This window comes from Rhinolophus sinicus, chromosome 6, assembly GCF_057876585.1.
Source record: "Rhinolophus sinicus isolate RSI-liver-muscle chromosome 6, RSI-T2T, whole genome shotgun sequence".
Taxonomy (NCBI): Eukaryota; Metazoa; Chordata; class Mammalia; order Chiroptera; family Rhinolophidae; genus Rhinolophus; species Rhinolophus sinicus.
This window is the reverse complement of record NC_142506.1, coordinates 27210597-27337508: the sequence shown is the minus strand read 5'-3', so window position 1 is coordinate 27337508 and position 126912 is coordinate 27210597. Positions and strand designations below refer to the sequence as shown.

The following is a 126912-nucleotide window of genomic DNA, read 5'->3' as shown; positions in this document are numbered from 1 at the left end:
CAGGGAGGTTGTGACTTCCTTTCTGAAACTGTCCAGATGAATGATTTCAAAGATTGCCTTATCTTAGACACTTTATATCATGAAATGCCCTGCAACACAACGCAAAACAAACTTTCCACATTTAATTAACTCAAACTTTGATCAGAAAAGGGGATTTGTATAATGTCACCGAAGCAGGAGGAAATGGCTCATTGAAATTCCCTGGCAGCAACAGAAGAGAGTGGTGGGTAAGTTTAAGCAGAAATGCGAGCTCCCAGAAGGGGTCATCCCCTCACTTGGCCATTGCTGTCCCACCCCAGCTTGCCAAGTGGGAGGCTAAGCGTGGCCAAGCGTGCTCAGAGGGGAAGTGTGCCCTCAGAACGCCTTCACCTCCCTGTCTGTGCCCTGCTCAGCCACCTCCTTATACTCAGTGTCCTCAATGGGCGGGAAGCAAGTGTTATGGAGACACAATGTTGGTATTGGGAAGAGCTGGGATGCAAGATTCCTGCTGCTTTGCATTATTCTTGCTGGCAAAACAATCAGTTTGTTTGACTGACATACCAAAGTGTATCTGAGAACACATTACATTAGTGCCCCCTGTATCTACAGGGAATATGTTCCAAGACCCTCCAGTGGATACCTGAAACTGTAAATAGTACTGAACCCAGGACAGAGCAAGACAGAGCTAGATTTGGTCACGCTACTCACACAGCATGCAATTTAAAACTTATGACTTGTTTATTTCTGGAATTTTCCGTTTAATATTTTCAGACCGCAGTTGACAACTGAAACTGCAGAAAGCAAAACCACGAATAAGGAGTGAACTACTGTACTTCTCAGAGGACTGAATTTAAAGGATGATTACAGTGACTGTTAATGCTTAACCCATAGAAGCAGATCTTCTTTGAAGTGTAGGTGAGAGCAGCTTGGCCGGAAGTCCTTCTCAACCCTGACTGACGGTCTAAAGGGACAGCAAGGTGGAGGAACAAACGGTGACTTCCTTCAGTGAATTTGGGGTTTTGAGCAACCCTGGAGCACTGAGTTTGCTTTTGCTATTCTCCTAACCCATCCCCACCCCTATTCTAGCCGGCTATGGCCAGGGGAAGGTTTCAGGTGGTTGTTCCCACCTGATGGAAAAGCTGTCCATGGGGTAGAGGGAAGGGATGGTGAGGGTATGTGAGCAAGGAGAGCTGCAACAGAGCTGGGGCTCCAGACAGCACGCCTGAGCGGGGGTCTGTGGGAAGCCCCAGTTCCCTGGCCGAGGGATCCAAGTCCCTGGCTGGGTAATGAGGTTATACCTAAATCATCATTAGAAGAGGGAGGTACGCAGCCTAGAAGGGTTGAAAGAAAGAAAATCAAATGAGGCATTGAAATTAGGAGTCTAATCCTGGCTCTGATACAAAATTCTGGTGTGAGCTTGGGCAAGTCACTTACTCTCAGGGCCTCTATCTCCTTCACTGTGTCAAATCTCCCTCAACCTCCCTCTTATATGGACACTGGCAATTACATTTAGGGCCCACCTAGATAATCCAGGATTATCTCCCCATTTCAAAACCCTTAACTTCATCACATCTGCCAAGTCCCTTTTGCCATGTAAGGCAACAGCCGCAGGATCCAGGGACTAGAAAGAGACCAGATATCTTTGGGACTTATTGTTCCTTTTGAACAAAAAAGACGCTGCCTTCTTGAGTGATGGTGGCGTAAGAACCCCAGGATCCCCTGGAAGGTTGCTGTGGCCCTTTCTGCCAGCCTCACTAACTTGTGTTTGCAGAAACTCTGCTGCTCCTCTAACTCACTTGTGCTGTGTGCAACGGCTTCCACATTATTTTAGAGCTTTCTTAGCAAAATACATTCCAGCAATATAATAATACTTAAGGAAACAATGAAAGTGTCCCTTTGATTAAAAGAGTATAATAAAGTAAAATAAAATAAAATGCACTTTGGAGCCAAACTGATCTGGATTTGAGTTCTGGCTTTATAGCGTATCATCTGTGGATTATTAGTCAAGATTCTTTCTTCTTAACTGTTCTAAATCTTGTGTTTTCCCCTAATGGGACTACTGACCCATATGGGGGCTGTACACTTTAAATGAGATAATTCATGTAAAGCTCATAGCATAGTGCTTGTTAGATATTATTAGCAAAACCAATTGTTTTATTTCTCTATTCTAGTAACTTTCTTCTTACTAATAGCTTTACTTTTCAAGTATGAGATCCACAAGCATATGAAATGCTTCTGATCTTGAGAAGAATTTTTTTTAAGCAAGAGCAAATCATTAAAAAAATACTACTTGGATTTTTGCTACATAGACCAAATAGGGGTGGAATTTTGCATTTTATATATTTTTAAATGTTTAAATAAAAATAGAGTAAAATACAGAGTAAAATTCATATTTTTTAAGTGTACAGTAAATACTATGAACTTTGATAAAGACAGTCAAATAACCACCACCACAATCAAGATGGAGAATATTTCCTACACCCTCAAAATTTTCCTGTGTCCCAGTTAATCCTCTCCTCCCAACCTGGGACGCTAGCAACCATGGATCTCTTTTCCATCCTTTGCGTTTTGTTGACTTTGAACTTAGGTACAAATTACTGAACTGCAGGGTATCTGAAGGAACGTTTATCTACTTTGGTTCTGCAACTTAGTAGCTTTCTTCCTGTGCCCAGCATCTAAAACAAAAAGCCTTGATGCAGTCAAGGTCTAAAGCAAAGGGATTCAAGGCCGACCTTACAGGGATTTACTCCAACTTTTTCAGGAATCCTGGGAGATGCTGAGCCAGTCCACAGCTGAGGCCGGAGCAGCCGGTGCTATTCTGGAGCCATCGCAACACTGTTTCAAGTTACGTAGTTATGCGGACATGACAGTGACTCTGGGAATGTGGGAGGAATTAGTGTAAAAGCCAGAGCATGAGACATAGAGACATCAGTCAGGGTGTGGCCCCTCTTACATGGGGACCCTGCCGAGGCCCACTGCCTCTGATTTAGTCTTTGCCATCTAATTTTATGCTTTTACCTCTCTAATATAATTAGAAGGTAATGTAGTTGTAGATCTTCCTTTTTCATTAAAAATGTTGTTCATCTTAAACAAATACTTCTTGGGAGAAAATTACTTTTGTTGCTGTAAGAGGTATTTAATGCCAGACATGATAAACACAGTGAAAATGTTGTAGGTGTAAGATAATACCTAACCATCTATGTACTTAAGGGCACTAATCCGTGAGCTTCTGGAAAATGAAAACTGGATCACATTTACCTTTGTATTCAAAGATCTGTCAAAGAGCACGGTGGCACAGAAGAAGGGCTCGCTAATTTAAATTTCACTATGTCAACATTACAGTACCGGACTCCATGGAGGGACTTGGACGCATTTGGTCTGTATTAATAAGAACACAGCTAAAAGTCTCTTTAGACTTATTTGGGTCTCCAAACTCAGCTTCAGCCTCATTTACTATTTAACTTACACTTTTTCCTTCAAAGAAGTTCATTCTAGTGTTACAAAAAAAGTATTAAATCTAATTGTGTTGCAAAACAAGTAACTGTAATGCTTAAATAAACCACTAGATGGCTTCTTGAAAACACCAACTATTCCTTCGGTTTGCTCAGCAATTTGATACATTAAAAAATGGAAAAAAGTGATTAAGAAGTACAAACTGGCAGTTACAAAGTAGTCATGGGGATGTAAAAAGTACAGCATAGGAAACATAGTCAATAATATTGTAATAACTGTGAATGGTGCCAAGTGTGTACTAGACTTATGGGCATGATCACTTCGTAAGTTCTGTAAATGTCTAATCACTATGTGGTACACCTGAAACTAATATCATATTGAATGTCAACTGTAACTGAAAAATTTAAAAAAAAGCAAAAAGAAAACGGTAATCCATTCCTGGTGACCTTATCTCTATTGATACATAGTTGTTATCCTTTCTTTAAAATTGAAAGGAAAGTACCTTCTTTGTTAACTTGAATGTGACTAATGCATCCTTTTGTGGACATATTGTCATGCACAAGTAATCTGCACCTTAGTAGCTTTCTTCCTGTGCTCTGCATCTAAAACAAAAACACTTGACACTGTCCAGGACTGAAGCAAAAGGGATTCATGGCAGACCTTATAGGGATTTACTCCAAATTTTTCAGGAATCCTGGGAGGTGCTGAGCCATTTTCATTGTATAAAATTATGATTTTCTCTACTTACAAAATATATTATTCACATTAAACAAGGTTCCACATTATGATTTAAAGAACATATGGATTGAGCATAATTACTGAGCATATAGTAAGTAGTTCCTCCATGAATGTTTATAGAATAATTAGTTATTGAATATAAATATACTAGGCATTGAGTTAAGGCCCTTATATACTGTATATTGTCTCATCTCTACAGGAACTTCATGAGGTAGGAAGTATTACTTCCATTTTACAGATGTAAAACTATTGGCTCAGAGCGCTTAATTGCCCAAGTGTAACATATCAGATTTCAAGCCCAATGGTATCCACAATCACCACATTATACTGTTAACTAAGTAATGGAGACAGTATTTTCCATCTTTAATTTGATAAAACAACTACTTTTCTCTTGCAAAATAAGCAAGGTTATTTGTAGAGGAATAGCTTAGACCCAATTTTAAAAGCAAACAGAAAAAAGGGGATATTACTTTTGTTTTTGTTCTCTGATCTTTAATGGCTTTATTGAGATATAACTTGTATACCACAAGTTCACCCACTTGAAGTGTACAAGTCAATGGTTTTGAATATAGTTTCAAAGTTTTGCAATGTTCATCAACCTAACAAGAAACCTGTACCCATTAGCAGTCATTCACACCCCCCTTCCCCACCATACTTATTTCCTAGTCCTAGATAGCCATTCATTTACTTTCTGTCTCTATAGATTTGCTTATTCAGGACATTTCATATAAATGGAATCATATAATACAATATGTGGTCTTTTGTGACTGGCTTCTTTCACTCAGCATAATGTTTTCAAAGTTCATTTGTGTTGTAGTATGTTTTAGCATGACATTCATTTTTATTGCCAAATAACATTTTATTGTATGAATATATCACATTTTGTTTATCCATTTATCAAATATGTACATTTCGGTTGTTTTTACTTTTTGGCTATTTTGAATAATACTACTATGAACACTCATGTACAAGTTTTTGTGTGGACATATGTTTTCATTTCTTTTGTGTGTGTACCTAGGAGGGTAATTTCTGGGTCTCTATGGTAACTCTGTATTTAACTTTGGAGGCGCTGCCAAACTGCTTTCCACAGCACCTGCACCATTTCCCATCCCCAGCAGCAGTGTGAGGGTTGCAATTTCTCCACATCCTTGCCGACACTTGTTATTCCTTCTTTGTTCGAGTAGAGCCATCCCAGTGAGTATAAAGTAATTGTTTTCTACTCTTTTTATGTTTTTTTTTAAATAAAGCAAATATTCTTCCAAAATGAAACAGAAATATCTACTATGTGGCTATAAAAAAAAGCTCAGTATGAAGTAACATTTCTCCATTATTCTCTATGTGAAAATATAATACAATAAAGATGTAGTTCAAGTTCCAGGAATTATACTGCTTCCAATCCCAGTAACAAGGACACTTAGTGAGCTTCTCCTGGTATTCGAGGGGATTACATCTATCATGCAGATTTGTTCTGAGGGTTAGAAATGAAGTACATAGGGCATCTAGTACTACAGTTGGTACTCAGGTAGTACTCAATAAATGGACGCTTATTTTTCATTCCAAATAAAGAAAATGGTTACCAATGGTTACAAAAAGAATTGCTTTGCACACTTGACTAACAATTCTAATGGCAACTCATGAGCCAGAGAAACGGAAATTATGTTCCAAATTAAATGGTGAAATCTCAATAGAAAAATAGCAATAATACAAAATCCATTCAAAGGAAACTAATAGGAACACGATGAAGTTGAAATTCACACAATGTACATTAACAAATTCAAAACCCATATTTAAGGACTGTCTGACTTTGGAAAACTAAATCTAAAAGCCAAATTAGATAAGAAATTTCTATGTTCCTTGAAATCAGAGCTCAGCAGGTAAGATAGAAATTGTATGTAAATAGGTAAAACTTGATTCTATTGTAGCAAAATTGAGAAAAGTTTTTGGCTATTGTTTCTATGTTGCTTTTCACCATAATTTCTGAATAGAAATTTCTGTTCCAGCATGTCTGTTATTTATATTCGTTCAACACATATTACTAAGTCCCTAGCATGTAGCCACGTGTTTCCTCTTCTGGTCTTTATGGAAGTTCCTCATTTGGGCTTTTTTATAATAAAATAAAGAGGTCTGTGTGCCAAGACACCATTCTACCTTTGTTTAGTGCATCTACTTTTCATTGAGAGACAGCCATAACTTACACTATAATCAAGAAAATGGGAGAATGGCTGCTGTGAGAAATCTTTTCTTTCAGAAAGCTGTACTAATATGCAAAGGAGTTTCCAGACAAATGTCTGTCCCGTGTCCACAGAAATATTTGGTCTGAACCAAAAGGTCTTTGATATTTGGTACTGCTCACAATTATTGGACCAGTGAAACATAATAATATTTTCATGGATTAATGCTGTAAACCAAAAATATAAATAAACGTTATGGGCTATTTGAACTCAGGGACATTTTCTAAGTGTGGACATTTTTGACAGGACCAAATATTAAGGCCTATTTGGCATTGACCAAATATGCTCCTGGATATTTGGACAGGACCACATGTCCTGTAAAGTATAGGACACTGGAAGGGAGCTTGAAAAAAATCTCGTTTTAATTTGGAAAATGAATCTGTAATATTGACAATTAAAATTTATTTTCAACCTCTTATATTTAAGGTTCTGAGAAAGGCTTCTGCATTGGCTTTTTCTTTTTTCCCATTCGTTTAGTCCTTACAGTAACCTTTAAGAGTAGGTGTTATGCAATTTTCAAGACGAAACAAAGGCGGCTTAGTGAGGTTAAGTCATTTATTTACACTTATAAAACTCTTAAGTAGCAGAGCCAGGATTCAAAGTGTGATGTATCTGACTCTAAAGCCCATGCTTTGCCATCTCACTCTATTATTTCTCCTTAGTAAAGCATGTGTCACTTTTTTTGGTGGGGGAGGGGGGAAGGGGAACAGGACTTTATTGGGGAACAGTGTTTACTTCCAGGATTTTTTCCAAGTCAAGTTGTTGTCCTTTCAGTCTTAGTTGTGGAGGGCGCAGCTCAGCTCCAGGTCCAGTTGCCGTTGTTAGTTGCAGGGGGCACAGCCCACCATCCCTTGTGGGAGTTGAACCGGCAACCTTGTGATTGAGAGGAAGCGCTCCAACCAACTGAGCCATCTGGCACTGGCCCATGTGGGAATCGAACCGGCAGCCTTCCGCGTTAGGAGCATGGAGTTCCAACCATCTGAGCCACCGGGCCCAGCCTCTGTGTCTATGAGGCTATTAAGCTTCTTTGGGTTTGACCTTTCCACCAGCATATGGGAAAATCTACCCTAATTGACATCTCAGTATCTTTACTTGAAATCACTGTTGGTAAATTCTTGTCAAAAGATATTTATCAATAAACCATGTGTGCCTTAGGTTAGTTAGCACAGGATAACAATCTTGTAATACTCTAGCACTTACTTCCAAATTTTACTAATCCTTCACACCCTTTATTCAAATGACATCTTACAGGAAAGTCCAAGCTATAAACAGAGTTGCTGTTGGAAGAGAGCCAGGTGAACACCGGTCATCCACTGGCGTCACGCTATCCATCACTTATACTGCCCTTCCACGTCCCTGTTCTAACTGCTTTATATACTCTGTCTCATTTGATCCTCCACACCACTGTTATTCTCAATTTAAGAATCGGCAGGTGGGTTAGGAATGCATTACTCTGTGGGTTAATTGGGAAGCCTACTACAGTGGCTTGATTTAGTCTGAAGCAGAGGTAGTCAGGCCCAGGCGGGTGTGGTGGCTCAGAGATGTCAGGCTTTTCTCTTCTTTATCTCAAACCCTTAAAATGAGGCTTCTCTCCTGGATATCGGGTATGCAACTAGCCGTGTTTGAGGGAACTAAGTGATCTGAAAATCCCCAGGTTCTGAGTCCTATAAAGACTTCTCTCCAGATTCTGTCACTAAGGTAATTTCCTCAGGCCCAGGGCTCTGCGAGACCTTCTGTCTCCTGTCTTGGAATTCCCTTTAACTCACCAGAAGTGGGCTGCCTCAGAGTCTTCTCCCTTTTCTTGCTCCCATTTGACCTTTATCCTGCGTTGCAATTCACTTCCATGATCGCACGGGAAGTGGCGGCACTCAGAAGCACTTGGGGGTAAGCATACATTCCTATGTTCAGAAACCACGACTCTTCTAGGACTTTTCACATTTATCCCATTTGATTCAAGCTTCGGAGATGGTCTCTGTTTAACGTTCAGACAATGACAATAATCAAACCCTTACACAGCCAGTGTCTTTACTATAAGCCAGACACTGCCCCACGAACTTTACAAATATTCATTTAACCCTCCGACAGTCCTGTTTTTCCCATTTACAGATGAAGAACGGAGGTGCAGCGATGAAGTGCCTTGGTGACGATCACGTGCTAGTAAGGAGCAGGACAGGATTAAATTCCAGGCAAGCTGGCCCCAGATTTCCCCCCATGACGTTGCCTCTAATAAATTTAAAAATAAAGTCTTTATAGGTTATGACAACATATCATATTGAAACAGAAGTTATTTTCAATGTACTTGCAAACTGTTAACCATCACCATTAACCAACTACCTGAATATGTTTGCGTAAGTTTGTCTCAGTGCTACGACCTGACTCAAATAATACGCTAAGGCAAATTGTTTCACGCTTATATTTGTAATAAACCAATATAAGATATGCACAATTAATGTACTTGACATATGACAGAGGAGCTGAGTTAATGGGATATCCTTTAGCAAATGAGCTTCTTACTGGGACTTTAAAACTGCTTTTCTGCTTAAAATATTAATACTGGTAACTTCAAATTTTTTATAAATCAGGTACTATGCTGTGGTAGATTACAGATGTCACAAATTCTCTGCTATGTCTACTGAGAGTGGAATCTATTTTTCTGTTGACTCTGGGTTAGTCTTGGTGGTATGTTTGACCAATCGAATGTGGCAGAAGTGACATTCTGGGCCATCTGAGATTAGGTCCTAAGAAGCCTTGCAGCTTCTGTAGAGGTGTCTTGGAACACTCATTCTGAGATCCCAGCTCCCACACTGTAAGGAAACACAACTAACTCTGTGGAGAGGCTCACGTGGAGAGGCTCCCAGGCTCCTGGCTGAGCGTCCAGCTGTGGCCAGCACGGACCTCTTTCGGGAACTATATCCTCCAGCTCCAGAAGATGCTACGAGCACGTTGAGCTGATTCCACTGAGCTCTGCCCCGATTATTGATTTGTAAGCAAATTGAATGACTGTAGTTGCTTGAAGCATAAAGATTGGGAGTTTATTACATAGCAATAGTTGACCAGAACATGTGCTAAGGCTTTTACAAATGTTATTTTAATTTATTCCTCACAGTATGTTATGAACGAAGCTACTATTATCCTTAAAATGAGGAGGCGGTGGCTCAGTGAGTTTGAATAATTCGGGTTTGTTGTCTCTAATTTGATGGGTATTTCTCCTGATTGACATTACTTCACTTTATGGTCCATCTCATTCACAAAACAACTGCTGAGTCAGACAAGACTAAGGTCAATTCTTAGTTCTGCCATTGGCTGTACTCCGTTGTGTAAATAGAAGATGTAGTTTATATTTCACAGGACCGTGAAGATTCCAAAGATACCATGTTTCCCAGAAAATCAGACCTAGCCAGGCCATCAGCTCTAATGCGTCTTTAGGAGCAAAAATTAATATAAGACCGGGTCATAATATAATAATATAAACTGGGTCTTAGATAAGACGGGTCTTATATTAATTATTGCTCCAAAAGACACATTAGAGCTGATGGCTAGGTCTTATTTTCGGGGAAACACAGTGCATATAAAGGACTTGGCAGATGGTAGGCATGCAACAATGGGTGAATGTTATTATTTGCTTTGAAAATTCTTTCCTTTGATGAAAGGCAGCTGGTGCTAAAGGACTCTTAGAAATGGTCTTTGATAGTGTGAACATGGGCTACACACTCCCATTTAGGGTCAAGTAGGTGTCAAAACGTCAGAATTATTACCTAACCTTTTAAAGACACAATCCTGTAACATCACATAATTGTAAACTATGTATGGCATACGTATATATGGCTTATGTAACATGGTGTAGAATACAGATTTCTTTGGAGTTGAGCACATTCCTGATTCATTAGCTGTCTGTTACTTCTTCATTTATAAAGAATCCTTCAAGCTCGGTGCATTTTACTTTGCCTCATTCTACCACCTTTAATGTTGAGTGCCTTAGCGAAAAATGCCACCAACCAACTTTTGACACATAACAATCCCCACATGTAATTTATAAGCTATTGCTGAACAAGGGTTCAATCATTCTGAGAACTGACCTTTCTCTATACTGCCTGCTTCTATCGATTTTTAAACAAGGACCCACTTGAGTTAAAATAGATCCTATGAAGATGCTGTCATCTTCTCCCTTGGAATTCAGGACAAGGGGTGTGAGGGGATGACCAGGCAGCTTGAACGGAGGGCAACAGTAAGGTACTGGGTGTCACCATCACTGGGAGTGTAGTAGGTACTCAATAAATACATAGTGAATTGAATGTACTTTTTTCCTTTATCCTTTTAGCCTGTTTTATCCATTTACTTGAAGCTTAACAGTGGATGATGGTGGTAAGCAGTACTAGCAGCTAAAACCTCAGCAGCTTACAGAAAGACTCCCTGCCCAGTCCTACCCTATGATATGAGCTAAGGCAGGGTCTGCTGGCTCATAGAACATTTCGTACACAGCCCCCTTTGTTTCTATTTTCTACCACGTTAATACTGGAGCTCTCACTTACAAACTAAGACAAAGTACTGTACAGAAGACCTAAATGACATGACAAATCTGAGTAATATCTACTAAAATATGCATGCTTTACACAAAGAATATACTTTTCAAGTGTTCCTGGAATATTTAAAAAACTGAGACAATAAACTCCCCAAGGCAAATATAATACACATAACATTCTCTGATTCTGATGCCATAAAAATAAAAATTAAAAGGATCAGAAAACAAAACCACTACCCAAACAAAAAAAATCTCATTGTTTGGGGGAAAAAACAAAACAAAACAAAAAAAGCAAAGGAAAAAGCCTTTTGCAATACAACTTTTGGGTTAAAGAATAAAAACTGAAATTTTAGAACATCTAATATAAAATGACAACACGACATGTGTTTGAGCCTAAGCAGTGATCAGAATTAAGTCCACACTTTAAATCTCATATTACTAATTAAGAAGAAATAAAAATGAATGAATGAAGTGCTAACTCAAGGAGTTGGGGGAAACAACAACAAAATAAGCTAAGGAAAGAAAACAGGAAATTTATTAAAGTGGAAATCAATTAATTGGAAAACAGAAAAATTATAGAATGGAGACATTCAAGGCATACTACTTTGGGGGAAACAAACAAAAAAACCACAGTAAATTATAGGTTAACTGTTAGCTGTCTTAAGTAAACAAGGGAGCAAGCATAATACATAATAAGGGGGGAAAGTCATATGCACAGAAGAGGAAGAGGTAACTTTGCTCGGTTCTAGATAAATACACTTGAAAACTTGGATGAAATGGATGGTTTAAGATCCCAGCTAAAATATAAAACTATACTGACCATTACCATAGAAGATACCAAAAAAGTTGTCAGAGCTACTTGCCAAACATCCTTCAGACCCAGATAACTTTACGGAAATTTTTTTTTAAAATAAATTTCATTGGGGAATATTGGGAGACAGTGTGTTTCTCCAGGGCCCATCAGCTCCAAGTCGTTGCCCTTCAATCTAGTTGTGGAGGGCGCAGGTCAGCTCCAAGTCCAGTTGCCCTTTTCAATCTTTAGTTGCAGGGGGCGCAGCCCACCATCCCATGTGGGAATTAAACCGGCAATCTTGTTGAGAGCTCACGCTCTAACTGAGCTATCCAGCAGCCCCTCCGGAAGCTCAGTGGCAGCTCATTGTCTTCAATCTAGTTTTGGAGGGCACAGCTCACTGGCCCATGTGGGAATCAAACCAGCAACCCTGTTGTTCAGAGCTGGTGCTCTAACCAATTAAGCCATCTGGCCATCCCTTTACTGAAATTTTAATAAGCAAAAATTTCAATGCTATTTAACTGCTCTAGAGCATAGGAAAAGGAGGGAAGTTTCCAGATTCATCAGCATCAAATTAACAAAACTTCTTAAAGAGAGAGCAAGCGCGTGTGCGCATGCACGCGCGCACACACACACACATACACACACACACAACTAGACTAATCTCACTGATGAAAATATCCTAAATAAAATATGAAACAGTCTAACAATATATTAAAAAGAATAATACACATGGCCAAGTAGAGTTTATTTCAGGAATGCAAGGATGGTTTGAAATTATAAAATACATTAATGTAATTCATGTTAAAATATCAAAGGAGAAAAATCATACGATCATCTCCATAGATAAAAAGGAATGTGATAAAATTCAACCTGCATTATGGGTTAAATGTTATTATTATTTTTTAAATAGGGACCAATGGATATTCCTTAACATGATTAAATGTATCTATCTCAACCCACTTCATTGTAGCCAATATATTTAACATTATTCTAGATGAACCACACAATGCAATTAGACATAAACAGGTATGTGAATTGCAAGACATGACTCTAACTGGAAAACAAAAAAATTAACTGAAATACTATTATAAACTCTAAGAAAATGGACATCTGGTAGCTGGGTAGATAATTAACGTAAGTAAATAATTAGCCTTCATGTATACTAAAATCAAACTAAATCATAAACAGAAAAGACTTCATTAATAACTACAAAAATGAAATTTCTAAGGATAAACTCTTGAAGATATCTGTAAAGTAAAATGTAAAGCATATAAAAAAGGAAACAAAATTTGAACAAATGTGCACCATTTTTACATAGTGCACCATGATTTAAACCGAAGCTTTAACATGATGTCAAATTTCCCTAAGTTAATTTATAAAAGTAAAACTGTCCCCCAAAATAAAAGTAACATGGGATTTGTTTTGTGGAACCCAACATGTTGATTCTAAAGTGCAAATGGAAAAATAAGCAAGAATATTTGAAAATTAGTTATTAAAAGTGTAGGACTGGTACAAAAAAAGAAAGGCAGGTCAACTGAATAGAATTTGAGCCTAGAAACATATTCAAGTAATATGACAATTTACTGTATGATAAAAGGGTCATTTCAAATAGTAAGGAAAAGATGGATTTATTTAATAAACAGAAAAGACTTCATTAATAATTACAAAAATGAAGTTTCTAAGAACAAACTCTTGAAGATATCTAGGACAACCTGGGGAAAAACTAGGATAACTGGGGGTGGGGGGGAAGTAGAGACTTAAATTCAGGATAGAGCAATGATTTAAATGTGAAAAATGGAATAGAAATATCTAAATTTACTTTTAATATTCAAACCCTGATACATTTTTTTCTCCTTGAAAAAAGATACAGAAAAAGTACCCATAGTATGTTAAAATTTGTTACTGTATATGGCATTTATATATGTGGATACATTTATGTATCTATGTGGTATTGCTAGAGGGGTATAAAAGAATCTGGTTATTGGTATCTGTCTCTTTGAAAGGGAACTAAAAGATAGGTGTCAGGGGTAGGAGAGACTTTTTACTGTTTGAACCAGGATGATTTATTAATTAAAAAAAAATTAAAATAAAACACATGCCAGGAAACAAAACCAAAAAACCTATGCACGGTAGTATATTCTATAAGGGTTTGAAATGCATCTGAAAATAACATAAAAGGAGAACTGATTGAGTTACTGCATCTTTGAAGATACATCAATCAGAGGTAGTTTTTTCACAGGCAAAATAATATTCAGGTTCTTAGGGATTCTTGTCCAGTACTGGTATAAGCTACTAATTTACTATAAAGTAGTTAATGAAGAATATCCCCTCCTTTAATTTTTCTCCTAGACAAACTGCGTATTTTATGGCCTGAACTTGTATATGCACCAAAATGAAACAAAAATAAAGAGCAACTTTGATTTAAAAAGTACCCCAAGGCAATACAAAAAAAGTCATTTTAATTTTTGATACATATTAAAACATTTCAGTCAGTTCTTCCTGACAGCATAACAGGACAAATACACAAGACCTCAAACATGCTTTAAAATGACATTCAGCAAAGTATTTAAAATTTAATAAATAGCAATAATCACACACAAATACATTTTTCATACTCAATCATTAAGCTACTAAAAGACGGCTAAAGAATAAATAAACAGGAATTGACAATAAAAATAATATGTGGGGTTTGCAAATCACTCTACTTAAAACAGGGGGGTGATCTGTATGATTTCTTAATTTGTTTTTCAACATGTAGCATGATACCCCCCATGAATAAAATATATTGAAAAAGTCACTTTCTTACAACAATGCAGTCTTTAAATACAACAAATAAATATAAAACCAGCAAAGCAATTTCAAGTTGTAATAAAAATGTCCCCCTCACTCCCAAAAAGCTATGGAAATATATAGTTACTGTGGTAGCAAATAATAGTATTTAAAGTGATAGTGCTTGTGCACTAAACTCATCTGAGACCTTGATATGATTTTAGTGCAAATCCCTAGGGTCCAATGCAAGCATAACCCTACATCAGGGAAAGACATTACCAGTTGGAACTTATCTTGTACAATTTTTTGTACACATTTTATAAAGTTCAAGATTTAATGCATAGTAAAATATCTTCATCCACTTAGATCTGTCCCTAAATAAAGATGAAAACAGAAATGACTTGGGATTTTACCATTTGGTTTGTACCATATTAGAGTATTAAAGTTAATATTAGAAAATCTATAAAAGTTTTGTTTTTGCCATTCATTTTTCTATCTAAATTTCACATCACTGCATGTTAAACATAAGAGAAAAATTTTTAGACGTGGTTTTTTTCCTTTGATAAGCTCTTATGATGAAATCCAATAATATTTAGATAAATGTTACACAAATAAAAACACAGGTGAGTATAAGGGCTTTTTTTCTTGGGACTACAATAACGACCTTAACAGCTAGTCTATTAAGTTACAAGATGTATTGGCAAAAGCATAAAGGGTTTGATTAAAAGAAGATATTTTGTACAAACAGACGTTTTAACACAGGATAGATAAACGGACAGTCAAATGAGTTTCAGCAGCCATGTTTCTACTGTAAACGACAGTACCAGGATAAAAACAATTAGAAACAAATGGAAGAAAATTACTGAACAATATGAATACATAACGCATTTTTAGCTGATAAAATAGCAAACTCTAAAAGTTCATAGAGTTAACAAATTGTTTAATTTAACCATGCAGGCTAATATATAATAAGAAATCACCCTGCATCTTTTTTTCTTTGTAAATTAAAACTAGTTTAATTGTAAAGTTACAAAACAAAGAATGGATATTGCTCCAACTTGTACACAATCTCCCTTATGTGATCCGTACCTAACAAAGTAACAAAGCCTCGTCATCGCTCGTTTCATTTTTCAGTGTTGCTTCTAAGCAAGTGTCCGGTATCTGGGCAGTGTGGACAATGCCACAGCGCTCACAGGGGCCATCTCGATGACCTGGCCTCACTCCAGGGTTTGTTGCACTATATGGTTGTCTAAAGCCTTGTCCCTGATCTGAAGCGAGATCGAGAAGAGGTCTAGAACAGTCATTCGCATCCAAGTCTGAAGCTCCATCAGAAACTGGAATTAGCATTTCAACATCATCATCTTCTTCTCTTCCACTGACCCCATTATCAAGTTGTCTCAAAGGACTCTGGTTCTGATTTACTGAGCTCGATCGCCCTAGTGTGAAACGTACCCATCGCAGCCCCTGAGTCATGCGACTTAGTGCACTTGTGAGCTGGTGACGTGCTGGACTCACACTTGGGGGTTCCACACTGGTCACCTCCCTTCCATTATCTGTGTGACTGCCTCGGGTACTCGGAGTTGAGGAGCTTCCACTGGCTCCCACTGATGCTTCTACTGCTGTTGTGGGAGGGACTTTTTGTGGCAAAGGAGCTGTAACCCCACCAGATGCTCCTGCTGTATCCCTTCTCTCATTTTCTGTGTCTGTGTCGTCAGACTCCACGGAAAACAAACTTCTGTGAGTGTGATTTCTTTCAGGTTCTCTGCTGGTATTCTGACTAGGGACAACCTCATCTCCATCTGCTGAGACCAAAGCCAATGACCCTGAATGACGTGATCTTGCAAAATTAAAAATACGATTCCAAATGTTGCTGGATCTGCCTGCCATAGGAAGCCTGATTGAAGTAAATCCAAGCTGAGATCGTACAGCTAGCCTCAGGTTTTCCAAAACAGAAGCCTACAAACAGAAGAAGAGATCTTTAAGATACCTAACAATGAAGTACCAAGATGGAAAACACCCTTCTAATGAGAATGTGTTACAGCTAAAAAGTCTGTTGCTCACTGTTAGGATCTATGGAGGATGAATAAAGTTTTCTTACATATACAGGTTCAACCTACCACAGTATCTAATCTATAACTGGAGCCACTGCTCACTGTGTTAAAGATGACCTTGACATTTCATTTTTTATATGCAACTTTAAAGTAGTATTTAATAGCGATTATAACAGCTATTCTATTCCAAAATTTCACATAGTGATGCATTCTTAAAAGTGCACCAAAGTTGGATAATAGAATCTCTACCACAACTCACTAAATGACCTAAAGCAGTATGAAAACTAGGCCCTTTACCTGTTTTTTGTTTGTTTTAAGATAGAACAAGTTATACTTGATTTGCAAGGTTGAAACTTTCTAAAATATGTGAAAATTATACTTGGTTCCCAAGGATCTGTTGTATAAATGGAGACTGAAGATTTGTAAATAAAGGAATTAATATATTTGTTACACAGCACAGAGAGTAATAAATCCAGGAATTAATATATTTATAATACAGCACTGGAAACAAAAAAGCTACAGAAATTTATGTGTTTATAGCACTATGCAATGGTATTTGAGACCTTCCTAATCTTTAAAGATTGTTTTATTTTCTACAGCTTAGTATTAAGCATAAATTATATCCTTATTCTTTGAAAATCGGTGATTTTTAATTAGTACAGATGGGAGTGATTTAATTAGTACATGTTGTCCAATCGAAAGGAAAATCTATTCTTTTTTCTAGATGAATGAATTTACGGATTACTTAAAATGAAAACAAACCTACAGCATTTATATAAAACAGTGGTTAAGCTCCATCTAGTGGTTAATAAAAAGGAGTATTCAAACTTGGACAAACAGCTTTCATCAATATGGCATTTAGTACGGAAAATACAGTATTTCCAGGAAATAATGGACAGCTGACATATTCCCTTTCAAATGATGATACAGTTTTTCTCTGCCAAAATGAATGGCTCTTGCCTTTCCTCTCACAGGAAAAACAAAGGATGAAAATAAGGAAGATGTGATAGCGTTATGTTCTCCATCTCTCCTTGTGACTGGTATTACATTTATTTCCATAGAGGTCTTTCAAATATAACCCCAGGAATTTAATTCACAGAAAGCTAAGAAGCCACTACCATAGGAATATTTCATGGTCTCGCCTTAATAAAGCACAGATTGTCAATAAGAAATTTGGATATCAGCACACACAGATTTGCTATACAAATGAGTAAAATATTTCACCAATTAAGAAGTACCCAACTATATATATATAAAAGATAGTCACTTCCCTAATGAGCTTCTCCACAGAAGAGGTCCTCACCATTCAACATGCAAGTTCTAAGGCTTCGTGTGAGCACTACATTGTTACATACAGCAGTGAACAAGGGACTCCTCACATATCCTTTCCTTTTGTGCAGCTACTACTCATCCAGACCCACAAAGCCTTTAGCACACATTAGTGCCAATTTTAACATTAGTCTGTCACAGCGAGGTGAAGCTCTCCACTTAATCTGTTAAAAGCATTTCTATTTTAAATGAGATGGTAATTCAGGAATTTTTTTTTTTTTTTTTTTAATAACTGCTATGGAAATTTGGTAATTTATTACCAAAATTTTCAAATTTGGGAATTGACCCTCATTAACTGAATGAAATCTAGCTTATTGTTCAAAAACATTTTATTTTAACACACTGTTGAAACAGAATTCCCTTATAAGGGTAAATTATAACCCTAGAGAATGGTGGAATATGTAGTAAATTACCCAAAGGGAGGGCTGACTTTACCTTCTACTTCTGGGATGTGATCTTAGCCCTTGGAATGTCACCTATGCTAGAAATGTCATTGCCTGAAGCCTTGGGCCAGCCAGATAGTGAAACTGTGCCTTAGGAAAGCTGTTTCATCCCAACAATGTGCTACAGGGTGGAGGCTTTGGGTCATCAGTATTGGTTAGTCTCTGGATGGCCTTGAGACTGAGATCAGCATGCATGCAATTAGTCATGCCTGTATGGACGGAGCCCCAATAAAATCTCTGGACACTGAGTCCCGGGTGAGCTTCCCTGGTTGGCAATATTTCTTACGTACTACCACGCATCTATGTCATGAGTAATACTGTCCTGACTTTACCGGCAGAGGACAATTGTTTGATACCCTCCTGAACTCTGTACTGTGTGCCTCTTCCTCTGGCTGATTTAATCTGGGTCCTTTGAGTTCTGAGTCCTTCTAGTAAGTCAGCAAACCTGAGAATGGTTTTGGGAAACCCTGAACTTGTAATTGGTGTTAGAAATGAGGGCTATCTTGTGTGGACTGTACTCGTTCTAACTTTGCAGTTGGCTAAACTCTTGAAGGTAGCCTCGAGATACAGGGGTGGCAGGTGGTACACAGTGGACTGAGTGGATGGAATTGACACTTTGATTTCCTACCTAAAAGGAAGTATTCCCCATGGCAGGACCAACAATATACAGAAGCCACAATTTAGGTTTTTCCTCTTTTGCACATAAAATTCCAACCAGTGGAACTTCTGAATTATTTACTTAGCAAATTACATCCAGAGAAATGTTTTAAAACTACAATTTCTCACCAAAGATTTCTAAAAGATGCAAATAAGGTAATCAGAAATCTCATTTACCAAAAATGAAATGGTCTTCTATTTTGAACAGAATTAAATCACTGGAAAACAATGTTTATCAATTTGTCTTAATTTTAATACTGGGAGCAATTTTTATAAATATTTCTGGATGCATTTATATTTTAAATGTGTAAATCCTTATAAGCCTTGGCACAATTTTCAGCATTGAAAATGAAATTTTAAAAAAATCGCTAATAGGGCAGGGTGAAAAAGGTGAAGGCATTAAGAAATACAAATTGAGAGTTAATACAATATGGGAAATATAATCAACAATGTTGTAAAGATCATGTAAGGTGCCAGATGGGTAAAGTACTTATCAGGGGGATCACGTCATAGACTGTGTAGATGCCTGACCAATGTGCTGTACACCTGGAAGCTGAAGTAGAATAATACTGAATGTCAACTATAACTAAATATATATGTACATATAGTCACAGGATGGGGAGTAGAACATAGGGAGACAGTCAATGGTACTGTAACAGCTATATAAGATGTCAGAGGGGGTAGTAGTTTGGGGGCTTGGTTATCACTTTATGAGGAGTTTAAATGTCTATTACGTTGCTTTGTACATCTGAAACTAATAAAAAAATAAATTAAAAAAATATTCCTCTTAACCAAAAAATCGCTCACAGAAATTTAAAGAATTTGAAACATTAATAAAGAATAAGTTACTATTTGAAGAAAATGGTATGAATTCTTAAATACTGTAAAATCCAACTGTGAAATCGTTTCCCCGTAAGCCAGGTGGAAATGTTAACTTCATTTGAATTACTGTTATTTATAATTGGTTATTCTAGCATGTTACTACTATGTTACTAGCATATTAATTTTAAATTCTTAAATCTTCTAAGTATTCAGTTGAAGTGGAAAATAATCTGGAAAACTTTACCTGTGGTTTTAATGCACTAAATTACCCTAAACAGTGAAATGCTTAAGAACCACATAATCAAATCAGAAGAATGAAAACTATACGTTTGTACTTTGTGGTATTTGTTAAAATACAATGAAACAATTATAATTTCAAAGCCTCCATATATTTAATCCTTGACTTCACTGCAAAAATTCTGAGACAGTCAAGGGTCCTTTACCATACAGACAAGTACAGATTTCATTTTAAGAGGTACTAAAACAGAAATCATTGAGTCGCAACATACCTGATTAGGTGAACAAACAGGAAAATCTTCAACTGGTGGAATTAAACCCTGAGCAATCAATTGTCCATAAGAAGGAGGAGCTTCTCTTCTTAACAATTCTGCTTCCACTCTCGACAGCTGTGTTTCAAATGATCTTTTGAAGAAACAAGGAGATAAAAAGGGTTTAAAAAAGGTAAGCGAAAGGAATTTTTTTATTACAAATAATTAAAACAACGTGAATCTTAATATATGTGATAATTTTAAGAGCTTAGTCAACCAAAATTTACTGGTATCTATACTACGCCTACACTGAGAATACAGAGATGAAGCCGTGTGTTCTCACGGAGATTTACACTAGAACCGGGATCATTAAGTTTTAATAAGTTAAAAATCCCTATAAAAGGTAAAGGTACTAGATCTTTAAATCCCTAAGAACATAGGGAGGTTGAGGCTTTAGGCAAACGTATTGAAAGCTCTTAGAAGATACGTATTCATCAAGTTCAACAAATTTATTTTTCATGTAAGGAAAAGAGTAAAATACGTCACCAATACACCTTCTGGAGTAACCAGTTCTTGAACTCAAGACACCTGACTCTTCACTGCGCTCTTATGGGGAGATGTAGTAAAAAGTTTTCTGGCCATTTACACTTGCCCGAAGCAAAGCTGCAGCATGGTTACTGTGATGCTGTGCATCCGCGTGCACCCATTATCTTAGCTGTCAGTACGTGCAGTTCTTTGTTGAATCTATTAGTTGTAACTCTCCTGGGACTAAGGCTCATTGTCTCCACATTACTTCGTAGGGGGACCTCTCTGCCATCAGCTTCTCTAAGGTCCAGTCTCTCCTCCACCACATGGAAGACGATTCCCCCGAAGGACACCCTTTAATGTTTAACCTTTTCTTACTTGAGAACTCCTGTCGTGTGTCTCTCACAGAGCTCCACATAACACTGGCTTTGTGTTCGGTCTTATTTTCTATTACCGTGTTTTCCCGAAAATAAGACAATCAGTTCTAATGCGTCTTTTGGAGCAAAAATTAATATAAGACCTGGTCTTATTTTATTATAAGATACGGTCTTATTACTGTAAGACAGGGTATAATAGAATAGAATATACCAGGTCTTTAATGTAACATAACACCAGGTCTTATATTAATTTTTGCTCCAAAATACGCATTAGAGCTGACAGGCTGGCTAGGTCTTATTTTCGGGAAACACGGTAGTTCTTTACACGTACCTTAGCTCTGGACAACTATGTGCTTACTCTCTGAGTAGTGCTGGCATTCCCACTTCTATTAGGTGCAAAAGTAATTGTGGTTTTTGCAATTATTTTTAACTTTTAAACCACAATTAGTTTTGCACCAACCTAATACGTGTTTTCCCAGGCTATTTTTCCAACTATAATACCTTTTCCCTATCTACATTCTACCCAGAGATTTCAAATGGCACTTGTTCAATGAAAGCCTTTCCATATTCTCCCTACCAGGTTAGGTCTCTTTTGACTTTTATACCACTTTATTTTATAGTTCTTAACAACATTTAAATTTTTTGTCATCCTATTCCACCCACTGATTCCTTCCTTCTAACTATAAACTATCTGAAATGATCTTATTTATTTTTTTTCTATTCATCTGTATAGTGCTTTGAACATAGTAGGTTCCTAAATAACTGAAATAATTGAATTAATATTTATAAAAATACAGGTTAAAAAAACTACAACCAAGAGCTACAGCTTCCAAAATTCCTACAAAACAGATTAATCTGAAAACAGGAACTGGTAAATACAGATTGGCTGTTCTCTCACCTCATAACTCTTAAGTATTCATCTGTTTTTTAACGTGTTTATTAGCCTTTTCAGTCTTCGGCTTTTCACACTAAGTTTATAAAGCACAAACAATATCTATTTCTAAAATAATATGAAACAAAACTCTCCTGCTAATCACACTAGAGTGCTTGCTGCGAACAGCTGGGCCAGGCCTTTCTTGCAGAGACCATAACCGCCACAGGCTTGTCTTGATACTGACCTGCGTTCAAACATTCTCAGAGAATAAAGCTTACAGGTGCAGCCCAGTGCGATGACGAGCAGCAGGCCACAGATGAGGCTCCCGATGACGGCTGCCGTGATCACTCTGGTGGGCACGATCACCGGGCAGTTCTCCTCATCGCTGCCGTCACCGCAGTCATCCTGAGAATCACACACCCAGCTTTCAAACACACAGCGATTGTTTTTACAATGAAAATTTCCAGGCTGGCAGAAAAAGCAGTTCTTTTCGTCTGAGCCATTTGGGCAATGATTCTGGTAGTTGCAGCGATCAGAACGAGGATAACACACACCATTTCGGGAACATGGGAATTCTTCCTTTTGGCACATGGTACAGTTGATTTCATCCCTTCCATTTGGGCAATGCCAATACCCATCACAGCGCTGCTGCTCAGTGTAACACCCCCAGTTACCCCCACAGGGTATTTCCCATGGCAAACAGAAGCCATCTACTTGGTAAGTAGCATTAAATCCCCTTGCAGCATTCACTTTATCTGCACAAAAATGTACCCTTATCTGTCCAGAGGAAGAAACAACTGTAAGAGGTGCATGAGAATCAAAGGCAGTTAACACACGCAAAAGCTTGTGTGGATTCTCCTCCAATCCATCGTATATTTTGACATAATCACCATAGCCAGTACCATCAAGTTTAAAGTCGGTGAAACGTAAAATGACTTTACGATGATCACCAGTGTCTATTAGCCAGGTGCAATTGCTTCCGGGAGGATAAAAGTCTGGATAATTGGGAGAATTAAAAGTACCATAAAAATATTTTAACCACTGCCCACAAGTTGGCACATCGCAATCTATCTCATCCCCTAGGTCCAGGCAGTCAATGTTTCCGTCACATTTTAAGGATTCGGGGAGGCAAGTGTAAACTTTGGTAAACCGAGATAGACACTGGAACTGGTTGTAAGCACAGGGTTGAAAAGGTGCAGATGTTGGAGGATTAGCTTCTTTAGCACAGATCTCTTCATCAGAACTATCTCCACATTCGTCCATGTTATTGCATCTCCAGGCTTCTGGTATACATTTTCCATTTCCACAACGAAACTGATCACAAGCACAGCTGGGTTCCCCAGATTTCCCTGGGAGGCCACCGGGAGGGAGGAGATGGAGAGGTAAGGAGGAAAAACATACTCTTTAATGATGTATAACAGCAAGTAATATTTTTATAACAAATGTTCATTAAGCCCGAGTGAAAGGATTTAAAAATTCTTGTTTTAAAAAATAGGTTAAATTCTAATGGCAAATTAATATTGACTTACTAATTACTCAACAAATCCATTTGCTAAACACTTACGATTTGTTCCATAAAGGTCTCTGTGGTTTGATCTAAAAAGAAACCAATTTTGTTTTTGCAGAGCTATCTATTGTATTGCAGAACATCTACTAAAATGATGTAAGATACATGAGTCAACAGGATAGATTGCCTAAGAATTTTAAATAACCTGTTGCGTAAACATTAAAATGACATTTTGAAATAAAGAAAAATTCATTCACAATAATCACCTTTTCAAATCCCATTTTTTCATAATCTTTTCTAGTTCTTATTTATATATATATACATACACAATATTTTGCTATGTATATCATAGCTTACTTTGCAGGCCCGTTTTATTCAAATACTTGCTAAGATAATAAGGTTAACTTTACACTGTTTGTTTCATGTATTTGTAACATAGTACTTCCACTTTATAATTTCTATTGTTTCAACATAACTGCAAAATATTGCATGAATCTGAGATAAAGGTATGAATTTATTCATCAAACTAGTAGAGGTGAGGAGACAGAAAAAAACTGAAATGCTTATAGAACTCTAATTATCTAGTGTACCATCCTAAATATAAAACCATAATGGAAAAGGAAAGAAAAGCAAACATTAGATCCCAATAGTCCCCAAACTGACAACATTAGGCCAATGATCATTTCTCCATTAACAAGTAACTTGTTTATTGGTAAATAGGTGACAGAATATGTACTTCAGAGCCTAAACATTACAAAGACTGTGTTTTTAAGAAAAAACAGAAAAAGCAGTATATGTTTGCTAAAGGAGACCATGTAATTTCAGAAGATTTAGAACTATTTTCTGGAAAAAAAAAAAATAACTCTAATAGTCCGAGTTATTCACATTTGTATGATCTGGTCACTCTTCTTGGATAAAGTCCAAGACTAGCAAAAAGAAAAAGACTTCTTATACTACAAACTATGACGGTGAAACTAAATTATGTCTTTTTGTAAAGACAATGGTAATTCAGAAACACAAAAATATATGTGTAACTTTCAGGATATGAGTAAGCACCCAAGGGAGAAACAGTTCTTTTAAACTATACATATTTAATATATTTAAAAAGAAAATTGGCCTTAGTTTATGAAATTAATCATTTTATTAGAATTATACAAAACAAAACTTTTTAAGACCCAGTTCTAGGGCACCTGAACCTTTATCTTCTAATTCCTCAATCACAGAGCTGCCTCCAGAACTTAGTCATAATTAAATGACAGTACTTAGAAGATTAGCCCCGAAGTAACTGAGCAGTTAATACTATAGCATTCTGTTCACTATCTTCCTTCTTATTAAAAACACACCTGAAAAGTAGGCCAGTCTGAAACCCTTCCTAGAGATACTGTCATCGGAATGGAACCTGATCCAGATGTGGTCTTGTGAAGAAATATATGGTGGTGGAATCGTGGAACCACAAGCTCGGTAACTTTCAATATTCTTGTATGTTTCTATCGTCAACCAGTCCAAACTGCATCTTCTGGACCCTTGAATATCAAAATCCTGAAAACTACAAATAAAATCAGAAAAGGCTATTAGAAAGGGTAATTTTGGAAAAAATTTATCATCATAATACAATGTAACTGAGGGCTTTATTATAAGCCTCCATGTATTTATTGATTCTCCTGGGATTTTCAGATATACGTACAACCCTATCATCAGCAAATAATAACACTGCTGCTGTGTTCCTAATATTTGTATCTCTGTCCCAGATTCCAGAGTAATACTTCTGTATAAGTAATGTCAGAATATAAAATAATGCTGAAAAACAGGTGACACTTGGCACCTTTTCCTTTTTCTTCTCTGTATATGAATGTGTTTAGGAAAGACCACTAATTCAGAACACCCTAAACTGTGTTTGAATTCAGAACAACACTCTATATAATCTCATGAACTGAGGCACACAGAAAAGTCCAGCTTTCTTTTACATTAGATGGGTTCATCTGTTTGTTTAGTGAAAAGTTTGTAGCTTACATTTCCAGGAAAGCAAATAGAACAAATCTGAGCAAAGTAATTAAAAGAAAAAAATTAAAATTGAACAATTTTTCAGTGAAAAGTCCTAGCATTTGAAAATACTTTTCTTACATAAGTTACTGTATTACTTACTAAACATTGTCTTGTAGTTCATCAAATATGGACCTGAGTAAGGGCAAACAAGTCAAGTAAATAAAAGCACATAGCCACTGCTATGAAAAAAGAGAAACCAAAATATCGTTTTCCAGTAATGTCTCACTAAAAGTGAAGATCAGACTTTACCTCCTTCCCTCTGCCTTACACTAAGTGATAATAAAGTTAATTATCCAAGGATTATCATAGCAGGATATTTCCTTTTCAAATATTCTGAATAACTTTAACAAAGGCTGATGTAGACAATTTGTTTCCAGTTTTCACTATTATGAACAATGCTTTAAAGAGTCCTTATACACATACCTCCCTCTATACACATGAGCAAGCATTTCTATAGAACATTTTTTTCTAGAAGTAGAATTTCTAGTTCAAAAGACACAATTCCACTTTAAATGTGATAGACAGTGAGAAATGTTTATATCAACTCAGTTCCACTGAGTGTGTAGGAAATACCCCACAACTCGGGCAAAATGAGATATTCTGTATTTTAAAATATCTGTTGCCAATTAGGTGTTCAAAATTATCATTATTCTATTTTGCATTTCCTTCTTTACTGAGATTGAAACTTGTTCCTATGTTTATTGGTTATTTCTATTTATTTTCCTGTGAATTGCCTTTTTATAGCCTTCATTCATCAAATTTTTTTCTTAATTCTTAAACAGCTCTTTATAGTATAAACATGTACCTATTTGGAGTATTTCTGTTATAGAAGATAATATGTACAGACACACACACACACACACACACACACACACACACACTCCTTCTCTCTCTCTCTGTCTCTAACAGTTGGTATTGTCAGTCTCCTTAAATCTTAGTCATTAGTGGGCATGAAATGACATCTCTCATTGTGGTTTTATGTGCACTTCCCTGAAGGCTAGTGATGTTGAACATCTTTTCATGGGCTTACTGTCTTCTTATTCTTATATCTTCTGTGAAGTGTCTGTTCAAGTCTTTTGCCCATTTAAAAAACCTTTTCTTCTTGAGTTATAAAAATTCCTTTCATATTCTTGATTGAAGTCCTTTGTTAGATATGTATATTACTAATATATTCTTCTAGCCTCTATAGATTATCTTTTCATTTTCTTAATGGTATCTTTTGATGAACATAAATTTTTAATTTTAGCTTTGATGAAGCCTACATAATTTATTATTTTTTTTCTTTTATGCTTAGTGCTTTTAGTGTCCTAAGATACTTTTGCCTACCCTAAAGATCACAAAGATATTCAGTAAAGTCTTCTAATATTTTAGAGTTTTAACTTTGACATTCATACCTAGGATTTATCTTGAATTAATTTTCGTGTGTTCTCAGAGATAGGTTGAGATTCTTATACTAATTTTTTTTTCTATCATGCAATTAAATTACTGATTACCCTGAACTTGTGGAGGTTTGGTTTTACACTTTGTTAGTGAGTTTGTTTAGCTTTGTCCTTAGTCTTAGGTGAACTCGTAATTTTAGGACACAGTCTTCACTTATAAAGTATGGCATCTTTAGGGTTTAATAAAAATCCCAAGGTATTTATCAAGCCCCTTGGACTCAGCAGGTTTCAAACTCTGAACTCTGCCCTGCGATGGACAGGACGCAAACCCCAAGCTCTACCTCAGCTGCAGTGCACAGCAATTGAAACCCTTGCACAGCTTCTCCTACCAGATTCCTTCTAGTCTCTCTTTAAGTATGCACAGTTCCGAGGTCGGCCAAGGATTTGAGAATTTATGTGCAGATATAAGGGCTTCTTACTTTGTGGTTCTCTTTTCCAGGGTTTGCCTTTTCAATTTCCAGCCACTCTGGCAGCCTCAACTCCATCCTCTGACACTTCCAGTCGAGACTGGCGATCTGCTTTAGTTCTAGTTACTTGATTCTGATGGACTGGGGAGCAGACAGGAAACAAACATCTCACCCAGTGTGGTTTCCTTCTTTCAAGGGTTGAACCCCCTCTGGTTTATTCCAGCTTTTGATTTCTCTTCAGGGCCTTCAATTTTTTTTTTTTTTTTTAAATTTTATCCAAAGTTGGTAACTGTTTAGGGAGGGCTAGTCCCATTCAAGCTAGGGAATCCCTTAATACATTTTTAATCCACTAAAATGTTTAAGATTCATGAAAGTTGGGACCTTGTATATATCCATCTCTTGGTCCTTGGTGCTAAAATTAACTTCACTATTAATTCTGATTTAAAAATTTAACATATACATTATCAGGTTAAGAAAATTCCTTATCTATTCATTTTGTAAAGCTATCTGGATGTAGAATCTTATTTTGAACGTTGACTCGATTTCTTTAATGGCTATCGATTTAATCAGTTATCTAATTCTTCTTGAATCAATTTTGGTGATACACATTTTCTAGAAAATGATCCATTTCATCTAATTGCACAAAAGTATTAATAACCATTTATTATGTTCTCTTATGAACTTTTTGAAAATATTTTTATTTTTCAATTACAGTTGAAAAATACAATATTATATTAGTTTCAGGTACTCAACACAGTGATTGGATATTTATATAACTTATGAGGTGATATCCCTGATAAATTCAGTACCCATCTGACACCATACATAGTTATTACAATACTACTGACTATATACCCCATGCTAAATGCTACATCCCATGAGTATTTTGTAACTACCAATTTGTACCTCTTAATCACCCATCCCCTCAATGTCCCCTTCCCCCGCAATCCAGAAACCACCAAAATGCTCTGTATCCATGAGCTTTTTATTTTTTTTTAATTTATTACTTATTTTTCTTTTAGATTTTTTTGGGGGAAGGGGAACAGGACTTTATTGGGGAACAGTGTGCACTTCCAGGACTTTTTTTCAAGTCAAGTTGTTGTCTTTTCAGTCTTAGTTGTGGAGGGCGCAGCTCAGCTCCAGGTCCAGTTGCCATTGCTAGTTGCAGGGGGTGCAGCCCACCATCCCTTGTGGGAGTCCAACCGGCAACCTTGTGGTTAAAAGGACATGCTCCAACAAACTGAGCCATCCGGGAGCTCAGTGGCAGCTCAGCTCAAGGTGCCGTATTCAATCTTAGTTGCAGGGGGTGCTGCCCACAATCCCTTGCGGGACTTGAGGAATCGAACTAGCAACCTTGTGGTTGAGAGCCCACTGGCCCATATGGGAATCGAACCGGCAGCCTTTGGAGTTAGGAGCATGGGGCTCCAACCACCTGAACCACCGGGCCGGCCCTTGTTTTTATTTTTTGCTCATTTATCTTGTTCTCGAGATTCCATACATAAGTGGAATCCTATGACATTTGCCTTTCTCTGTCTTATTTCACTCAGCATAATACTCAAGTCCACCCATGTTATTGTAGGTGGCAAGATTTCATTCTTTTTATGGCTGAGTGATACTATATTGTATATATGTACCACCTCTTCTTTATCTATTCATCCACTGATGGACACCCAGATTACCTTAGTATCTTGGCTATTGTAAATAATGCTGCAATGAACATATAGATGCACATGTCCTTCCGAAGTAGTGTTTTGGGTTTCTTCCAATAATTACCCAGAAGTGAGATTACTAGGTCCTTCCTTGTCTCTTGTTATGCCCTTTATTTTAAAGTCTATTTTGTCTGGTATAACTGTTGCTACCCAGCTTTTTCTCTTTTTTTTTCATTTCCATTTTCATAAAAGATATTTTTCCATCCCTTTACTTTCAGTCTGTGTGTCTTTCAAACTGAAGTGAATCTCTTGTAGGCAGCATATGTAAGGGTTTTGTTTTCTTATCCATTCAGCTGCCCTATGTCTTCTGATTGGAGCATTTAATCCATTTACATTTAATTATTAATAGACCTGTAGTTGATGCCATTTCATTCTTCATAATTTTTATGTTTGTTTTTTTTTTTTTTTTTTTTTCTTTTTAAAGAGATCCCTTTAACATTTCTTGTAATATTGGTTTGATGTTGATGAACTCCTTTAGCTTTTCCTTTTCTGGGAAGCTCTTTTTCTGTCCTTCAATTCTAAATGATAGCTTTGCTGGGTAGAGTAATCTTGGTTGTAGGTTCTTACTTTTCATCACTTTATTTCCTGCCATTCCCTTCTGGTCTGCAAAGTTTCTGTTGAGAAATCAATTGACAGTTATATGGGAGCTCCCTTGTAGCTAGCTAACAGCTTTTCTCTTGCTGCATTTAAGATTCTCAATTTGTTTTTAACATTTGGAATTTTAATTATGATGTGTCTAGGTGTGGGCCTTTGGGTTATCTTGTCTGCGCTTCCTGGGCTTGTATGCCTATTTCCTTCACCAGATTAGGTAAGTTTTCTATCATTATTTTTTCAAATAGGTTTTCAATGCCTTGCTCTCTTCTCCTTCTGGTACCCCTATAATGTGAATGTTAGTATGCTTGATGTTGTCCTAGAGGTTCCCTTAAACTATCCACATTAAACAAAATTTTTTTTGTTGTTGTTCTGATTGGGTGTTTTCTGCTACCTTATTTTCCAAATTGCTGATGCGATCCTCTGCTTCATCAAATCTACTCTTGATTCCCTCTAATGTATTCTTTATTTCAGTTACTTCATTTCTGAATGGTTCTTTTTTATGTCTTCTAACTCCATTTTTAATGTGTTTCCTCTCTCTTTGCTGAAGTTTCACTAAGATCATTGAGCATCCTTATGACTAGTGTTTTGAACTCCACATCTGGTAGACTGCTTGTTTCCACTTTGTTTAGTTCTTTTTCTGGAGCTTTTGCCTGTTCTTTCATTTGAGACATGTTTCTTTTTCTCCCCATTTTGTCTGCCTCCCTGTTTGTTTCTAAGTGTTATGTAGAGCTATTATGTCTCCTGGTCTTGGTAGCGTGGTCTTATGTAGTAGGTCTCTTGTGGGACCCAGTGGAGCAATCTCCTTGGTCACCTGAGCCAGGTGAGCACTGTCTGTGACTACAGTGAAGGAGCTGTTATGCAGGAGCTGACTCTCAGGAACAGGATTTACTTTAGCAGGGCTCTGGTGCCTGCCAAGTCAGTCTGCCCTTTGGGTGTGTCTTTTGTGAAGATTGTTGGGTGAAGCTCTGGTGTGGTCTGAAGCTGGTCACTGGGTGTGTTGGTTCGGCAGCCTCTTGGGAAGGGCTCTGGTATAGGCCAAGGTCAGCCGCTGCCTGTGCCCTTCTGGGGCCACTTGTTATGAGCTACAATGTGATCTGCAGATGGTTGCTCCTTATACTGGGCTTGGAGGTGCCTGGAAAAGGCTAAGCTGCGAACTGGAGACAGCTGCTTCTAGTGTCAGTGTTGGGGCTGCTTAGCAAGAGGTTTGGGGCACACCAAAACCCACTGCTGCCTTTTGGGGGTTTGTGAACTTTTGAGAGATTTTAGGAAAGTCTGCAGCATGAGACAACACAAGCTGTTTGTACAGAAAAGCCACTGGAAGCAGCTTTGGATGGGCCTGCAAGTTGGGTGGGGTGGGGTCTCAGGGAATCATCAAGGTGAGGCAAAGTGGTGTTAGCCACGTTGATGGAGACTCATATATGGTGCCCACCTGCGTTTGTACCTTGGGTAGGTGAAGACCTCAACAGTGGCTTCTGTGTGTACATCTGTCTGGGAGGAAGCTGGCCTTCCAGCCCTTGCAATGAAGCCAAACAATTCAGTTCCTCCCTGTATGTCCCTGGTGCCTTTTGAGCTGCTGCTGCAGTACTGGAGCTCAGAGCGAGTAAATCTGTCAGCAAGTAAGTCTGTGCTGGGCCATTTAAGAGGAGTGTCTGGAACTGTAGCCTTTCTCCACCTCAATCATCCACAATCTCCGCTGGTTTTTACAGCCAGAAGTTGCAGGGACTTCTTTTCCTGGCACTGCAACCTTGGGCTAGGGAGCCTGGTGTTGGGCTGGGATCCCTCATCCCTGTTCTCTCATTCCTCAAGGGGGACCTCTACAGCCAAGATATCACTCCCAATTTTTAACTGCCATACATGGGTATGGGACCAGTCCATTCCACATCTCTGCACCTCCTAACTGTGTTGAGGTGGCTTCTTCTGTGCATCCTTAGTTACAGGACTTCTGTTCAGCTAGACTTCTGGTGAGTCTCAATGATGGCTGTTCTACAGGTTACTTGTAATTTTGATGTGTTTGTGAGGAGGCAAGCACAGTGTTTGCCTACTCCTCTATCTTGACCAGAACTTCTCTAACAGTTTTAATGTAGCAAGTTTTACTTTTCGATAATACAGTAATAAGCCTCAATATATAGGCAGCTTCCCAGAATTATAGTTGTGAATACAGAGGACGGTGAGAAGAATTCTTTTCCTTGGCTTCTATATGACTTCTTTTCCATCCATCCACCTCCTCTTCTGCCTTTGAGCACACCCAGGACATTGATACTTTTAACTTTGTGATATAATCAGCTGACCTTTGAAAAAACACCCTTATGACTTTTAAAATCTCTATTACTGTATTATAATTATATATACTTCTACTCATTTATTTGTACCTTTTCTCTTTTTTCTTTAGTCTTGCCTTAAGATTTGTCTATTTTCCCCCGTTTTTTTTTTTTTTTTTTTTTTTATTAGATAGCCAGGTTTTGATTTATTGAATCATTGGGGTTTTTTTTCTATTTTATCATTTTCTGATCTTATCTTTATTATCTTTTACTCGAGATTTACCTATGGTTCTAAATTCTTGAGTAAGTGCTGAGCTTATTTCCCATCTTACTAAATTTTAAATCAGTGCATTAAATTTTTCTGTCAGTACTTTTTCAGTATCTTCTAACAGTTTTAAATCTGTAGTGCTTTCATTATGGAAACAAACGTATCTATCATTTAAAAATATTTTATGAGTTCCACTATGATTTCCATCTTTAATGCAGGAGTTAGTAACATATTTCCAAACATATGGGTTTTGTTATTCTCCCCCCCCCCCCCCGTTTTTTATTGTGGGTTTAATTTAATTGCATTGTGGTCAGAGAACACAATCTGAATGATGAAAAGTCTTGGAAATGTGCTCAGAATTCCTTTGTCATTTAACACAAAAAAACTTTTACAAGTGTTCCACATGTCTTTGAAAACAATGTGTATTCTCTATTCATTTAAATAGGTATAACTATTACACACGTATATAAAACATGCTCCTACTGAATCAAGCTTGTTAATTTTACCAAATCTTCTATATCTTTATTTTTTCCTGTTTATTAAATTCTGATCAAAGGTATGTTTATAAACTTCCACTACATTTGTGGATTAGTCAAACTTGTTTGGTAATTGCTCACATTTTGCTTTGTATGTATTTTAGGTGGTGTTATTAGGTACACAAAGTTTACCACAATTATATTCTCCTGTAGTGGATTATTTCATTGTTACTAATATTTTGTGCCTTAAGCTCAATTATATCTGCTGTTAATCTTCGTACACTAGCTTTCTCTGGATTAATATTTACAAAGCTTATTTTTTCCATCCCTCTTTTTTAAACTTTCTGCATTAGTTTTATTTTAGGTATGTTACTATAAGCCCTTTATAGGGGGATCATACCAATCAACCAACCAATAAACCTGGTTGGATAGTCTGTCTTTTAATGGTTAAGTTAGTTCTTTTATTGAATAGCCTTTCTATTTGGTAGAGTTCTTATTTTCTTCCTTTCCTGTCTTCTTTTGTATTAATAGATTTGTGCTTTTTAAAACAGTATCTTTTCCTCTCTTCAATGCTATTTCTAGTTTTTCAGTAGTTATCTTTAGATGTTGTAATTTAAATACTAATACATACTAATGTGTTAATAAATACATTATAATGTATTTATACATTAGTAATAAATACTAATACATACCCAGATTCTGAAATTTGGTGGGTAAATTTACATATCTATTTTCACTAATCTGAAAATTTACATTTCCTTCACTTATGAATATAAACAATAAACCATGATAGTATTTAAAGTACCTATCATCCTGTCACCAATAGAAATCATATATAATTTCACGTTGCATTTCAGTTTTAATAGATATCTGGAATAACTATTTATCTTCAAAATCACTTTGAAATTCAGTAGTTAGAACCATTGCTTGCTTGCTAATATGTTAATAAATAAGCATGTATTACTATATTACAAATTCTAATAAAATATCTCATAGCTCTATTTCAATGTAATTGGTTCCCTCTGTAATGCTATGTATTTTATGAATTTAAAAACATTATTCTGAGAAAGGATCTATAGTTTTCACCAAACTACCAAAGTGTTCATGACATAAAAATGGTTAACAAAAAACCGTGATATAATAAAGTTTATAATATCTGGAGTAAATCTATGTTCCAACTTAATTTTGTTGGCTGTTTTTGTTAGCATTATTTTTTTCTATATATTCTGGAAATTTGGGTTGCAGGTCTACCTTACAGAAGGCTTTTTGATTCTCTTTTTAATTTTCTCTCTCCATATACTCCCCCACTGCATCTGTTTGGTAGCTAGCTACCTCCACCTGCATCTCCATTCCAGTGCCTGTCTTAATATGGTGGCTCACAGTATTTACAGATCCTGTCAGGGAAATATTATGTGACTTATTTAGTTAAATTCCTATTTGTTAGGGTATGTTCTCCCACCTCTCTAAGCGCTCAGCCCCATACAACTTCAGGCAATGGTTAGTGGAAGTTTTTTTCAGCCTCCTTTGTTGAACAAAATATCCTGACCCCAGCCCTTGGCATCAAGCAGTGAACCAGAGTCTAGTCCTCTCTCTTCTATGGATAAGGTGGCCTTTGCTGATTTTGGTAGGTTTCAAGGGAGAGGAGTGAAGTAAAGATGCCTTTATATCACCATGTTTAACTAGTTTTTAAAGAGAGTCCTAAGTATTGTTGGTTTATAGTCTGTAATTTTGGTTTCCCTGTTTTATCTAGATTTTATTTTAAACTTAGGTGTATGTGCTGATTTTCTCTTTACCAAAATGCTTTAAAATATCTATCTATTCTAGATAATCATATACTTTTTCTTTGACTTGTTAATATAGTAAATTAATTAAAAAGTTCTAATACTGACTCACGTGGATGTCTAAATGAGCTGCCTTTGATAATGGTATAAAATTCTTTTAAACACTTTACTTAAGATTTTATACTAATATTCACAAGTAAAACTTGACTGTCTTTGTGTGTATGCACACAAACAGTTTGGTATTACCATGATCAAAATTTCCATAAAAACTAGGACAATTACTAAAATTACTTTCTGATCTTCTGAGGCTGTGTAAATCCAAATTCATTAATTCTTTCCAGAATTTTAGGAAATTTTCCTTTAGATGTGGGGCTCACTTCTAATTTTGTTTTGCATTTCAGTCCTGTGCTTGGTTTTTAGTGTAGCTTACTTGTGACATCTCAAGAATCCAATACATGATCAGAACCAGATGGTAGTCGTCCACGGAGCCTCCTCTGTGCTGGCAAGAATTTCCAAGTTTTACATAACTGAGCTAGTAGGCTGCAAATTTAATTTTGGGGCTGGATTTTTAGGTTAAAAGCTAAAAATGTCCAAAAATTCTAATTCTGTGTTGAAAAAAGATCCAATGTTTGCAGTCCCTATCGTAAAAATGCTCTTTTATAACCACATTTATATTTAATCGTATGACAAATAACAGAAAAATAAGCATACTGATCAGATTCCAACACTGGTTCTTTTTCAGAACGATAATCTTACTGGCATATCCTACCAATCCATCAGACAAGAGAATCATACTTCTCACAGAGGAGTAGAACAGCCTCTACAAGCTCAGCTCTAGTGTTCTGGAAGATGTGGCCTGGGGCTGAGGGGAACAAATGAAAACAAACCATATGCTCCTTGTTTTATGGCTTCCACAGAAAAAAGAGGATAGATAGACCACAGCTGTGTTTCTCAAGACAGAATTGTTCTCTCATTGGTTAATGGATATGGAAAAAGATAAAAAAGCAGGCTAAATTTACAATCTCATTTTTTAAAAAAAGATAAATGAAAGGGTTTAAGTCTGACCTGCCAAGTCTCTTCGAATTCTAAAATTCTACGATTTTTACCTATAAACATGTTATTAATGAAAGAATGCTGCAGATGCCTTTGTACTATTGCAGAACTCTGTCTCTGTAGGCATGGCATTCTTATTTGTGTTTCAGCTCCAACTATAGTTCTTTGTTTAAGGCCCACTATATTTTTTCTTCTCCCTTTCACACAATTTTTTATTTTTCTGTCGGTCTTGATATAATTTCCCTAAGCAAGCAACATCTAGTTCCACTAAATATTTTTTTGCTAATATCTTATCCCCACAGTTTTTCTCTGTAATTTTAAATGTTTATAAAAATGAAATCTTAACCTTTCTTACTTATATTTATTCTTAGAATCTTAAACTTATGGGTATTTCCCCTAGGAATACAAGGGCAGACAATTAAGTTCGCGAACTCATCCTAACCTAAAAAAAGTGCTACATACTTCACTGCTGAATATGATCTACCTTCGAAGTAATTCCCTTGGGAAGCTATGCACCGACATTAGCACCTAGACACCCTTCAAAGCAATTTTGGAACTCTTTCTGAAATGGCCATCAGAGCTGTCGTCATATTACCCTTGATGTCCTGAGTGTCATCAAAATGTCTCCCTTTCAATATTTCCTTTATTTTCAGGTAAAGAAAGAAGTCACTGGGGGCCAGATCAGGTGAGTAGGGAGGGTGTTCCAATATAGTTATTTGTTTACTGGCTAAAAACTCCCTCACAGACAGTGCCATGTGAGCTGGTGCATTGTTGTGATGCAAGAGCCATGAATTGTTGGCGAAAAGTTCAGGTCGTGTAACTTTTTCACACATTCTTTTCAGCATTTCCAAATAGTAAACTTGGTTAACTGTCCAGTTGGTACAAATTCATAATGAATAATCCCTCTGATATGAAAAAAGGTTAGCAACATCGTTGCAACAAGTTTGAGAACTTAATTGTTAGATCTCGTATCTTCCACTTTGTATTCTTTTGTTTCAAAGTTATGAGAAAAAAAGGTTTTTCCAGTATTTAATGACTATCAGCTTGTTTCAACTTTCATACATACCTACCTACATATATATGTGTATATATACACACACACACACACACACACACACACACACACACACACACAGACATACCCTACAACTATTTTAACTCATACCCTACAACTTAAGACTCTACTAATGAGACTAAGGTTATGGGCTAGATCTACAAGTGGATTAGTGAGTTTTGTTTATTTGTCCCACGGCCAAAGATTACACTCTTGAACCTAATTAAGATATTTTGCAAATGTGTACCTTTTGTTAAAATGTGGCCTAGAAGAATATGGAGTGCAAGTCCATTACCACCAGTAGGAAATACTGAAAACACATGTCCTAATAGTAGGGAAAGGATGGGCCATTTTTCTCACCCTTAAGATGGTACTATAATTTATTACATTATCTGGAAACCATCTTTTTGTTTTACTGCATGTTGAGTGATGGTACTTGGAAACAGAATTTATATTTTATAAAATAGGATATAATAATAAAGATGCCAGAATCACCTGATAGTAATGATTTCCCCTGGATTTGCCCGTATGAGCCAGCTACAGTTGATCTTGGCAGGATACTCAGAAGGCCAGCCTGGGCTCGTGATTATACCACTTGGTGCTCGAATTTGTTCTGCAGTCTCCCCACAAGCTGGAAGATAGCCAAAGCAATCTTAGCTAATTATTATACTTTAAAACAAGGCATTAAGTAAACCAGTGTTTATAAAAACAAAACCAACGCTTCAGACATCAAATCATCCACAATAAAATATGGTATTATCAATTTTAAGAAGCTTTTATTACTCTAATGAGATATTTTATTTTCCTCCTTTTTAGTCACAGTATCTTATCCAAATCAAGTACAGTTTGGTGAGCATGGAAGTTTTCAAACTGGATCTTTGCAAAGTTTTAAGACTCTAGAATTGATAGGTTTAGCGACGGAGATCGATCGATTGCTTCATCCATCCATCCATCCTTTTTTAAAAACTCGCCTTTTAAACTTATTTTCTTTATTATAAACTACTTATGGTTCAATATTTACCGGACTGTTATGCTTACATCCTTAGGAGTACCATTTTGCTTTGTGGACACTTTAAGTAAAAGACAATTATATAAATAGTCCTCTGAACAAAATAATTAAGGGAAAGCACATATAAACCTAATAGTAAAATGCTGGAATGTTAAAAAATTAGTGGATGATTAGACAAAGACAGCCAAATGTTACTTCAAAATCACTGCAAAGTAGTTCTTTATTTCATTACTACTTCTAATTTAGTACAGGGACATGAATGATTCCTATATTACTTTTAAAAATAAAGGCCTGAAATAGTCAGTGATTAAAATATCATTATGTAAGTAGATATCTGAGTATCACAGAAAAGTATAGAATAAATTCAAACTATTACCAACACTTTCCTGGATTATTCTTCTTGATTATCTTGAACTCTCACAGTAATACAATTAACATTTTATATATCAATAATTCAGCTGATAATCTGACAATTTATTCTCCCTCAATTTAAAAAATAGTCACTGGGCTACAAAAAAGTATGTAATGAATGCTTAAGCCTTCAGTAACATTTAAAATCCTAGAACCTCTTATTTGATACAATTTCAACAAATTGGAATATCTGATTTGTAAAACAACAGATTAAAGTGGCAAACGAGGAGTAGGAGAGTAGCAGGGGTGCACAGACAGTTATCAGAAGTGATGGAGGCCATTTTCAGAAAAATAGTAAAAAGGATGTATTGAACTCAAAAGCCACGAGCTCAGAACCTGTACAATACTAGCTGTCTTCCCAAAAGTAAGAGAAGACTCTCGTAATAATTACTAGTTGTACCTAGCTAAAGGAACTGTTGGGTGAACAAATGAATCATTGCACGCAAAGTACCTGATACAATATTTGGCCTAAATTTTCATGCTCTTTGAGTTCTGTTAGTTTAAAAATAAAAATTAGGCAACCCAATTTGTAGGTAGGCAAGTATCCCTATTACAATTATAATTTGGAAAAATGACTTTTTGTTGTAGTTGTTGTTCACAGAGGTTTACAGTCTGTTCAATTTAGGTTAGAATGACAGGAAGTATAGCATGTAATTTAAAAGTTTTCCATAATGATCAAAAAGAAGCAAGCTATATTGCTTAGTCAATTTGTGTTTCTATAGAATAACCCATCCCTTGAAGAAAACATGCAAGGATTTAAAAGTATATTTTACTGAAGAAAAAAGGTTCATACCTAAAATGGGTCTATGCTGGAATTAGGGTACATTACCAAAGAGATCTTGTTTTCAATCACTTTTAGAACATAGAGATTCATGAAATAGAACGTAAAGATATAAATATATCAAGAGCCTACCTAGCACACATCTTATTGCTCACCCACAGTCAAAGTTTCCAATGTTTTTTTATTAAATTTCATGAAGAGTAAAATTTCCCTTACAAAAAATTTTAACTTTAATGAATGATAGATACTTCAGAAAAAGACTAAATTTAACTAAATGTGATTCTATTTTAAGAGCTTATTAACAATGAAGTGCCAGAGTGTTGCTTCCAACTATATGCTCTAATGAGTTATCATCACAATAATTAACGAAGAGATACCATAAGTCATTCATAAGACTTTTTTCTGTCTTATTATCTCTTGCGAAAGCATTCTGGAGTAATATGCTGAAGGAATTCTTAAGTTCATGATGACAGAAACCAACATACAAATAAACAGGCAAAAATAATCATCACCTCTCCCCCAGAATGTAGACAATTGCTCATTTTCTTTAAAAGATTCATCAACTTTAAAGAGAATAATATAATTTTGAGTTGAATTATATTTAACTTAGAATCATAATACTGTACTGGCTGGCATGTAAGTACTCAAATACTTATTAGCTGATTTAACAGTAATGGGATACATCTGAAAACTAGGGAACACTTTATGACTAGGGAGACAATTGTTAACCTTTCAATAAATGAACAGACTAGTTACAGAATAAAAAACTAGAAAGAATTTTATTAGGTTTTTGTTTCATTTAAAAAATTTCCACCCCTGAAATACTTGAGAAACCCATAGATGGTGCTCTTATACCAAAAACTAAGGAATTTATGTTCTGATATGTTCTAATACTGTTGTGCATATTTTATTTTCACACAACTGCCCAAAGATAAGACCCACCACCCATAAATAAGAATGGTTCCCTTAATATTCAGTATTTTACATTCGTAATTCAATAAATACTTTAAAAACAAAACAATATCATAATGCTTCTCCCTTAACTGGTTATAAATATTTATTGTGATAGCGTTAATTTTGCACATTTGCAACATGACTGAATTTGGCATTTTGTTTCAGATCCAGCCAGTGGCTTTTTATCAATACATTTTTGCATGCACAATACATTGGGGGCATGTAGATAAATATACTCTAGCACAACCATAACTTATTTCCTTCTTGATCTAAGAAAGAATAAATTCATATGCCAAGAAGAGTAAGATTAACATTAGAAACCATTAAAGAAATTTTCCTCCCTTTAGGTTAACAGTTTGCCCATATATACTGGTAGATTTGGAATCAGAAGACGTAGACTTACAGGCATCGCCAGTGTAAACTACTAGATCTTTTGGCACTTTGGTTTCTTCATGCTGCTATTTAAATATCTCTAAGGTCGATTTCAGTCATAACTCAAGCCCCCCTCACCCCCGCAATCATCATGATATATTTGTACTATATTTCTGATAGCTCAGCAGGATGCACTGATATATCTCCTTATTTTCTCACTGCATTTTTTTGACCCACGGAAATCAGAATTCCAATTCTTACTTTTAACTCCATAAAAATCTTGCTAGCAGGCAAAGTCTATCACTGACTTCACTGTAAACTCCAATGGACCTTCAGTCCCCATGGTACTTGATCTCAAGAGCAAAACAGTAATGTTTCTTTTCTTCTTGATACGCGTTACCTTGCCTTTGCTGACATCACCTCTTCTTCTCCTAACTCGGACTGTGTTAGTTCTCTAGCACCAGATCCTTCTTCCTAAGCCAGCTCCTGATATGTTGGTGTTCATGATTCATTCCCAAGCCTTCTGTTCTTCTCATTCTCTATGGAAGATCTCATTCACTCCCACATTTTCAATTATGACTTATAGTTCATAGGTTTAACATGTCTAACCCAGATTTTGCAAAGCCAAATGCCCACTGGCCACTCCAACCTCAAATTCAACATGAACAGAACTGTATGTTTCCCAAATCCTTCTCTTTGTCCTATATAGCCGTCCCTGCTTATCTTAGGTTTCATTTTCCATGGTTTTAGCTATCCGCGGTCAACCAGGGTCTGAAATTATTAAATGGAAAATTCTGGAAATAAATAATTCGTAAGTTTTAAATGGTGTGCCATCTGAGTAGTGTGATGAAATCTCTCATTGTTCTGCTGTCCCACACGGAATGTAAATCATCCCTTTGTCCAGTGTATCCACACCGTATATGCTGCGCGTTCATCAGTCATTTCGTAGTTGTATTTGTTATCAGATCAGTTATTAGATAGAGACCACATTGAAATAATTTATGATAGAATATTGTTGTAATTGTTCTATTTTACTATTAGTAAATATTATTATTCACTTACATGCCTAAATGATAAATCAAACTTTATCAATTATGTATAGGAAAAAACAGTATATATAGGGTTTGGAACTATCTGCAATTTCAGGCATCCACTGGGTGTCTTGGAATGTATCCCCCACAAATAAATGGGGACTACTGTATTCTGGATCTTTACTGTCTTAGGCATCATTCAGTCATTTCAGCTAACTCAAATAAAAAGGAAATCTACTTTGGGAATACTGCAGGCAATCTCAAGGATTTTCAAGCTCAGGAAATAAGTAAAGCCAGGCCCCACAATAACTAAAACTCAAAATTTCAAAGGCAGAAATTGAGGCTGCTTCACTGCCTCTTAGGGAATCAAGGCCTGTTTTATTTTCTACACATCTGCCCCAATCTTCCAATTGGCTTCCTCTTACTCCTCTATTGTGTCATTATTGCAGCATCTTATGAGGATTTCCCATTCCCAACTCATCATAACACTTCAGCTCAAACAGCTATTAAATGTAATTTCATTTTTTCTTAGTTTATTATATTTATACTTTTACATAAAAAATTTTTGGTGACTTACTGTTGCAATCAATTTGATAATACTTAAGACTCCATTTCCTCACTTATAAATGAGGATTAAAACACTACTTACCACATAAGGGTGTTTCAAGGGTTAAATACAATTATTTTGGTAAAGGACTTAGCACAGTACTTGAATTACAGTAAACTGTCAATACGTAACATCATATGATATGCCAAATCAGAATGGTTGGTATTTAATGCTGCATTGAGATGGCTACTCAAGGATGTGTTCAGGCTAAGTGGGAAAAAGGGCAGTGATTGTTCATTTAATATGTAACTGGCACCATTACACTCTGGAAAGAATGAGAAATAATGCCATGATTACTGGTTATCTGACATGGGTAGAAGCCAGGATAAGGATGGAGTTCAGATACATACTCACAAAACCTTGTTTTAGAAAATGAATCTCTTTTTGTTTTAAACCAAAATGTTTTCTATGGTTTTGCTAGTTTGAACGTCATCTTTTTAGATTTTGACTATACTCCCAATTTAGGATATAACAAACCTGAGCTTCTTTTACCTACATTTCTCCTACCCATACCTTCTCTATTGTTTATACATAATATTTTAGCTACTTTTTGACTAGTTCTTCAATGAGAATTAGTTTACATATAACTGACAAATAGAAGAATCTTGTCAGCATAATGAAAAGCTGTAAGATTTTATTCCCAGCATGTTAATGATTTGAAGCAACCCGAAGCAAGAGTTTTCATAGTTTAAGAAAAATATAAAAACCCTACAGAAGGGCCTTCCATTATTGCAAGTGGTTACTTTACTGACTTAAAGAACTGCTTGACTTTCCTCTATACTGAGCTGTCTTGGCAGGCTGCAGGTACAGATGGAGAGGTGAAGACATTTCCTCACTATAAAAATAAAATAAACAAAACACTCAGTTGATGAAATACATCACTTGAGTTATATTTTCAGTTTTGATTAAATTGGTCTCCACTACATGCAATTGTCTTCAAGGAAGAAGTATGAACCCTGGAGTTTATAGCAAAGTCTGGCTTGATTCTCGGTATGTCAGGGGATATTTGACTGTGCTAGAGTGCGGACTGGTATTGTTAGAGCTATACTTACAAAGCTCCGTATCTGTAAGTGATGTGTACCAACACTACTCTTACCATAAACCCTGTTAGGGTTTGATTTTGCAGAATGTGAGATTTTCAGGAACATATACATGGCATTATGGCAGATATGACTATATTTTAGTTTTTCTTCATATAACTTTCTTAATACATCTCTTAATAGCCAATATCAACTTTTTGTTCTGGGGATACAAACATCTACAAAAAACATGTCTATGTAATTTACTTTGGTCAGTATCTTTAGATATAAACAAACATTCAAATATTTTGGATGATTTTCTATATATACACTTTTCATTAATTTCCCATGTCTATAAATAGAAACTCCCAAACTAAAGGGGTTCTAAATATTCATTCAAAATATGACAATTTTTAATTTGGACAGCATCTTGATAGTATGTAGTGATTAGGTTATCTGATCCCAAAAAGCCTATTTAATTCATAGTGAGTCTAGTATACACAACATCTGAAATGAAAAATAAAAGCAAATGGGATTATTATAATGCTAGTGGTTAAGCTGCACCAAAAGACTAAACTAAATACATACAATTTTTAATTTGTTATGTTGACGGTTAGAAAGGGAGAATTAACTAAAGAATTAATTAGGTATAGATTCATTAATGGAGCTTCTTAATAAGATTTTGGTATCAGTTTCCAGCTTAAAATACAAAGATCTCACTGCATAGTTTAGAAAACGGGGCAACACGGATTGAGAAATACTCAAGACTTCTCTGTATTTATCCTGATACTATTTCAATATTCCCACAGAAAAGCAAATAACTATGATTTTAAAACTAGATTACTAAGCCATGCTATTATCTTTAAAGCAACCATTCAAAAAGTAAATAAATAAGAACTGTTCAACAACCTTCATTTTAGAGGACATATGGAAAGGGAGAGGATGACTTCAAAAGTGTCAAATCAACTTCCCTTGAATTTCAGGTTTCGTGGTTTTAAAGCCTAAAAACTGAGGTATGCAAGAAAATTTATGATTAGAGCTGAACTACTTGTAAAAGAAAAAGTACCAATTCCTGTTCTACATATGAAGAACTGGGTTATTTTCAAAACTGACAAGGGTTGACACCTTACAACTAAAAAAGTAGTTGAGACTAAAAGTGACATGAAGTTTTTGTGCCTTTGGTTTTAATAAATCACAAAACCGAAATGTAAGTAAAAATCAGCTATGCTTATGACTACCTAGGTACATGAGATACACATGAAAAGCACAAAAGAGCATGAAGAGAATTCATGCTCTCATGGAAACTGTAGTTTTGTAATAATGAGATATGCTGTTTAAGTGAATCTAAGAAACATAAACAGTTATGAGAGCATACAAGACAATATAGTCCTCAATGATATACTGTATAAAATAATTTTAAGCAATGTATCATATAGGTATGTGGTAATATTAACAAAAACAAAGGCCCACAACAACAAAAAACACCCTACATTATGCAAGTATAGAACAGGGTTTACTTAACATAGGAGTTCTTTCATACAATAGAATAGAGCCAGAGTAAAGAGCACATTCCAAATTAGAAGAATTTAATGATTAAATTCCATAGACACCAGTTAGGCCAAGGTAGGCTATTACAGAAGGAAGTGATATGATCCAAATACTTTGTAAAGATTACTTTGTGGTGCTAGAACCTGTGCGAAAGAGAAATTGATGAGGTAAGGAGATCAGTTAAAAAGCAAGTACAGAAGATTATCTACTTGTAAAATTTTATTTTATGAAAGTTTTCACTATGGAACAAAACTTTTTCACCCTGTTCATAAGCGAAGGACGGCATGTACAGTCAATGGGGGTCACTACCATTTGGTATCTTGTTTTTCAGAGTACAGATGTTTTATAAACATTAAGCCCATCGTGGCTGATACACATAAAAACAATTCCAAATGTTGAAAATACTAGTAAGAACGGTTTGATTCTAATGGAAAGAAAGATACTTTAAAAAAAATTTTTCCAAAAACAAAAAAAAAATCAGTAAGCAAATGGTGACTGTGAACGGCCATATGGGATGAGAATGATTCTGAAGGTTAACAAGTGAATCATGCAAAACATGGAAAATTTTGTACCTACGCAAGCAATAAAAGGCACACTGACACACAAAAATTAGAATATGTAGTTAGATGATGAATATAAAAACCAGATGCCTACTGTCTCACTGTTAATTTAGGAGAAGGGTAGCAGTTTGAAAACTTAAAGGCTAAGAATGGCGCACAGTGCTAACTGTGATGAGATTTCTGTTGCAAGTCAGAAGTTTTTAGTTCACACCGTGGGTTCAAGGCCTGCGACTTAATCAAAGTGAGGAGTACATGGTCAGGTCTGGGATCCCATTGCTGCTGCTAACATTAGTACAACACGTTAGGTACTTCCTTTTTTTGTCTTTTCTCATTTAATTCTTAGTATTATTATCCTCATTTAACAGATTAGGAAAAAAATGGAAGCACAGAGAAATTCAGTAATTTTCCTAAGGTCACAAAAAAGCTACTAAGTGTCACAACTGGGACTGGAACCCAGGCAATTGGCTTCAGAACCTGCACTCTTATCACTAAGGCACACCACCACCCACTAGGGGGCTCCCTAAAACAGCTGGAATAATTATCTGGAGGGTTGAGGGGGGCTGCCTCCATAGAATTGCAATAAAGATAAAAGTGGTCTATTTTGGAAAAAAGATCTCTTGGTCCTATATCAACACAGAGAGAAAAGAAACAGAATCTAAAATACAGAGGAGGAGGTTATACTTAGCTTTAAAGCTTCTAAAGACTGGTTCCTTTTTGCTACAAATCTACATAGGGACTGCAGGCAGGACTGAACTGCTTCTCAGTCTCTTTGGAATTCATTTAAAAACCTTTATAAACAGCATTCTAGAACCTACCTTTAATAATAAAAATGTACACGTATACATTAGTTATAGGTAAGATGATTAGGGCATGGGGTAGAATAGCAGCAATAAGGGGACACAGTGAAAGCTGAGGGAGAAATTTCAAAGGCAAAGAAGAGAGAAGGGGGAAAAGGAGAGAAGACTAAGTGACTAATGAAAGGTGGAAGTGTTCTGAAAGATGGTTAATACTGAACCGACAGTCCGAGTTTAGAAAGCAAGCATGCTGAGTATGAAGTCTGTGGGCCACTGAGAACACTGGGCAAGTGATCAAGTGAGTGTCAGAATCTGCGGGATGAATGAAGTTCAAGTACAAGAGCAGTTCTTTGTCAGACTGTCACATATGACACAGCTCAGCCCTGTAACCTCAACAGGAAACACAAGAAGCCCATGGTAGGAAGAAACTACTTCCATTTGAAAGCCCTCTTCTTGCTTATACCTAGTGTCTTGATTTTTTTTGACCCTTTGTTGTTCAGACTCCTTGAACAGGTTTTTTGACCACCTGAACCTGAGCTGAGCTCTGTCATAGTGAAAATGTCAGGACAGTGAACACAATGAGGATGGAAAGAGCTGCAAGGAGACAGAGAATATGAGTAGTATTCCCTAAGAATTCGCCAAATTTCATTCTAATTTTTTCAAGTAGTCAGAAAACTGAAATTCTCCTTTTATGAAAACAATCATAGCACATTTAAAATATTCAATGCAAGCAGAAAAACGTATTAATCTACCACTCACACTGGGGACCCTCTCTCATTAAGACCTATTACCAGAAATCATACATTTCTACTGCAAGCAGAAAATCCTACATCCAGCTGCTTATGGTTAAATGACTACTCATCTGCATTAGCACAGTTACTTAAGAACAAATGCAGCAATATTTATTATCATTTATTCCTCTTATTCTTAGTAATTTTTTTTTTTAAGGACCAAAATATTTCACTTGACTATTAGCTCTAATCAAGGCAGGTTAATTCCTTGGTTCCTTGAAGGTCACTAAAGTCCAGAAGAAACAAACAAACAAACAAATCATAATCAGGGGCTACATGGCAGTTAAATAAAATATTTAAAAAGTCAAGAGGCACAAAATATGGAAAAATAGAAAAAAACATAGCTTTTTTAGTTCCAATAGGGTCACAGCATAGTATGAATAAAGTAGGAGAATATTCTTAATAACTATCTAACCAACTTTACCCTAAAATTTCTAAGGAGTAAGAATAGTTTTAAATTTTGCTAGCAAAGCACAAGATAAGATGAATGTGGAAGATTCAACCTTTTATACTTTTTAAGGGCACAAAAGGGCGATTTTTTCCTGAAAGGGCATAAAACTATTGATATGGTACATATGTTTTCCAATTTTAAGCACTACAAAAGACAAAAATGCTAAGCAAGCTACTATTTCTATTTCCTGAATGGGAAAATTATTAATTTTTGCAGTTTACTGTGATTCTTGCTGGAAAAAGACGAGGTAAGGCCGAAATCAGCACCTGAGCAAAGATGAATTGGCCTTGGGGCCCATAATTTTCTAAGCTACCTCTACCAGCTTTGACATAATTTTTACAATATTCACATCTTCTTCTGAGACTGTTCTAGTCTTCCTGTCTCTGTCAAGGGGGACACCCAGAAATAAACATAGTACTCAGAGTGTGTTTAAGTGAAGAGTAAAGAACTGTCATCTACTTTGTTCTGAATACTGTACTTCTATTAGGGCAGTTTAAGATAAAAATCACCCCTATCTTTTATCCGGTCCAGTTTGCTTACCTGTAAGTGACTGACTTTTGAACAATAGTTGCATAGTATCTCCAATTCAAATTCATGCCTTAACAAAATTACAAATATTTAATATGCTATCACACTAAAGAATTATTCTCAAAGTGAAAAAGGATTATTCTCAAAGTGATGGAGTAGACAAGAAAATGTTAAATGCTTGAATGCAACTTGTTTTTATATCTTCACTGGAGCTGTCCCATTCAGTCCAGTGGATGGATGAATTTCACTTCCACCATCTAAGCATCGCACATTTTTGTTACATTACAACCTGTTCTGTCTGTGGTCCCAGTACTTACATTTACTGTTCTAATGCTGAGTTTACTTACTGTTTATTACAATAATGTAATATAAAATTATAATGCATAATAATCTTGTTATAAATATATAATTGTTCAATAAATATTTGATACTACATGAAATGTTATGATTATATAATACACAAACATGCTTCACATAAAATATGTTATTGTATAATAAAACATTATAAATCAGGTTTAATTACATAGTACATATTATTACACATAGAAGTATGGTGTATAAAAATTATAATTCAACCACTACTTTTCTTTCTAAAACTTAAGGGAGTACTCTACACTAAAAGCTTAAGTGTCTTATAAATGAACTCTCTGAAGGCAGGCAATGCCTTTAAAATTAATAATATCTTAAACTAATGTGTGTGATCTTTTAAAAAAAAATGTACTCAGTCTTATATTCTCTACTCACTTTCTTTACTTGAAGGATAATTTCTTGGGTTCACACTATGTTCTTTTACATTCTGAAATCCTAAAAATCCTAATGAATTCATTGTCACCCAAAATATAATAAGCTTTCTTTCCCCTCTTCAGCTGAAACATGGCTAAAAGACACTGTATAATGCTGGTCAAAAGAACTGGTGAAATTCTTTTTAGCAAGTTTAGCCAGAGGTACAAGTATTTGATTGAATAACTGAAAACAACATTAAAACCGCATAAGAAAGATACAAAGGACCACTTGGATTTGCTGTTTTATTCATGTAACTTTTCTATATTTAAAAAATAATTATAAACTGCTCTCAAATAACTACAGTTTATTTCCTTTTAGATTCTGTATTTGAAAGATCTGAAAATTCTAGGATAAGAAAAGTGTTATCGGACTCAATGTTCTTCCAGGAAAACTTCACAATATCACGTTATTACAGTCCCTAAGCCTAAAACTGTGGTTAAAACAAAAGCCATTCTATTACAGTGTTCTACGCTATTGCAAACTGTTGCTAACTAATCTGTCGTAAGCAAATTCATTACAATTTAGAAAATAATATAGCCTAATTTAAAAGGCTACAACTTAAATCATTAGTTTTAAAGGTTTATAGGATCAGCAGTGTCCTCCCTTGAGTACTAGAAGAGGAACTATAAAATGCAAATACACACCAGCAAGAAAGGGTGATATATTCTGATGGAATAAAGTAAGAACAGTACTTAACAACTACTTGAAGTCTACTTTATATATTCTGCTAATTCTGTTAATATGAACAAGGCTTCAAAGAAACTTCCTAAATTGATATTTTCTTTCTCAGCTCTCAGAAACGTCAGCTTTGCCTGGCAAAAAGTCTAAGTCAAATGTAGACTCAAGATCAAGCTAACTGACCTCAGACAGAGCTTTCAGCGATGCGTGTTATAAGGTATGAACATTCAGAAGCTGTGTTATTGGCGAATTGGAAATAACGTGTTAATCCTCATATGCAAAAACTTTATACTTGAGAAAGTACCAAGCTCCAACATCTGTTCCTATTGGCAACCAGAAAATCTTTTTTTAAATTTCAGGGTAGTTTTTGCCTAATCATAAGGAAAAGCCAATCTCATTTTCTTATTCTTTGCAATATTACAACTCCAGGCTATGAATCAAAAAGAGTTCCATTTCTCAACAGTTTTGGGGAAATAAAAGTTTGGGACTTTAATAGAAACATGGCAAGAAAAAGGTTAACAGGAAAAACACGATCATACCCAATGTAAGTGCTCTCATACACTGCAGATAGCTATGTAAATTGGTATAATCCTTTTTGAAAGCAATCTGTCAAAAGATTTCTAGTCATTAAATTATTTATGATCTTTGATACAGTAATTCCACTTCTAGAAATCTATACTAAAGAAATAGTCTTAGAAATAAAAAAGGGTTATATATATATATATATATATATATATATATATATGCCTTGAAATAAGATGCATACTAAGGGGACCCCACTGGAAACAATCCATTGATATGTTTAAGAACATTACAATACAGACAGTTGAGGAAAATTTTATATAGGTATTAAAATAATGGTTATAAAAATGTCTTCTATAATGTGTTAAATAGAAAGGGCAGGAGATAAAATTAAAAATTCAAACACATATACAATTATTTTTAAGGTATGGACAGAAAAGGAGAAAGAAATTAAAATACTATTATTAATTGTACTAAGAATGCAGGGTTAATGGGTGATTTTCTTAATCTTTTTGCTTTTTCCAGTTTTTCTAAATGTTTGCTGAAATGTTTATAATGAATAAGTAGAATTTGTAAAAACAAGTAAAAAACTTGATTTGAAAGTAATCAAGAGTAGGCAAGGCATAATTATTTCTAGAATTATCCTGATTGAAACAAATATCACAGATCAGAGTAAAATTCAGTACAGATACGTTTTAAAAATCAAATATATTTGTTTAATGTGTGCAAAGGTTTTGTTACAAACTAATTTGACCTAAAAATGTTTCAGATGAGCAGTAATTTAGCTATTTAAAAAATTTAGACCTTTAAAAAAAGAACATGAGATACTTAATTCAGACATTAAAATACCCTTCCTACTCTCTCATACGTGCAGTTAAATTACTTGGCTGTTTCTGGGATATAACTGCATAATGATTTCCACATATTATTAGATCTATAAAACACCATTTGTCTTTTCTTCTTTATTTTATAAATGAAAGCAGATTTATAATTCCAGACAATGAAAAATTCTAAACTAAAAAAAAGCATAAAAAATAAGATTTATCCAATAATTTTTCCCATTATACTGTTACTAGATGTATGTACTTTTTGATAGTTTACATTTTCTTATGCCAATACCTGCAGCATAAGAACCAGCAAAAGGACAAAGAGTTCTCTCTCCTAGCAAAGATTTGAGGAGGATACTGTAGAATATTAGAAATAGAAACAAATTATCCCATACTTAAGAACCAGAAATATATTTTTATATGTTTATTCATTGGAATTTTGTGGGAATTATTCATTTTTACTTGCTGGTCTCAAGAGAAAGCAAGTCCTCCATTTGGAGTTTCCTCCAAAGGTTAGTTCTCCATTTAGACCAGCACTGAAGGAGCTTTCATTTTAACTGAGGACACAAGGAATTCAGAAGGCTTATACTACAGCAAGCATTACATCCTCCATAGCTCCACATTAGCCAAAGAAAAACTGCCACGAAACTGTGTATTCAAAAGCAGCTTTTGAAACAGCATTCATTTATTTTTTTAGTGGTATAATTGGAATAGATTTCATTATTATTCTTCTCTTTCCACAGAAGGAAAATTTTATGAGAACAATTTTCAGGAAAAACAATAAACCATTAATAAGGTTTCACAGACCTCTGAAATTAAATATTTTTATTGTTGCATAAATACATTTAATTAAAACACACGTTGTTATGGGTTGAACTGTGTCACTCCCAAAGCTCTTAAGTTAAAGTCCTAACCCCCAGTACCTCAGAATGTGACTGGATTTGAAGATCAGGTCTTTAATGCGATAATTAAATTAAAATAAGGTGATGTGGGTGGGCCCTAATCCAATATGACTGGTGAAGAGATTAGGATACAGATAAAAAATCAGGCATAAACAAAAGAGGAAACTTTCAGTTTTGCTTCATATGAGAAAAAAATAATCCAATTACAAGGTGACATGAAGAAATCAGAGTACAATGACAAATATACTAAGTGCAATTTTTTTAATCACACAAAACATAAAAATACAGGGCAATCTTAAAGTAATAGTAAGAAACTCTATGTTAGTATATGCAAAAATAAAGTATTTTGCTTTCCTAGTCATTATAGTAGATACAGCAAAAATGGTAACAAAGCTGTGGAAGTCAGTACGAATGACAATTTTAATAGTGATGGGCCTTTAAGTAATTAAGTTATAAAAGTTTAGATGAGTGGAAAAGATACATTTACCTCAACGAGTCTATGAATTTTATGGACACAAATATGTTGGATTGCTTTTTAATAGCATATAAATTGTACACTCACGTACACCAGCTTTATGTGGAGTAGTGCTCTAATCTAAAAATCAACCAAAATATTTAATTTCTAAGGCTCAAATGCTACATTCAAAGTTACATTTTAATAAATTTCATTTCATGTAATTTTGTAAAGAAAATACTAATTCAACTTGAGCTAACTTCTCTTGGTTCAATGTTTGCATGAAAAATAATTATGCAGTCCATTTGGAAAAGTATAATCAATCCATGGGCATGCAAGTATCAGTTTTATCTTATGAGAATTTCTCCATGTTCCAGTTACTTCATTCCTTATTACATGCTGCAAAAAGCAGTAATAATTTTTATAGCCAAATATCACTTCGTAAGATACCAGGTGGCTTTCAATATTTACCCTATAAGTCATGCATGAAATTTAAACATTACAAAAAATGACTTACCAGTTGACACTCCTGAAATATGCACATTTTCAGAATGTTCTGCAAGAGCACCATTTCCTAAAATTAAACATAATGAATAAACTAATTTCCAAGATAAAAATTTATAAAAAATTTTCAGATTCTCTCTTTAAAAGGAAAACAACTACAAAGAGCTACCGGTAATATTCAGAAACTAAAGTCTCTTAATCTTCAAAACAATAGGTTGAGACCCAAAATTTAGTAGTAGCAAGGAAAACAAAACATTTTGGAAATCACAATGATGTAGTATAATATATAAAGGTCAAATATACAGATCTGATTAAAACCAGAAAGAATTTTCTATCAATAGTCAAAAGAGAACTCCATACTACTAGAAAAGAGAGAATCATGTAATTATAAAAAATAGTATTCCTCCAAGAGCATGCTCAATCACACCACAATGTGCTTACTGCTAGGGTCACACATCTTGGTACTTCATAAAAAAAAAATGGCTTGCATTGTCTCTTTCAACCTTTTCTTATCACCAATTTTAACAGTTTTAAGACCAGGGGCAGAATTATTTCCTATTTTGGTAGCTCCTGATTTTCTATACCTCCTATTGCAAAGCTGAGCAACTGGAACCATTCAAATAACTTACCGAACTGAGTACGTATCACCTAATAAAAAAAAGTGCTTTTAAAAAGACTCCCACTCAAAGCAGTAAGGATATTTACTCCTTCAACTTAACGTGAACAGTGTCCCTTCAGGTATTCTTTTTAATTTTTTTAATTCGATTTTATTAAAATGATTTCCATCTACCTCTGTTCTTTCTTTTCTTGTACAAATAGTTTATCTTCACTTCTAAAGTTTTGTCTCTCTCCACCCATTAGGTCAATTTAGCATCACAACAGCTCAGGAATCCAGCTGACAGAGAAAGAACTCTCCTTGGAGTGAGGTAGGGAAGAAAACAAGGTGGGAGAAGCTTAGAGGACTAAAAGCAGAATTGTTCTCAACCATCACACTTTTTTTCCTAGAGAAAGTAGCAAATATTGTAATTAATAACTTTTCTTTAACAACCATCACACGTTTACGATCACCTGTTATTGTATAGCATCTGCACTAGGCTCTAGGAGAGCAGAATCTGTGTTTATTTGGCTCAACACGGCACAGTTCCTGGAACAGAGCAGGTGCTCACAGAGTTGAATGAATAGATGAGGTCATGATGAGTAAATGAGATCACGCCAATTAAACACTTGATACAGTGCCTGGCACATAGCACGGAAAGAGGTATTCATTTTGTAACTGTGTAAAATGTAGTATTATTACTACTAAAGAATAAAAGTGATAAAACAACATTTGCAGTTCATGACAGCTATATCCTTCAAAATGAAGTGCTTCCCCTCCATAAAGAAACGGTGGATATGATGACATATGTGTAAACCATATTTAGTACACCAATAAATCTGATTGTAGTTATTTAAGTACATTAATACCACATAAGCCATAATTTATTTTTTCCAGCAACATTAATGCTAATTACTAGAAAGCCCCCATCTATTTCTTTAATGTACACAATTTACAAAAATTGGCAGCATAAACAAAATGATATAAGAAACTGATTCAATAAAACAACTAACAAGATTTGCTAAAAGTTAGTACAAACTGCGTAAACCTTTGCTACTCAAAAGCAGAGCAGCAGCAGTACTGGTGACATCAGGAGCTTAAGAGAAATGCAGACTCTCAGGTCCTGCCTCAGATGCTTGAATCATCAACATTTTACCAAGATCTTCCCCCACCCTCAGTGATTCACATCCTAATGAACATTTCAGAGGGGCTGGCGTAAACATTCTAGTACTTCTATATTAAACAGCTACAATTACAGCTGTATAATTTTGTGACCCTGAGGTTTCCGATATCCTTAAGGAAGCATATTAAATTATCCTTAGGAGAGTTTGAATATTAGATACATTTTATACATTATTTTTCTCCAATTCAATAAACAGAATAAAGAGGCAGAAGGAAAACAGCAGCGTACAGTAGTATTTAAGACTGTGACTGCTGGACTAAATCGCTAGGATTCTAATACCAGCTCCACCATTACTTCACGTGCAATTGGGGCAAGTTACCTAACCTCTTTGTGTCTTAATTTCCCCTCTAAAATGGAGAAGATACTACCTATCTTACAGGGCTCAGTGGAATTATTTATAACAACAAAAAGAAGAATTTAATCTCAATCTCAATCAGTATGCAAATGAATATAGCCTTATAAAAATATTCAATAAAATATTTCTGTATATATTAACTTGGAAAGATACGCACACTAAGTTAAATATGCTTCAGAATAACATCATCTTCATTTTAACTTTAACTTTATGATTTAATTTTTATTAATAACTTTAAAATGATGTATATAGTTAATATGCATGTGTTTACGTAAGTGTAAGGTATATGTATGTATATAAAGTGTATGTATGTACATGTATGTATATACACTTATGTTTGTACGTATATGACTCCAAGTGTGTATAGAAATAGCGGAAGAAGACCTCTGGAACTGGAATTAGAGAAGAAGACCTCTTTTGTGTATTTCAGCATTGAGGGAATTTTTTTATAACAGGTGTGGGCTTCTTTAAAAATTTTATTCGTATTACACACACAAAAAAAGTGAGGAGAATATAGTTCATTTCCCACCATTCTAAATAACACAAGTCTCATATTGTGCAAAATATTATAAAATATTTCAATTTCAGAACAGAATTAATGATTTTTAAAACTAATAAACAATACCTTAAAACATAAAACATGATACTGCTAATATCCCATACACTTACCGTAACTTAAAAACAATACTACACAGAAATAAAAAAAAAAAAATCAATAATAATTTCTGTTAACATCAAATAACCAACCCTTCTTGGGTTACATTAGATATTTCTTATTCTGAGTATCATTTGAAATGGCTACATAATTTAGGTGTATTGACATTCTAAAAAGCATTTTTACAAATATGCCACTTACATAACACAATTATTTTCATGTTATAAGCAGACAGCAGCCCCCCAACTTGCTTCCTGGATACAAAACTAATTACTTTCTCCCTAATGCACCTCCTCCAATCCCTGAGAGAAGAGGACCCATACATATGAAGATACACACACACACCACCACCTCCCTTACTGTGTCTCCAGTACAGCCATGTTAGACATTCTTGCAGAAGTCACCCTTTAGAAGTAGCATATGCTGGAAAAAACATAGTTTTATAAAACATTACTTCCGTAACTATACATTAGCAGCTGACTAAATAGTTAATGGACCACATAATTAACTAGAACTCCTAAAAAACTGTTTTCAAATAAGAAAGTTTCATTACCACCTAAGTCAGGAAATAATTTTTTATGACAAATTTTTTTTTAGTCTCACTAATCAAATGCCAAAGGTGATCGATCAAGCATCCCCCTTTATTCTTCTTCTTGCCAAGGTTTTGTAGTTTCTGACTGCAATGCAAGAGAAAGACTCTTCCAAAAGAGATACTGTTTTAGGAAAAGAGATCAGAGGGCATTGAGTTTGAGCTCTGGAACCAGACTCCCCAGAATCAAACCCAGCTCTACTACTTATTTAGTTATAAACTTAATTAAATACATCTCCTAACATTTGGTTTACTCACCTGAATAATCAGGATGTCATCACTAACAGAATGTCTAAATTTATGATCTTTGCATCCCTAATGCTTTGTATCTTTATTTGTTTTTTATATAAGAACTAAAGTTCTTCAAGAATAGCTAACAAATACAGCTAAAATTTGATAGATATATACCAGCCAACTCCTAAGTGCCTTACAAGTCTTCCCTCTGCTCATCCTTAAAACAGTTCACTTGGGGCGGCCGGATGGCTCAGCTGGTTAGAGCACCAGCTCCGAACAACAGGGTTGCCAGTTCGATTCCCACATGGGCTAGTGAGCTGCGCCCTCCACAACTAGACTAAAGACAATGAGCTGCTGCTGAGCTTCCGGAGGGGCAGTTGGACGGCTCAGTTAGTTAGAGAGCGAGCTTTTAACAAGGCTGCCGGTTCAATTCCCACAAGGGATGGTGGGCTGCGCCCCCTGCAACTAAAGATTGAAAACGGCCACTGGACTTGGAACTGAGCTGTGCCCTTCACAACTAGAAGGAAGGACAACGACTTGGAGCTGATGAGCCCTGGAGAAACACACTGTTCCCTCATATTCCCCAAAATAAAATAAAAAACACACACACACAAAACAGTTCATTTTACAGACAAGACTAAAGCTTCTAGCACTTAGTAATATTTTCAAAGAGCTAGTAATCGGATTCATTGAAAATTCAAATCTACAATCATTAAGAAATTGATGTTCCTAACTTTTAAAAAAAGAATTCAGGTTCTATAACAATTTCCATGACATTAAGAAGTCTGTGTTCCTTACTTTTTTTTTTTTTTTAAATAAAGAATTCAGACATGAATGTAATTCTTGCTTATTGAAGAAATAGTATATTTAACTTTCGGACTTAAAACCCACTTGCCATAGCTATTCCAATCTGTATGAGGGAAAATCATTGGTTCAAAAGTTAGTAAGTGGCAGTTTTCAAGTAATTTATATGCTTAGCATCCTACAATCTCATTTCCACTGTGCAGTGAGAACAGTAATCAAACATAAATACTCATGTACATACAGAGGGTGCCAAAAAATGTATACACATTTTAAGAAAACTATTAAAATTGCAATGCTCAATACAGAACATCAAGGGTAATACAATGATAGCTCTGATGGCTATTCCAGAAAAAAAGTTCTAAAATCGCTTTGAAGGGTGGACTAGGCACTGGCGTCAGTGCACAGCTTCCCAAGGGGAGTACTTCGCAGGTGACCATAGTGATATTCAGCAATGAGGAATGTAACACTTTTTCTAGAATGAGTTAGCGAACTTAATTGTCCAACCTCATGGTTCTTACCAAATCCATAAGGCTTACAGATTTATTTCCTCTCCTAGGTATTCATAAACCACTTCTTTTATTCTCTATTTATAATCTTCCTTGGGTCATTATCACTAATTGTTGGTTTGTGGAATCCTCATCCCTCCCACCTTTTTTGGAAAAATCAAAATTGCATTTCCTCATTCCAGTCATCTATCTGACTTTTCTTCCCTCCTCTCAGTCCTTGGAAGTATAATGGTACCTAAGTCAGAACTCAAAGTTCTTTAGAACACCTCAATGAACTCCTATTATCTTTGCAGCAATGTCCTTCAAGGTTTTCAGAAATTTTCACTCTTATCCTTTCAGTCTGAAAAGCACATATGACAGAAAGGACATAGACATCTACCAGTATTACACCACCTATCCAAGCTACAGCTCTATATAACTTTCTGTTATTCTTTACCCTGTATGTTCCAATGACCATTTTATTGTCCTTGGTGTTTTGCTCAAATCAAACATGAGTTTTCACTATCTTAGTAATATTTACAATTCATCCCGGGTTAAATATCCTTTCTTTGTTGTGAATATATTCTTAATGAATCTGAAGTCATTGAGCAACCTCTTGATTTCTTTAGGTTTCTCTGCAGTTCATTGTTTTTTGGGATTGTTTGTGATTTTAATAACCAGAAATTATTTTTGAGATCTTGACCTCCTTGGATTCTCTTTCCAGATTCTTAATGTTGTGAAGACATATTAATATTTTTTTCTAAATTAATTTTGAATCTATTGGTCTTAAATTCTGTGCCCAATCTCTCCCTTCCCCTCTCCTAAAATTCACATATATATATATATATATATATATATATATATATATATATATATATCTCAAAGTCCTAACCCCTAGTGGGACTATATTTGGAGATAGGGCTTTTCAGGGGTAATTAAGATTAAAGGAAATCATAAGGGAGGGAATCTAATCTGATAAGACTGCTTTTCTTAAGAGATAGCAGAGATCGCTCTTTCCACCTGTGCAGAGGTCATGTGAGGACCAGCCAGAAGGACACTACAAGCCAGGAAGAGAAACTCATTAGAAACCAACCTCGAAGGCACCTTGATCTTGAGACTTCTAACATCCAGAACTGAGAAAATAAATTGGCATTGTTTAAGCCAGACTGCGGTATTTTGTTATGGCAGCCCTAGCAAACTAACACACAGCTGGACCAAGATATTAGGTTGGTGCAAAAGTGACTGTGGTTTAAAAGGTTAAAAAAAAAAAAATTATAAAAACCGCAATTACCTTTGCACCAGCCTAATACTTGTGAATCCTTTGAAAATGTATGAAAAATTCAGTATATTCTTTTGAAGAGACGCTCTACAGTGTCTAACAAATACCTATAATGAAATGTTTTGTGTAAAGAAAGGTTAAAAAACCCCTGGGAAATAGAGTTTATTTTCCTGCTTTATTTAATTACTGGTATTCTAAAAGTATTATTCTACAGCTTTTTAATTGCAGCCGTTCATTATGGATTTAATAGACTTTTATGAACCGGCCTGAACTACCTGCCATTTAAAATAATAGTAACGATCATTTATAACATTACTCTTTTGGAAATATACATTCTAATTTTCAAACCACATTCTTAATAGACATTTAAGAATGTTCGGTGTTTTTATATGTTTTGGCTTCCTGTAGTATTGTTATAAGATTTTACGTTTGAAATAAAATATACACCCAAATATACACAAGTACACACACACACAAATTTGCTGTCACTCATATATTTTATTCTCATTTAAGGAAACACTAAGCATATTTTCTTCTTGATGTATATTAAACTTCATAGCTTATTACTGAACAGTAGGTAATCAGGTTGTTGATTACATTACAACATTTCTGGAAAGTGACCAGTGGCCTGCTTTACTAAAATGATATATCAGGCATAGTACCCAAACAGATGTACAGTGGTACCTCGGTTTTCGAACGTAATCTGTTCCAGAAGACGGTTCAAGTTCTGAAATGTTGGAAAACAGCTGACATCTAGGCCTCAGGATCTTGCACTCAGTGGAAGCCGCATGACATGTTCGACTTCCGAGGCATGTTTGAAAACCGAAGCATTTACTTCCGGGTTTACGGTGTTTGTAAAGCAAAATGTTCGTCAATGGAGACGTTCAAAAACCAAGGTACCACTGTATATGGTCAGCTTAGTACAGGAGAAAAGTGTAACAGACAAATAAAGGTAGTTTTTCTTTATCCTTTTCTTGTTTCCCAACAGGCAAAATCTTTCACAGTGTGAGGGCCCATGATTCGGGCTGGGAAGGGATAGGAGAAACCTGGCGATGAAAATATTGGATATCTTTGATATCAACTCTGTTTTAATAGCTGATGAAAGTGAACTACAGAGAGAAAGGAAAGGCAGTTACTTTTTTTCAAAAATCAGCACTTTGTGGTATAATTTACATGCAAAAAAGTCATCAATTCCAAGCATAAAGTCTGATGAGTTCTAACAAATGCATACAGCTCTGGGATCACCATTACAATCAAGACACACATTTCTATCACCCAAACAACTCTCTGGGTTCCTCTGTAGTCAATCCCCGTCCCACACTCCTAAAGCCAGACAACTACTCATCAGTCAACATTTATAATCATTACGCATTGTACTGAACTCATGATGTACTATTTAATCTTCCTCCTAAAGTCATAAGAATACTCTTATGCCTAAGGTATGGATGAGGAAACAGACTCAGGTTAAGTAAACCAATGACCCAAAACTCTTTAACTAGTAAGTGGAAGGGATGGGCTCAAATCCAGACCTATCTAACTCCAACATTAAAAACTGAGAGCTTCACCTAGAAATACTCAATTTCTTGGCTTCCCTTGAAAAAAATTTATTATGCATATATGCAAATATTCTGAGCTGATCTCTTTTAGGAGAGGTACGCATTTTCAACCTCATTATCTTTTCCTGTCATTCCGACACTGACACCAGGTTCTCTTCATTTGTGTTACCTACATGGTCTTTGTCAGCATTTGAATTTGCGACCTCTGGTGTATTTTGTGAGTCCAAGTTACACATGTAGAAAAATGAAAGACAACAAACTATTAACACTGTACTAGTCCTACCCCTTTTCCCCATCCCTAAGATAGGAAGAAGAGACAGACATGATTAGCTATGGTTCTTGATACATTTCTATAATGTTTGACTTATTAAAGTATACACTACTTTTGTAAGTTAATTCATGTGAATTGAATATTATGTACTAAACGCTACTCTAAAAAAATTAACACAACATAAAATTCTATAGCCACATAATTTGAAGTTTTTCTTTATAAGATTATAAATAAAAATGAAAAGTGATATTTTTTCTTAATATTATTGACAAAATGGTGTTAAGTACTATCATTTAATATAAATACGAAAGCATATTCATTATCCTCTTCTATAGCAACAGGTCACCTTAAAAAGTGTTTTTATACATGAGATTCAATATAGAGAAGACTATCGTGTGGCTACCAATTTCCTATTCTTGCTGACATCACTGACGCTATGATGTTTATGTACAAACTAATGTAAACAGATAGAAAGTGTTGGCTTTTGTAGTAACAACAAAGATAAACGATCCTTAACGTATTAGACTGCGGAAAATAGCCTTTTAGAGGTAACATTAGAAAGAAAGTAGAATTTAAAAATCAGTCACCATTTAAATTTTAAAGTATACTTTCAACAATACTAAAATTACTCAATTGTTAAAGTCATAGTCAATACCATTTGTAGATTTGTTTTTCTTGACATTAACCCTGTTTCTTTTTTCACATCAAATATCTACTGTTGTCTTTTCCTACCTTTATCATTTATGAAACATGGAACAGTAAGTAGTTTGTTTCTACTTCTAGTAATATCTATGATCAGAGAACATGAAATTATAAGGAGTAATTATTTACTTGATAGTGAAAACTGTTCTCAAGTTTATCAAAGATTCTATCATGAGCCAAGGACACACAGTAAGTTTAAAATTAACATCTCTCTGGATCCTGGAGTCATTCATTAGCCCCTCTCTCCTTCCCCTCCAGACCTTCCGCTTCTAGTTCCTTGTCTACTCTTGATATATTCAGGTCTTTCTCACCCATAAAAGAAAACTTCTTGCCAGCATACCTCCATGTTTCTGCTTTTCTATCTTGGTCTTTCTTTTTTCAGTTAAACTTTTTGAAAGCGTCTACACTCACAAATGGAGCTTCCTTACATATCATTTGCTCCTGAACTTGCCTCAGGTTTTGAACACATTCGCTCTGCCTGGAAGAGTCCAGTGCATTGCCATTACTCACTGGCATAACTCCTTCAGCTCAGGCAATAGATCTCCATCCATCTCAGGATGAATTAGGAGTCCTCCTTAGTGTTCCCACATCAAATTAGTACTGAGTTATGAGCATATTACCACCACAGTCCTGATCATCCTGTTTTGAGTTATTAATTTAACTGCCCATCTTCCACACCAAAGTTTGAGTGTCTTCAAGGGCAAAGAAAGTCTTTCCTTCCTTTCTTTGTTCTCTCCTTTTCCCTTTCTCCCTTTTTCTTTTTCACTCTCTCTCCCTGCCTTCCTATTTCCCAGCAACAATCTCCCAGTTTCTGACAGAGATCTCAGTAAATGTTTGTTCATTTAATGAGCCAAAATTTCCAGACTTTGTAATTAATTTAAGCATGAAACACCCTTTCTATAATTAACAATTTGGTTTCATGTTACCATTTGCTTGGAGGGTAAGAAAAAGGAAAAGGATGGAAAAATATAAAGAGGAAGATAAGCATGCCTTTATTAGAGAATGAAATTAGAAAACCACAGGGGAAAGAGAGATTTCAGATCCAACTAGTCCTTCAAGCTGTAAAATATTTGGTAAACGACTAATCAAATCTCTTGAGCAGCTTCAGTCTTTAGATTGAAAGACCCAACTATGTTTAAGCTTTAGCAACTAGTTGGGAAAGGGGGGGAAACACCAAGCCAAGGACATGCTGCATTTTACCATTTTTGATGTTCAATGACTCCTGGGTTCTTAACAGCTTACAGCCCACCAATTTAATAAATATATCTAAAGAATTCTTTTTTTCTCCAAGCACATGGCTAGCTTTTCACTTACCTCTACTGAAGCTCATCTCATAACTTTCCTGCTCTTTCACAGAATGTTAAAATAGTATCTTGCAGTTTATCCTGTCAACTTGACATTTTGCTATTAAAACATAACACATGAAGTTGAGGATGGTGCTTTTTCACATAACTTTAAGAAAATTACCCAATGTAACATATCCCTACAATATAGGTATGTTTCCCCAAGTGCATAAGAGAAATATTGACAGACATTCATTCTCTTACCTAAGTACAATGCTACTGCTTTTCTAAAAATATTAATAATTCTTGATATCATTTAATATAGCCAGGCCATAGTCAGATTTTCTTGGGTGTCCCATAAAGGTCTTTCTATAGCTACCTTATTTGAAGCAAGATCCAAAGTGAGTCTCAATGTTTCTTTTGGTTGGTGTGTTTAAGTCTCTCTTAACCTACAATAGTACCTTGTTTCCCCTACTGCTGACTTGTTACAGAAGCCAGGTCAGTTATCCTGTAAAAGGTCCATATTCTGTGGTATCAATTCCGTTAGGTGTCACTGAACTTTGTGTTCATCTAGCTCAAGGGTCATAAAACTTTTTCTGCAAAAAGGCCAGACAGTAAGTATTTTAGGCTTTGTAAGCCATGTGGTCTCTGCTGCAACCACTCAACTCTGCCACTGTTGCATGAAAGCAACCACAAATAATACTTAAATGCATCAGAGTAGCTGTTTCAATAAAACACAGAACAAAAAAAAACACCCCAAACCAGGAAGGAGGCTGGATTTGGCTCAGGAGCAACAGTTTGCCAAGCCCTGTTCTAGAAGCTTGATTTGACACAGGTTCAACATTTTTGGCTGGAATACTTCAGAGCCTGTGCTGTATGTTTTATATGTCTCACAGAACGAGGCACATGTTTTCTGCTTGCCCTACTTTTCGTTAAGACTGAGGTTAATCAATAGGTCCAAGTAGGGCAGCCTAAACCTTCCACTGCAAAGTGCCCATGTGACCATTTGTCTAATAGTTTCATTAGATGGAACTAAGGATCATGGCCTGAATAAATTATTTCATCACGGAAAAACTGTTTTCTAATCCTGCAATGCTTTATACATTCATTAAGTGAAATTCTGCAAAGAACTTTCTCTCAACCAGTATTACCTGCTTACCCTGAAACACAGTTCATACAGAAAAAGAGAGGATAAATGCTTAATTCTTTTCTGATAATTGCTTATTTACAGAGTATAAAGTTAGTGCCCTATTTTTCACCACTGGTATCCAGCAACTGGTGGTGGTGGCATGTTTTTTATTGTAAGTCTGTTGTTATGAACCAAGGAGATTTCTATATTCAGTGAATTTCAACCAACTGTCTTCAATGCTCTTTCTGACACCTAAGTTCCCTCCTCTTTGGCCAATGGGAACCCTTTAATATAAAGGCCTCTGTGTCCTTCTGGCTTAAACCACTAGTCTTTAAGAGTTTCCTTGCTTTCTGATGCAATAGAATGTCCCAGGCATATCTTTTGTATTTTCTACCCAAAACTGGATGTAGCCATTCATCCACGACCCTGAATCAATGAAGATTGTTAACATTTCACTGATAAAGGTATAAAAAGATATATAATCTTAGATTCCACGGGCAAAAGCTTAAAGTAGTATCTTCTTTCTGGAAAACAAACCCTGCCTCTAATTGAGTGACCTTAAGAAGTTATTTAATACCTCTATGGCTTAGTTTTTTGTAACATGAAGTTAAAATAGGACCCATCTCATAGTTTAACATAAAGATTAAACTCATTTATATAAAAATTTATATAGGTAATTTATTTATATAGATTTATTAAATTTATATATTTATATATAAAACATTTAAAGCAATGACTAACATATGGTAAGCACTTAATAAAAATCAAGTATTAATTTTATTTTTATTAAGAGCTTTGAAAATAGTCTAGCCTTTGACCCAATAAGTCTACATTTTTTCTCAATCATAAAGAAAATAATAAACAATTAAGATAAAAAGTAATAAAAGCATGTTAATTACAGTATTTATAAATGTGAACAAAACTATAAACAATCTAATGTTCAACATTATAGAAATAGTTTATGAAGAAAAAGTGATAGAAAAAAATGCCCAAGACATGTCAAGTAATATAAATAAACCCACCAGCCAAAGATGACCATTTCTACTAGTCAAGTATGAATGCTCATTTCATTACACCCTAAACAGTTTTATTTTTATGTCTTTATTGAACATTTTGAACACTTAATAGAACTGTTTGATTTTTACATATTTACTAAATTAGCATGTGGTATTTATTTGCATTTCAGATAATTTTTATTTCTAATTTGATTAGCCATCCAATTACTGCTTCTATAATTATCTTTTGTCCATTTACAGAATAAAATTAACATTTTATGTAGAAAATATTTGCATGTTATTTAATAATCTCACAACAAACCTTGAGGATAGGTAGCACAAAATCCAATAATCCAGCTGTAGCGACGGAGTCTCAGAGAGCAGTTTCCAGACTCTTGGATTCACGTGGAAAGGCGCTAGCTAGGTTATTAGATGGCCATCAGCTGTAACCAGTTAGCCATTAGCTACTAATATAACTGCCGTGGCTATGCTGGCAAGGGGGTTGGCAGAGAAGTGGACGGCGGATTGCAGATCGTATGGCTCCTGCTCCCTGTGTCTCCAACCCAGCCGCCAGCGAGAATATAGTGGTATGACTCCCCTATCTATGGCTCCGTGGGTGTTCCTTTTCGACCTCACCATATTCTGTGTACACCCACCAAGGGTAGGACCAGAGACCCTTCTTGCATCTTGCCATTTAGAAATCTCAATTAATGGCAAATCAAAATTAATTCAGGAAACATTAATGATCTGGCATCTGTGGCTCATCTATCAGTGTCACAGGTGTGGGGACAGAGTCCCAGAGAGCAGTTTCCAGGCTCTCGGCCTCACGTGGAAAGGTGCTGGCTCAGGTAGTAGATCGCCGTCAGCTGTAACCAGTTAGCCATTAGCCACTAATATAACTGCCATGGCTACGCTAGCAGGCGCAGTGGTAGAGAAGAGGACGACAGATTGCGGCTAACAAGTGCAGTTAGCAAGCAGGTTGTGGATTGTGGATCGTGTTGATCCTACTTCCTGTGTCTCACCCGGCCGCCAGTGAGATTGGGGTGCAGGAAGACACCTCGTTGGGGTACTGGTGGATGTTTGCTTTTGTGTCTTGACCAGCCTGTATCGAGAATATAGTGGTGTGAGCCCCCTATCCCTGGCTGTGTTCCCTGTTTGGCCTCGCCACATTCTGCGTTCTTATGTGGGAGCGGGAGCTGAGTCCCTGCATGACAACAAGCAGCTGAGTTCTAGGACTGAATTTAAAAGAGCAAATGTATCAAGAATTAATTGGTTTGCATATAAACTACACTGAGTTTAGGGAGATCTTTAAGTAAAACTCCCAAGAAGCAGTGCAGTGTCATGGCTAAGAGCACAGATTCTAGAGCCGTGCTCTCTGGGCCCACATCCCAGCTCCTGTGCTAAGTACGCAGCCTTGGCTTCTCTGTGTCTCAGGTTCCCTGTCTGTAAAATGGAAATAATAATAACACTATCTAGACTGATAGGGTTGTTATGAGAAGAAAAGGCGTGTGTATATAAAATACATAGGAGGTGTGATCAAGAAATACGGTGAATGCTGCTGCCAAAGGCCATCCAGGTGATGTTTGACCTTGATGGAATTGTGCGAGCTGAGTTTGTACCCAGGAACACTACGGTGAACTCTGAATATCATAAGGGCTTATTAGAGCATTGAAGAAATGATGTGTATAGAAAACGGCCTGAGAAATGGGCAAACGGTTTCATCCTCCATCATGACAACACTCCGTGTCACACATCGCTTCAGGTACGGCAATTCCTGTCAAATAAAAACATTGTAGTGTATCCTCATCCACCTTATTCACAGGACCTGGCACCGTGCAACTTCTGGCTCTTCCCCAAAGTCAAAATGACCATGAAAGGAAAACATGTTGAATCGATTTAGGACATCGAGGCAGCCATGACCGCACAACTAAAGACACTCAGGAAAGAGGACTTCCAGAACTGCTTCAGAAAGTGGCAAGAACGGTGTGTTTGGAGTGAGGGGGAGTATTTTGAGGGGGGATTAATGGCAATGTCTCTTTTACTGTAATAATTATTTTAAATTTAAACATTCACCCTATTGTATCACACTTCGTATATACACATATGCACATGTACATACACAGTGATTAGAACACTGCCTAGCACATAGTAACTGCTATGTGTTAACTACTGTTCCAAAAATGAGTTTATAAAATCAGTCCCTCCTTGTCTCTTTTACTTCATATAGCATAGCTTGCTATTAAAATACTGTATTGTATTGTGACCATGTCAAAATATATACACTTTAATTAGCCATGAACAATTTGGGTGATCAAGGTACAATTTTTAAAAAAGTGCTCCTATTGATATGCCAGATATGACGGCTATGAAAAGGGGGGAGGGGAGACAATCAATATAGGTCACATATACCACAAGACCACAGCAGTGCTTCTCAGATTTGAGTATAAAACAGATCAGCTGGTGATCTTGTTAAAATGGAGATTCTAATTCAGTATTTGGGGCAGGGCCTGAGTAGTGCCCAATACTAACAAGGATTCTACCATTTCTAACCATTTCTAACAAGCACCATTTCTAAGAGGTACCCAGCTAGTTTAAGAACAGCACTATTAGGGCTCATAAATGTGCTCTAAGGAGTTCTGGAATGATATGCTATCATATACAAAATTATCTGAAAATGTCTTATGTAGATTTTCTGAGGCAAGAAACTATAGTTCTTATCTTACGCTCAGGGGTGGGGGTGAGAGTATGGAAAGGGCAGGTAGAGAGTAAGAATTCACAGGAAAGGTGAGAAAGACATAAATCAGTTCCACAACTAATTGGAAAAAAAGAATTGTCATTATAAAAAAGGAGAATTATTTGTAAATGACAAATATTTTATATTTGTCCAGTAGATAATTATAACTTAGAAGAATAAACAGAAGAATCTTTAAATTCTAGAAAACACAGGATATAAAATAAAGAGACTAAAAAGATAAAGCTAAAATGTCTAATATTCACTTAATAGGCATTCTAAAAGTAGAGAACGTACAGGATAAAAGACAGTTAAAACACATATGTATTTTAGAAAAATGTTTTTAGAATATACATCTAGATATATTCAGATGAAATACCCACCAGTACCAAACAATAATATCTGAAGATATAGATATAAACACATACTGGTGAAAACTGTAAACTCCAAAGATGGAAAGAAAATTATTATACACTTCCAAAGGAACAAAGATATGAGAACCAAAATGGCAACTGAAGTTACAAGATGACATAAAGTAACATACACAGAATTCTGAACAGAAAATATTGGAAACTGGAGTTCTATACCCAGTCAAACCATTATTTAAATATGAAGGCAAGCTAAAGAAACATTTTCAGTTGTGTCCACTAAGAATATATACAACCAATACATATTTTTTACTGAGGGAAAGAGAGGTAAGAGAGAAGAAACAATTGAAAAATGTACTTTACCAAAACAAAAAAAAAATCAATCTAATTAAAGACTTCAAGAAAAATAACACAGCACAAAGAAACAAAGGGAGAGAGAGAACATTTAGTAAATCAAAATAATTGTTGAGAATGGGGACATAAATTTTAATGTAATTAATTTTGGGAAGTATTTTAATACATTCTTTAGCCTTACTATGTAAAATTTCAAACATGCACAAAATAGAACAGTATAGTAGATCCCCAGGTATCATCTTGCCATCCTCCCTGCTTCAACAGTAATAGCATGCTTTAACAATGTTTTAAAGGTATTATACATAAAAGCAAAGTTGTTCACTCTTGCCACTTCTATTCAACTCTGTTTTGAAGGTCCTAGCCAGAGCAATTAGAGCAAGAAAAAAATAATGAAAGGTATCTGTATCTGAAAGGAAGAATTAAAACGTCTCTGTTTGCAGATGTAACATAATCGTAGAATTTTCTAAAATTCTAAGGAATCCACACAAGCAAAAAGACTCAGAGCTAATACACAGGTTCAGCAAGGTTGTAGAATATTTTTAAAAATTGTATTCCTATACTCTAACAATGAAAATCTAAAAATCAAATTAAGAAAACAATTACATGTACCATAGCACACACACACAAAAGAATTTAACGAAAGAAATGGAAAACTTACACTCTGAAACTACAAAACATTGTTGAAAGAAATTAAAAAAGGCCTATATAAGTGGAAAGTCATCATATGCTGACGAATCAGAAGGACTAAAATTGGCAGGATAGCAATACTCCCCAAATTGATCTACAGACTCAATGTAATACCTACAAATCCCAACTGCTTGTTTCCTAAAATTTACAAACTAATCCTAAAATTCATTCAGAAATTCAAGGAATCCAGAATAGCAAAGGAACAAATTTGGAGGGTTCTCATTTCTGGTTTCAAAACTTACTACAAAGCTACAGTAATGAAGGCACTGGTGTAGGACAGGCAGATAATGCCTATGGATTGTAGACAGGCATACAGAACTGAGAGTACAGAAATAATCCCTTACATTTATAGTCCACTGATTTTCAGCAAGAGTGCTGGGGTAATTCAATAGGGAAAGAATAATCATTTCATCAAATTGTGATGAGACAACTGGTTACCCACATGCAAAAAAAAGGAATTTTGACCCCCTACCTCATACTGTATGTAACAATTAACTTAAAATGTACCAGACTTAAATACAAGCACATAAACTATAAAACTCTCAGAAGAAAACATAAGAATTAATTTTCATGACCTTGAATTAGGAAATGGATTCTATAGATATGACACCAAAGCACATGCAACAAAAGAAAACAAGAGGTAATACAGACTGTCTCAAATAAAAAAACATTTATGCTTCAAAGGACACCATTAAGAAAGTGAAAAGTCAAACTACAGAATGGGAAAAAATATTTGTGAATCATGTATCTATCTGATAAAGGGTTAATATGCACAATATGTAAAGAACTTTTACAAGCCAACAAGCAAAGGATAAATAATCCAAACACTTAAAAAATGAGCAAAGAATGTGACTAGACATTTCTCCAAAGAACATACACAGATGGCCAATAAACACATGAAAAGCAGCTCAACATCATTATTTGTTAGGGAAATGCAAATCAAAATCACAAGGAGATACCACTTCACATGTGCTACAACATGCATGAACCATGAAAACACTGTGTTAGGTGAAAGAAGCCAGACACAAAAGATCACATATTGTATGATTCCATTTATATAAAATGTGCAGAATAAGCAAGTCCTTAATGACACAAAGTTGATTAGTGTTTTCCAGGGGCAAGGGGAAAGGGAAAATGGGTAGTGATTGTTAATAGGTACAGGGTTTCCTTTTTGGTTGATGAAAATATTCTGGTATTAGACAGATACTGGTGATGGTTGCATGACTGTGTGAACATACTAAAAACAACTGAACTGTACACTTAAAAAGGCTGAACTTCATGGTATAAAATAGTTATTTAAAAAAAAAGAATAACACACTATGAACAGTGGTTTATTGCCAAAATAAAAGGTTAAACATTCAAAAATTAATCAGTGTAATTCACTATACTAACATTCTAAAAAGAAAAATTACATAATAAGTAGATGCAGAAAAGCATTTTTCAAAATACAACATCCATTCATGATAAAAACTCTCAGTACACCAGCAATAGAGAGGAATCTCCTCAACTTGATAAAGAGTATCTACAAATATATTTAATAGTAGAAACTAATGCACTTTTTAAAAAGTTAAAACGCTAATGTACTTAATAGAAACAGTTTCTGTCATTAGCTTGATGGGAAACAAGACAAGCACTCTCACCACTTGTATTGCATATATACTGAAAGTGTTAGCCAATGCAATAAAGCAAGAAAAAGACATAAAAGGCAGACACTTTGGAAAGACAAAATTAAACCTATCAACATTCACAGATGAAATAATTAAGTAGAAAATTCCAGAAAAACCTACACGAATACTCCTAGAACTAATAAGGAGGTTTATTTAGGTTGCAAGATACAGGATCAACACACAAAAGTCAATCACATTTCATATATATAAGCAAAGAACAATTGGAAACCAAAATTTAAAACTACCATTTTCAATAGCTCCAAAAAAATGAAATACATATAAATATAAATGAAATACATATAAATCTAACAAAACATACAATGTCTGTATACTGAAAACAACAAAACACTGATGAAAGAAATCAAAGACCTAAATGAATAGAGAGATCTTGCATTCATGGATTAGAAAACTCAACACAGTGACCTATATTTAACACAACTCCAATCAAAATCTGGGCAGGATATTTTGCAGCTAAAACAAGCTGATTCTAAAATTTATGGAAGAGAGAAAGGAATTAGAGTAGTTAAGACAATTTGGAAAATGAATAAAGTTGGAGGAATCACACTATCCTATTAAAAGTTTAGTATCAAAGCTATAGTAATCAAAACAGTGTGGTAATGGTAAAGTGATACATACAGATCAATGCAACAGAATAGAGTACAGAAAAAGATCCATGCAAATATGACCACCTGATGTTTCTTTTGACAAAGGGCAAAAGAAGCTCAGTGGAGAAAGGATAGTCTTTTCAACAAATGCTGTTGGAACTGGTTATTCAAATGCAAAACTAGAGCTTCCTCCTAAACTGTACATCCTATTAAAGAACAAAACAAAACCTCACATGGATATCTAACTGTATAACATAAAACTCTAAAACTTAAGGAAAAACAACTTCGTGATCTGGGGTTATGTGAAAACTTTTTAGAAATGACACCAAAAACACAATTCATAAAATAAGAAATTGACAAACTGAATTTCACCAATTTAAAAACTTGCTTTCCAATGACACTGTCAAGAGTATAAAACACAATCTGCAGACTTGAAGGGTGAAATATACATATACATATATATATAGTGTATATATATATATATATATACACACACACACACACACACACACACACACACACATATGTACCCACACACATATATATGTATATATATGTATGTATGTATACACACACACACAATTCTCATAACAGTAAAAAAATAACCAACAAAACTAAAAATGGGTAAGGGGGCTTCAATACTTCACCCGAGAAGATAGAAGATGGCAAAAAAGTATATGAAAAGATGATGACAATCAATAGCTACTTATAAAAATGCATATTCAAATCAGATGAAATATTACTATATACCTATTAGAATGACAAAAATAAAAAATACCGACAATACCAAGTGCTTGGAAAGATACAGAGCAACTGAAACTCGCACATATTGCTAGTCAGAGTGCAACTGATACAGCCACTTTGGAAAATGCTTTGGCAGTTTCTTATAAAAGTTAAGCATACATGTATGTATAACTCAAGTACCAGCAACTCAACTCCTAAGAGTGTACCCTAGAGAAATAAAACCACGTCACCCCAAAACCTGCAAGTTAATGTTCATAGTAGCTTTATTTATAACAGCCACAAACTGAAAACAACTCAAAGGCCCTTTGCCAGGTGAACTGACAAACAGCTGTACATCCATACAATGGCCATAATGATCAGCAATGATAAACTACTGACCCATGTAATAACGTGGATGATTTCAAAGACATTAGGCAGAGTACAAAAAGTCAGTCCCCAAATGTTACATATTGTGAAATTCCATTTATATGACATCCACAAAAAGACAAAACACTAGTGATGAAAAATAGATGAGTGTTTATCAGGGATAATGGGTGGGGAGAGGGTGTGACTATAATGGACTAGCAGAAGGGAGTTCTTTCAGGTAATGTATCTGATTTTGGTGGTAGCTACACAAATCTGTACATGTGCTAACATTCACAGAACTGTATACCAAAGGGAAAGAGTCACTTTTAGTGTATAATTAAAAAAATAAAAAACTATCGACCACCATAAAAACTAGAAAAACAAAATACCACCCCCCAAAAAAAAATTAAGTTAAAAGAATAAGTTAATAAAATAGAAAAGAAGGAAATCAGTAAACATAAAAGCAAGGATGATTTCTTAGAGAAAACCTAAAATAGAGAAACCTGTGATAAGTGTGTTCAAGAAAAGAACAACAGATAGACCGGTATTAGGAATGACAATAGTGATATAATCACAGATGTAGAAAATATGTCTGAGAGATTTCTTATAACCTGAAGGCAAATATGGAAATACAGATATAAATGACAATATTCTAGGAAAATATAACTTAGTATATTAGCAAAGTTGGCTCAAAGAGGTAGAAATTGAAAAGATATAGTTATTCCCCCCAAAGCACCATTCCCTTATAGTTTTACGATAGAATTCTAACAAATCTTTAAGAAACATAACTTCAGTTATTTTAATACTTTTTTGTAGCTAGCCCTCTACTTATGTCGGAATAAAAGAACAAATAAGTAAAATAACACACAAAATAAAAAGCAGGGAGGGATAAATCACATATTGTAATCTGAATTCTCACACACCCACATATGTCAATCAAAACACTCAGTCCCTTTTGTAATGCACTGGAGAAAAGTAATGTGGAGTGGAATCCTATTCAGATTTAACTTACATAATTTTAAGTTATTTTATCTATTCTCGTAATTTTATCTATTCTCACTCATATTTTTCATATGGCCTCTAAATACAACCATTTTATCAGGTGCTCAAAAAAATTTCTGTACCAATGTTAGAGAGAAAACTGGGTGTTTGCACATAATGAAACTATGCTATTCAGCACTAAATATACAAAACACGCATACTGTACTTGAAGATGATTTAAGGGATTTTTTTTTTCCCCAAAGATTTTATTGGGGAAGGGGAACAGTGTGTACTTCCATTTTTTCCAAGTCAAGTTGTTGTCATTCAGTCCTAGTTGTGGAGGGCACAGCTCAGCTCCAGGTCCAGTTGCCGTTATTAGTTGCAGGGGGCACAGCCCACCATCCCTTGCGGGAGTCCAACCGGCAACCTTGTGGTTGAGAAGACACGCTCCAACCAACTGAGCCATCTGGGAGCTCAGCTGCAGCTCAGCTCAAGGTGCCGTGTTCAATCTTAGTTGCAGGGGGCGGACCATCCCTTGCGGGACTCGAGGAGTCGAACTGGCAACCTTGTGGTTGAGAGCCCACTGGCCCATGTGGGGATCGAACTGGCAGCCTTCGGCATTAGGTGCATGGAGCTCTAACTGCCTGAGCCACTGGGCCGGCCCCGATTTAAGGGATTTTTAAAAGATCTATGTTAACCTTACTCATTGACATTAGAAACTAAACCCTGAATAGTGACTCCACGCCAGTAGCACCAATAGTAGGGTTCCCCTTCATCTCCCACCCTTTGTATCAGGGCAAATACTCTTAAGTACAGGTAATCATGTTAGCGACACTGCTAAGTAGGGCATGGTTTAGGTTGTACTGGGGCCACATTGTGGTTAACTCTTGTGGTTGTTACCTTTTGAGCAAATAAGTTTGGTCTTAAAATGTCATCCCCAGCAGACTAGAAATACCCAATTGATAGAGTACCACAGTCCTACCCTTTGACTTGAGATCAGGGTTCTTTAGCATCTCCATTTTACCTCCACCCCAGATCAATCCTTCAGACTCCACTTTTCATGGGACCAATCCATCTCCACTACGTTATCCTATTAGTTGATTTGGTCATAAGGCCCATTCATAAGAAGGGATCTACTTACAGGCTCACCTCCACAATCTTCCTAGTGAAACAAACATTAACCACACCAGAACATTTCTCCTGTCAGCACAACAAAGCTGTTCATTTTTGATTTCCTATCATAGCACTTGTGCAGTTCATAAACACTCTTCTTAATCTTAAAAGGCAAAACAATCACAACTGGCACACTAGTATCTTCTATACTGTTCCTAACCACACAAATCAACAAAGAAAGGTTATAAGTGTATCTGAAATAATGGATTTGAACAGCTATGAAAATCAGGCAGGTGGAGAGGGGAGATTCGTTTACAAGACAGGGAGGGAAAGAAAAGGAGTGGAGGGAAAGAGAAAGCTATAGACTGATCTCATAAATAAGAACACAAAGTCTAAAAAAAAATTAGTAAATGCATTCCAGCAGATTAAAAGATAATATATCATTACCAGCTTGTTATAGCCTATTCCATAAATGCAAAAAATAGTTCAACATTAGTAATCACATGAATGTAATTTACTCTATTCATGGATAAATGAATTAATTTATTCAACCAGTACTGTTTGGCATTATGTGAGGTATGTTTCACTCACATAACTCTGGTGCTCATAAACACTTTATGATCATTTTTGGAAATGAAAAAACTTATGTGACAAAATTAAATACCTATTCTCAAAAATCTATTACTATAGGAATATAAGAAATATCTCCAATCTGATTAAGAATACCATAAAGCTATAGCAAATATCACACTTAAAATTTAAATTAAAAAAAAGGAGATATGAAACTATTAAAGACTTAACAGATATCAACAATTGCAGTGTATGCATCTTATTTGGACCTTAATCCAAACAACTTCTAAAAATTCATGTTTATATGACAACCAGGGGAATATGTACATGGCTGGATATTTGATGATAATTAAGAACTGTTAATTTTTTAAGTGTAATTATGGTATTTGGCTTAAGCTTTTGTGTTTTTTTTTAAAAGTCTCACATTTTAGAGATACATACTGAAATATGAATAGATTAAATGTCTGGGATTTGCTTCAAAATCATTTGTAATTAGAGAGAGAATGGAAGTCTAGATAAAACAAGGCTGGTCATATAATGATCATTTGTTGAAGCTGGATGTTGAATTTATTAGGTTAATTACACTAGTTTCTTAACTTTTGAATATGTTTGAAATTTTCCAAAGTACAAAGTTTTAAAAAACATTTTTAATTATCAAACACAAAGAAAGAAAATCATAGAACAAAAACTAAAAGCAAAACACTAGAGAGAATCTAAATTATCGGAAAACCTTTTACGGATATTATTATTCAACATTTATCTTTTTTAAAAAAAAGTTTTACTACTTTATTACAATTCCATGAGTTATCACCAAAATAAAACAAAACAAACAAACAAAAAAACTGTACCTGTGTAAACTAGAAATAGAATACAACCAGCAGCTGAAAAGCTACCCTAGTACCTCTCTCAATCACTACCCCTTCTATAGGTAACTATTCTCCTGCATTCTAACTTCTTAGATTGTAAATATACAGTACCTATAATTCAGTGAATGACTTTTTTTGATCAACATGTGAAATTCATCCATGCTACCTACCTATACCAGTAGTTTGGTTTTTTCCATTATCGTGCAGCAAGTTATTCTCAAAATATGGTCAGTAGACTGCTGGGAATCCCCAAGACCCTTCCAAAGTTTAACAGAATACAGCAAGTTTACTGATATGCTTTCAGTGACAAGAGGCAAGAAAGGTAAAAACTAGCCAGATAGATCATGAAGGGCCTGGTGAGTTATGCTTGTATTTTAAGAACAGGGACTACTGTTGGGTTTTAAGCAAGGAAGTTACATAATCATATCTGTACTTTAGAAAAGTCACTCCGGCTACTGTTATGTGTGATGTAACTGAATCAGGACAAGACTAGAGTCAAGACTAGGTAGGGGCTGTAACAATAATGTCGACAAAAAATAACGGGCCTATACACTAAGAGAACCGCAGTAGAGAGATGTGAACCTTAGGCAAAATCACTGCTCTCAAAGCTTCAATTTCTTCTAATAATAACACCTACCTTACAGAGTTCTTTTGAAGATTTAAATAAGGCATTTTCTTGTAAAGGAGTTCTGTATTCTAACTCTCGGTAAAAGACTTTAGTATCCCTGGAACAGGCAATTATAATTTCAAGAAACTGAATTCTGTTTCAGAATATACCAGATACAAAGATTCATCTTTTCTGCAATTTACTAACTTAAAACCTAAAAGATACTTTAATAATCAATGAAAATAAATCAGATAAGAAAATGTTTACCCTTTCCTTATATTTGAAAGGCAAATTCTAACTACTAAACATCTTATAGTGCTCCATTTAATCTCAATATTAAAAGATGAGCACCACTTCCCACTTCTCTAAAAACTGAAATGTAAGTGCATTCAAGGTAGGTATCAAGTTACTCTCACTCAATGGTAAGAACATGAGTGTAAAACAATTGCACTTCTTCACCAGAGCAGGACAGTGAGTTATCAAATTTTTAAGTGAATATTAGGAAGATCACTTCATGGATGGTGTGTGTAGATGCTTGACCACTGCACTGTACACCTGAAGCTGAATAATACTGTATGTCAACTATAATTTAATACATATATAGTCCTGAGAGATGGAGTACAGCATAGGGAATAGAATCAATAGAATTATAATAGATATATACGATGTCAGAGGGGCAATAGATTGGGGGAGGGGGTTATTTTGGGAAGGGTGAAATGTCTTTAACTATTGCATTGTTTTGTACACCTGAAACTAATAAAAAATACTTAAGCGAAAACTAGAAAACTGTTCTGTCAGCTTAATTTATTTTGAAGTTTCAGGACCTTCTAAAGTTATATCTTCTGTAAACGACACAAACCAGGGAGGAAAAAAAAGGTAACTTTATTTTTACAAAATTTCTACAATTCTCTAATCTACCAATGCATTCTTGACTTTTCTAAGACATGAAGCAATCTTTAATTGATCACTTAGAGGTATAAGGCATTGAAGTTGGGCAAAAAGTCCTTAAAATCTATTTTTTATCCCATCCTTTGCTTCCTGCCGGAAACACTCTTAAAACACTGTAGAAAGTTATGTTCTATACTTACTTCACTGACAAAAATGATAGTCTTTAGAACCGAGTTCTCCATAGACTGCCTCTCACCTTGTAACTTAAATCCTCACCCTTCCTGTCATATGTTGCACAACTACTCATCCCTTCTTGCATTGAGTGTCCTTAGCCTTCTCTTTTCTAGATGAAATAAAGGCAACTTACCTTCCTAAGCATCTGACATGTTCTACTGAATTGTGGAAACAGAAATCACTCTCAATCTCTCATCCTTTCTCTTTACTCTCACCTGAGGACCTCGTGTTATATTACTTGGAGAAATCTCCGTCTTCCCAACCCCAAACCTACAGACCTAAGTACACTTGTACCAGTATTTTCCTCCATCCCTCTTGTGACAAGAGAGGAAGTACCCCTTTCTTCCCTATCAAAAGGGCAATCCATACTCATCTATCTCTACTATCACTACCTTGGTCCAAGCTCCTGTGTCTCTCACCTGGATTACAGCCAAAACCTAATCATCCCATCTCTACTCTTGCCTACTTCACAACAATCCCCCACAGTGGTAAAAGCGATGACGGTTTTTAAAACATAAGTCACATTGTGTCACTTAATCCTATTTAATAATTACACTTAAAATAAACCCAAACTCTTCGCCATAGTTTTCAAAGCCCTGAGCTCCTTCCTAAGATTCCTACCTTACCTTGTCACTCTCCCTATGACCACTGTGCTCCAGCTACCGTGTTTCCCCGAAAATAAGACCTAACTGGACAATCAGCTCTAATGTGTCTTTGGAGCAAAAATTAATGTAAGACCCCGTATTATTTTACTATACTATAAGACCTGGTCTAACATGATATGATATGATAATGATATAATATAATACCGGGTCTTATTTTAATTTTTGCTCCTAAAGACGCATTAGAGCTGATTCTCTGGCTAGGTCTTATTTTCGGGGAAACACGGTACACTGACTTTATTCATTTAACTGCAACAACACACCAGGTTTTCCACATAGCTCTCTCTGATTTTGGGCCTTTCACGCATTGCTCCCATGTGCAAGGCTCTCTTATCCCAATCATAACATGGTTATTTAGCCTTTCGGTCTTAGAAAAGTCTCCTTGACAAACCTTCTAGTAATTACCCTGTGCCTGTTACTATCTCTGCCCCTTGTTTGTTAGAGTGCTTATTACAACATATTCACGAGACTGTAAGCCCTATGACGGCAGAAACGATGTCCATCAGGTAGTTAGTTGTGCCTTATACAGGGCCTGACATAAGCAAATGCTCAACGAATATTTGCTAAATGAATGAGTGAAGAGACAGAAAGGACTGGATTGCAATCTTGGCTATACGACTTCTTAGTGGTTTGATCTTAAATAAGTCACAAATTCTCTGAGTTTCAATTTTCTCTTCTATACAAAAGGGATAAATACCTTACATAGGATTGTTAAATGCGACCAAATGAAGATTAACTGGCAATGAGTAAAGACCAAGCACAGTATCTGAACTTAATGTTATATATAAACTTAATAAATGTTGGTTTCCTTTCCATCTTTCTATTATAGCTTAGACAGTGAGAATTCCCTACGCTAATTTCGTATTGAAATAAAATATATATATCTATAGATCTCTAGATAGATCTATCTTTATACACATTTGTTGTGGGCTTTGAAACACAGATGACATGCGTCTGAACAGATAAATTGGTAACCTGTATTATATTTGCAGGATCTAGTCCTCTACCTGAGAAAACAGGAGTAAGTAGTGTATATCTATTATTCACCCCTCCCAAAAACCATGGGGGGTGGCGGGGGAGGAGAAAAAGAGGAGAAATAGGAGGAAAAGGTGACCTTAGAAATTGGAGATCATTAACTCAACTTCAGTTCCTAAGTTTAGAACAACCTTCATTTACCTATAAAAACTTGCTGCAAGTACAGGATTAAATACTCATTCTAAAATTCTGAAATAAAAACATTTTCTATTTGCCTAAATCTACATAAATCTCATCTATATTAAATGCGTTTACCTCCTTTTTTACCTTTCATTCTTTAAACTGTAACATCATTCATAAAAGGAAAAAAACATAAAACCCAATAACAAAAAAACATCTCAGATCAAAAACACAAAAAGATCTCATTGTTCCCTTAATTTCTCGATAAGCTTTAAATTTTCTAACCACAAAATTCAGTCTTTCCTTTCTAAACATTTTCTTTAACTGCCGTTCACTTTTCAGCCTGACATCACTTTTAAGTTTTCTTGAAAGGTTTTACTTTCTAGGAACCTTCTAAATCATTTACCATACATCATTCAAATCAACTCCATACTCTTCCTGGGACATAGTTATTACTCTGAAAAGGGTCATTTTATACTTTCTACATAAAAAGCATCTAGAAGTTTGTGGAATGTGCTGCCTACCTTCATATTCTCCCTAGGATATGGATGTAATTTAGATTCTAAACCCAAGGAAGAGTTTATGTTAAGCAATTAATTCAATTTTACTCAACATATTTTATGTAATCAAGCTTGACTTTTTAAGAAGTAATTGGAATCTGGTTTTTTTCTCATGTTCCAGTTATTTCTACTACCTTTCTAAAATTGGAATTTCTAGTCTATCCTTAAACTGAAAATTTACAAAATGCTACTGAATGTTCCATAAAATTCATGGGAAAAGATGTACCAATTAGATATAAAATGCAAGAATAAAAAGAACATTTTAGGCTACCATAAGATCTAGAATAATACTGCGTATAGCAAAGACATTTAACTATAAAAAGCTGAAAACCAGTTTAAGGAAGAATTTATCACAGGTCAGTTAGTATATGCCAGGAAGAGTTCTTACTGCTACCAAATGCTCTGGAAGCAATTAACCAAAAACTAACCATCTGCAACTATTCAAGGCTATTGTAAAATGATATACAACTATAACAAACATTTTAAATTACATTTTAAGGCTTCATCTAGGGCAGTGTTTTTCAAACTAAGGACTGTAATCTATTAGTGGATCCAAAAACAATTTTATGAGCTCAAACCAGCAAGCTTTCGAAGAAAGACAGAGTAAGATAAGGGAGGATAAATGAAAAGACTAGGAAAAATTAAGAGTGCATCACAGGTAGTAACAGTATTATTTCATAAACTTTACTTTGTTCTGTAGATTGGGAGTAATATAACATGTACTTTAAGGGTGGATTTGAGTAAAAAACAAACGTTAGAAAACACTGATCTGGGAGACCAACAGAAGGAAAAGGATAAAGCAATGGAGCTATTACAATTACTAAATTATGGCTTGAGAACTGAGTCAGACTAAAGCTTGTGTTGACTAGGAGACAGTTTTGGAAACCTTCATACGTTTATAAAAGCCAGACATCCTATGCGAATTGTGAAGAAGCACCTTCTCCTCTTATAGTACCTAAAATAATGCCCAGCAACGTTCAGTTGCCGCCACTAGTGTTATTAGTCCTCAAACTTCCAAAACAACCTTTACTTTCTATTAACTCTCAAGAACATTCAAAGCAGTTTAAGATAACAGCAGTTTAAGATAATTATAGGTCCTTGAACAACTACTTCTAGAAAACACAAACCGTATTCCATATCAGTTTAGAGTTTTAAATACGGCTTTGGTATTCAGAAAAGGAACTTGGAGTGTAATAGTCATGTTATTCCACTAAAATGGTAACATATGCAAGTCACAGTCCACTAAAATGGCCAGATGTAGAGAATAATCATCAAAACAAACAAAGATTTTTTTAAAAACAAAGATATATGAAATGTTTCAAAAATTCAAGGCACAACTTGGAACCATTTAACACTGTAGTTAGTGGAAAAGAGTCACTCTGAAGAGTTAGTATTGGAACTACCTAAATATTGGCCAATCAACCTGCTTTTCTTCATTGGGTGTTAAGAGTTACTCTGAACACTTGTTTTTTGTTTTTGTTTTTTTTTAACAGAGCTTTCTAATTATTTTTGAAGCCACTCACAAACAACAACAATCAACAACAAAAACCCACTACTTGATCTATAAGGGACAGTTTCATAAATTACAACTAATATTTATTTTAAAAGGCTCAGGGTAATGGGTATTTGGGGAGATGAATCCACTAGCATCACAGCTAGTGCCTCTTCAAGGTAAACAAACCACACTATTGTTATGGAAACACCCCCCATACTATTGTTATAGCTTTTTTTTTTTTCCTATATAAATACACATATGGTTGCAGGGACAGAAGAGGACAAAAACTGCAGCTATAAAGAAAATTTTCCCCAGTTGTGGAATGAAGGGTTCCTTCAATCTCTGCACACACATTTTAAGGTTCTGCCTGGCTCACCACCTTTTTTTCCTTTTTTTTGCTGTACCTTGAGACATCAACCCTTGGCATAATCACTTGCTAGTTTTATAATTTGGTCCCACATTGTTAGAAAAATAAGTTTCAGTCTTTGCCTACTAACAATTGCCCACTAGACACAAATTCCAAAAACAAATCTTTGACACCTACCAGGAAGTCAGTTCGTGTACAGGTACAAAAGAATGCACCAAGGCAAATTATGGGGTTCACAGCCTCTTATTTCTAGAGGCAAAACGACTTTTAGTTCAAACACTAATGACATAGGTTTTAATGAGCGAAGAGCAAAAGAACGTGTTTATTCATCCATTCTGATCAGACATCACTAAAATTCAATTCTGATTATAGAAGACAAAGCTGAACACTCTTAATCACCCTAAATTAAAGATGCCTCTCACTTTCTTCTCTCCTGAGCTATCACACCAAACCTAGGGCACAACTATATCCACCTTCAGGCAAGAAGAAACAACACAATAGCTTATTGACCTCTGCTGTAGACCCAAACCCACAAGATCACAGCCACTTGATGACACTAACAATCAGAAGTCAGGGGCGGGTTTCCTGGTCACACCATTGGCAAGTGCCATATCAAATGTGGACCAAACCTCCTCTCTCACCACCAAACAAACAATAATAATAATAATAATAATAATAAGCAATACCTTCTGAACCACACTGAAAAACTAGTTCTTGGCTGTCATTAAATTTCAACTGAAGTTCATTAAATTCTTAAGTGTAACTTCCCAGGTTTTAAAAGTTACCATCAGATTTAATTCCACAGATAAATGCTTTCAAAAGAGTTAATACTTGCTCATGAATTACATGTAGACTGAACTCCATCACCACCACCATTAGTGGAATTAGTGTGTCAAATGACTTAGACTTTTTACACGTAAAATTTAACCACGGAATGGTAATTTCTAATTATTTTCTTCTGAAAAAAATCAAAGCACCACTCCAAAAAGTCAAGGTTAACTGTGAGCTCTGAAACACCACCAATATGTTTAAATGATAAACTAAGAAACGTGAAGTCAGAAGTGGAACTCAAGTCTCTCAAAAAATGAATGTCCTTTCCAATTAATTCCTTAGCTCTTGTTCGGACCCCAATGTATTAAAAGCTTAGTTATCTCAAATAGTCTTCAGCCTTCTTTTAACCTCAAAGGAATATAAATAACGCAATCCACAGATTGGAATAAAGCAACAGTGACAACATCAGCGGACAATGATGGATGAAATGACAAATGAACTAGAAGTCAGGGCAGACACGTATGCCCTAAGAGGGAGAAACTGAGGTGGGGCTGGAAACTATTTTCTGGCCTTCTCCCGCGTGTTGCTCCTGGGGAAGGAACAGGATCCTGCACGCCCAGGATCAACAGAGCCTCGGCAGAGATGGGAAGAAAGCAGCGGGCTGCTTTTTCAAGGAGTGGGGAGGATGGGGGTGGGGAGGCCTGATGCAGTGGGAATTTCACTGGGGAGAGAACTTCCTAACCTCGAGAAAGGGTCGGGGGTTGGCAGGACCGTCCCGGCGGCGGCGGGGACGACTTCCCCTTCTTTCTCACACAGTCATACATTCTTGTGTGTGGCTTGTGCTAGGGGCCCTCGAGCCCAGGTCGGGAAGTCCGCCCGCCACCCCCTTGCTCCACCGGGGATCCCCCACCGGCCGGGACACCCAAGACCCTCTTCAACACCCCGAGGGGATGGAGGTGGGTGAGCGGACGAAAGCATCTCCGTGCAGGGCCACCCCCTCCGCTGCGTCTACCCCTCGCCGGGTCTTTGTCCCGCCAGCGCCCAGGGTCTCTCTCCGGTTCTCCCGGGGAACCCCTGTCCTGGAGGCCTCGGTCCCCAGGGTCGCCCCAGCTTTGTTTGGTCAGCGGGGCGCGGGGACGCAGACACTTACCGTACACCTCGGCGAGAAAAAGCAAAACCAACGCAGACCTCCACCGCGGAGACTCTTTTGTGCTCCAGCGACGGGCCATAACCACGGCAGATGGAGGGAGCGAGGAGATGGAGGAGGAGGAAAAGGAGGAGGAGGAGCTGGGGCCAGACGCCGCCGCCGCTGCCGCCGCCGCCGCCGCCGAGCCCCCGGCTACGCCAAGCGCTCTCCGCGGCGGCAGGAGGAGGAGGAGGAGAAGGAGGAGGAGGAGGAGGAGGAGGCGGAGGGGAGGGGCTGCCGCCCGCGCGCGCGCTCTCTCCCTCCCTCCCTCCCTCCGCCGCTCGCCGGCTCCCACTCAGGGATGCGTGCGAGCCCTACGCTGGGCGGCCCTCGGGAAGACAGAGACAGGCGACCAGCGCGCGGGCGCGTGGCGAGGGAGCGGCGGACGCGCGACTGCCGCCTCGCACTGCACAGGCTGGCGGCGCCGCCACCCGCCAGACCGAACGGGAGCCGGCGGCCACGGTCATCCGTGCGCTCGGCAATCCCCTGGCCCGCCTGCCTTGGTTCCCGCCCCGCGCTCCGTCGGACTTTCCGAGTCAGGGGCCGGTTTCCCCGCGGCGGGAGCCAGAGGAGCAAGGCAGTGCCAATCGATGAGCGAGCGCGCGAACGCGGGCCGCTGGGTTCCCTGGGGCCGGAGAGCGAAGGCCGGCGGGGAAGCTCCGCCGCAGTCCTGGGCCTCCGGGCTGCCCGTGCGGGTGGTGTGAGGGCGCGTGGGGACGCTGAGGAGGGCTGCGTATGCTGGGCGAGTGGGCGGTTGGAGGCTGGGAACTTGGGAGCTCCTCTTCCCTGCCCCTACATGCCTCCGCTTAACATCGGCACGGTGCTCGGGGTGGGTGGGCGCAGGTTAGGACGGCCGGCCCGGCGGCAGGTCGGTGTGGACGCCTGCTGGGGAGCCCGGGCTGCACACCCGCGATCACGGTGCCCGGGATAAGTCGAGTAAGGCTGGAGTGCGGAGCTCTTCCAGTCTGGCGTGGAAACAGCGGGAGGTGATTTGACCTCGCACGGGGGTCGGGGGTTGGAGCGGGGCGGTGATGCTCGGCTGGAGCCGACCTTGAAGGTGGACGAGTCGGGGGGTGGGGGGAGTGCGGGGTTCATTTAACACTAATTTCCCTAAACATCTTCCCCATCCCAACAAGTGTGACCCTTCCTTCTCTCATATTTTCGTAGCACTTTGTAAATAAATACATTTGTAGTGACACTGGCACGTCAGACCTTCCGCCTTGTATTTTTAAAGTGTTTGCCTACAAATCTTATCACACTTACTGGATTTATCACTGGTTTTTACATGCAGTCTCCCAGCTATTCATTGAAGACCTACGATGCACTATGCTACCCTATGATATAGGTTATCTTTTTAATTCCTAACAACCTTGTGAGAGAAATACTATTATCCGCATTTCACAGATAAGAAAATGAGTCTTAGAGAGATTAAATTACCCAAACGGATATAGCAAGTAAATGATTTAAAACAAATTTTCTCATTCTAAATTCAAGATTATTTCCCCTATACCACAGCCTACTTACTCTGTGGCGCGATGCTTAGTGTATAGTAGGTAAACGTTAAATTTTAAGACATACTTTTTTGAAAGTACATTTTAAGCTTTCCCTCTGTCCCCTACTGATATGTCCCCTGGGAGATGTTCTTTTTCAGGAAATGGTATTCCAAAAGATAAAAAAATACATATTAACAATACAAAAGCCATTAAGTAACAAATCTTGTATTAGCTGGAGAACAAACAAAAACCCCAGAACTCTGAAAATGTTTTCCACTCTCAGTGGAGAAAAAGGAGCATCTAACGTCAGTGTTCTTCATTAACCTGCAGTTGTCTGTCCTAGTTTTAGGGTTCTAGACCCTACTTGCTTATTTCTTGAGATCGCTTTCTAGAAATGGCACTGCCATGATGGATGTGTTTAGAACATGCCACAAAAAAAATGAATGGAGGTTGTGAACTGCATCTTCTCCTCTCCATTCCCCAAGATGAGAAATGGCAGTGTCTTCATCAATCCCTTGACTGGTACATTCATGCCCCTGCCACCCCTATACTTGCTCATCCACCCAGACCTGTCTTCTGGGACTTAACAAGTTCTCAAACTCTTTGGTCTCAGGGTTCCTTTAAAAACACTTAAAATTTGGGAGGACTCTGAAGAGCTTTTGTTTACATGGGTCATATCTATTGATATTTACTATTTAGAAATTGAAACAAAATTTAAAAATACTTGTAAACTTATTTACAATAAATGCATTACAACTTAATTATCTTTTCCAAAACTTAGTGAGAAGTGTGACATTGTTTCCATCTTTGTAAATCTCTTTAATGTCTGGCTTAATAGAAGACCACTGGATTCTTATATCAATTCTGCATCCAATCAGTTGTAATATGTTCTTTTGGTTGAAGTATATGAAGAAAATCCAGACTCACACAGATATATTGGCAAAGGGAAGACTTCCTGTACCTCTGCAGGGTCCTTGAAAACTGTTGATCTAGGAGTCTATTACCTTCAAAACCTAAGTATTTTGTTTCTCATTGGAAGGAATCTAATAAATATCCATTCTGATGTACTAGCCTCAGCAATTCAATGTTCACCAGCCAAGGATATTTATGATTCATGAGGGAACATTTTTGTTTATACAAAATCTAATTCTAATGGAATACCATACATTGGTAAGCAACATGGCACAAATTAGGTATTCAGTATTATCCTTTTGCTTATCTAATCTATCTAGCTGAGTACCAAAATGACGACTTCTAGGCTAATATATCAAATAACTCAAATATGAGAAAGCACTTAGAAATCTATAAAAACTATATAAAGTGGTTAGTATTGGTAACCGTTCATTGCATTTGGACTGCTGATATAACTTGGCCAGCGTTCTGATCTGTACCCTATAAAGCATAAAGAACGCTCCTGAGACTCATACGGTTCTTAATCTGGGTGCCTGGATCCACAGATGGACTTCAAGATGGACTCTCAAACCTCCTGAAATTATATGAAAATTTAGTGCTCCTTTATTTTTTTAGGCAGAAGATTCATTATTTTCAGCAGCTTCTTGAAGGGCTGTGTCAACCATTTAAAACAATGTTTAAGAAAATGAGGCAACTATTTGCTTCTTAATTTTTTTCCAAATGGTTCTCAAACACATGCATTTGGGAATGGAGGACAAAGATTGTATCTTCCTTGAAGTATTCTAAGAAGGGCCACAATCCTCCACTATACGGAGACATGCCCTTACATAATCCTTTCGTTTTGATTTTAAACTCTTTTTCTCCTTCTTTTGTTATCATCACATGTAATGGTTTCATTTTTACTATTGTCACCAATGAAAACTCCTTTCTTCCTTGTAGACCCTGCTCAATTTAGCATTTGAGACATCAAAAGTGAGGTTAGACTGGGAATGTAAGTCTACCACTGTGAGCATCATTTTTTCCTTAGAAAATTGATGATAGTGGTTTTTCTACTTGGCAAGTTGACAGGCGAAGCTAAATCTTTTAACTTCCCCTAAAAGTAATACTATGTTTAAAAAAGAAAAACAAACTTGATAAACACATAGAAATAACTAAAAGAGAATTTTTTTTAAAGATAGAAGTTAAATAAATGAGATGTCTTTATAAGCAAATTGCAATTTCCTTTAGAGTTGAATAATACAGTGTAGCAAATGGTATTCGTCAGTCTGAGAAACTTCTATCTCAGTCCCCTAACACATTTATTGTGATTATTATTTATTATGTTCTGTGCTCTGACAGCATACCCAGAATTGTACCAAGTAGACAAAGACATAATCCTGGCTCTATATTAAATAGCCACAACTCACATAGATACAGTTTTGCCTTCATAAACTCAACTTATTAATTGCAAAACCCAACTGTAGAGCATGAATGAATTTGTAGTACTAATAACATCTATGTCTTATACACATATGAAACATTTGCACATACCAAGAAAGAAGGAGGGAAGAGGGAATTAACTACATATATTGGTATTTAAAAAGAGATACTCTGAGTGTCTTTGTTGTTGTTTATTTGCTGGGTTTCAAAATGTACATAATTGTGATATCTAAGTTCTTCCTATGAGTGACTGAGGATATGAACTGGAAATGCTTGTAAGATGGAATCTTATATGAGCCCATCAGAAGGGAATTTGGCAACTGCGATGGCATCTCAATGGTTATTTGTAGAGAAATATTGCTAATTTCAGGCATATATAACTTATTTGTTTGCACTCTGCCCAAGTCCAAAGAAATTTGAAATGCTCCAGTATGTTTGGCAATATAGCAGACAGCAGTTGTTAAAATTATAGGTCTTAAGATTCTAACAGAGCTGAGTTTGACCTAGGTTTAATTACCTTGGTGTCGTGCACGGTCTCTGGTCCCACTCCCCACATAAGAACGCAGGATATGGTGAGGCCAAAAAGGAATACCCACGGAGCCATAGATGGGGGAGTCATACCACTGTATTCTCACTGGCGGCATCTGTCTCTCTGCAATCCGCTCTTGCTAGCTCAGCCACCATCTTCTTGCTAGCTCCCCATTTTCCTGCTAGCGTAGCCACAGCAGTTATATTAGTGGCCAATGGCCCACTGGTTACAGCTGACTGCCAACTAGTCACAGCTGATGGCCATCCAATCACAGTTGATGGCCATTTACTACCTGAGCCAGCACCTTTCCACGTGAAGCCGAGAGCCTGGAAACTGCACTCCTGGCTCTGTCCCCACACTTGGTCAAATAGCTTAATGTTTTTTTATCTCATATTTATTTCCACCCACAAAATGGGAAAAAACGGGGTCCTCATTAAATTATCTACGTGCCTTATATGAGATAGTAACTGCTAAAATATATTGAGTACTTACAGTATTACATTTAATCTGTAAATAATCCTATGATGTCAATTCTATTATTATCCCCACTTTTCAAATGAACAGAGATTCAGCGATTTTCTCAAGATCACTGATAGTAAATGGTCAGCATTTAAACTCAGTCAGACACAAAACATGCACTCTTAATCGTTCTGCCATGTTGTATGTAAAGCACTTAATACAATGCCAGGCACTTAGTAGTTATTAAATACATAAATGACATAAGCAAAACAGCTCTTATTCTCTAAGATCATGCACTTTAAAATAAAAGATACAGTTATGTTCTGTCTTCCTTTTATTTCCTGGAAATAACTGATATTATCTTGAATTTGTTTTGTTAGATATAAGCCTCTTTAAATTAAAAACAAAAACAAAAACAAAAACAAAAAAACAGTCATTTTTTTGAAGTTTTGTTTTCTTGAATTTTGGAAAATGTCAAGTGAGTATCATTTAGATAAAGCATAAGTCTGGCTTGTTTCTGCTTGTACCTTGTAGTCATTACTTATAGTTTCCTTTGAAGATCAGGGAACTTTAGGTTGCTTATTGCCCTAATCACCAGAAAAGATCTATGACAGATTTTTCTGATCCCAAAGAATACATCAAATCATACTATGAAACTGCTCAGTTATCAGACCATGACAACAGAGGTCATTTCTGCTAAAGAATAGATTACTCCAGCTTCATCATGAAAAGAATATTCTCCTTGGAAATACCCAGGTGGGTTTGCATTTTAAATATGTACCAGCTGTGATGGAAAAAAAACAGTGGAATCTTTTCAATTCCTGCAGTCCACTGTTTCACTTGCGCAGCAGGGAATGTGAAAGAAACAGTGTCAAAGCATTTCAATATAAAAATTTTATCCTCATACTCAGTAAAGTGAACTAAGTAACTGAAAAAAAGTTAAGCACTTCAAAACTTTATGTTGGTTGGTTCTAGTCACCAGGGTACTTAACTCTGTTCACTACAACATTTTTCATGTGATTACTAGCTCTGCTTAAGTACATACTTAATGAAAACCCCAATTTATAAATACCCACATATACAAAATTTTATAAAATACTTTTAGCGCTTTATGACATAAGGGCAATTAAAGGCAATTAGTAGGTAGAGACCTAGTTACTACATGGAGGCTATTTCACTTGGTCCACGAACAAGAAAAAGGGCACGGTCCCAGAGCAGCTGTGCTGACTATGCTCTTTCCGGATCTGATTCCCAGCAGCTCTAACCTTCAGTGCTCCAGGGACCAGGATATATGGGAATTAAACTTCTCAGGACATATTGCCCTTTTTTGTCATTGCCTCACACTGGCAGAGCAGAGAATCAGGCTGCCTGCCATGCACACTTACTCTTTCCTACGCCTTTCCCTTTGCAGGCGGTGATGTCTCCCAAGAAGTCTGTTCTCAGTGTTGTCCACCCTCATCAGAAATGTTGACCTTTTTCTCCAACAGACTTCTAGTACAGGTTTCAGACTTGTTCTGGTAAGCCACTTTATGGGCACCCCTAATTCACTCAGAGAAAGCGTGTTAAGAATTGAAAACTGAACCAATCTCTGAAGATGGGAGAAATATTCTGAATTCACTAATCCCATGTCATGCAGGGACTCTGGTCCTGCTCCCTGCATAAGAACACAGGATATGGTGAGGTCAAAAAGGAACAACAGCAGAGCCATAGATAGGGGAGTCCTACCACTATATTCTCGATGGCAGCTGGTCAAGACACAAAAGCAAACATCCGCCAGTACCCCAACAAGGGGTCTTGCTAGACCCCAGTCTCTCTGGCGGCCGGGTGAGACACACACAGGAAGTAGGTTCCACACCATCCGCAATCCACCATCTGCTTCTCTGCCAACCAACCAACCAACCAACCAACCAGAGTAGCCACAGCAGTTATATCAGTGGCCAATTGGCTAACTGGTTAGAGCTGATGGCCAACCAGTCACAGCCGATGGCCATCCACTACCTGAGCCAGCACCTTTCCACGTGAGGCCAAGAGCCTGGAAACTACTCCCTGGGACTCTGTCCCCACACCATCTATGGCCAATGGACTGGTGTATTTGCTAGTCTGAAGGGTAGAACCAGAATATCCAGACTCTCCCATCTTCATTGAGATAGGTAGATAAAGAAAGAGAAGAGAGAAATCTCTAGAGAGACAGGGACTTTTTGTCTGTTTTGTTTACTCCTGTATCCTCTTCACGTAGAAGATGGCTTATCTCTTATTAAATGCTCAGTAAACATTTGTTGAGTAATGAATAAGGGAGTTCTGAAATGAAATAGGTCCCTGAAGGGAAAGAAGAAGCAAAGGTGTTTTTGTCAGGGCAATATGGAGAGAGAAGACCCATTTCTGTCCTGACATTGGTGGCCAAGTGGCCTGCAGAGAAGGCTACTTGCTTTGGAGCCCAGGCACAAATGGACTCTTCTAGGAAAAGCCAACAAACCTCACTATAGAAAGAGGTCCATATAGCCTTGTGTGCTGATATTCAAAATATTGCTCAATGAGGCTTACAAAAAAAATTCTGGCATTGAAGTTACAATTTTCTACAATTTTATTGCCAATGCTTAATAGTTTCAGTATAGTATAGGTTAAATGGGCTTTTTATGGCATCGACTGACCACATATAATCTATAAATTGGGCACACTTAGTTTATATTCCAATAAACAGGACCTTTATTCTCTGATCCAGGAGAAACCCTTAAAAAAGAAAGCTTTTCAAAGTGTTCTTCAGAAAGCTGTGAACCAATGCTTTGCTTCAGATGTGCAGAGATTCCTGCACACCTGAATTTTCTATTGCCTATGAAGTCAAGTTGTTCCTTAGTACGATCAGTCTAACAGGTGATGAAATCAATGCCCAGTGTGAAGTCAGGATCAGAGAGCAGACAAGGGAACATAGATGCCAGACCTTTGCGGTATGAATTCAAGATTGGTCAATGTATTATGAATTTCTGGGTCATGAGTCACTTCCATATTAAAATGTAAATACAAAGAGCACCTTTCAACATCCAAATTTCAAAGTAAATTATCTTTATTATTTATCATTTGCTATTATACGTATTGTTTTCTCTCCATTAATACATATGTGTTAGTTTATTTTTCAGCACAATAAAGTCAATTTTCTAAAAATGAACCGGCATATTGTTGGGATTTTAATAATAATTTACTTTATATTTTTGAATACTAGAAATATGCTAAAGATTGTAAAATGTAGACGTTCACATCACCTGACTCACCATTGTCAGACTATCCATTGCAGATACAAAGGAACTTATAATCTAGTGGGGAAACAGATATACCAATAAATATAAGCAACACTCATTCATTCAACAAATATTTATTGAGCACCTGATCTGGGACTTCTCAGTGAATGAACAAGGTAACCACCGTGGTAGAGGTCCATACACATAAGATACACCTCAGGGGAGAATTAGAGAAGGCCTCACAGAAGCAAAACACTTGATTTGCGAAATGAAGCATGTATATTAGATTGACCATAAATAAGGAGGTAGGCAAGGGGTGATGGAAAAGCGTTCCAGACAAAAGAACATCAATTGGAAATAGGAGAGAATAGGATGTGTTTGGGGAATGTAAAATAGTTTGATACTGCTGATTTAAAAGTTGTGTGTGTGTGTGTGTGTGTGTGTGTGTGTGTGTGTGTGTGTGTGTGTGTGTTCTGTGTGTGTGTATGTTGGGGTGGGGAGGAAATAAACATACAATCATAAATGACGTTATAAAATGTCTTAAATAACATGCAAATGTGTGTAAATTTTATTCTGTAAGATGCAGGAGTTTGGAGCCTTGTAAACTCAACAGCCATGTGTCATGCAGGTGTCTGGTCCCACTCCCTGCACAAGAAGGCAAGATATGCTGAGGCCAAAAAGGAACAAAAACAGAGCTATAGATACGGGAGTCCTACCACTATATTCTCAATGGCGGCTGGTCGAGACACAAAAGCAAATATCCACCAATACCCCAACGAGGGGTCTTCCTGCACCCCCATCTCGCTGGCGGTGGGCGAGACATAGGAAGTAGGATCAACACGATCCTCAATCCACCATCCGCTTGTTAGCTGCAATCCGGGCTTGCTAGCGCAGTCACTGCAGTTAGTATATTAGTGGCCAACGGCTAACTGGTTACAGCTGACAGCCATCTACTACCTAAGCCAGCAGCTTTCCACATGAGGCTGAGAGCCTGGAAACTGCTCTCTGGGATGCTGTCCCCACACTATATTTCATCTATGATGGGGCCTGGAATGGGAGAGGGAGGGAATTGAGAGACCAGTCAGGAGGATATTACAGTACAGCAGCCCTTCCCGCATCCGTGGTTTTCCTTTCCTTAGTTTCAGTTACCTGCAGTGTCATGCAGGGTCTCTGGTGGGGTCTCAGCTCCCACTCCCCACATAAGAACGCAGGATGTGGTGAGGCCAAAAAGGAACACCCACGGAGCCATAGATAGGGGAGTCATACCACTATAGTCTCGCTGGCGGCTGGGTTGGAGACACAGGAAGCAGGAGCCACACTATCTGCAACCTGCCGTCCACTTCTCTCTGACAACCAACCCCACTTGCTAGCTGCAATCCGCCGTGCTAACTGCAATCCGCTCTTGGTAGCTCAGCCACCATCTTCTTCCTAGCCCCCATTTTCTGCTAGCCCAGCCACGGCAGCCATACCAGTGGCCAATGTCTCACTGGTTACAGCTGACAGCCAATTAGCCACAGCTGATGGCCATCCAATCACAGTTGATGGCCATTTACTACCTGAGCCAGCACCTTTCCACATGAGGCCGAGAGCCTGGAAACTGCACGCCTGGCTCTGTCCCCAAATGCAGTCAACTATGGTCCAAAAGTAAAAAATGGAAAATTCCAGAATTAAACAATTTATAAGTTTTAAGTTGCGCCCGGATTTGAGTAGTGATGAAATCTCGTGAGTCCTGTTCCATCCCACCTTGGACATGAACCACCCGTTTTTGGAGCGTATCACTTAGTAGCCGGAGGTTATCAGGTGAACTGTTGCTATATCGGTATCCCAGTGCTTGTGTTCAAGTAACCCTTATTTTACTTAATGTTGGCCGCAAAATGCAAGAGTAATGATGCTTGCAATTTGGCTATGTCGAAGAGAAGCCGTAAAGTGCTTCCTTTAAGAGAAAAGGTGAGTGTTCTCAACTATAAACAAAAAAAGTCATATGCTGAGGTTGCTAAGCTCTATGATAAGAACGAATCTTTTATCCATGAAATTGTGAAGAAGGAAAAAGAAGTCGTGCTAGTCTTGCTGTCGGATCTCACGCTGCAAATGCATCTCATCATGTAGGCATTTAATCATCTCACGTTACCACAAGAAAAGTAAGTACAGTACAATATTTTGAGAGCGAGAGAGACCACATTCATATAACTTTGATTATATTGTAATTATTCTATTTTATTATTAGTTATTGTTTTTAATCTCTTTGCCTAATTTATAAATTAAACTTTATTATAGGTATGTATGTATAGGAAAAAATATTTATAGGGTTTGGTACTGTCTGAGGTTTCAGGTATCCTTGGGGGAGGGCTCTTGGACTGTATCCCCTGTGGATAAACGGGGACTACTGTAGACAGAGAAAATGATGGGCTAAACTTTGAGCAGCACGTTCAGGTGGAGAAGTCTAATAGGCAGTAGGACAAGTCGTATATCCTAGAGGAGAAAAATGGGCTCAAGGTAGAAAATTACTGGCATTGATAAGATTTCTTTGGAGAGGATGAATTGTCTCTTAAAGAATAAGAAAAATACTGGAGTTGAGGTGGTAGACGAAGAGGAACCAATAAGAGTGAAAAGAAATGACCAGTGGGTAGGAGGCGATGCAGAAAAGCCTGGTATCACAGAACTCCAGCAAAGAGAATTTTAAGAAAGGAGGTAATGTAATGAGTGTCAGTGCTAAAGAGAGATCAAGTAATAAAAGGTCAAGATGTGAAAAGGAAGTAATACATTTGGCTACACATACATCTGATATGCTTATCTGAAGGCTTCTGCAGATATCTGTTGGGCCTTTAATTTAGTTTAAAGCTGAATTCTGGTGATCTGTATAGTTTATTTCCTCAGGCATTTTACCGTGCTTTTTTTTCCCCTCAGCCTGTTAGATCACGACATTATCCTGTTTGAACTTAAAGTTAAGAATTTCTAAGTTCAGCATGGACCCTGGACATGACATTGAAGTACATAAAGTTTGGTTTTACCACTCAGTATTTCCTTTTCTATTTCCCTCTCTCCTCCCCAGCCTTGCTTACATTCTCATGCGTTGACTTCAGACTTCTGACATGTTCATACCTTCTCACCCTCATCTTTCTTCCATCAGAAATGCTTCTCAAGAAAGAAAATTACAAGTGAATTTATCTTGAAGCCAAATATGGTTTCTCTTCCAGGAGTACAGGGGAGAAAATATTAAACATCCTTAAGTGGATGTTTCAGGGGGAATGTCTATAGATAAGGGAGAGACCTGGGGCCAGGAAGATTTTCCCAATGCTCCCCTAAGGTGAGCTCTGACCACAGGGCAATCTTTGCCTGAGATAGAAGCTATGGCAATGCAAAAATTCCTATTTTTTCCTCCTAAGACCATACTAAACCTTTAGAAGATGTAAAGGTCACAAACATTTATTCTATTAGTAATATTCTTTTTGGAAATTATATTTTTGGCTGATAGTATTTCAATGTACTTAGTTGCTAACATAATAGCCAAGGAACACATATCTTTTATCTTGTTTAATGCCAGTTACTCTGCCACTATTTTGCTCAGAGCTATTGGAATAACTTCAAATGTGGTTTGGGACAGACAAGTTCAACTCTACAGAGGCCATATATCCATGTCCACTGAATCAGCTGTTTCCCATTGAATTTTTTTAAAGCAATATTAATGATTGACTTCTGTATAGCCAAGTAACTTGATCATGCTTTCAATTTAATTCAGTTTAGGAAAGGGAAACAATCTCATTAATCATTTTTTAAGATTCAGTTTATGTATGCAGTATAGATACTGGGCTTCCTGAAATGGTCTCAGCTGAAGTTGTTTGGAAAAAAAAAAGAGTAGCTCAGTGAGTGAAAAATTTTATTGTTATGAATTTTATTTCTAAAAGTAAAGGTAAATGATGAAAGGATTTGCCTATTGTAGACAGTGAAAACCTGTGTTAATGTTTGCTCAGTAATCATATAAAATGTGTTATACTTTCATGGATATGTTTGTATCTCATGTAAATTAGTTATGTTCTTAATCCTCTATTTACATTTAAGCCTCAGGGAACAAGGTTCCTAATAAATGCATTGTATAAAAATATTCTTGTACTAAAAGGGGAGGACATGGACAAACCCAAACATCTCCTCACTAGCAAAGGCCCAGTACCAGAGGCTTGTATGGGTGCTGCCCAGAAAGCTCACCAACACGCTGCTGAGGGGCAGGAAGCAGTAGGTTAGTAATGTTTTCTATTTAACTTCAATTTGTCTTGTGTGAGAAATGCAGGAAAAAAATATTTGGCACATTCCTAATGGTCTGACCAGAATAATTAGGTGAACTGATAACTAGAGTATTTAAGCAAAAGTACTGTGGGGGCAGAGCCCCAGAAAGCAGTTTCCAGGCTCTCAGCCTCACATAGACAGGTGCCTGGCTCAGGTAGTAAATGGCCATCAACTGTGATTGCATGGCCATCAGCTGTGGCTAGTTGGCCGTTAGCTGTAACCAGTGAGCCATTGGCCACTAATATAACTGCTGTGGCTACGCTAGCAGAGAGAAGAGAGAAGAATGGGGGCTAGCAAGAAGATGGTGGCTGGGCTGGCAAGCATGGATGGCGGTTTGCGGACAGTGTGGATCCAGCCTCCAGTGAGAGTATAGTGCCGCCAGAGAGAATATAGTGGTATGACTCCCCTACCTATGGCTCCGTGGGTGTTCCTTTTTGGCCTCACCATATCCTGCGTTCTTGTATGGGGAGCGGGAGCAGAGACCCCGCAGTCCGCCCTGCATGACAAATGGCGCAGCGAGCAGGGTCCCCCGCACGACAAGTACTGTCTAAGAAATAGAAGCATTGCTCCAAAAGAATGGTGAGAAACTAATCATCAGAAAAGCGGGCTAGGCATAAGAAATAATTTACTCAGTGTGGGGAGAGAGCCAGGAGTGCAGTTTCCAGGCTCTCGGCTTCACGTGCAAAGGTGCTGGCTCAGGTCGTAAATGGCCATCAACTGTGATTGGATGGCCATCAGCTGTGATCAGATGGCCATCAGGTGTAACCAGTGAGCCATTGGCCACTAATATAACTGCTGTGGCTACGCTAGCAGAAAATGGGGGCTAGCAAGAAGATGGTGGCTGAGCTAGCAAGAGCGGATTGCAGCTAGCAAGGGGTCAGTTGGCAGGCAGAAAAGTGGACAGCAGGTCACATGTCATGTGAATCCAGCCTCCAGTGAGACTATAGTGGTGTGACTCTCCTACTTATGGCTCCGTGGGTGTTCCTTTTTGGCCTAGCCACATCCTGCGTTCTTATGTGGAGAGTGGGACCAGAGACCCTGAGTGACTCCCTGCATGACACTCAGGACCTGGTGTTCTTTTTCCTGAGTTGCTGTCAAGGACCATTAAATAGAAGAAGCATTTATAGACTCATAAGACTGTCAGAGCTGAAAGGGTCATCTCTAGTCCAATATCCTAATTTTATAGGTGAGAAAACCCAGGCCCATTTATACAAGGGTAACCATACTCTATGAATGCTGCTGCAGGACAGGTATTCTGGGAGAAATAGGGTCCTTGAAGTAGACCTATACATTTGGGTAGAGGTGGGGGAGTGAAAAGGGATGGGCTTCCAGAATGGAAGCCCAATCTCATGGAAAAAGCATGGTATATGAAGGGAAGAGCAACAGAGAAAATGTCATGCCTGAAAGAAAAATGTAGCCTCCACGGGAAGGGCTGAGGCAGCAGGGGTACCCCAATAGATGGACAACACATGGCTGTTATTGGGAGGCCAGCAGTTGGGACTGGGAAATCCAAGAAGTCAGTAGATCCTGAGCAGGTAACTTGCACCTTAATTATTCATGTTCCCTTCTGGAAGGGAAGTGTCACAAGAGCAAGATAATCCCAGAAAGATACCTAGCTGGGATGCCAGTTAGGCTAAAAGTAGACAATCAGCCTTGAATTAGACTGGATTTCAAGATGCATATTTGCAGCTCTAGAGCAAGAGAGGTTCCCAGAGCACAGGGTGGAAGCTAACAGAAGCAAAGTAGACAAATGGTGTGTTCCACGATACTAGGATACAACCCCTAAATTACTCTTAAGAATTTTTCTAAGGAGCTGTAATATGTGGAAGTTCACTGGTTCCAGCTGTGAGGAGAAGAGGGCTTCACGTCCAATTAAAATGCATTTAGTCACTTCTACCATGGCAGATCAACTTCATTTAGAACACTTTTTTGGGTTACCCGGTTAATTTTCAGGTTTAACAGATGAACTTAATCTAGGGATTTTGCCCTAATAGTTCTTCAATATAACTTATATTAGCATCACAGGGATGGAGAAATAGGAGAAAAGTTGCCCTTTCTTTCCTCATTAAACTACTGATTGCTGTCATGTGTGGATTTAATAATAGAATTATGAATGATGGCTCTTGCTTTTGTTTCCAGCAAAAAGAGCAAAGTGAAGAATAATATACTTGGAATAGCATGCAAAATTTCAGATGAGTGGGATAATCTGTACTGGTCAAGAACTAATATTATTCAGTTCAGGGTTTACTGAGACTTCACCAGGTGAGGGAACTTCAAACTGAAGGTTAACATGGTAAGATGGTTACTGTTGATTGTCAATTTGGCTCAGTTAGTTACAGTGCCAAAATATTTGGTCAAACACCAGCTCACATATTGCTGTGAGGGCTTTTTTTTTTTTTTTTTTTGTATGTAATTAACATTTAAATCAGTAGACTTTGAGGAAAGCAGATGTGGGTGGGCCTTACCCAGTCAGTTGAAATCCTTAAGGGAAAAGACTGAGGTTTCCTGAGCAAGGAATTCTCCTCAAGACTGCAATATAGAAACACTGCCTGAGGTTTCATCCTGTTTTCCTGTAGAATTTGAACTGCAGCTTCAACTCTTACCTGAATTTTCAGCTTGGAGACCTGCTCTACAAATTTTGTGCTTGTCATCCCCCACAATCACATGAAACATTTCCTTAAAATAGCTATATCTATAGCTCTATATCTCTACACCTATCTATCTACCTACTTACTTATCATCTATCCATCCTACTGGTTCTGTTTCTGTGGAGATTCTGACTAACGCATGGCCTCTTCTTACACTGGAAATCAATCAAATGCAGAAAAATCTTCAATATCTGAGGTAGCTTGGTCTGGTTAGGCCAGTAGCATTTGCATTTTTTAAAAAATGTTATCAGGAAAGCAACACATCTCAATACATTGTAGTTCAGTTTCTTGGACCAAGACTTGATTAGCTTTGTCCCAGTTTGAGACACAGTAAATCTTGTATCTGCTGAATCTCTGCCATTTTTCCTATCAGGAGCTATTCAAGCCAAGATTTAGCGGGGACATGTGAAAATATCTTTGAGGCCATGGAAAATGAGAGAATCTGAAAATTTGAAGGGCACTTTGATGAGCAGCCTACTTCATCATGCATTAACTGTTGCCAAGCATTTGTTTAAAAATAGTGTCACATTAAGCAACAGATGTATTGTTTGTTGTCCATCACAAAACATTTAACAGCACCAAGGATTAAAAAAAATGTTTTTCTACTCATATTTTTATGATTTCTTAAAAATTGATGCAACCGAAAAGGTTCTATGTAATCTAGCTTACTGATTTTGCAAATGAGGTACAAAAAAATAAAAAGACTTTGAATGTGATTTATTTTCAACCAGCAGGCAGAGTGAATTTTTAAAAATATGTTAGATCAGGTTACACCTACTCAAAATGTTCAAGGGCTTCCCAGTTTACTCTGAGAAAAAGCTAAAGTCCTTACAAGTTTATAAGCTGCCTCTTCCTTCTATTCCCCTTGGTTACCATTCTGATCATTGTCTTCCTGGCTTGATCTGCTCCAGCCAGCCACGCTGGCCACCTAGGTGTGCTTTAAACAGATCAATAGCTCTCACATTAAGGCAGAGATGAGTACTGTTAATAAAATGTTCAGAAGAGCCCATTTATGCAGAAAAGGGTACATAATTGGTATGATCCACATGACAGGCAATTAAGTAGTAAAGTAGCAGGAGCACGTTCAGAATCAAGTAAATCTAGTAACAGATTTCGAAGACCCCCAATGTGTAGGAAAGCTATGCAAGACCACTATTCAGCAAGCACACTGAGCAACTACAACGTGTCAAGCTTTTAGGCTCTGGGCATAAAGCAGCAGACAATGAGAACCCAATCCTTGTTGTTATGGATGGCAACTTTTAGTGGAAGAGGACACACAACAAAAGAAATAAGTGTGGGATGTGAGAGCATGCTCAATGTTATAAAGAATAATAAAGTAGGAGAGAGAGAGAGAGAAGGGAGAGAGAAGGGTTGCCAGAGCTGGGGGTGGGGTGGGGGGACAGTGAGGAGAGGAATGTTCAGTTTTATATAGTGAAAGCCCTAGTCAGAAGGTGACATTTAAGTCAAGACTGAGAAGAGGTAAGAGTGAGTCGTGTGGATATCTGAGGGAAGAAGGGAAAAGGCTGGATTACAAACTTGTGGGTTACGAGGCTGAATGAAATCACCAAGAAAGTGAGGACAGATGAGGAAGAGCATGGCTCTTGGCCTTGGGGCCCATCTCATTTTGCAGAAGAGGAGGAATCAGAAAAAAAAAAATAACTGAGGAGCAGTCAACGGAAGAAGACTAGGAGGATGTTGGTATCCTGAAAACCAAGAGAAAGTGTTTTGAGTTGGAAAGAACAATTAATTGTGACTTAAGCTGCTGGTAAGTCAAGTAAAATGAGGACTGAATATTGACCATTAGATTTACACATGGAGGTCTGTGGTGACCTGGGCAAGATTAGATTCAATGGAGTGAAGGGGGCAAAAAGCAGAAGGGAGTGGATCAAAAAAGAATAGAAGAAAAGGAATTGGAGACAGCAAGTATAGCCAACTCTTTTGAAGAGCTTTGTTGTAAAGAGGAACAGAGAATTGAGATGTTAGCTGAAAAGGGTTGTGGAAGTAAAGAGTTTTTTGAAACTAATTTATTTATTTGGTTCCTAAATTTTATTCAAGAATCCATACGAAACATTCCAGAGTTTTAATCCTCATCTTCCTCCACTTCTTCTTCCTGGTTAATCTGGAAGTAACACGATTCGTAACTTTCTTTGCTGTTAGCAACTACACGCAACCAATCCCGTAGATCATTCTTCAAATACTTTTTGGTGAGATATTTCAAATACCTTTGGAAAAAGGCACCTCAGAAGTTGCGATGATCTTGCTCTTGCTTCTTTCAATGGTTACAACCCCTCCACTGAGATTCCCAGCTTTTCCATTCACTTTGATTCGCTCCTCAAGAAACTGCTCAAAATTGGCAGCATCCAGGATTCCATCTTCTACTGGGTGGGTGCAGTCAAGGGTAAACTTCAGAACGCGCTGCCTTTTTTTTTTTGCCCCGCTTAGCCACAAGCTTTTTCACAGGTGCCATGGTGGCAGCTGAGACAGAACAAGGAAAAGTTATTTTTTAAGATGGAAGAAATGACAGCATATTTGTATGCTATTGCCATTGAGCCAAAAGAGAGGGGGGAACTTGATGAGGCAAGAGAGAATTTTTGGAGTAGGTGAGAGGGGATGAGATCAGTGGATAAGTGGAGGAATTGATCTCAGACAGGAGTACACAGGGAGGAAGGCAGAGTATATGGATCAATAGCAGGTAGGTGGATAAGTTGTGGTGGTAGGAGGTTGGGGAAGTTCTCTTCTGGTTGCTTTTCTCAGTGAAACAGAAAGCATGACCATCAGCTGAGTGATGTGGGATAACTCAATTTCTCAGTCTATTGTAGATTTTGACTTATCTTGTGGTTGGGAAAGAGACCTTCTATTGAGGAAGTAAATGCATTATTGAGAGAAATGGAAATATAGATCTGAATTGATTGGTTTTAAACAAAATTAAATGTGACCTAATCATATGTCCCAAGTTGGGTGTATCATTCACAGTTTTCCACAGAAACAGAACATATATATGAAATTATACAATAGGAAGAGAGAGAGACAGACAGATTAATTTTACTTTAAGGTATTGGCTCATGTGATTGTAGGGCTGGAATGTCGAAAAGTCTGAGACTGCGGGGTAGGCTGGCAGGCTGGAGACCCAGGGAGAGTTGATTGCAGTTTGAGTGCAAAGGCAATGCAAAAGCAGAATTCCCTCTTCCTAGAGAAATCTTATCATTGCTCTTAAGGCCTTCAACTGATTGGATGAGGCCCACCTACATTAGGGAGAGTAATCTGCTTTGTTCAGAATCTACCAATTTAAACATTAACCTCATCTAAAAAATACCTACATAGCAACATCTAGACTGGTGTTTGACCAAACATCTAGGTACCATGGCCTAGCCAAGTTGACACGTCATAGTGGTGCAGTCTGAATTAACCAAATTGACCATTATTGTTTAACCATATTACCAAATTAACCATTACAGTGGAACAGTCTGAAGAAACGAGAATCAAAGTTAGGGGGAAATGGAATGGAGGACAGAGGGTGGATGCTGTCGAAGCAGCAGAGGGGAGCAAAGAAGACATGTACCCCACATTCAGTCTGACTTAATGTTCCAGGAATGGGATTTGTTCTAGAATCAGGAACAAAAGTAACACATCAGTTAGGCATAATATAACTTTCAATTGTTAGAGCAACTCAGGGCATGATAGCTATGGTTAGACATTCTAGCCATATATGTTGACTATACTTGCCTAACAGTTATAATATTTTGCCTCATTTCTCCTCATACTGCATATAAAACATTAAATAAGATACATACCACATGTAATAGAACAAAAGAACCCTTCACGCTTATTTTTGTTCAATAAATTGAACATATTTTTGTATTTTCCCTACTTCCTGTTTTTTAAGGTATAAAAACAGTTTTAGAACAATGTGTGACAATGAATACTGGACATTGATTTTAATAATAGCAACAATGGTAATGACTATGAGTAGTTTTCCTGTCACCATGAATTTCATCATAGACTGACTGATGTGCCATTTTAAAGTGAGATTCTACTTCTACCAACTTTACTACAGCAAACAGGACTGAATATCTCACTATGTAATCCCCATCCTAGCCTAGCGTGTCAGACCAGGCCAATAAGAAGTTACTCTCTTGACTTTTTGGAATTACCTTATGTTATATATATATATATATATATATATATATATATATATATATATATATATATCCCTTTTTAGCTCAAGATAGCTAAATGAATATGTTTGTTATGATTATGGCAAGGGCTACCCATTGACTAAGTCTGATTTTCTAAGAATCAAGGTATAATTTACCAGTTACTATTTGACAAACCTACCAAGCAGAAGATTGTATTATAGCTATGAGTCCAGTGACCTCTCTCTTCATTTGTGAATTTTGCTGATAGGCATTATTTTGTTATGATCATAGACTTGTGTTATTTCACCATTGTTGTTGCTTTTCCTGTTTTTTTTTTTTTTTTTTTTTTTTTTTTTTTTTTTAGCATATTCTTTCCTCTTACTATTCCTGGTAAGTCTTGACATAGGAACTTCACATATCTCTGTTTACTAGTCTCTTATGAGTACTATTTGAGTAATGATTTTGTTTTGCAAGTTACTTTCACTGAATATGCGTAGTAACTACTATATCTAAAATACTCAATCTATGCTTTCTTTTTTTTTTTTAAGATTTTTTTTTTTTTTTTTTTTTTTGATTGGGGAAGGGGAACAGGACTTTATTGGGGATCACTGTGTACTTCTGGGACTTTTTTCCAATTCAAGTTGTTGTCCTTTCAATCTTAGTTGTGGAGGGTGCAACTCAGCTCCAAGTCCAGGTCCAGTTGCTGTTGTTAGTTGCAGGAGGCACAGCCCACCATCCCTTGTGGGAGTCGAGGAGTCCAACTGGCAACGTTGTAGTTGAGAGAGCCCCCGCTCCAACCAACTGAGCCATCTGGCCACCTGGGAGCTGAGCGCCAGCTCATTGACTTCATTCTAGTTGTGGAGGGCGCAGCTCGCTGGCCCATGTGGGAATCGAACTGGCAGCCCCGTTTCCCAGAGCTCGTGCTCTAACCAACTGAGCCACCCATCCGCCCCTCAATCTATTCTTTATGCATGCTGTGGTTAATCATAATTTTGAATTTTACAATTGAGGTAACGAAGGCTTAGAGAGATAGAGTAACTTACGTGAGATGTCACAGCTGATAAGTGGCAGGGCATGATTTGAACCCAAGTTTGTTGAACTCTGAAACCCTTCCTCTTTCCACTCTGTCGTGCTGCACACAGTTCATTTTATCTTTTCAACGATAATAATAGTTGATATTTTTTGAACAATTATCATGTACCTCTTTTATACATTTGGTATGTGTTATCTCATTTACTCCTTAAACAATCTCACAAGGTGGGTGATATTATTACGCTTACTTTGTAAAAGAGGAAATGGAGGCACAGAGAGGTTAAGTAATATGCCCAAAACAAACAACTAGTTACTGGTGGAGGTTGGATAAGTAAGGGAGATGTCATTATGATTCCAATTTGACAGCTGAAGAAACTGAGATTCGGAGAGATCAATGATTACTTCACGTTTTACAAAGCTGGTAAGTGGCAAATTGGAGCTCCGAGGTTCAAATTTCATGGCTTTAACAACAGTAGTATAAAAATTACCTTAAAAAGAGTAGAGTTCTTAATGGCCCTGAAAGATGTGAGAGCTGTGTAATGAGCACTCTAGCATTTATTGTATATAAAAATTAAATGATATGACTGTACATAAGGGATGCAGAAGAAACACATTAAGAATACTGAGGAACCATTTCACACCATGAAAGATGACTGTGGACCACTGAGAAACAGTAATAAAAGACAGCCCAACCAAGCGTGCAGAAATCAGAAATTGGGTTGCTCTTTGGAAACAAATGTCACTAGCAATTGCAAAGATATTTTTTAATCTATAAAATAAGTGAAACCATTTAAGTCTACATTCTTCTTTTCTCTTTTCTCCATGTTTAATAGCCAAATCACTTTGGTCAGTTTTTTCAACATTTGCAATGCAAACATTCATGACTTCATCCATATAATGCTACGAAGTGTGTAACCCAAAATTTAAGAACCTTAAGGCGTCCATTTCTGAATTCCTAGCTCTTTTCTGTTAAGGACTGAGTGTAACTATTTACAACCAAGAATGAGTGTTAGCAATAAAAGAGTCATTGTTCAGGTAGGACTTAATCTCAGTCCTAACTCTGTGGTTATTATGATGCTATTTTCGGTAGCCATGGTCCAGGCTGGTAGAAACCCTGCCATCCTTCATGCACATATCATGTGAACCAATAACAACATTTGAGACAGATGAAGGAAACGTAACAAAAAATTTTATACTCTTATGGGAATTCAGATTTGAATTTTATTAGGTTGATGCAAATGTAATTTTGGTTTTTGCATTTATTTTTAACCTTTTAAACCGCAATTACTTTTTTTTACCAAACTAACAAAACTCTCCAACTATTATAATGATTTTTTTTTTTAACGGGACTATCAGTCTGGTAAAATATTAACACAGTGACCCACCTGAAGGATTCTGTATTGCAAATTTGTATTGAATGTTATTGAGTCACAACATATATGACATGGAGTATATTTTAAAATCCCCGATCCTTCAGTTTCTATGTGGTATCAGTCATTTGAAATTCAAAATACAAACATGACAAAAATGAACGGAGTTCCTCTTGTTGATCTCAGTGTCTTAGTATGTATGTGTCTTTTGTGTAAGTATGACAAAATTTAAAGGCAGTTTTGTTTCTTTATGTGATTCTTATAATAGGACATTTATTTTTAGTAAAATTATTCATACTATAAATGTATCTCTTTGTTTTATTGGATATGCTAATAAAATATATTTTATGTGGATTTTTGGTGTATATTTATAGGAAAGTATAGATACTATTATAGCAACATGTTAGTAAGAAAAATATTGGAATTGATCCATTCTGGATATTTAGCAATTTAGGAAATAGTATTTAAGAACTTCATTAAGTGTTTGACAAGATATCATATCCCAACTCCTCACAGTGTGAGGAGGATTGGTGTGGAAATTCTAAGAGTTAAAGGTCAAACAGAGGAAGAGAGGCCTGTTGAGGACACGGAGAAGGTGTATCCAGGGAAAGTACAGGAACTTACCATCAAAACAGAGCAAACTAGAGTCACCATAGAATGAGGGCCATATTTTAAGATCACAGTAGTATTATTTACATATACTAGAAAAAGGCTGAGTATACCAGAAATTTTTCAGAATTTTCTGAGATATGCACAGAAAAAGATTCAGAGTGGAATTCCCTAGAAAAAAGTTGCAGTAATCCATCAACATCTTTAAAAAACTCATAAGGAAGGTGAGCATGATGAAGTCGCAGGGTTTGAGGAGTTTACAAAGCTTCTTTATAGGGCAAAGAAGATGTTGAACCAACTAAGATAAATCTCAGGGTAGGGAGATGAGGGGGAAGTGGCTAATGACCTTATAAAGTCGAGTGTGAGATTAATAGTTGTATGAACAGTAACCACATCATACATGCCAGGTGCTAGGCAAGGTGGTTTATATATGTACCTTAGTTTTGATTTTTACCAACAGACTTGAAGGTTCAGGGTGCTTGCCCAATAAGCTCGGGCTTGGGAATCTGACAGTGGGTTTCCTGTTATGATTCCACCTCCAACCCCCACCCCTGTTCTTGGGGGTTAGGCCAATTCCTGAAATGTCCTCCTGCCACTGATTCTAACAGGTCTGTTCTCCCTCTGTCTACTTCTGAAGTTTTATCTAGCAAATTGCCCCCTTGGATCAGGTAATCTTTGATCTTAAGGAACCAGCTCTGGAAACTCAACTGTATCTATAAGTAGCTCTTTGTAAATCTTGGTCTCTGACCTCTGACACTGCGGACCCCATTTCTGGCTCTGTTCTTGTTATTCCTGCCAAATTTCAATGAATTCCCCCTTACTCAACTGCTGTCTCCCTTTGCTTGTAGGCTATGGTGCATGTTCTTCTGGAATTAAGTTCGAGAAAGAACTAAAGGATAGAGCAAGAAATGGGTCAGATTCAGGTAGTCAAACTAGATTCAGGAAGGAGGAGAAAGTTAAGTAAGTCCCAATCACGAATGCTGGGCAATGTCTTCAGTACAACCCTAGTGTGAACTTGGCTCCAAACCTAGGCTGCCTTCCAAAGGACAGAGTGTTGACGTAAACTAATGCTGTCACTGTTGTTTGCTTACTGCAGTCTGATGTACCAGCAGCACAGGAATGGCTCAGGGCCCACAGGTGTATAACTGCAGCCAGAGGGGACACTCAAAGCAGGGGCTCACTGTTTCTACGTGGGGCAGGAGCAGAGGGGCTGTGGTCAATGGAAGGGTCTGACTAGATTGTACAGCAAATCTTCAAACAGTCATGAACACCCACATTTTCCATCTGCCTTGGAAAATATTGTTTAACAGCATTTACTCTTTCATTATTATTATAGTTAGGATTGTGTTTTAAAGGCAGAACCAAATCTTGCAGTCAAGATGAGTGTCGATGAAGTGAATTTTTAATGTGCTATGTTATTACCATTTTTAGACCAGGTGGACTGCCTTTTGTGATAGGGTGTTTATTCTTCTGACAATGTAAGGGCTATTCACTCACTTAGCAAGCTTATGTTGTTACCGACTATACACTGCACACTGTGTTTGTGCTGGGAGTAGAAAGATGAATAAGTTCCAGTTCTGACATCAAGGAAGCTAAAATAGAGTTAGGAGAACTTAGAATATAGTAGAATTATTTTTAGGAGCAATGATGTGTTTGGGGAGGCATGAGATGTCAGCATAGAATACAATGAGAGTATCAGGGTGACTCATCAACTTTATGGGGTTGGGAGGGTTAAGAAATCTCCATGGAGAAGGTTATCCTTGAAATGTGCCTGAAAAGCAAGTAAATGCTCTGTGAGTAAACAAAGACCGAGACACTCCAGGTCAAAGAATATGGGTGAGCAGACACAAATATATAAAGAAGTGGGGCATAGGGAAGGAACTGCAGTTTGAAAAAAAAAAATTTGACTATAACATGGTGGATGAATAAAAGAGATGTGAGATTGGAGGCAGAGAGAGCCTTAGAATACTATTTCTATGGGACTGAAAAAGGCAGCAGCCACAGGGATGGGAAGAAGGAGACAGTTTGAAAAAATGATTTTGAAAGGTCAAATCAACAGGACTTGGTTGCAGATTGGAATAAAGAACAAGAAGGAGTCTAAGATGATTTCAGGGTTCCTGGTCTGGATGATGGGATAGATGGTGGGTCATTTGCTAAGATGCAGAAAGTTGGGAAGAGAAGAAAATATAGAGTACAGAGTAGAGATGGTTTTGAGAAGTCTGAGTAATCGGCGGTGCAATAAATATTTCTAGACCACAGGAGTGAGGTCAGATGCAGAGGTGTCGATTTGCATGTCACTTGCATGTATGTGTCAAGCTGTCGCTGCAGGAACTGATAAGATAGGAGAATGTTAACACTGGAAAGCAATAGAGAAGTCGTTCATGGCAATTACCAACATTAGAGGACCGGAAAGGAAGAGGATCTGTACAATAAACCAATGAGTGGCAAGACTAGTAACAAGAGAACTATTTCCTGTTAAATTAGGAAGAGTTGTTCCAAGAAGGGAGATGTCAGTATAGTCAGGTGATATAGTCAGGTGAGGCAGCGAGGTGAAGATTTCAAATAAAAACAGACCAGTCAATTAGAATTCCAAAGATGACCTTTGCCAGAGTAGTGTGTCAGGGGAATAATTCGAGCAGAATCTTGACTACAATTTACAGAAGAAAAGATTATTCTTTGGAGGAGCTTGCTTAGAAGGGGCAGGGATCACTAGTGGGGACTTAAAAGCCAAAAGCGTCTACCAGAGGTGCCAAAAAAAATGTATACACATTTTAAGAGTTGTTATCTATGCTCAAGCAGTAGTTTGTTGTAATCAGAAGTGTCTGGATGCTGATGGTAACCACTTTGAGCACCTCTTGTAATTACAGAAGTCAAACATGACTTATATTCATCTTTTGCTATTGGTATACAAGTATATTGAGTTTTACAATTAATACAGTTTTTTCCTTTCTTAAAATGTGTATACATTTTTTTTGGCACCATCTGTATTTTCAAACAGAGGAAACTTGAGCTTGTCTAGACGTCTGAAAGGAGCCAATGGAAAGAGCAAGAATTGAAGTACAGGAAAAATAGGAAATAACCTTTGCAGCAAATTACCAGAGGAGAAGGGAGGACATGGATTCAAGAATCCAGGTAGAGAGGTTAGCCCAGAATAAGAACACTTCTTCTTTTGGGACTTTGGAGAAGGAGGTGAGATTTGGCACCACCTCAATTTTTCCAAGCCTCCTGTAAAGCATCCTGCAAAGCATTCTAATCCACATTTTCCTTATTGTTGTATTATGATATACTGAATCATTGGAATGTTTTCTTCTGATATTTAATCAAACATCGGTGCTTGCTTATTAGTTGTTTTCACGTTTTTGACTTTTTTTTTTTTTGAGGATGTGATCTTTCTGGTACAAACATTTGCAAATTAAGCATTATTAAATCCACAAGAGCTGAAAAACCCTGAATGCCAGCCTTAAGTGACAGCTTTAATTCTCTCATTTGCGTGAGTGTTGGTGTCATAAGGCAAATCCCAAATGTCTGCTTACAGAAGTTCTTCTGTTGTATCTTTAAGAACTCCAAAATCTGAAGCTACTCTGCTCATGTAATTTGCTCTGAAGTTTTCCTGAAAATCGAAACTTTAGTTTCTGGTTACCTCCCTCCTTCTCCCCACACTTCCATTCTTCTTCCAGCAGTATTTCCTTGGGTGCCGCCATGGGCCAGGCACTGTTCTTGGGCCTGGAACATAGCAGTGGGCAAGCAGAGATGGCTTCTGTCCCTGTGGAGCTTACATTCTAATGGAGGAGCTGGAGAATAAATAAGTAAACAGAAACATGAACAAAATGATTATAATTTGTGCTATAAAAGAAATAAAGATGGTTCTGTGATAGAGCTGTGTATAAGGGGGAGCCTTCGTTAGATATGGCGGCTGGGGAATACCTCTGTACGGGAGTACCATTTACTCTCCAAACAGAAGATAAAGAAGCAACCCTGTGAAGAATTAAGGAAAGAGTGTCCCTAGAAGAGGGAACAAGAGAGTCCAGCAGGATCTAGAAATCATAGACAAGCCAAATGCAGCTGCAGCCCAGGGAGTGAGGGGCTGGAATGGGCTAAGAGAAGAGTTCTTGCAGAGTTTGGGTTGTGTTTAAAGGCTCCGGGAGATCAAAGGGTTTTTTGTACACAAGGAGTTACATACATCAACATATACGTTTTAAAAAGTACTTTGCCAGCTGGATGAAGACTAGATTGGAGAGGGAAACACTAGAAGCAGAGAGATCAGTCAGATGTTGATGGATTAATCCAGGTGACAGATGGTGGTGGCTTAGACTATGGTGGTAGCAGTGGAGAGAGAGAGAAGTGGAAAGTATTCGAAGTATGCTTTGGAGGTAGAACTGACTGATGGACTGAATGCAGAAGGGATGTGGATGTGGGTAAGGAAAGGATCCAGGCTGACTTGTATATTTCTGGTGTAACTGAGTGTCCCTTACTATGACTGGGAACACGGGGAAAGGACAGTTTTAGGAGGTGAGGATGGGGAAGAAGCAAAACATCTGTCCTGGATCCAACACAGCCTCATATTCCTTTTTCCTGAAATGCCTGCCATCTTTTTTCTACATTAAGGAAAAAGAAAAACAAAAACACTCCTACTTATTCTTTAGGGCCCAGTTTAAATATCGCCTTCTCTGTGCTCCCGTAGTCTATTGTAATTTCCATCCTATTGTGTTGATTATAGAAAGTGCCAGTTGTTATTTCCAAGAAAATGAAATAGGCTTGGGAGGAGGGATTCCTGTGGTTTCCACCCTGCCTTATTCTCAAGATAAAAACTTCTGCTGACTCCATTTGAAGGAAGCGAGCCAGCCGTTATCTCTGGGTTCCATTGTAGTTGTTTTTACATGTCTGTTTCTTTTGCTGTGTCTGAGCTTTTTAATGGCAGAGTCACTGTCTTATTAATTTTTGTATTCCTAGCACTTAGCTCACAGAAGACACAAATACATGTAGAATAAATAACATTTAACTGCATAAATAGATGATCCCTAAGGATGGGCTTTGTTCACGTATAGTAAGAAATAAAAAGGAGCAGCCAAGTAGGTCAGCTAACTCTAATAAGCTATGGTGTGTAGTTATGTTTTGAAAGTTATAGCAAGGTGTTTAGTAATATTTAGAAGTGAGTGGTTTCTCACACCAGTTACAGTTCACCACTCACCTGATTTTTATTGAAATGTACATATGGTTTTAGGGCTCACAAGTCATGTACAGCTCAACAGTTTTAGAAACTGAAGAAGAGTTCTAAAAGGACTGTAGGTCTGTGCAGCTTACTAAGAGAATAACCATTTTTTTCATCATATATATTAAAGTCTCTTAAAATAGATACCACTTAGCATGAGAGAGAGAGAGAGAGAGAGAGAGAGAGAGAGAGAGAGAGAGAGAGGATGCTAGCAATAATTTTGTTCACTAAGAGAGGATTGGCTACCATTCTTGGACTTAGTTGTTTTTTTTATTTGAAATTTTTATTTTATTTATAGTTGACATACAATTGTATTAGTTTCAGGTGTACAACATAGTGATGAGGCATTTATCATATACCTTACGAAATGACCACCCTGGTAAGTCCATTCCCCTCTGACAAAACTTGGTTGTTTTTTAACTGGAAAAATACAAAACTGCTCTATATAGCACAGAAACCAAATAGACAAAAAGTATTTTTTAAAGTTATTCTTTAGCAATATTAACAATAGCTACTATTTATAAGCACTTATCATGGACCTGTGACTATACCTTCTGCTGTGGAGAAAACTATATAGTAAATCTGTTTTACAAGAACATGAAATTTTTTCAAAACAATCTTTGAAAGGTTACTGAAAGATTAAAAATGTAAAGAGACACTTCTAAAAAAGAAGTAGGATGGGGATGAAACCTACCATGTTTGAATACAAATTTCAAAATGCAGTGTTTGCAACTGCATGACACTGAAACAATAATAGACAGTAGTCAGGCCAGAGAATCACAATATATAGACCAGAAACACATACCATTGTGTAAGAGAATTTAATACATACCAAAAGAGGCATTACAAAGCAGTGGAGAACAAATTGATTATTCAATAAATGGTACAATAACTAGTATTGTTGTAGTATAAAAACAATCAATTTATTCACTCTGTACCATACACAAAAGTAAATTTCAGGCAGATAGGAGTGTTAAATATAAAATTAATCCGTAGATAATAGAAAAGAAAAAAAGAATTTACTTTTTATCAGGCTTCTAGAAGGGGAAGAGGACTTTCCAAGCTTAGGAGTAAAAGAAGAAAGCAGCAAGGAAAAGATCAATAGATTTGTCTTATTCGTGTAGATAAAAGTTTTGCACAACCTCTTTTGAAAAATGAAAACCTCAATCCAATCTAAATAAACTGCCAAATGATAGAGTAAGATAAAGCATTTTTAGGAAATTTAATAAATGGAAGTTTAATGTGTTTACTATATGAAGAATATATACAAATCTCTTAAAAATTCACACACATACAAAAGAAATAAAACTGATAAGCAAATATGGAAAAATATATGTGTTCGTTAGCAACCAAAGAAGTGCAAATTAAAACAAGATTCAAATACTATTTTTGCATATCAAAATAGCATAATTCAAATTAATGAAAATATTTAGTGATGGAGAGAATATGGTGAATAGGCATCCTCTTACATTATTGGTGTTTACCTAAATTGTTGTTTGAAATCAATTTAGTAATCTTTATTGAGTCTGAAAAAATGGTCATATATTTTGACCTACAATTTCACTTCTAAGAATCTATCAAAGGAATGAGTTGCTAAAAGCAATATCAGAATATTCCTTATGGGGAAAGATGTGTACCAGTGTTTATATTAGCGTACATGGTGGCTGTAACAAATTACCACAAATTTGTTGGCTTAAAACAATAGAAATTTATTTTCTTACAGTTTGGGAGGCTGGGAGTCCAAAATCATTATCACTGGGCTGAAATCAAGATGTCAGCAAAGCTGTGCTCCCTCTGAAGTCTCTAGGGAACAATCCATTCCATGCCTCCTCTTCCAGCTTCTGGCATCTACTGGTATTCCTTTGCTTTAGCCTACAGAGAGATGTTACTTTAGGTAATAAAGCTTCTCCCAATTGCTCTGTGCTTCCACAGCCCTCTCTATGCCCCCTGCCACAATACAGAAACCTGATTCCAACTGCCTGTTGACTTCTACTACATATTCTCCACTAATTCGTTACTTCTGAGAGATCCTGGTTTATGTCTGTCTCAGTCATTATTGCTGTGCTAGTTTTCTATCTTCTAGTACATTGCCCGGCACATAGTTGGTGCCAATAAGTATTTGTTGAGTTAGTGAGTGAGTTAGTGAGTAAGTGAGTGAATGAGTGAATAAATGAACACAACCAGTAGGAAACTTCCAATTGAGCAGCATTCACTTACCAAGCCTCCTTTTTACACTGAACTTCTATTAAATATGCAATTGATCAAGGGAGGCTAAGCACTAGATTTGATAGGTCAGACAGAACTTGCGTTCAAGATTTGTTTTTCCTTCCTTAGTTGTGTGACTGTGTTTCACCTAACATCCCTTGTCGTCATTTTTGTTTTTTCGGTCTATAAAATTCAGAACTTGGATTAAAGTGCTATATCTGAGCTCTCTTTCTGTCCTGCATTTCCGTGAGTTTTGCCATTTCCCAGTCAAACCATTTCTTTGTTCATGCACCTCTCTCTGTGTGGAACGCCTTTTCTCCTCGTCTCCCCTGGAGAATTCCTAATACTCCTTAAAGCATAGCTCATCTGTGGCTCCTATTTCCCCCCTAGAGCTGGTAGGATGCCTCACTTTCCTTCCCAGAACACTTTGCAAACATCACTATTATAGGACATACCACATTACACATAATTGCTTATGTGTTTGCCATCCCACTCCCCGCCTCACCCCCCACACTCATCTAAGATGGCGGTTCCATGATATTTTCATGTTTTAAATCTTTTTGTATCCCTACTCCTGAATGCAGTTCCATCATCAGTTAACAGAAAATGCAACTGAATTATTTTTCCTGCTCTCCCATGTTACGTATAAGCATCTTAGAATATTGGGTAAGAGAAAGGGAGGAGAGATGTTAATATCATGGCAAGTCAGAAGCAACTGGGTACCAGCATTGAACTGCAGTCCTACAGTTTGCAGCCATGTAAGTTCAGGCCAAATAGTTTCTCTGTGTAAATATAATTCCCAATATCTTCTAAACAATAGATGTATTTGGCTGGGGTTGATCAGAGCAGGGAAGGGAGGCATAGTTTACCTCTTAGGAGAAACTAATAGGAATTAACCTTTTTGAGATACCTGGATCCATTTAGTAATTTCCTTGTGGTAAATTGCTTAAATAGAACCTTAGTGGCCTACAGAGTTAGCACATCAGCCTAAAAGTAAGCAATTTACTCTCCTCTCAGTTATAGGATTAGTCTTTAACGGCCCCCTTGAAATCTTAATGACTTCCTTTGAGTGTGGAATGGTGTAGACTTTCATGGTATTCAAACGTAATCGTTTCAAATCAAAGCACATATATTTACAGAGCTCTGTGAAAAGCATGGTGCTTAGCTGTGGGGCATACAAAGATGAATAAGATATAGTTGCTATCATCAAGGAGGGTACTATCTTATAGGGTACACAAGGCAGATGTACGATAAATTAAATAATAACACACGATTTAAATAACAATTCGAGAATCTCATTGAAAAAATTTCACAAGGCAATAAGTGATTAATTGGCAGATTCATTATTCAGACTACATATTGTAGGCATTCCAGAGAGTGGGGAGAACCCTTTAGGTTATGAAAGCCTTTATGAAAAGGAAGTATTTTAGTTATTCCTTCAAAAGTCTCTAGGAAAGGAGAAGAAATTTATATTATCTGGGGACATGAGTGAAACCAGAAGGCAACCGAGTCCGGGGCTTGTGCTGCCTGCGCAGCTCAGCCAATAAACCGACACAGGAGTTGGGTCTTAGGATAAGCGTTTATTATCAGACCACCAGTGGCCTGAGAAGATAGCGGGTTAACACCTTCAAAAACTGCCTTAACATTCAGACTGGCTGGGGGTATTTAAGGGAAAATCTGGGCATTCCTCCAGAGGCTACATGAGGGTTCGGGGGTCTTCATGGAGTCTTCTCTCTCTGGCCACGTGGTTGTCTGGAGGAGTCAGCAATTCAGGAACAATGATGGGAGTAGCCTGGGAAGAATGCTAGACCATGGAGATTGTGATCAATAAGCCTAAAGGTATTGATCATAAATTCCAGGGTAATTTTCTAAAACAGGGAACTGGGACAGGGGACATTCCAAACTATAGTCGCAGGGGAATGATCTGTTGTTAAGCTATAGGTTAAGGAAAGGTGAGACGTAGACTTTGGGAAGCCTCTACTATAGGGGTCCCAAAGGGGCCCTGCTTCAGGACAGGTAACACTATTTATCAGGAAGTAGTAGGTAATGGGTGACCTGAGTCCTTTTGGGCTGCGTAACAAAGTACCACAGACTAAGTAGCTTATAAACAACACAAATGTATTTCTCACAGTTCTGGAGGCTGGAATTCTGGATTTGGGTTGCCAGAAGGGTCAGGTAATGGCCCTCTTCCAAGTTGCAGACTTCTCATTGTATCCTCATGCAGTGGAAGGGCCATCTGTATGTCTTCTTTGGAGAAATATCTTTTCGTGGCCTCTGCCCATTTTTCAATCAGATTGTTAATTTGTTTGTTATTGAGTTGTATGGGTTTCTTATATATTTGGATATCAGCCCTTTATCCAATGTATCATTTGCAAATACATTTTCCCATTCAGTAGGTTGTCTTTTTGTTTTGTTGAAGGTTTCCTTCACTGTGCAGAAACTTTTTAGTTTGATGTAGTCCCATTTGTTTATTTTTGTTTTTGTTTCCCTTGCTCAATACTACTTATTGATATCAAATAGTTTACTTCCTGTGTTTTCTTCTAGGAGTTTTGTGGTTTCAGGCCTTACATTTAAGTCTTTAACCCATTTTAAATGTATTTTTGTATACGGTATGAGAGTGGTTCAGTTTTATTTTTTAGCATGTATCTGTCCAGTTTTCCCAACACTACTTGTTGAAGAGATTGTCATTGTTGCAGGTATATTTTTACCTCCTTTATCATAGATTAGTTGACAATATAAGTGAGGGTTTATTTCTGGGCTCTTTATTCTGTGCCATTGATGTATGTGTCTATTTTTGTGCTGTTTTGATTATTATAGCTTTGTAGCATAGTTTGATATCAGGGAGCATGATACCACCAATTTTGTTGTTGTTTCTCAAGGTTGCTTTGGCTATTCAGAGTCTTTTGTGGTTCCATAGAAATTTTAGTGTTATTTGTTCTAGTAGTAAGAAGAGTGACATTGGTATTTTGATAGAAACTGCATTGGATCTGTAAATTGCTTTAATTAGTGAGGTGATCACATTGTAAGTTATAAAAATGTTGAATCACTATATTGTACACATGAAACTAATATAACCAACATAAGATTGTATGACAACTATGCTTAAATTAAAAAAAATTTATAAAGTTAATAGTGAAAAAAAAGAATGTGTACACATAATTAAATATATGAAAAATATTGACACAGTATTATATGTAACATTTCAGATGTTTGTCAGTTATATTATGAACATTTTCACATATAATTAAATATTTTTTAAATGATTTTTCAATTTTTTATTTCTGCATACTATTTTAACATGTAGATGTACCACACTATGTAACTATTGTTCTCATGCTGGATATCTTGGATGTAACTTTTTATTTTTTTGACATTCATAAATAACAACTGAGTAAATAAAAAAAAAGTAGATGGGATGAGGGAGCTCTCTTGGACCTTTTTAATAAAGGCATTAACCTCTGCCATCATAATTTAATCACCTCCCCAAGGCTCCACCTCCAAATACCATCACATTGGGCATTAGGATTTCAAGGTATGACATTTGGGGGGCCACAAACATTCAGACCATGGTATGAGTAAAGCACTAGGGTCGGACAGGGATATTGCTGGGGGGGAGTTCAGTCAGTAACATAGCACCTAGAAGGAAACCTGCAGGCAACAACATGTGACATGGTCTTGGCAAGAAATCAGTATCAAGAGATCCTTTTAAAGGAAAAAGATGTCAAGATAATTGATTGTGTATGTGTATAGATAGATAGATAGATAGATAGATAGATAGATAGATATAGATTGTATATATATATATATATATATATAGTTGATTATATAGATTATATATATATATATATATATATATATATATATATATATATATATATATATATATAAAATAGTTCATTATAGCAACAGTGGCAATTAAAAATAACAGTGGTGGCTGCAGTAATAAACAATTTTCAGGAGCTTGCTAAGTTCCAGGCACATATGCATTATCTTATTTGATGTATTAATTCTTCTAATCCTTACTAATTTATAGATCAGGTGCCATTATAATTTTTATTTTGCCGGTGAGGATATTGAGTCATCAATCTACAAAGTAGATGATACTAGTTAAATGGCGTATGGCAATTTTGTCCACAAATAGTACCTGGACAAAGGCTATCTTGGGAAGCTTCCAGCCCTACAAGGATCTGAGAATTAGGCAGGTTGTTAGGAGGTACGTTATTACAAAAGGGTCTTTATTTAATCTAGCCTGAATCACTCATTCACCATGTACCCACCAGCCTATGAATTTAAGTCACAGCCACCCTTTAAGTCAAAACAAAGTAGCATTTGTGCCATGTGGCCTGGAATTGCCCAGTACTTTCGTATTGAGACTCTATTTCTCCCTATTTTGTCCTTCCAGTTCTGAGACCTCTGCCTTGATTCCTGCCTCCAGCTTCTGTATTGGTCTTTGGACTTGCTCTCTCCAGTCCTAAAACTTAGTTTTCACTGGTGTACTCTGACTTGGCCATCGTCTTAATTTGGGGCCTGTTGGACTGTTTCTAGCACGAAGTTGTAGTTTCCACTCCAAACCTTAAACTCAGTTTTGTGGAATCCAACGCCATCTTCACTCAATATTCCACATAGGCCAACCCTAGGGCTCCTTCTTCACTATTCGTCTAAGTGGAGATAGGGTGGGTGGGATATGGGTGGGTTCAGACATGAAAAATATTTGGTTGTGTTTGGGAATCAATGAGTGTGGCTGGAGCAGAGTTCTTCAAGGTAATAGAGGAAGACAAGCTTGGCACAGTCTTTTAAGATCAAAAGGGAGAGGGTCTTTTACCTTGAAATACTTGAAATGTAGGATTACTAACAATTATAAAAGAAATGATAGCAATGTGTTTTAGATGCTCCAACTCTGGGCTGTTTGCAAAATAAAGTCACACGTGGGATCTATATTAGGTAGATTTTTCTTTTCAGTTTCCAGTAATATCTACAACCTTAGGTTAATATTTCTTAAGGGTTATTCATTGGAATATCAGGCTCAGATATATAAAATAAAAATTTCTAAGTTGTGCTCTGTACCTACTGGATCAGAATCTCTTTGGGTTTGGAGGTAGTAGATTTTTAATTCACATATTAAGTTATTGTGCACACCAAATTTTTAATGAAAAGGAAGACCAATAAATACTTTAGACATGCAATCAGGCTTCACAGAAAACTAAGAACTTTTGTGATTTATTGTGATTCTAGTGATAGTTTTTGTATCTTTAGCAATATTGTTACTTATCTTAATATCTCACCATTGTGATTCTCAATCACAACCTATTTCACTCTTATAACTAGCATTCTCTACTCTCCTACTTGCTATCTCCTGATTTTTGCCTTCTCTCGATTTCTACTACTTTATAGCTTCTACTGCCTCACAACTTTTGCTTCCTGCCTTTTCTCTGGATTTTTGTCCGCTCTGTCTTTCCAGTGATTTTGTCATTGTCCAAGCAGAATTTGTTGTACAAGGTTTTAAATCAGAGATGAGTAGATCTCTGAACAAGATAATGCTCATAGTTTTTATTTCCTATCCTCATGAATAAGTTAATATTTGCAGGATTATAGAAGAAATAAAACTGTGATTTATATTTCCCAAGTTATGTAGTTAAAATCTCATTCTATCGTGTTCCCCCATCTTCCTCTAATGCTACACATGTAAACTCTCCAAGAGAGATAACTTGAATTATTTAGTTTTTTACTTTCCCAAGTAGAGTGGCCCTGCTTGCAGAGGTTTCACGCCATTTCACATGTCCCTGGCTAGCCTTGAGTCAGGCACCTATCCTGTGGCTATAGCAGTAAGGTTACATGGTCAGCTCTTCTTAAAAAAAGAAATCATGGACCAGCGAAAGACTTAAAATATAAACATATCACTCTAATATGTGGTCGCATTAGTACTTGGTGATTTGGAGCTTTTGGGATAGGATATTATATATATATTTTTAGGTTATTGTAAAAATACAGTCTAACACATCATTCCCAGCCTCAGTTACACACAAGGAGCTCACAGTTGGCTACATCACTGGGTATATGTCACCGTGGGCTTACAGTAGAAACGCAGAGATAGGGATAAGCATATTCCAAGAACCACACACTACTACTTCTCTATTCCAGAGAGGCTGGATGCACCATAAAGATTCAGGAAACTTTATTTCAAGTGCTGTCTAAAAACAAGCCAATAAAGTTGGTTGAGGGACTCTGTAGATACTCAAAAAGTCATAGGCCTATAGCTTCTTCAGACCAGGGAATCAATTACACGCTAGGTTCCTTGAGAAACCATGCATTATTATTTATAGCAGGCATGCCAATTGATTATTATGGACTATACTTAAAAAATAAGAAGCCTTGATTTATAGGCACTTGTTTTCTCACAGTAGATATGAAATGCTGGTGCCCACTGTGTTCATAAGACAGGAAAAATTATTCAACACGTGTCATGGGGGCCATATTACAGGGAAATCTAAATGAATAATTATTTTCCTGAACACTATTAAACATATTACATGGAGCATGAAACTCCTATTCAAAAAGAATTGCTCCTTGTGAAGAGGAGATTCAAAGTTTATATTCTGTAAAGTCTTTTCTACTGGCATTATTGTGAATATTTATGATATATATGAAGTTCCCAGCTCTTCACTCAACAAATATTTATTGAGAGCCTATTATGTTCCAGACATTGTGTGTCAGTCATGGGAAAAATAAAATCCCTCTCTCATGTAGCTTACTTCCAGAGGAGGCCAACAGAAACAAATCAGATGATTCCAGATGGTGGGAAGTGGCTTGAAGAAAATAAACGAGAGTAATGGACTAAAGTGTAAAGGGATGGATGGGGGTGAGATACTTTTACCAGAATGGCCAGGAAATGATGCTCAAAGGAGATAAACTGGAAATGAGATGTGGAACTGAGATGCTGAGATGTGAATGAAGAGCTGCAGGAACATCTATTTAATGTTGCTGAAGTGTATATTAGGAACACTTTGGTATAATCTATGGAAAATTGAAGACTCACTTGCTCTGTGACTCAGGAATTTCTCACTCAGTGATATACATATTCAACAGAACTGCCAGCATGTTTGGGCCAAGAGTTATGTAGAAAGATTACTGTCTACTTATCTGCCTTGTAAAATGATGTTCACATCTGCGCTAGTCTCACAGTACTCAATGCTGAGGGTGTGGAGTTGGGATGTGATAAACAACATTTCTCAATGTTATTGATTTACTAAAATATTTATCGCTCCAAACACCTCCAGTGTTTCCAGTTTCATGGTCTCAAACTGAAAACAACCCAAATGTCCATCCACAATTGAAAGCATAAATAAATTGAGTTACTTCATACAATGGTATACTTTTCAGCAATGAAAATGAAATTACATCTACATACACATCAGAGATGAATCTCCCAAACACAATGCTAAGTGAAAGAGGCCAGACGCAATACATGATGTGTAATTCCATTTATATAAAGTTCAGAAAGAGGCAGAGCTAAACTCTAGGGCCTAGGGAATACAAGCCTAGGTGGTAAATCTGAAAACAGGTAGGGAGGCAATTCCTACGTAAGTCAGGAGTAGTTCCCTCTGTGGAAGTGGTTCGTGCTCTGGAAGTGGACAGGTGGGAGGCTTTTGGGGTGCTGGCCATGTCTATTGATTTGCAGAAGAATCCCCCTTTCCTGATAGTCTCTATTGACCAGATTATGTTTAGATGGATCTTCCCTTTGTGAGACTTTATTAAACTCTACATTGTTATTTTGTGTATATAACTGTTTGTTATATTTCACAGACGACAAAAATTCATAAAAGCACAACCCATATATAATTTGAGTATTACCTGTACAGTAAAATGAAAACACAAAGCTTACTTTTCAAAATGTAAAAAATGAAAAACATATTAAGATGAAATTGACAAATTATTAATGATATTTTATATTTTACTTATAATGTTTGAATTTTTCTTAAAAATATGTTTTTTGTTTGCAGTAGAAACATCCTATATATCATTAATTTTTAATTTGCTACCCCATTGCTTTTTATCTGTTGAAGATGCTGATGAGTGATTTAGTCTTACCTTAAACCATACCAGAATGTATTTTAGCTATTACATTAGCAACAGGAAAGGAAAAAATATATATATATATATTATATTTTATGTAATACCCTTTATGCTGAGAATGCCTTAAGGCATTTTACAGAGTAAACATTAATAATGAATAACTTTGAGCAGATTTTGCCGTTGCTGTGCATTTAAAATTCTCTGAATATATCAAATAAGGAAATTTTGGCCAGAATGCAAGGCTTTTGTTATTTTTAATATTTATTTCTGAGCCTACTAGGGGTGCATATATAATAAAACACCATGTTAAAATACTATCATAAAAAAAGATTTACCTGTCTACTTATCTACTTTGTAGATGCTCACATTTGTGCTAATATCACGATGCCTACTACTAAGGGTCAGGAATTGGGCTGTGTTATTCAATCTTACTGATAGCTAGTATTGATTCCTGAATAATTTAATGCTCAATCCCCCATGCCATAAGGATACAGGGGGTTCAGTACTCTCATCATAAAGGAAAACCTTGTATGTTTTTTCTTTGCTGTCATTTCTTTTTATCTGTGTATCTGTGTGTCTCTGTGCGTGTGCACTTGTGCAAGTCTTCACAGAAAATGTACTTTATTAACTACGGTTTATCACCCAAAGGGATAAAATCTCTTAACAGCCCTTAGTCACACTTGATCTCTTTCTGGCACCTCAAACATGGAGCTTGGAGGTTGCTGAGACAAGGGTGAACTAAGTTGTATTAGTAACCCAGGGACCCTCTAGGACAGAATATTGAGATGTCACAAAAGTCAATAGTATAAACACCTATTGAGGCAGCCTTGTTGGTCCTGAGAAAGTCCCAGTGGCAGAATGGGCATAAAGATTTCAATGATAAAATTAAGAGATGCAATTTCTATAGAGGTTCGAAAGACTTAAAACCAGACGATTGGCTTGGGTGACAAAATGGATGGTTAAAGAGCAGTGGTTTTTCTGGGGTCTGTGAGGCAGTAGACATCACACCCTATCCACACCTGCATCTGCATCCAGATGGCAGACTTGGTGTCTGAGTGTCTGATTCTAAGAACTGCGACGGCAGGAAGCCAGGCGAGAGAAGGATCTTTGTCTCATACTTCAAGAACAAGTAGTGCAGTTCAGCCCCGAGTCTCCACCTCAGAGGTGCCCAACCCAGCTGTCTTTCTTTGGGGTGGACTAGCAAACGTTGATGTCCTTACAGAAGTGAGAGCAGAAACAAAATGGAGAGTTTCCTTAGCCAGGCTTTTGAGCAGCCTTCTCCAAGGCTGCTGTTCTGGGGAAATGCGATCCTCAGAACAGTAGCACAAGCGTCACCTGGAAACTTGTTAGAAATGCATGTTCATAGATCCTCGTGCAGACCTACTGAATCAAAGTCTCTGACAGCGGAATCAGCATTTTGTGTTTTTATGAGCCGTCCAGGTCACTTGGGTACAGGGTGAAGGTCGAGAGCCACTATCCTAGTGCAACCAGCTTCCAGTGGAGGTGGTGGAATCCTCTAGCTTCAAGGCTCTAACCACAGGGTGCAAACCACCAGGAGTGGCCCTTTAGGTCTCTATAGGTTGCGACCATGAGCTCTAGCACTAGTGGACAGCATCAGCAATTAGTGACAACATCAGGGGCCAATGTGCTATCTCGATAATGATGGCAAAAACAGCATTGTGTTAACGTCTGGAAAAACCCAGCCTTCATTCCTGCTGGGTTTCCACCAGCCTCAAAGGAGCTTCTCTGAGTTCTGGCTTCCGTGTGATTTGAGAGTGGATCAGTTAGAACTTTGGACTCCAGAAAGCAGTCTGGGGGGCTTTTGAACACTCAAGGGAGGGGGATCTGACAGGAGGAAAGACTAAACTCTTTCTAAGTCTTTGATGAGGAGACTCCAGCGCGTGTGATGCAGCACAGGGGGCTTAACCCTATAAAGGGGCATTTCCTAGTTATGTAAGGAGGTATTTCATTTATTCATTTACATTTTCAGTCAGTTTGTCTAAAATGTTAAAACTGGAAACGTTTTCGGAGTAATTCAATGGTTGGTGTCCTGATTTACACCATTCCTGACCCTACAGCGGGATCTCTCAGATGGCCTTCTGTCTAGGACAGGGCAGCAAGGAAGGAGTTGGCGGTCCTGCAGGAAGCAGCCCCCAGGAGGTTATGACAAAGCATTCACTGGAAACATGCTGCCTTTATTCTCTCAGGAAAATAGAATGAAAGTCAACATTGCCCTCAGAAAGAAAACTTAGTATTTACTGCAAGACAGACCACAGGACCTTTGTCATTCTTATCTATGGCTTCTGTTATAGGAGTTAACATTTAAAAAAAAATGTAAAACAACATGAGGACATTGTTAAGATCTAATATAACACAGTGCAAAGCTGAGACTGGAGAAGATTAAGGAAACTAAAGGTATTTATGTAAACTTTCCTCTGCCTTGACTTTTAAATATTTTGTGCAAGCTCTCCTCTAACAAAGATTGAAGAAAAAAATAATTCTCGTACCTTAATTATAAAGCCACATCTGATGTTAAAGAAGAAAATATTGTTATGGCTAGGCCCAGCATCTTTATTTTGTATTTTACATTCTCATTAGTTTCTCTCGTTTCCCCCCAGCCGAAGAATACATTACAGCATCTCCATATTAAAGGACTGCAGGACTGTATAGATTTCTCTGCAAAGTTTTGAAACTGTAGGAACAGCCATACTCATAAATTGCTGGTGCTTAAAATGATCATGAGCTGTAAAAGCTTGCTTTAATGGTTCTTAGCATATAAATGAGAGCAGCATTTGTTCTAAGCAACTTATTGCTATCCTGGCACTTCCTCAGTGGGGCTGTTGGACTCACTGACTATATATGACTGACTATGTATTATGGTGAGGAATAAGTTAATAGTATATTCCTTTATCCGCTCAAAATCTAGAGTTTCACAAGTAGAAATATTGACTTTTTTCGGAATCATCAACACACAGCCGATCACTATGAATAATTCTGATTTGAAATGTGGTGAAGCCCTAAGTCTAGCTGACTTCAGAGTAATGTGAGAAGCTTTTCATTTATGCATACATATATATCCCCACCCCTGGAGACTTTGAGTTAATAGGTTTAGAAAGGGACCTGAGAATTTGAATTAAAAAGAAAATTCCCAGATTTTTCTGGGAATCAACCAGACTTGACAGCCACTGAAGTTATCTATCTATTCTCTCTCTCTCTCTCTCTCTCTCTCTCTCTCTCTCTCTCTCTCTCTCTCTCTCTCTCAATAGAGATACAGATTATATCTAAAACTTGTTCATAACTTTATACCTTATAAATGTATTCTGAGGTTATTACATGAACCTTACAATCTGTTGAGGCAAGTAGGAAAATTGAAGGACAAAGTACTGAAGCTCAAAGACTGTCTAAAGCTGAAGTTCTCTTGGTTTGTGGTTGGTAGGAATGAGATTCAAACCCAGCCCCTCTTGTGTCAGAGCTTGAGCTCTTTTAGGGCTACAGTAAAGTCTTGCCAGCAGTTAAATGCCATCTTTCTCGTTCAGGATGGTGTGCACCACCCAACCTCTTAAGATGGAAGGGGTAGGAGGAGATGGGGAAGAAGAACCACCACTTTCTCTCTCTTTTCCTGAATAACCCAGTACTTCATGCGTTCAGTGAGGTGATAACCAAGAACATACAGTAGCTGTATTTATACTAGGGGTTCTTGACCTGGTTGGAGCAAGAATCCCAAAGATACATGTATGGGTTTCAGAGGGTCTATGAGCCTTTCAAGATTATATGTAAAATTTTGTATTTGCATGTAGTTGAAACATTAACTATAAGTTTGGCACACTTCTATACTGCATTTCACATTCTTGTAGTACTAGTATCACCCTGATTGTCTTTTGCAGTTAAACTTCTTATTGTATACACTGTCAAAGGCTGTTTATGAAGGTACTCCATACTTCTACAGTCTAGGCACATGACTCATGTTAAACTGATTAAACAGTCACGTGTTTTCATTTGCATCATGAACCAAGTAATACAAGACTGAAATAATTTGGAGTTTATTCATTCTAGCAGAGCTGCCCTGGGCAATTCCTATAAGTGGGACCCTTTAAAATTGCTTGATTCCTATTTTTTAGTCAATTTGTCACCCTCCCCTTTGTATCTGTGAACTCTCCCATATGCTTCCATAAATTATTTTTGTTTGTGTAATCAAAAGTGGTTCTGTGGCTTGCAATAAAAGAGCTCTAGTGACTGTGTAACTATTTTCTGGGGACAAGGTTCAAAATTTTCATTAAACCTTCACTTCAGTCAGTGACCCCAAGAATGTTAAGTATTGTTGGTCTGGAGCAACTGAGAAGGCATCTGACATCGTTCCTGGAAGTGGAGGTGGGAAGAGGGCTGGAGTGTTCTCCCTATAGAATTTGAGTGGTGAGAGCTAAACCTCACTGTATCCCTTCCTGCTTTTGTGCTGCGTCTACATTTTAGGGGTGATGGTGACAGCACAGGTTGCATGAATGTGGAGACAGTCCTTTGCAGCATCATTTTTCTTTCTTCACATCTCCTTTCCCACCCTTCATCTCACAGTGACACATGAATAAATCTGTTTTCCTTCGTTGTATAAGAAGTATTTATCCCAAAATGTGGTTTAGGGGTCCACCCACATCAGAATCATCTAGGGTCATTAAAGTAAACCTATATTCCTGTACCTTTCCTTCTGTTACAATGGATGAACTGTGCTTGTTTCTTCTGGATAAGGCAATTCTTCCACTTGTGTATGGGGTGTTGTCCTTTCTAACCCACTCAAGGACTGTGCATCACAATTATCCCCCGAATCTCCTGCTCATCAAATTCTGTCTATTGGGTCAGTCCCTTCAGCCTATGAACATGCTGTAGTATCTCCAGCTCTAAAACAATTGTTCAGACCCATATTCACATGTAGCTACTACCCCATATCTCTGCTCCCCTTTTAGCAAAACCCCTTGAAAAACTCCTTATGATTTCTGATGAGGCAAAAAAGGGTTAGTAAAAGTGAACCTGAAGGGAGACTGTCGAGGCCTGCGTCCCCTCCCCAGGAACCACCTAGGCTCATCCCCTAGAAATAAATCACGGGTGTCCAAACATTCCTAAAAAGAGGAGGTAAGACCCTAACTGGAGTTATCTGGTTTTGACACCTGTGCAAACTGTTGAAACCTGTCGTTACTTTAACACTAGCCTCATTATAATACAATTAAAATCAACATTAAGGCTTGTCCCACCACCCCTCCCCGTGGGTTTTTCTGTATGCATTCTGGGTAAGAGCATATGCAGAAAGAAACTAGTTATATAACCAACATATGTCTATCAAATGTCCTCAGTCTATATGTCACATCTCCTGCTGTAAGGAAATTTACCTACCCTTTCCTATATAAGAAAAACTACCCTAAAGTGAGGTGCAGTTGTCTGCCCTGGCAACTTCTATGCTGGCATCTTTTTTCTTCAATAAACTGACTTCCTTGCTTTCCTTATTTCAGGCTGAGTCTGTGAATTTCTTCACCTTTTGCAAACAACCAGGGGTTAATTCCAAAGACGCAACACTTTCTCTTCTCATTCTTCCCCCAGGCAACTTGAATCAGGCTTTCATTCCCACTACTCCAAGAAGCTGATTTTTTAAAGGTTGTTAAGTTACTAACAACCTCAGTTTTGTCAAACCCCATGGTCAATTCTTACCTTCCCAGCATCCTTTTACTCAGTTGGTCACCTTTTTATTATTTCTTCTTCTTTTTTTAAAGCGATTCAACATCAATGCTTTAATAAGTTCTACAGCTGTATTGATTTTTTTTACTTTTTAAAAAAACTTTTAAAAATTTTAAGTGTGTTTTTCCAGGACCCATCAACTCCAAGTCATGTAGTTGTTTCAATCTAGTTGTGGAGGGCGCAGCTCACAATGGCCCATGGCCCATGTGCGGAATCGAACTGGCAACCTTGGTGTTAAGAGCACTACGCTCTAACCAACTGAGCTAACCGGCTGTCCCACTTTTTTATTCTTGAAAAACTTTCTTCACTGTCTTCGGAGACAGCATGCTGACGTGGTTTTTCTCCTACTGCAGTAGCTTATTTT

General features: G+C 37.0%; 1 protein-coding gene and 1 pseudogene across 2 annotated transcripts; both read right to left on the bottom strand.

The window, feature by feature from the left end:
• Positions 1-14155: 14155 nt before the first annotated feature.
• Positions 14156-83421, bottom strand: LRP12 (LDL receptor related protein 12). Of its 2 annotated transcripts, XM_019750652.3 has the most exons (7): positions 83199-83421; positions 52177-52233; positions 37133-37268; positions 24899-25101; positions 22293-23397; positions 20294-20426; positions 14156-16438 (listed from the first exon to the last, which is right to left on the bottom strand). In XM_019750652.3, exons 1-7 carry the CDS (start codon positions 83275-83277, stop codon positions 15572-15574), a joined length of 2580 nt encoding a protein of 859 aa, XP_019606211.1. In that variant the 5' UTR covers positions 83278-83421; the 3' UTR covers positions 14156-15571. The 2 variants fall into 2 exon arrangements, with proteins under 2 accessions (XP_019606211.1, XP_019606212.1); XM_019750653.3 differs by lacking the exon at positions 52177-52233.
• Positions 83422-100282: 16861 nt separating this feature from the next.
• LOC109457595 (large ribosomal subunit protein eL22 pseudogene) lies at positions 100283-100669 on the bottom strand (annotated as a pseudogene).
• Positions 100670-126912: the final 26243 nt, after the last annotated feature.

Coding starts and splice junctions, on each gene's coding strand:
- LRP12 (XM_019750652.3), bottom strand. CDS start 83,277: ATGGCCCGTCGCTGGAGCACAAAAGAGTCTCCGCGGTGGAGGTCTGCG. Junction 37,269..52,176: donor TATTTCAGGAGTGTCAACTG/GTAAGTCATTTT, acceptor GCTATCTTCCAG/CTTGTGGGGAGACTGCAGAA. Junction 25,102..37,132: donor GGGGAAATCATTACTATCAG/GTGATTCTGGCA, acceptor TTTTATTTGTAG/TTTTCAGGATTTTGATATTC.